Below are 121,896 nucleotides of genomic sequence, written 5' to 3' on the forward strand. Positions count from 1 at the left end.
GTCTAGGTAAAGGGATTTGAAAAGCTCTTCCCACCCCATGATTCTAATGGACAGTCAAGGTTAAGAACTACTACTACAGGCTCAGCAAGTGTCTCCACCCTTTCTGTAATGGGTGTGATTCATTACATAAATGTATGGTGTTATTATGACATCAAATAAATCACATATATAAAACTGACTTGCACAGTGTCTGGCATATGGTAGGTGCTCAATGGATGTGCTTTCCTATTCTCCTGCATCCTTCCAGACTCCTCCCTAAAAATGCCTCTGCAGTTTTAAGCCTCTCTGGAAGAGACCACATTCTTCCTAGGTGACAGCTATGTTATCAAATAATGTTCAGGCAGAAACGAACCACTGGAAAGGAAAATTCTCTAGAGATTAGAGAAGAGTGACAGCAAGAATGAGAAAAGTGTTGTTCTCAGGAAAAATGGATGAATACCAAAAATTAGGTTTACCTGATTCAGACTCCTGATTGTCGATCTCTTCAAAAGAAGCCAAAACTGTTTGTAGTGAATGGAGATTTTTCCTTGGCAGTCAGTTTACCTCTCAAAAGTTTTACCCTCATGGACTCAGGATTGTCAATTAATGGAAGCATCTTGAAAGTGCCACTTAATGATGAGAACACATGGACGTATAGAGGGGAACAACATACACTGGGGCCTGTCAGAGGGTGGGAAGAGGGAGAGAAACAGAAAAAAAATAACTAAAATAAAGTGCCATTTAAGATGCATCAGAAAATCCTTCTTTCTATCTCATTCCCTCATACCTACTAAAGGCACCTCTCACTCCTCAGTGTGCCGGTCAAACCCTATGTCTTCCAGGAAACTCTCCTAGATCCTCTGGGGTAGAATTATTCTCTCCCTCCACCTTACCGTTGTAACTCTTCATTTATGAGCACATTACAACTTATCATTAGAGATATTTATGTGTCTGACAATCTCTGACAAACTATGATACTGGAAGGCAGGGACCAGAACTTTTCATCTTTATATCCCCCACCATGTACAGAACAGTGACTGAAACATAACAAGTTCTAGATAATTGTTTGTGGAGTTTAAGAGTGTGAGGATCTATATTACACATGCAGTTTTCTATAATGTGATATACACACTCCTAAAAATCACCGCCCTATGCAATATCTTGCAATATAAACCACAGGACATCTGGGAAAATATGGGATTAGGTGCAACACACGTCAGTGACACATAAAAACCAGATAAGAACCTAGAAAAAAGAGTACCACACATTAAATGGTTAAGAAATACACAAATATTGCAGTAAACATTGTACTTTACTTGAACAAAATCCGGAGTTTGCTTGCAGAAGTGGGTGTCTGGAAGGGTTGTAGCTTGTAAGTCATTGTAAAGTATTGAAAGAGGATTTTCTGAAATCAGAAAAACAAAAATGTTGTAACAGTAGATGTGAAGGGGAGTGAGGACAGTGGATCATAACACACCCAAAGACTGTAGATGACCGGTAGACATTTGAGGTGCATGGGGTGGGCTTTGTGTATGCCTTTGCTGTAAGGGCCAGTTGCAAGGGCTGCAGTTTTCTGTGTTTACCTAGTGCTTCTGAGGATGAAATTGCACATTTATGAACATGAACTTCATATCGTGTTCAAATTCTTCCTTTATATATTAATCTTGTTGGAGCCAATTCACATTTTCAAAGTGTAGCAGAATCAACTTAACATATTTTATATACAGTGTGAAATTTTATAGATTTTGAATTGAAAATAGTCAGAAAGCTTTACATCAAAACGCATTCTCTAGGTTACAAATCAAAAATGAGGGCTATGATCTCTTTTCAGGATGTAATTAAAGTAGCTAAATCACTTAGACTCACCCCATTCTTCTTTTTCATTTTCTAAAATGGAGATAATATGTTGTCTTCTTACCAGACAGGTGCAATGTGAAGACTGGGTAATATTCCACAGACCACTGAAGATGAAAGTCATTCTGATAAACTCTGAGGAATAAGCTTTTATAAACTTCATAACAAAGTCATATTCTTTGCATATCAAAGACTGAGCTTTGTCAACAGATATGTTTGTAACGTCTATAAAAAGTTTAGTAGTTGAATGAAAGTCAACATTTTAATATAAAGCATACAGGTCCAGTGGTGCATTGCTTAAAGAGAAATCACTTCCAATTAATTTGTTCATGTCTAGCCATAGCCAGCTGTTCATGAAAAATCATCCCCAACTTGTTCCTATGGCCCTAATAAAACAAACGGGTGAGAAAGTGACATGGTACTGCAGGTTCTCATTTGCAAGTGAGAGCTAAATGCTGTGTAAACATGGACATAGAGTGTGGAATAATAGACATTGGATACTTGGGAAAGTGGGAGAGTGGGAGGATGGGAGGGGAGTAAGGAATTAGGAAGTACTTAAGGAGTACAATGTATACTATTTGGGTGATAGTTGCACTAAAAGCCCAGACTTCACTGCTATGCAATGTATTCATGTAACAAAGCTAAACTTGTACCTCTTACATTTATACAAATAAGAAGATGGGGAAAAAAAAGAAAATGGCATTATATGTTGCTGGCAATATGGTTATGCAACAGCTTCTTCTGCCTTAAGTTTCTACTCTATTTAACACTATTTTTAAAGGATATTTTAAATGATCACGCTTGACAGAAAAAGACATAATAAAGGTGTTTTAAAGTGGAGATATCAAGTAGGTGATTTGAGGAGAAATATAAAATCTAACTCTGAAAACATCTATCTTTGAGAAAACTAATAAGCAAATAAACAGAAATTTACATCAGGTAAGACATCCACTCTCTACCTTCTTCTCTGAACTGAAATCTGGCTTACTGTCTCCAACTTCACTTTTCCTGCAGCCCCTGACCATGAGACTGATTTTTCTCCTGGTGCCCCATTCTGCACTACCTGGATGTCCAAGAGGCATCTCCACTCCCCATGAGGTAGAAGGTATTCCTTCTGCCTCACATAACTATCCCTCTTCTTTGACATTAATGAAACTTGGTTCCAGCCCCTTTTACTCCACATCCCTTGTCTTCCACTGAACCTTCTGACACTAATTCCACATTAAATTCAAGACTTTGGTGCCCGGGCCCAAAATATATCTCTGTACTCCCGCTTTTGTGTTGTCCCAGGGAACCTGAACAAGCAAGTGGACAATCCGTTTATACCTTTGCCTCAGAGCCCTAACCTCTGATTTCAATGAAATTCAGCTGAACTTTCATACTCAATTCCAAACCCAAATGGCATATCCTAACTCAGAACCACACCATTTCCACCCGATTCAACTCTTCAGCAGTAGTTTCCCGTGGCTGCTGTAACAAATTAATACACAAGAACTTGGTGGCTTAAAACAGCAAAACCTTTTTTGTCTTGCAGTTCTGGAGGCTAGAAGTCAAAATCAGTTTCACTTGCTTTTTTCAGCATCCTGTGGCCTATGTAGATGTGTATGTGCGTGTACATATCCATATACAGGCTTACCTCAGAGATATGCCGGGTTTTGCTCTAGATCACCACAATAAGGCAAGTATTGCAATAAAGTGAGCCACATGAATATTTCGGTTTCCTGGTATATATGAAAGTTATGTTTACACTGTACTGTAGTCTATTAATTGTGCAATAGCATTATATCTGAAACACAATGAGCATACCTTCATTTAAAAATACTTTATTGCTAAAAATTGCCAACAGTCATCCGGGCCTTCAGTGACTGATAAACTTTTCACTGCTGGAGGGTCTTGTCTCAATGCTGATGGCTGCTGATTGATCAGGGTGGTGGTTGCTGAAGGTTGGGATGGCTGTGGTGATAACACAACAATGAATAACACACAATGCCTCTTCCTTTCATGAAAGATTTCTCTGTAGCATGAGATGTTGGTGGATAGCATTTACCCACAGTAGGACTTCCTTCAATATCAGAGTCAGTTATCTCAAACCCTGCTGCTGCTTTGTCTACTAAGCTTATGCAATCTTCTAATCCTTTGTTGTCATTTCAACAATGTTCACAGCATCTTCACCAGGAGTATATCTCTTCTCAAGAAACTACGTTCTTTCTTCACCCATAAGAAGCAACTCGCATCCATTAGTTTTATCATGAGATTGCAGGAATTCTGTCACATTTTCAGGCTCCACTTCTAATTCTAGTTCTCTTGCTATTTCTACCATATCTGCAGTTACTTCCTCCATTGAAATCTCAAACCCCTCAAAATCACCCAGGAGGGTTGAAATAAACCTCTTCCAAATTCCTTTTAATATTGATATTTTGATCTCCTCCAATGAATCATGAATGTTCTTAGTGACATCTAGAATGGTGACTCCTTTCCGGAAGGTTTTCAATTTTCCTTTCCCAGACCCATCAAGGGAATCACTGTCTATGGCATATAAGAAATATATTTCTCATATATAGGTATATATATGTGTGTGTGTGTATATATATAATACATACATATAAGAAATGTACCTCATATTTCATAAGGCTATAGTATTTCTTACCATTTCATAATCCCTTGATCCATGGACTGTAATATGAATGTTGTGTTAGCAGGCATGAAAACAGTATTAATATCCTTGTAAATCTCCATCAGAGCTATTGGGTGACCAAGAGCCTAATCAGTGAGCATTGTCAATGAGCAGTAATATTTTAAAAGGAATTTTTTCTTTTGAGCAGTAAATCTCAACAGTGGGTTTACGATATTCAGTAATCCATCCTATAAACAGATGTGTTGTCATCCAGGCTTTGTTGCTCCATTTATAAAAGTACAGGCAGAGTAGATTAAGCATAATTCCTAAGGGCCCTATGATTTTTTAAATGGTAAATGAGTATTAATTGGCTTCAACTTAAAAGTCACCAGGTGCATTAACCCCTGGAAATGCTGTGGCTTGTTTCGTCTTCTATCCAGGCCACTGAAACTCCTTCTCATCTGTCAAGTCTCCACATAGTGCTTAATTTCTCCAGAAACCCCACCCCACCCCCAGAATGCCCCTGCACACATACATCCATTTCTAGATCTCAGGCTAAGCTACATGGGGCATGTGTTTATCTTGCTTCTTGTTACATTCATTGCCTTTTTTAGCTTTAAAAAATTTTTTGATACATGTTTCTGTCCAAACAAATACAAAGAGAAAGAGAATAAATTTTTTAAAAATCTCCCAAATTTTCATAAGTAGAAATTATCAAAGTAATCCAAATTATGGAAGGAGTAAGTGGAGGGTGAATGTGGGTGACATTCACATACTGGGTTGAAGTATGCACTGACCAGACGACTTCTGAGGTCCTGCCCATAAAATATTCTATAATTCTAAAATAAATACTACATTTTAGTCTACTTGATGGTTTATAATTCAGTGCTTTTTGTAAACTGTTTCCTTAAAAACAAAAGTCTTGGCAAGCACCAGAACCATTGTTTCACCTCCTTGTGGAATTTTCTCACAGCAATTGGAAGAGCCCAATCCTGTATGTTGTATCTATGAGGATATTTGCTTTCAATATCAGGCTATTCTGTGACATTGCTCAGGATAAGCTAAGATATGCTGAAGGATACACAAGCAGACCTTGAAATATTGGTGAGTTAATATACAACCCAGTGCAAGTCCAGAGGCTTTCTTGGGCAGCCTCCCTCGAAGCCATGACTCCAGGACTCTTACATTCTTTTTTTTTTTTTGATGAATTCTCACTCTGTCACCCAGGCTGGTACCCAGGCTGGAGTGCAGTGGCACGATTTCAGCTCACTGCAACCTCACCTCCCGGGTTCAAGCAATTCTTCTGCCTTAGCCTCCCGCGCAGCTGGGACTACAGGTGTGCAGCACGAGACCCAGCTAATTTTTTGTATTTTTTATAGTAGAGATAGGGTTTCACCATGTTGGCCAGACTGGTCTCGAACTCCTGACCTCGTAATCCACCCGCCTCGGCCTCCCAACACAGGGTTTCCATAGTCAGCACAAGAAGAGGAAATGAGAACATGGGGGATATGGAGGGAGGTTTATGAAAAGGCCCAGCGCGGAGACATGTCACATGTGATCACCAAGTGACCATAATATAGTCACATGGTAGCCTAGCTACCACAGGGGCTGAGAAATGTAGTCTTCCTACTGGCCCAAGAAGAGGGAATGAGATTGGGAATCATCTAACCATCTGTTATATATATTTTTAGTCCATTTAATTTCCCCCATACATTGTAGCATTATCAAAATCAATTCCTGATTTCTCATTTTACAAGGAGCATTGTGTGAAGTTCATGGGGCCACTGAGACTAAAATGACCCAAAGCTCAAGCTTAATAAACATCAATTATTCATTGGTTCACTCTTTATTCCATGTATAATTTGTAGTGCTTGGTAACAAGTATCAAAATAACTATAACAGCTTAGTAAAATAAGAAAGTATTCAAATTTTTAATTATAATTGTATTAATAGTCTCCTTCAATTAATTGTATTAATGGCTAGTTTAAAGTTATGTGTAATTAACAAAATGGAAAGCATTTTTTGAGATAATGACACTTCATACAATGTATCTCTTTAGTGTCTCTGTTATTCATTACCTTTTATTATAACTTCGTAACATCAATTACTTCACGCCAATAGCCAGCCATTTAGAAGTCAGTGTTGCTAGTGTTGTTCATACTGGTCAGTGAAGTGCTCTAAAGCAGTTTGCTTCTTCAGCAAGAAAAAACTTAAAGATTTGGACTACAATTTAACATTAGGTTTGCCTTTTAAGACAAGTGTCAAGGAGCCAACTTCATTTTCTTTTCCTATACTGAGGAAATGAAATTATGCTCCTCAAAAATGACTTGAGGCAAAAGATATTAATAGTTCTTCTATTCTCAGATTAGAAGAAAGTAGAGGACCACATGAGTACCACATGAGATCCACTAGTCATTTCCTGAGACTCTGGTTTGGATTCACAAATAATAAAATGGGAAATAACTGTATTTTTTCATTTATTGGTTATGATAAATATATTTGGATAATAAGATATTTTATATGTATGTACCATCTACTAGGAGGTTATTTCTTAGTGAAAGATGTGACGGTTATCATTGTCCTGCATTCTACTCATTGAAAATTGACTGTTTCATTTGCCATGTGTTCATTCATTCCATATTTCTGAGATACACATTCTGTGCTTCCTAAACAAAATTGAAAATTTTATATTAGTTCTTAAAGTGTTATATTGATATTCCTTTCAAAAGTTAGTAATTCTGATACTTTGCTATATAGAATCAATATGTTTATATTCTATTTTCCATGTGATCCCTTACTGATTTTATAGAGTACTATAATAACAATAATATGTAAGGTATATATAATTAGATAATGCTTGCTAAGTGTTATAGCTACTCTTCTCAACAGCCCTATGGGTTATGTATTTATTCCTGTTTTACAGATGAGGAGATGCAGGAACAAAGCAGTGAAGTAATTTGTCCAAAGCCCGAAAGTTGAATTGTTGAAACTGGCATCTGAAAGTAAGTAGCCTGGCTTCAGAGTATATGCGTTTAATCGCTGTGTTATACACTGCCTCTTAAATGTGATAATATAGTGTATTTATTAAGTTATTAAAAGAAACATAAGTTTCTTTGTTGCCAATTCAGAGTCCCAAACGTAGTTCCAAATGAGCTTGAATTGCTTTTGTGTCAAAATGTACCTACCCTCACCCTGTCTTGCAAATGCTCTAATTTTACAGTTCTTGTTTTCCCCACACTTTAGTTGATTTTGGTGATTAAAGAGAACTGTTCATCTGCAACAAAAGCAAAAACATTTCTGCCGAGAGCAAGAAGTGACAGCTGAAACAGCATTTAAAGTACATCTTGAAAAAATGTTCAAAAGCGTAGCCTTAGGGCAATTTCCTGTTTTACTGGAAAATCTACTTTGCTAGTGTCTGATAAAATTGTATGAACAGTAGAAGCTTAATTCTCCAAGGCATGTTCCATGAAGCATTTGACAGCTTATCTGATGAAATCTACTCTACTACCAGTTCAGAGAGACCATGTGCCCCTCACAGAGGAAGCCCCATTGGAATGGCTCTTGTAGCCTTGGGGCTGATGTTATTAGTTCCTAAATGAAGTGATTAGTGTTTCGTTGACTTGTTTTCCGGCAACTGTACATATGCTTGACAAGCCAAAGGTTTTCCATCTTGTACAATCAATCCACTGTTGAAAATGACTTGCTTGTGTGTGGAAATATTATTAGGGCCATTTAATACTTTAAGCCATCCAGGTGATTCAATAAATTTAGACAAAATTAAGTCATTACTTACATGAGATTGAATGAAGTGTTACAATTAAATGTCTCACTTTCTGTAAACTATGGCAGGAATAAGCCACCACTCATAAATGGAAAGCCAAGGGGACAGCTCAGTGTCTCAAGTCTGCCACGAGGCGGTAGAAGAGAGTATGATTTTTAAAAAATGTGTCCTATCTAAAATATGGTCTATGCCAGGTATACTAGCTTATTCTGAGGTTCACTGTCAAAGCTTATGGTGACATATCTAACCACTATTGGAGTCTTGGCATTCCAGTAGTTGCTCAAGGCTCTCTCTCTCTCTCTCTCTCTCTCTCTCTCTCTCTGTGTGTGTGTGTGTGTGTGTGTGTGTGTGTGTGTAATTTTTACATCAAATATTGATCAGTACTGATCAGCCTGGTTAAAGAAAATATTTATGACCTGATATAAATGTGATCCTTCAAAAAATGATTTGAAATATAGCCTTTGGACTAAGGCATCCCAGCACCAAGCTAGACAACCAAACAGTATCATTTTGGGGTCCTTGTAGAATTGTTCTTGGTGGTTCCCATAACATTATTTTCAGGGTCCCCATAAGTTTATGTTTTACTCACTCTGGCTTACATGTGCTATAATATTATGAGGAAAAACATGAAAATTTTGATGATATTCACCATATAGATGCTGTAGAGGGTATTTGTTCCTCACATTACACGGTATCTTCCTTCCGAGAAAAGCCAAGAATACTTCTCTGGGGTCCCAACATTATTCTGCTTTTGAATCTCTGATTAGTTCTTGTCTTGTGAATACTGTGAAGGGTATAATTATTCTTCCTCTTCTAGACAGTGGAAAGCCAAAATTGTGGCTCACCCCTAGAAAAGGCAACAAAGATTCTGATGGGCATTTTGTGTAATCTGATCTTGTGCCTGGCTTCATACAACATTTTTAATCTGATCTACTCTTGGGATGTTTCTACTCTTCCACTGATTCAACCAATGATAGTATCCATGAAATTTCTATAGAGCATGTCAGGGTATAAACAAATGAATGGCTAAATGTCCTAGGGTTAAGCCTATCTGTCAGTCACACTCCAAGGTGATTCTCATGAAGGTATGACAAGGATGAGGATGAAAATGAAGAAACAGATTCTGAGCCTTATGAAGACCTGATAAAGCCAATGACACAAAATTCCTTCATTTACTGGCCCTGCAATGACAAGGAAATTACTTAACTTTCCTGAGTCCCCATTTCCACATTTTTAAGTGAGAAAAAAATATTTTCTGTAAATATTAGATGAGATAATTCATTCATTTATCCTACTAGTAGAGTAGCTACTATACTATGTGTAACAAACTATTCTACATGCTGAGCATAGGGCAGAAGACAAAACAGGAAAGGTCTCTACTCTTCTGAATGTACTTTCTTATGGGGGTAGACAAAAAATAAACAAGTAACCAATAAACAAACAAGATAATTTCAAATAGTAGTAAATGCTATGAATGCTGTGATAGATAAATTGGTTGCATGAGTCTTGTTGAGAAGGTAACATTGAGCTAAGACCTAAGTGCTGAGTAGCATCAGTTATATGAAGGAGAGGGAGGAGTGGTTTAGGTAAAGGCATTAGCAAATACAATGGTTATGAGATGGAAACACACTTGTTACCTTCAAACAACAGAAAGAAGGCCACTGAGGCTGATTATGTTGAGTGGGGACAGAAGGCTTGAGAAAGAGAAGACATATATGGCACTTGCTCTGTGTTCAACATATAGTCAGTTGTCATAAGTGGTAGCTATCAATCACTGTGTTGTACTATTTTTAAGTAAAGACTGGAAAAAAAGATTGCATAAAGTTATGTTTACCACTCTTAGCAGGGGGAAAAAAAAAACCTTAAAATTCCTAAGTTCTGCCATGAGCCAGCATATAAAGCAGAAAGCAAGAAAGTGAGGCAATGTTAACTCCCTAAAGAGGCAGCCGGGATTTGTTCTCTGAGCATGAGCGTAAAGCAGGGGCTGTGATCAAAGTACCTAAAGGTGTCATCAACACACCTCCAGAGCCCACTCCAAAGCCCTGACATTCCAAAGAGCCAGACTCTTAATCGGGATACAAAACTAGGACAGAAGTGGGTTCATCCTCAGTCCACTCGTTCAGTAGAAGCTGCTTCATCAACATGGAGTCAACTGAACCCAATTTCTCCTTCTGGAAAAAGCGATAGAAAGGAACTATAATACAGCCTCTCTTTTTCAGGTATTTGATAACTACTAAGGAGACAAGAACATATGCACAAGAAAAAATGAAAAATTACTACTGCACAGTGGGAAAACTCACTACCCTCTGCAAAGGCTGAACATATTATTATATGTTGCATCATGCCATGGTGTACTACCCCCTTACTAACTGTGTATATAATCATCCTTTAGAAAGGCAATCGTTATTTAGTACATTAATTACCATAATCACAATGGAACTTTTAGAGAATACATAGTCTTCTGATCATTTCTAACCATTTCAACCATAGCCATCATCCTAAATAGCCTCAAATTCTCAAGCAGCATTTGCTCAATGAGAAAAGTACAGTGACCAAATCCATGTGGCTGAACTGTCAGCAATAACTAGAATTAGGTCAGATTCTTTCTTTCTGATATCTAGAGGGTGGGTTTTCCCAAGGATCAGTATGCTTTGTGCTGGTAGACTTCTGATCTCAACCCAGAAAAGCAAAGCAACAATTAAACTGTCACTGCTCACATATGGTTACACTTCAGGCTACAGAAACTTATAGCTCTCTGATAGTCCCAGGAACTTCAGAGCAGAGTGCAGTCCCAACACTCTTCCCTCAACAGTGTTTCAAGAGCCCCAAAAGCATGTCTTGCCAATGTTTAGTGGAATCTGATGCTCTGCAGCTGAGTTCTTTTAACCAGCCATCATGCTTCACAGGCTCATCAGAAAAGACAGCAGGATTCCCCTCAATTCCTAGAGTAGATACAAATGTGGAAAAAAGAATTTTATTTATTTTCCACTCTAAGGAAAATTTAGAGAAAAGATAAGTAGCAGAGACAGGACAAAAAACAAAACCAACAGGCCTCTCTGCTTATGTGACTTCCTGATATCTACGTGACTTTTTAGGTGATAAGAACCATCTGGCATTTGTCGGACAGTTGGGCTTGGCATTTGGGTCTTGTTTCTCTGTTGTTATTTTTGTTCGTTTTATGTAGAATAAAAGCAGTTCGAGTGGCCCTTGATATCTTGCTTTCAATATTCTCCTCTAAAACCTTAGAACTTTCACATGGAGGACGTAAAACTGATTTATCATGAGGTTCTGGAAACAAACTTTTGTTGATTAGCATTCTGTAGAGAGCTTGGTGAAATTGCTTTGGTCATTTAAAGCTGAAGAGCAAATGAAATGAAGACCAAAACTAGACTTTAAAAATTTCACGTGATTCATTGATTCACCTAGAACAGCAAATATATTTAGTTGACTCTTATAATAAAATGTCGAGAAGCTAACACCAGCAAATTAATATTTATAAAAGCCTGCAAATGTTCAGAAATTCCAAATATTTCCTTTAGTTATAATTTGCCATGGGAAAAAAAAAAAGAGTTTTTTCTTCCAAATGCGCAATATGTGATTCTCTTCCAAACACACAATATGCTTTGTAAAGATTAATGCTTTGAATAGGACTTGATTGATATTAAGACTTAGCATTTGCCACTGAATTTGCCCCTGCACCTCAATGTGATATGAGCTCCAGGATTTAGTAACATGATGAACTTGCATAGTTTATATGATGGATAACTTCTTTTCAAAGCACAGACAAAAAATGAAAAGTAGGTAGACAGGCTTTTTCAGAGTTCACAAGTTGTTTCCATCCCTCTCTGCTCCTTAGCCAAGAACGTCAATACTGGCTCTGAACATGTGTTTCTAGAACTTCATATTTTCTTCATGTAAAAACAACTTAGAGCAATTGCATATGAATTTACATCACTTGGTTTTCAAGTAGTCTTCTCATTGTAAGCTCAAAATCTTCCCCACAGACTAAACTAAAACTTTGCTTCACAAACTTGGGCAAGATTCAAAATATAAATCACAGGTACCTGTCAAGTTCATGTAAGCAGTTGAAGGCTCCCCAGGAGCTCATGCAGAGAAAACCTGCCTAATTCCAGGAGCAGAAAAAGAGCCCAGCTCCAGTCAGTGTGTAGGTCTGGTTCCCTTCTGCACAACTCAGACAATTCTAAGCAAAGCCTGCCTTCTTCCTCTTCACAGAGAGTTAGCTGAATGTAACAAACACAATTTAGGCAAAAATAGGTAGTAACCTTGTTCAAGGGATGCCTTGGAGCACATCTTGTGTCTACAGATTCATGTACCTCCACGAAACAATAAGCAAAAGCAGCAGCAGCCCAACCAACAACTACCTCAGGAGAGAAATTGCTTCCACAAGAGCTCAGGGAAGTAGCTTCCTAAAAGCTCATCGTTTGTCACTGGCACAGAAGTCTTCCTGAGTAATGGCCCTGGAGGAACAGTGCTCCACAATAGGGCCAGCTGCTGGAAAGAGTCTCAGAGCTGGTTATGGAGAACAGTGAAGGCTCAATCACATCCTGGTCAATCAGGCAAAAGGGTTGGAGCTCAGTCACTCCAAAAGTTGGTGAGGACTTGAATTCCTCAGCTAAAAAGATACTGTGCAGAAAGAAAAGAGCAATGGGGAAAATGGAGAAGCTCGAAAGAGATCTCAAAGTTCAGATCCATAGTCTCCACAGAGGTCTTTCACTTTGTTTACACACCGGTAAATGAGAATAGGTATGAGTTCTCCCTTCCCTCAACCAGATGGAAGCTACTACAGCATCCAGAAGTGAGTCAAGAAGTTACCTAGTAGGAAATTGTCTTTGAGAATTAAAAGTGTCCTTCTCCTTTCCCTCTAAAATAAAGAAGTATTATTTGTAAAATCAGAAAATAAAAGGAAATAGGAAGAAGAAAGGAGAAATATACAGAAGGATTAAGAGAAAGATGAATATCATTCTTCACAGAACTAGAAAAAACAGTCCTAAAATTTATATGGAATCAAAAAAGAGCCCACATAGCCAAAGCAAGACTAAGCAAAAAGAACAAATCTGGAGGCACCATATTATTCGACTTCAAACTATACTACAGGGTTATAGTTACCAAAACAGCATAGTACTGGTATAAAAATAGGCATGTAGACCGATGTAATAGAATAAAAAACCCAGAAATAAAGCCAAATTCTTGTGGCCAACTAGAATAAAAAACCTAGAAATAAAGCCAAATACTTATGGCCAACTGATCATTGACAAAGCAAACAAAAACATAAAGTGAAGAAAGGATACCCTATCCAACAAATGGTGCTGGAATAATTGGCAAGCCACATGTAGGAGAATGTAGCTAGATCCTGATCTTTCACCTTATACAAAAATAGCTCAAGATACATCAAAGACTTAAATCTAAGATCTGAAACCATAAAAACTCTAGAAGATAACATTGAAAAAACTTTTCTAGACATTGGCTTAGGCAAGAAGTTCATGACCAAGAATCCAAAGGCAAATGCAACAAAAACGAAGATAAATAGATGGCACTTAAACTAAAAAGGTTCTGCACAGCAAAAGAAATAATCAGCAGAGAAAACAGACAATCCACTGTGTGGGAGAAAATATTCACAAACTATGCATCTGACATAGGACTAATATCCAGAATCTGCAGGGAACTCAAACAAATCAGCAAGAAAAAAATCAAAGAATCCCATCAAAAAGTAGGCAAAGGACATGAATAGACAATTCTCAAAAGAAGATATACAAATAACCAACAGACATATGAAAAAAATGGTCAACATCACTAATCATTGGGAAAATGCAAATTAAAACCACAATGAAATACCACCTTTCTCCTGCAAGAATGGCCATTATTTTTAAAAATAAATAAATAAATAAATGTTGGCATGGATGTGGTGAAAAGGGAACTCTTTGATACTGCTAGTGGGAATGTAAACTAGCATAACCACTATGGAAAACAGTATGGAGATTCCTTACAGAACTAAAAGCAGAACTGCAATTTGATCCAGCAATCCCACTACTGGCTATCTACCCAAAGGAAAAGAAGTCTTTATATGAAAAAGACAGTTGCACACATACGTTTGTAGCAGCACAATTTGTAATTACAAAAATATGGAACCAGTCTAAATGCCCACCAACCAATGAATGGATAAAGAAAATGTGGTATATATACACTGTGGAATAATACTCAGCCTGGAAAAGGAATGAAATAATGGCATTTGCAACAACCTAGATGGAGTTGGATGCCATTATTATAAGTGAAGTAACTCAGGAATGGAAAACCAAATATCACGTCTCACTTGTAAGTGGGAGCTAAGCAATGAGGATGCAAAGGCATAAGAATGAGATAATGGACTTTGGGGACCCAAGAGTAGGATGTGAGGGGGATGAGGGATAAAAGACTACACATTCGGTACTGTGAACAGTCTTCAGTTGATGGGTACACCAAAATCTCGGAAACTGCCACTAAGGAACTTATCCATGTAACCAAAACCACCTGTTCCTCAAAGACTATTGAAATAAAATTTAAAAAGAAAAAGACGAACAGAGTAAAAGAGAGGGAGAGAGAGAGAAACAGAGAGAGAAAGAGACAGAGAGAGAGAGAGAGAGAGAGAGAGAGAGAGAGAGAGAGATTGCATCTCTTTAAAAAGAAAACAATCAAACAGTTCCTTCCAGGAAAAGAGTTCTGAGCACAGTGACTGTTAACCTCACTCAACTTGGATGAAGCAGAAGTCAACATTTTAAAATTGAGCTACTTTTTATTTCTCCAGGATAAAAGAAATCCAAGGAGATAGAAGTCTATCCCTTTGGCATGAGCTTCAGTGTTCAATGACATATGTGTCCATACAACTTTCTGATAACATTTTAGAGAAGGAAGCCAAGTGACAATACTATTTACCAGTCCCTTTGCATATGCAATTTCAGTAAATTCTAGCAGCAATTTCTTCACACGGTCATTAATATTTCTACTTCACATACAAATAAACCAAAATTCAAGAGGTTGATTTGGTGAAGGTAGCACAGCTGGAAGAGCAAGGATTTGGACTCAGACCATATAGATTTGGAAACTGGATAATCTCTTTATCCCCTTGCTACCTGTGGGTCTGACCATCTTATTCAAGAACCATCTCCAGGATTCATTTATTTTAGGAACTCAAGCTTCATGCAAACTAACTGAGACCTTAAAGTCTGGCAACTCAGCTATTTTAATGTTAACATTAGTATGTTGTTAAGCTTAATAAGAATATTGTTGGGTTTTTGTTTTTATGATTTTTTAATCAATGCATTTTTTTAACTTTTATTTTAAGTTCAGCAGTACAAGTGCAGGTTTGTTACATAGGTAAACTTGTGTCATGGGGGTTTGGCAGCAACGTATTTGTTAGCCAGCTGCTAAGTTGCTAAATAATATGTTTGCTCAATTCAACCCCACCACTGTACTTCAGTCACCCTTGCCCAGGTGGCCAGTGGTTCCATCTTGCCAAATCCAGTTATTAAGGGAGTCCTTATCCTCATTTAACATGCTTGATAACATTTGATAAACTGTTGGTTATATTCACCATTTTGAAAGTCTTTATTCACTTTGTTTTCAGAACACTATATGGCATGGTTTTCCTTCTGCCTTAGTAAATGTTCCTCTACAGTCTCCTATGTGGGCAATTTCTCTTCCTGGCCTCTAAACATTGTAGCGCTCCAGGGCTCAGCTTCCTGCCTGCTTCTTTATCCACATCAACTCCCTAATTCATTTTATCTGCTGCCTCAGCATCAAATATCATCCATATGCACCAGTTGCTAGCTCTCCCATGAGCTCCAGACTTACATTTTGAACTTTCTAGACATCTTCCAATCGATGTCTAATCATCAGCTCAAAGTCCACATATCCAAAACAAAACCTTTGATCTCCCCTGAATTTCTAGTCCTCCTTCAATCTTTACAATTTTTGTCAATGGGACCACAATTTATTCAGGTGCATCAGTTAAAATTTCAGGAGTCATCTTTAAGTTCTTTTTTTTTTTTTTCTGACACACTATATTGAATTCAATTATATTACTTCATCTCAACCTTAAAAAACATTTCTAGCATCCAAATATGTCTCCAGCCTCTACTGCCATTGTCTTAATCTCAGATACCATCATCTCTCACATATTCAACTTCAACAATGCCCATGCTCACCTCCAGCTTCCTCTCTTACAGTTTTAGAGTCTATTCCAAGCACACTATTAATAAAATCCAACCCCTTGCCATGGCCTGCAAGCTCCTACATGATCTTGCCCGGCCATCTCTATAATCTCATGAACCTCCTCCCATTCTTCCCTCCCTCAAATCCTTCCAGTAACAATATCTTCCCGTTTTCTCTCAAGCTCACAAACTCATTTCTACCTCAGGGCCTTTGCACTTGCTATTTTCGCTGCCTTGACTTCTCCTCCACCAAATTTCATAATTTATCCTCTCTTTTTTTGTATGTGAGATAGAGTCTCACTCTGTTGCCCAGGCTGGAGTGCAGTGGCACAATCTCGGCTCACCACAACCTCCACCTCCCAGGTTCAAGTGATTCTCCTGCCTCAGCCTCCCAAGTAGCTGGGATTACAGGCGTAAGCCACCTCCTGTCTAATTCTTATGTATTTTAAGTAGAGACAGGATTTCACCGTGTTGGCCAGACTGGTCTCAAACTCCTGACCTCAAGTGATCCACCCGCCTCTGCCTCCCAAAGTGCTGGGGTTACAGGTGTGAGCCACCATGCCTGGCCAATCCTCTCACTTCATCCACACCTTTCAATATTTCCCTTCATCTTTCCCCTGCACTGCATGCTATATGAGGGTTCACTGCATCTATCACTAATGTACTACCTATTGTTTAGTTTATTACCTGTGTTCCAGTAGGATGTAAGCTCCACACGGGCAAGGACTTTGCTGCCTTTGCTTCCAGTGGTATTTACAGTGTATGAATAGTGCCTGATACATATTAAGTCCCCAGAAAATATTTGTCAAGGGAATAGATGAATCAGTGAGTTAGTGTAGGAGGATATATTTAGCAAAAGGAAACTGGTGAGAGAGAACATCACAGAAGTGGCCCAGACCAAATGACATTGGCGCTTATATGTTATGATAAGTAGTTTGTGATACTTTATGTTTATGATAATCTACTCTAAATATAAGACAGCTACACAGAATCTTAAGAAAAGAGGACTATCTGCTTTGTGGAGAATGATATGTATGATTTCAGGTAATTGCTTGAAAGCCAATGTGCAAATCAGATTTTTGGTAAATCAAATAATGTTCTTAAGGCATTATAGTGACCTTTAATTTTACAAAATTCAAAAACCATAGGCAGTGGAACTGCTTTCTATTTTATGAAGACAGATTTTCCTCTTAAGGTGGAATAATAGCTGATACCTATGAACTAAATAGATTTATTTCATTTTTAAGAAACATCCTTTAATAGCATGTTCCTAACAATTGCTTATAGTTCTTTGTTAAACAGTTCCATTCACTGAAAGAAAATAGCACATAATGCATCTCTAAAGAAGTATATTTAGATTTAGCTCTCAAACATGTATATGTAAACCTGTTATAATGAGGTTTTGTGAAAAAAAGACAAGAAACATCACTAAGTAGATTTAAAGAAAAAAAATCTTAATGTAGAAGAATAAATGTTGCCCCTTATTTTCATCTCCTGTAAATTTATCGACCTTGATCCTTTTTATTGCTGGTTTGAACAAGCAGAAAAACTTAACCTTACTGTCAGACTTTTAAAAGTTACTTTCCCCTTAAGCAGATAGAAAATAATATATGGATATAGGAGCAAGGCATAGTGTGAAAAGGCCACAAAAGGGAGTTATAAGCCAAAGGAAGTTACCTTCACAAGCTGAATTCATTTAAGTCTTGTTATCTCATCAGAACAATATAACCTTCCCCTTTCCAGAGTAAAAATGAAATCATGTAACTGACTAATAAATCCAAAACAGAAAATGAAGTTCGCTAAAGAAATATAAAACATTGCTTGTTTTTGTCAGTATCATGGCAATGGGAAGTCATATTTTATGATATTCCACAATCTTAAAGTGTTTTAAGCAATAATGGTAACATTACATGCCCTTTTTATGTTGCTCTTTTCTTATTTACAACATCTATAAAATAAACAGAGCCAACGTTCTAGAGGAATTACCAGGATTGGGAAACTGAGGCAAAAACATGCCTGAGTATCATGGGCTATCCAGTCAATTAATAATAAAATGAGGTCTCAAACGCAAGGTCTTTGCCTACGCTTGCACAATTCACATTTCCTTTAACAACATTCACATGTAGAAGATGGATTCAATTAAGATAATAGATGAAACCAACTCTAACCCCATGAATCATGTATATAGAAACACAAAACAGATGAGTTCATTTGCAGTCAGTTATATTTCAAGAGAAAGGTTGTGTGGGTTTAAGCAGACTTCCTAATTAAGGGCTAACAAACCCAAACTAAAGATGACACATCCCTCTGTGAGAAAAAAAAAAAGGGAGTTGAGCAGTGGGGGTGGTATGTGAGTTATAAAAAATGATGAATTTGGATGATGACAATGTTTCTGCTCAAAGACAAAGCACACTAGAGAATAGAGAATGCAATTTTAAATGAAGAGGAAAGTGAAAATTGTGTTTTTTGAACTATCCCTCCTCTTCTTAACTGAACAATAATCTCAACATTAAAAGTTATTGCATTGATTATGAGTCTTGAAGACAAGAACTGTGTCTTATCACCTTTTAAAAAAGTTCCAATACCAGAAATTCAATGAATATTACATAATACAGAGCAGAAGCTTAGAAGGAGGCAGAAACAAAAAGAAAGGGAAGAAAAAGAGCAAGGTTTTTATAAAAGGCCTTATTTCTGATCTTGCAAAAGGAGTAAATGGGCAAAAATGAGGGTCTGCAGAACTTGGGGACTCCCTTTGTTTAAGTATTTGACCTTAATCCTAAATAAAAACCACTCTCTCTGTCATGAAGACAGCTGTCTAAATCAGAGTAGAGGTTTTAAAGTATACATTTCGAGTGCAGCTTTGCACATTGACACAGAGTCACACTTCCTACTCAAGATAATTTGGATCGTGTTCAGAGCTTGCAGACCTAAGTCAAGGTAGGAGGTGGAAGCTCTATTGCCCTGGACTCTGCTTAACTTCCCAAAGTCCCCCACTAATGCCCTGACTCCCACGTTTCCTGGCCTTCTCTGTCCACCGAATTTCTGTAAAGTGAACAGAAGGGCTGTGATCATCAGCTCTGGAAGCCTTTCACTCTTCCAAATATGCTTTACTCACTACTTACAAAATGATCCACAGGAACTTTTAACCTCTGCAAGAAGCAGAAAATCCTCTTTCTCTGGATCCACGAATGAACACAACTGAAATCACTGTTGCTGATCTGTTGTTTAAAGAAGATTTGGCATTGTAACCTTCCAGAAAGTAGGCAGTTTGGGTTCTGTTTTTAAACACAGACAAGTGCACTCTTATCCAGTGTGTTTGGGTGCTTTTGATGGTAATAATTATTCTGAGTGATTTGGTTAAGCTAGAATAATAATTATATTCAATAAAGCATTACCGTGTCAGGAGACACAGGGCTGATCAAAAGATTCTAAAAGTAGAAATCTGTTTCAGCAGAAGAGCCTAACAGATCTTGCAAGTCCAGTGGGGCATGGATTGAGATATATTGCCAGTTAATATATGAGGAAGAAAGGAAACATCACAGATCCATGTGTGACACCTGAAATGAATTCTATGAAAACAAGGGGATAAATAAACTAGGTTGACACACTCAAGCAGGGATTTCAAGCTAAAGGGGCTAGATTAAACAAATGCATTTATCTCTAGCACTCCTCAAGCTCTAAAATTTAGAATGAAGGATAAAAATGATACCAATTAATAAGAACAAAAAGAATTGTAGATGAGACTAAAGGAAACAATATATGTCAGTAGCATTTTGGAAGATGGAAATTCCAATCAAAGAGGAGTTACAACTGATTTAATGGAGTCCATAAAACAGAGTCCTACCTGCCTGACATCAGTTCCCGCCTCAGCTCAGATGTGGACTGGGGCTGATACAACAGAACTCATTCAAGTCTTTAAAAGAAGCAGACTTCCAAAGCCACTCATCTGCCCTTACAGCTGGGTGACTCTCCCCTCCAACACAGACACAAAACAGGAGGTTTATTCTCTGGTGAAGGTGGACCAGAAAGTATCTGCTGGGGGCAACGGTGAACTTCTCTGGAAACAGGGGGATTGAATTGTATTTTGCACATTGAATGTTTTAATGTTTTAGGTTTATTAAACTCATGGACTCTATGGCTCAGGAATTCAGACAGAGCACATGGGGATGACATGTCTCCCCTCCACAATATCTGGTCTTCAGCTGGGAAGGCTGCAACAGCTGAGGCAACCCAATGACTATGGCTGAAATTGTTGAGTGGCACCTTCACTGACATGTTTGGCACCTGGGCTTAGATGACCACAGGCTTAGCTCATCAGGATCACTGAACAGAACATCTACACATGGCTTCTCCATGTAGCCTGAGATTTCTGGTAGTACTGAGTCTTCAAGGTAGATAAACTTTTCCATGGTCTCTCTGGGCTACAAACGTGAATGTCCCCTCTTCATATTGGTAAAGATGTGAACTGAGTGAAGCTCATTGCTGATGGAACAACTGCTGTGTAAAACTGTCCAGTAGTTTCTAATACAATTATACATATATAGAGCAATATGGATAAATTTCAAAAACATTATATTAAATGAAAGAAGACAAGGAAAAAATAATATGTATACACATAATTTCATTTATATGAATAGACAAAAACTAATCTAGAGTAATGGAAATCAAAACACCAGTACCTACATTATGCCTCAAAGGGGGCACGAGAGAACTTTCAATATTATTAAGTAAATAGAAATTATTGTAGATGTGATGATAGTATTGTGCTTATGTAGTCAAATCTCTGATGGTAGAAATATGCATACAGCAAGTGTCATGATATCGGTACATTACTTTCAAATTGCTCAGCAAACAATCAAATTGCTCTATATAAAGACAGAAAGAGAGGCAGAGAGTCAGATCCAGCTAAAGAGAGAATGAAAGATAAGAGATGCATAGATATAGAGAAGAAGGGAAAGCAAGCACAGCAAAATGTTAATAATTAGTCTTGCTGAAGTATATATGGATTTTTTTTATAACTTAAACTTTCATTTTAAATTCAGAGGGGAAAGATGCAGGTTTGTTTACTGGGTATATTGCGTGATGCTGAGATTTGGGGGTATGACTGATCCCATCACCCAGGTATGGGGCATAGTACCCAATAGTTAATTTTTCAGCCCCTATTCTCCCCCCTCCTTCCAACCTCTAGTAGTCACCAGTATCTATTGTTGCCATATTTATGTCCATGATTACCCGGTGTTTAGCTCCCACTTATATGTGAGAGCATGTGGTATTTGGTTTCTGTTCTTGCATTAATTCACCTAGTATGATGGCCTTCATCTGCATCCATGTTGCTGCAAGAGACATGATTTTATTCATTTTAATGGCTGTGCAGTATTCCATGGTGTATATGTACCAGATTTTCTTTATCCAATCCATCACTGATGGGCACCCAGGATGATTGCATGTCTTTGCTGTTGTGAATAGTGCTGCAATGAACATAATTCATGCATGTGTCTTTTTGGTAAAATAATTAATTTTCTTTTGGATATATACCAGTAATGAGATTACTACTATCGAATGGTACTTCTAAGTTCTTTGAAAAATCTCCAAATTGCTTTCCATAGTGGCTGAACTAATTTACATTCTCACCAACAATATATATGCATTCCTTTTTCTTCACAGCCTAGCCTGTATCTGTTATTTTTTGGATATTTTAATAATAGCCATTCTGACTGGTGTGAGATTGTATCTCATTGTGGTTTTGATTTGCATTTCTCTAATGATTAGTAATGTTGAGCATTTTTCTTATGTTTGTTGGCTGCTTATATGTCTTCTTTTGAGAATTGTCTGTTCACGTATATTACCCATTTTTTCATGGGGTTGTCTTTTGTTTGATAAGTTGTTTAAGTTCTTTATAGATTCTGAATATCAGACCTTTCTCAAATACATAGGTGTTCAAGTATTTTATCCCATTCTGTAGGTTGTCTATTTACTCTGTTGATGTAATAGTTTCTTTTGCTGTGCAGAAGCTCTTTAGTTTAATTAGGTCCCATGTACCAATCTTTTTTGTTGTTGTTGCAATTGCATTTGAGGACCTAGTCATAAATTCTTTTCCAAGGCTTATGTTCCAAATACTGTTTCGGAGATTTTATTCTAGGATTTATATAATTTGAGTTCTTACATGTAAGTATTTAATCCATTTCGAGTTAATTTTTATATATGGTGAAATGTAGGGGTCCAGTTTCATTCTTCTGCATACCCAGCTATCCCAGCACCATTTATGAAATAGGGAGTCCTTTCCCATTGCTTATTTCTGTTACCTCTATCAAAGATCAGATGGATAGATGTGTGACTTTATTTGTGGGTTCTCTAGTCCGTTCTATTGGTCTATGTGCCTGTTTTTATGCCAGTACCAAGCTGTTTGGTTACTGCAGCCCTACAATATAGTTTGAAGTTTTGTAATGTGATGCCTCTGGCTTTGTTCTTTTTGCTTAGAATTGCTTTGGCTATTCAGGCTCTCTCTCTTCTCTCTCTCTCTCTCTCTCTATATATATATATATATAAAATATACTTTAGAATAGTTTTTTCTAGTTTTTCATTTGTGAAAAATGAAGTTTGTAGCTTGATAGGAATAGCAATGAATCTGTAGATTGCTTTGGGCAGTTTGGCCATTTTGACAATATTAATTCTTCCAATCCATGAGCATGGAATATTTCTCTATTTGCTTGTGTCATCTATGATTTCTTTCCGCAGTGTTTTATAATTCTTGTAGAGATCTTTCACCTCCTCGATTATATATATTTCTAGGGTTTTTTTTCTTTTTTTCAGCCATTGTAAATTGGATTATGTTCCTAACTTGCATCTCAGCTTGAACATTATTGGTGTATAGAAATGCTGCTAATTTTGTATCCTGAAACTTTACTGAAGTTATTTGTCAGTTCCAGGAGTCTTTTGGTGGAGTCTTTAGGGTTTTCTAGGTATAGAAATTGTTAGTGAAGAAGAGACACTTTAACTTTTCCTGTCTGGATGCTTTTAATTTCTTTCTCTTGCCCTGATTACTTTGGTTGGGACTTCCAGTATTATATTGAATAGGAGTGGTGAGAGTGAACATCCTTGTCTTTTTCCAGTTCTCAAGGTGAATTCTTTCAGTTATTGCCCATTCAGTATGATGTTGGCTGTGTGTCTGTCATAGATAACTCTTACTATTTTGAAGCATGTTCCTTGTATGCCTGATTTCTTGAGGGTTTTTCTTAATCCTGGAGACATGTTGGATTTTATCAAAAGCTTTTCTCTGCATCTATTGAGATGATCATAAGGTTTTTGTTGTTAACTTTGTTTATGTGGCGAATCACCCTTATTGATTTGTCTATATTAAACCAATCTTGAATCCCAGGAATGAAGCCTAATTCATCGTGGTGAATTAACTTGGTGATGTGCTGCTGGATTTGTTTTTCTAGTATTTTGTGGAGGATTTTTGCCTCTATGTTTAGCAGGGATGTTGACATGTAGTTTCCTTTTTTTGTTGTGTCTTTGACAGGTTTTAGTATCAAGGCAATACTGGCTTCATAGAATGAGTTTGGGAGGAGTCCCTCCTCCTGGATATTTTGGAAAAGTTTCTGTAGAATTGATACTAGTTCTTCTTTGTATGTCCGATAGAACCTGTGAATTCATTTACTCTGTGGTTTTATTGTTTGGGTTTTGGTTGGTAGGTTTTTTATTGATAATTCAATTTCAGAACTCAGTACTGGTCTGTTCAGGGTTTCCATTTCTTTCTGATTCAATCTTAGGAGATTGTGTGCTTCCAGGAATGTATCCATTTCCTCGAGATTTTCTAGTTTGTGTGAATCAAAGTTCTTCATAATGGTCTCTAAGGATCTTTTGCATTTCTGTGGGATTATTTGTAATATCATCTTTGTCATTTCTGATTGTGCTTATTTGTATCTTCTATCTTTGTTTATCTAGTGAGTAGTCTATCAATTTTCTTTATCCTTTCAGAAAAAAATAACTAACTTTTGGTTTGGTTGATTCCTTATATAGATGTTTTGGTCTCAATTTCATTCAGTCTTTCTCTCGTTTTAATTATTTCTTTTCTTCTGCTAACTTTGGAGTCAGTTTGTTCATGTTTTTCTAGTTCCTCTAGGTGTGATGTTGGTTATTGATTTGAGATCTTTCTAACATTTCGAGGTAAGTGTTAGCACCATAAACACCACTCTTAGCACTGTTTTTGCTGCTTTCCAGAGATTTGGGTATATTATTTCTCTGCTTTCATTTATTTCAAATAATTTTTTATTTCTCCCTTAATTTGTTGTTACCCAAAAGCCATGCAGCAGCAAGCTGTTCAATTTTCCATGTAATCATGTGATTTTGAGGGATCTTGGTATTGATTTCTATTTTTGGTCCACTGCAGTCTGAGAGTATAGTTGGTATGATTTCAATTATTTTGAATTTATTGAGACTTACTTTATAACCAAGTATGTGATTAATCTGGAGTATGTTCCATGTGCAGATGAGAAGAATGTATATTCTATAGTTGATAAGTGGAATATTCTGTAGATGTCTATTGGATCCGGTTGGTCAAGTGTTAAACTTAGCCTATAATGTTTTTGTTTATTTTGTGCCTCAATGATCTGTCTGATGTTGGTGGGGGATGGGGGTGTTGAAGTACCCCACTATTACTGTTTGGCTATCTAACTCTTTTCATAGGCCTAGAGTACCTGTTTATGAACCTGTGTGCTCAAATGCTGGAGACATATATATTTAGGATAGTTAGATCTTCTTGTTGAATTAAATGCTTTATCATTACGTTATCCCCTTCTTTGTCCTTTTTCACTGCTGTTGGTTTAAAGTCTGTTTGATCTGATATAAGAATAGTAACCTCTGCTCTTTTTTGTTTTTTGTTTGCATGATCTTTCTGCAACCTTTTTCTTTAAGCCTATAGGTGTCATTATGTGGGAGATAGGGTTTCTTGAAGACAACAGACAAATAGGTCTTTTTTTTTTTTTTCTTAATTTTTTAAAATCAAACTTGCCACTCTGTGCCTTTTAAGTCTAAATGGCATTTAGACCATTTGCTTTTAATATTAATATTCATATGAGGTTATGATCCTCTCATGAAGTTATTAACTGGTTGCTTTGTAGTTACTATTGTGTGGTTGCTTTATAGAGTCTACAAGCTATGTACTTAAGTGGTTTTTTTTGTTTGTTTGTTTGCTTGTTTGTCTTTTTTTTGTAGCAGCAGGTATTGTTCTTTCATTTCTATGTTTGGAATTCTCCTAAGGATCTCCTGAAAGGCCAGTCTAGTGGTAATGAATTCCCTTAGCATTTGTTTTTCTTGAAAAGATTTTATTTATTCTTAGCTCATTAAGCTTAGTTTAGCAGGATATAAAATTCTTGGTTGGAATTTCCTTTCTTTAAGAATACTAAAAATAACCCCTACTCTCTCCTGGATTATTGCCTTTCTGCCATAGACTGATGGGGTTCTCTTTGTATGTGATCTGACTGCTTTCTTGATATTGCCTTTAAGATTTTTTCCTTAGCATTGACCTTGGACAGTCTGGTGATTATATGCCTTAGTGATGTTCATTTTGTATAGTATATTGCAGTTGCTCTCTGGATTTCTTGTATCTAGATGTCTATGTCTCCAGATTAGACATGGTGCCAAGTCTAACCTTGTCTAGCAGAATTAGGAAAATTTTCTGGAAGTATTCCCTCAAATTTATTTTACAGGTTGTTTACTTTTTCTCTTTCTTTCTCTCTCAGGACTGCCAATAATTCGTAGTTTTGGTCATTTAACATAACCCTATATTTCTCAAAGCTTTGTTCATTTTTTAAAATTATTTTTTCTTAATTTTTGTCTGACTGTGTTAATTTGAAAGACCAATCATCAAGCTCTAAAATTCCTTCTTCTGCTTACTCCACTCTATTGATAAAGCTTTCAATTGTATTTTGAAATTCTTTTTTTTTTTTTTTTTTTTTCAGTCAGAGTTTCACTCTGTCACTCAGCCTTGAGTGCAGTGGTATAATCTCAGCTCACTGCAGCTCCATGGGTTCAAGTGATTCTCCTGCCTCAGCCTCCCAAGTAGCTGGGACTACAGGCATGTGCCACCATGACCGGCTAATTTTTGTATTTTTAATAGAGTTGGGGTTTCACCATGTTGGCCAGGCTGGTCTCAAACTCCTGACCTCAAGTGATCCACCCACGTTGGCCTCCCAAAATTCTGTGACTATAGGCATGAGCCACCATGCCCGGCCTTGAAATTCATTAAGTGAATTTTTCAATTCAAGAAACTCTGATTTATTTATTTTTAAAATACTTCTCTCTTCCTTCTTTTCCTGGATTGCTTTAGAAGTTTCTTTGTGTTAATTTTCAACCTTCTCTTCAATCTCATTGAGCTTCCTTTCAATCCGTGTTTAGAATTCTTTTTCTGTCATTTCTGAGTTTCCAATTTGGTTAGGGACCATTGCTGAAGAGCTAGTGTGATCCTTTGGTGGTGTCACTACATTCAGATTTTTCATGGTGCCAGGATTCTTGCTCTGGTTCCTTCTCATCTGAAGGTGCTGGCACTTATAATTTTTGTAATTATTTTCATGCAAGTGGATTTTCTTTTTGTTTCCCTATAATATTATTTGGGTTTTGTTATTTCCCTTTCCCTATACCCCCTGCCTAGGGAAATTGATGGTAGAGAATCCTGGGTGGCATCTTTTGACTTTGCTTCTATAGCCCTACGCACTTTTGTTGGCAGGCTTTTATATTGGGCTGTCCAGTTTAACCTACAAGCCAGTTGATGGTGCTTATGGGTAAGAGCCAGCTGCAGCCAGTGTGGCTGAGTATATACTTGATCCTTGTTTTCTGGCAGAAGCTCTCTGGTGCCTCAGGCAATGGGCTGATTCATGGAGTGCACAGTGCTCTGAGCTCCCTGCTCAGCCCCAGGCTGGCAGGGAATCAGATGGGCAGGGCCAGACTGGACAGGTCTACCTATAGGTCCTCCAATGGCAGGAACAAGCACCAGTGCCAAAGGAGAATCCAGTGGGCAGCCACCAAACACTAGCAGTTTGTCTGGGTGTTGAGATGGGAAACTTCTTTGGCCCCAGTGCCCCCATCTAGACTGGAATGGGGGGCAGCCTAAACTCTTAATCCAAGAGAATGAGTGTTCCAGATATCTGGAGATCTGCCTGGGTTTTGAGTAAAGAGGGCCGGCCCTCCCTGCTGCAAGATCTCTGCACAGAAAGGGTGTGGCAGCTCAGGCTGTTGTTTCAAGCAAGCTGGAACTCAGAATGACTGGAGATATGCCTGGGTGTGTAGCAGAGAAGTCTTCCTTGCACCACAGTCTCTGCACAGGGGAGGTGTGATGGCTCAGAGTGCCACAGGAGAGTGAGTACTTCAGATGTCTGGAGATCTGCCAGAGCATACAACAGAGAGGTCACATCTGCACCAGGATCTCTGTACAGGAAGGACAGGGTGTCTCAGGCTGCTGATCCAGGTGAGGGGGTGCTCTGAATACCCAGAGAGCTGCCTGGACATGGAGCGGAGAGGGCCCTACTGCACCATGATCTACATCCATGAAGGGTGAGGTGGCTCAGGCTGCTGATTCAGGCAAGTGGTTGCTCCAAATACCTGGATTTCTGCTTGGGGATGGTGCAGAGAGGGCCCTACTGCACCATGATCTCAGGTTAGCAGGCTGGGGCACCCAGAAATGACACACATAGACCAGTTCCAGGTCATCAAGATGGCCCCAGCTATAAGTCTCATCACCCAGGAGAAACTGCAGCTGTGGCAGCTCTCCTCCCACCCCAAGCTTGCAACAGGGGAAAGCACAATTCTAGCACCTACTGCTAAGGAGCTTTCCACAGTTCTGGCTGTGCAGATCCTACTACACTCCAGAGAAAGTGCTCCAATCCCTGAACTGGGACTAAAATGCACACATGGTTACCCTGCTGGGTTGCCAAAGAATGGCTGACTTTATATGCACCCGGATTAAAAGTGGCATCCTACTCTTGGTCCCAGGGCTGGGAAAATGCCTGCAGCTTTTTCCTGTGTCTTTCCCCCACAGCAGCTCCAAGCCTCTCCCCAAGCTAGTTCCAGTGATTGGGAGAAACAAAGTGCTCTCCCTCAGCCTGAGTTCCTTAAATCCCCAGTGGAAAGGTGAGTCACAGAGGGAGGCTCTCTGCCTCTCTCATGTACTGAGGCTTCACTCACTGTTATCAGCCAGGCACTGTCACAAAGGCTGTTTTCCTGCATTCTCCTCCCTGAGATCTGGAGTGTCCTTCACAATTTCAGTAGATTCTCATTTTCCTTCTTGAATGAAAGCTCGCAGAGTTGATGTTTATGCACTATCTTGTTGTTTCCAAGTGGCTGAGTCACGCTAAAAGCCTTGAATCCACTGTCCTGGGGGGAAAAATTTTATTTTGAAGCAAACCTCCACACATTGCATCATTTTATCTACAGAGTTCAGTGTATATCTCTAAAATAAGTATTTCCAAACTGAGATTTAGAACCCACATACAGATTTATGTATTTATCAAAGATCATGCTAATAGATTGAGTTTGAGTTTTCTTTATGCTTTTTGTTTAAATATTTTTTAAAATGAGAGGATAAATATTGCATCCAGGACCTGATGGCATTGAAAAGCCACTTAAAGTTATCATCTAAATACCTTTAGTTAATCAATGTAATGTCTTAAAGTCAGGGTATTTAAGAGACTTTCTAAAGGTAGAGTTCTGGTGGGAGCTAGTTTAGACTAGTACGCAGGTCTACTGACTCCTAGAATGAATTAGTTTCAAAGAAATTTATATATTTATGGCTGTATAAACTGTAAACTGTAGTAGTATATGCCATCTACTTTGATGACTTAGTATTGTGTAAAGTCAGCTAAACTGGAACTATGCTTCCCAAAATATCCTTCCCTGCATGGTTTAAGTTAGAATTAACTACAAGAGAAACTTGCATGAGATTTATATGGTAGAAGAAAAGCAGCAGTCATGCTCACACTGGGAAGATCAGTTGAGAGTCAGGTACTGTTGTAGTTCACATCATGCAGATTGGCTCAGATCAGCTGAGTCACCTTGTTGGCATGGGGCAGTATCCAGGCCTCAGTATCCAGCTCCTCCTAGATCTTCTTTAGCTTCTCAGTGGCACAGGTACCAGCTCTTTTGCAGTCATTCACATCATCCAAGCAGGAAACTTAGAAGCAGTCAGAGATCACCATGAGTCTCAGTGAGAGATAAACACAGGTTCTAGTTTATTCTCGTGGGTTGCAGTTTGTTCTTGATCTCCTGTGCTTCATGCGCTTCTTCCCTTTACAACTTCTCACCCAGCTGACTTAGACCAGCACTAGGAGTAACAAACTTACATAACAACCTACCCAACTCCCGGAATTGCAGAAAGTAAGTCCCTGTAATAAATCCCCTTTATTACTCAATGTGGTTCTGCTTCTATAATTGAATCCTTGCTGATAAACCTACATGACAAATTGTACTGAAATCAGTTACAAACGTAATGGCTTAGAAACATTTCAAACTATTGGCTGCCATTTTCTATCTAAATAGTTTCTGTTAAAAGCATGCATTTCTAAAAATCCATAAGTGATGTCACTGAAATGCACATGTAACCTCAATTTGTACATTTTAAATTTTTCATAGCCTGCTTATCTTCATTATTTAATATGATAAACTTGTAGAAATATATAAGTATTTAGCAGAGAATGTTGTGAGCAAGCTTAATGGTATAAAAGTTAGAGAAACAAATTTTTTTAGCATTCTGTAATAGTAGAGATGTTCAATTGAGTTTCCTATTTGTCCATCAAGATATGGCAGGCCCTTTTCAATATCAATTTAGAGGTTTTCTGGAAAGTACATATAAAATATGAGTCCTGATGGACAGTGTGTGCCTAAAGATCTAATAGAGATGAGGCACTTTCTGAAAGATGAATAAGTGATGAAAGCGGAAGTAGAGAAAACTAGGCACCACTTCATTAATTCATTCAATCTTTTGTCTAAAAATATTTATTGAGAGCCTACTACTATTCTCTGAAAATAAAGTAGTGAACAAGACAAATGAAATTCTGCCTTCATTGGAAGTATTCTCATTGGGATGTAGACATAAATAAATGAATAAATGGATAAACAGATAAAATAAATAATATAAATACACATAAATCTATAGAGTCATAAGTACTAATGAAGACAATAAACAGAGTAATGGAGTAGAGAGTGAGTGAGTCTGGAGGTGCCTAGTTTAGCTAGAATGGTGAGGAAGACTTCTCTGAGAAGGTAACATTTGTGTTAAGACATGGATGATAAGATTAAGCTTGGTTACACAAAGATCTTGGGGAAGAGAATTCCAGGCAGAGGGACAAGCAAATGCAAAATGCAAAATGCACATCAACGTAGCAAAAACACGGGGAGAGTGAAGAGTCTGGAGAGGCAGGCACAGGCCAGATTGTATGGGGCCTCATAAGCCCTAATAATTGCTATGGTTACAAGACATTTTACTCAGGAAAGAGGCCAGGCACAGTGGCTCAAGCCTGTGATCCAGCACGTTGGGAGGTCAAGACAGGAGATTGCCTGCAGCCAGGAGTTGGAGACCAGTCTGGGTAGCATAGTAAGACCCCATCTGTACATCCCCAGTCCCCAAAAACAGAAAGAAAGAAAATTAGCCAGGCATGGTGGTATATGCCTATAGTCCAACTACTAGGGAGGTTGAGGCACGAGGATTACTTGAGCCCAGGAGTTGGAGGCCACAGTGAGCTACAGTAGTGTCACTGTACTCCAGCCTGGGTGACAAAGCAAGCTCCTATCGCTTCAAAAAAAAAAAAAAAAAGGAAAATTTAAAAAGTAATTAATCAGGGAAAAAAATATAATCTGACTTATGTGTTGAAGGATCTGTCTGGCTTAGAGGGTCAAGAGTGGTAAGAGTAAGACCAGCCACAGAATTAGCCTTCTTGAAGGCATCTCCCTTGAAGGATGAATCTTTACAGGCATTATAAATGACTAGGTCTTGGAGGACTTTGGAGAATGGTTATCTTTCTCTTGGGGTTGTCTAAACAAAACATAAGGTAACTATATGCAGACATCTGACTAAGTAGTGGCTGCTGGGTTGGCTCTACCCTCATATATTGCTGGGTAATAATGGGGCATCAATGCTGGGTTTTGATCAATGAATTGGGCAGTGTAAGTGGGCATTCCCTCATATGGGGACTCTGGTGAGCACCTGTGAGGTCTGGAATGGTATTGCAAGGCCACAGGCTTCAGTGAGTACAGGAGTCACTGCTGGAGGGAAATATGAGTCCTCCCATTACTCAATGATAGTAGGATTCAGACCTCTTACCAATTCCTCTTCCCTGAAGGGAGTTGAGAAAGCTGTCTGAAACTCACATGAGGAACTGAGCTCACAGGCAAGATGCTTAATCATTAGATAAATATCTTAGTTTGACTGGTTTATCTCTTAACAGACTTGTTCAGTTACACTGTTTATTTCAAATATTTGAAGCTCATATTTTGTAGCTTAGGAAGACTGTGGACAAAATCCTTATGTTTTTATTTGAAAGGCTTCCCCAGCCTTCAACAATAAGCTGTCAGAGAAAGAGAAGCGAGCATGGAATTTTACAGAATGAGCCAGAGAGGCTAACTCAGCTGCAAGGTAGGGTTTTGCTGGAATACCAGCAGCTTGAAGCACAGTGTCTGACAGCAGATCCAGGATGGTTTAACTGCTGATGAGTTTGTCTGAGGGCAAATGTAAATCCAGCTATGATCCAGGCTGCTTTAACTGCTAAGAGGTCTGACTTGTCTCAAATCCTTACATGGTAGAATCATGGTCCTGGAGAGCTTTGACTAAGGAAGGGAGGAAAAGTATAAAATTGGGACAGGGTATTAGCAGGTATAAGAGCAGGTAGGGGTTAAGAAGTGGTCGCAGTCCTGGGCATGTAGATCATTCTTGAGGCTTTATCCCCATAGGGGGAGTGGAGAACAATCTGGACCTCAAGCCAACCAAATCCTAGCATCACTTCAGGAACCACCTGTTGATGGGAATGAAGCCGAGTTGGTCAGGATTGACTAAGGAACCAAGTAAGACTCAGCTGACAGCTGAAATTCTGAAATCCCTGAAGCTGAATAACATATGCCCAAGAGCAACATCTCCAGCAAGTAGATTGACACGTTTTTATAGAAAGTACCTCTTTATTCATTATCACATATTTCCCTTTAGCTTTTCTATGCGAACTCTTCTCTGCTCATCATGACCTGTTTGACAGAATAGGCTGATAAGATGCAGGACTTTAGGTAACAAGATATCAAGCACTGACTAAAAAGTTGACTGATCATTGAAATGAGACTTTGGGTTCTATCCTTTTCTATTAGGCTCCACTTAGATTCCAGACAGAATAGTGATTAAATATCAATTTATGTTTATAGTCAAAGAATTTGTTTCAAAACTTATATTGTGTACTTCAGGGGTTGGCAAACTTTTTCTTTTTTTTTTTTTTTTTTTTTTTTTTTTTTTTTTTTTTTTTGAGACGGAGTCTCGCTCTGCCGCCCAGGCTGGAGTGCAGTGGCCGGATCTCAGCTCACTGCAAGCTCCGCCTCCCGGGTTCACGCCATTCTCCTGCCTCAGCCTCCCAAGTAGTTGGGACTACAGGCGCCCGCCACCGCGCCCGGCTAGTTTTTTGTATTTTTTAGTAGAGACGGGGTTTCACCGTGTTAGCCAGGATGGTCTCGATCTCCTGACCTCGTGATCCGCCCGTCTCGGCCTCCCAAAGTGCTGGGATTACAGGCTTGAGCCACCGCGCCCGGCCAAACTTTTTCTATAAAAAGCCACATGGAAAATATTTTAGGCTTTGTGGTCCATATGGTCTCTGTTGCAACTATTCTTCTCAGTTGTAGACAACAAGTGAATGGATGAGCATGGCTATGTTGCCTTAAAACTTTATTTACAAAGTCAGGTAATGGGCTGGATTTGGTCCATGGGCTGTAATTTGCTGATAATTCCTCACATCATAATTTGCTACCTACAATCCACAAAGAGGTTGATTGATATCTATAATTTCTCTGCGTTCTTTTTTTTTTCTACTTACAATGTTATTTTGTATTTTTTCCTAATTATAAGATTCATTTTCTGTTATCTAAATGCTTTAATTAATATATAATAGATATACATATTTGGGGGAACATGTGATAATTTGATACATTCATATAATGTGGAAAGATCAAATCAAGGTAATTAGAATATTGTCCCCTTAAATATTTATCTTTTCTTTATGCTGAGAACATTTGAATTTTTCTCTTCTAGCTCTTTTGAACTGTACAAAAGATTATTGTTAACTATAGCCACTCTACTGATCTATCCAACACTAGTTTTTACTTTTTCTAACAGTATATTTGTATCCATTAATCAACCTCTTTTCTCTGCATTCTTTAGAATTGTTTTTTTGTTGAGATACCTAGACCTAGCATGAAACATCTGCTTGACCACCACTCAGCAACCTGAGAAAACTATAAAATTTGTTATATCCGGGGCTTTTTCTTTATGTTTTGGAAGCAATCAAACTATTTGCTGTGAATCAAAAGATTATAGTTATTTACTATCTTATCCTAATTTACTAAATAGGAGGTGAATGGCAGAAAGCTCTCTGCAGAGTGAAAAACCAATCAGCATGTGCAGGTGCTCTCCGGCTCTCCACTTTAGTAGCTAACCTGTGGTGTGAATAATCAACCCTTTTGGAACAGAGCTTAGCATGTGTACTTGTCTTCTCTCGCCTGGAGAGGATGACTAACTTGGACCCATGAGCACAGATACAGAAGAATGAAAGGAAAACTTCCAGTGTTCCCGAATCACCTTGGCACAACTCTCACTACATCTTTCCCACAGAGAACCCTCAAAACACTAGTTTATAGACAGACAGTGTGCAAACCCTCAGAAATATTATGGCAGACACTGAGAGAAAATGTGCTCGGGCTCTGTCACAGTCAGGAGTATTGAATGCAAGTTCCTTGAATTAAAGTATTGAATAAAACCCTGCAGATAACACATTGTCGTTGTTCTCGACATTTATCAATCCAGTAATGAGCCTGATGCAATCCAAACTCATCTATCTCAGCAGGATTTCCCAGGTCATCTTTCTTAGAACAAAGCACTTCTGCTTCCACACTGAAAAGGATGAGACCATTGCAATTAGGAAGAGTGTCGCTGGTAACATAATCTGAATGGGATTCCCAGGACCCCAGTGAGGCGACAGAAGGGAATTCATGTGAACCTGCTTTGAGCTGTTCATAAGAACAGCTCAACGTTTTGTTATTGATATTTTTAGCTATCTTTGTGTTCCTAGGACTTGGCTGGATGCACTAGATTGGTACAAGAAGATCAAAGACAATCTTTTCCTTCAAAGAGCTCCCATTTGGGAGAAAATAAAAACCTCCTGGTAGCCAAAGACTTGTATTTGTTTGCATTTCTTCTCCTTCCCGCAGCCTCTCCCTTTCCTCTAATGATTTCACAGAGGCACGGCTTTGGTTGGCAAATTTAATAAAATATAGGGTTTCTGTTTGGAAAGGCTAAGAACGGATGAGCTGAGTCTTTTGACAACCACTCTATGTGACACATATTTTTAGATGCTTATATTTATGTCTCCTTTATTTTATCTTTACGTTTCAAAACCACCATAAAATGCAAAATATAATAAAACAGACATCTGTGTACTGTTACAAAAATTCAATACACTTTAATAATATCTTTCCCTATTGACTTCAGAACTTTTTTTAAAAAAGATGATATTATAGTTGCAACTACAAGCCCAATCCCTCATCTCCCCTGTGCCCACTCCCTGAAAAATCATTGTTCTAAATTTGAGGTTTAGTTTTCTTGGATTTTTCAGTTGTACTATAATTGCATACAGTTTTTATAATTTTTTATTTTGTTTCGATATTAACATTTGCGTAAGTGCTGTCATTTTGAACATATCCTTTGTCACTTGTTTTCTTCATTTAGAATTATGTTTTCAAGATTTTTCTAAGCTGTTCCACATAATTTAGCTCATTCAGTTTAATTACCACATGGTCTTCCACTAGGTACCATGGTTTCTTTACCTGTATTCCTTTTGATTTTCATTTGATTTATTTTGATAATTTTGAGAATAATTTTGATTCTTATCTGGTTTATTTCCTATTGTTTGCTATTATAAAAAATACCTCTTTTATCTTTTCATACATCATACATATGTTTTGCATTTTAGGTACTTATTTTGATGCTCTCTTCTTTTGGGGAATATTAATGAAAAACAAATTAAAAAAATTTTTTTCCAACTTTTGTTTTAGGATCAGGAAGGTGCAGGTTTATAACATGGGCATATTGAATGAAGTTAAAGTTTGGGGTATGAATGAACCCATCACCCTGGTAATGAGCACAGTATGCAAGAGGTAGATTTTTCAGCCCTTGCCCTCCTCCCTCTCCTTCCCCTCTAATACTCCTCAGTGTCCATAGATGCTATCTTTATGTCCATGAGTACCCAATGTTAAGCTCCCACTTTTAAGCAAGACCATGCGATATTTTATTTTCTGTTTCTGCATTAGTTCACTTAGAATAATGGCCTCTAGCTGCAATATGTTGTAGAAAAGACATGATTTTATGGTTTTTTATGACTGCATAGTATTCCCTGGTGTATATGTTTTCTTTTTTCAGTCCACCATTGATGGGCATTTGGGTTGATTCCATGTTTTCACTATTGTGAATAGCACTATGATGAACATATGGGTGTATGTATCCTTTTGGTAGAGCAATTTATTTTCCTTTGGATATATACCCAGTAATGAGATTGCTGGGTCAAATGGTAGTTCAACTCTTAGTTATTTGAGAAATCCCTAGATCACTGTCCACAGCAGCTAAACTAATTTACATTCCCACCAACAGTGTTATAAGCATTCCCTTTTCTCTGCAGCCTCATTGGCCAGCATCTATTATTTTGTGACTTTTAAATAACAGCTATTCCTATTGGTATGAGATGTTTCTCGTGGTTTCGATTTGCATTTCTCTGAGGACTAGTGATGATGAGCATTTTTTCATGTTTGTTGACCACTTACACATCTTTTTTTGAGAAGTGTCTGTTCATGTTCTTTGCCCACTTTTTAATGGGATTATTTGGTTTTGCTTCCTGATTTAAGTTCCTTATAGATTCTGGATATTAGACCTTAGCTGGATGCATAGTTTGTGAATATTTTCTCCCAATCTTTAGGTTGTCTATTTATATCTTTGATAGCTTCTCTTTCTCTGTAGAAGCTCTTTAGCTTAATTAGGATCCACTTATCAACTTAAAAAAATTTTTTTAAAGGAGAAATGTTCAACTAGCCCCTTGTGCTCATGTGTACGTATACACCCAAAATGAACAACATTCCTCAAACACTGGTTCTGAATTACAAAAACTTTGTATTTTCATCAACTGCAGTATCCTCTATAGTATTAGGAAAGCAACTCAGCTTTCATCTGTTAGCTATCTGAGGTTTCTTATTCTCTAAGGGTTTGCTATTCCATAACCAAAGGGAGAAGATCTGCATTCACGGGAGAGAAGCTATACAAGTTCTAAAATGTGGCTCATTTCTGGTATTTAGAAATAAGAGAGGTTTTGAAGTTATCTCCAAACTGTGATTTAAAATGGATGATTATGGGATTTGAAAATACAGAAACTTGCCGTTCTATGTTTCTGATCTGTGAAATCCTAAACTGCTTTTCTCTACACATAGGCCTATTTCCTTTTCAAGCACTGAAATGACAGTCTTGCTTCTGGAGTTGCTCAGGCACTCAAGCACAGCAACCCTGTTGGCAGGGGTCACTTCTGGGAAAGAAGTGATAATGAGCTTGGTCCAGCTGGGCTGCTGGAAGCCAGTCCCTGAGCAGTGGGGGAGATGAGTGTTTGGGGTTGCCTCTTAAGGTTAAGGGACCTGAGAGCATGTGTGAGAAGGGAAGGATGTGGTGCTGAATAGTTATAATAACTTTCTAAGAGGATTTGGGGTTTTTATAATGAGATTTTTTTTAAAAAAAAAGGAAGAAGGAAAAAAAGAGCATGCATTTTGGAGTAAAGCCCAAACCAGAAGTAAAGAGCTCTAGCAAACTTGTATTTGGGGCTTTGTCCACCAGGCAGTGTGTTAATCCTCCTCTCCTTCCGAATATGAGGCTCTTTCTCTTCAAATTTCACTCAGGGTTCAAGTCAAGCCCATGCTACAGAGTGCATGTTCTCTCTCATTTTCCAGTGCCATTCTACTGAGTCCACACTTCCTCCCATACTCAAGTAGCCAACAGGGCTATTGTCCCTTCCTGGTAGTCCCAGAAACCAGAAAAAAATCATGCCAAGCTGAAGACCTGTCACCTGTCCCTCCCAGAACCAAAGCATTGGGCTGTATTTGCAACCCACACCCCTCTAAACCTCTTCAGATTCTACATGTGTCTATCATCACCATCATACTGGCCTCTTTCCAACTATATTGGTCCTATATTAGACCTATATTGTCGACCGACAGCTTGTCTATTGTATCAAGTACCTTGTCGATCAACTCAAGGTCAAAAATAGCATCAGCAGTTACTTATGATTTAATTCATACACAAAGTTTTGTTGCATGTCTACTAGGTGTCAATTACCATGACAGATTCTAGGAAGAGGACATAGCCCTGGTCTTGAAGGGGCACAGTCTGTTGAGGGAGACAGACAAATCTATAGGCATCTACCATGTCGAGGTGCTATAAGACATAGCAGTCACAGCCAAGACATCCCAGAAAAGGTATCAGGTGGCTCTGGAAGTAGGGAATGGAGACAAGAAAAGGGTTGTGGGAAGTGCATTTTGAGCAGAGCAAGCAACAAATGCAGAGGACCAAAGGCAAGAGAAGGCAGATCAAGTGTCACCACTCTCTAAGTAGCACATGGGTAAAAAGAAAAAATATGAAATTCACATAGGCAGCTCTACTCAACAGACTTCAGGCCGTTTAAAAATGGAGAAACATGGCCGGGCGCAGTGGTTCATGCCTGTAATCCTAGCACTTTGGGAGGCCAAGGCAGGTCGATCGCCTGAGGTCAGGAGCTTGAGACCAGCCTGGCCAACATAATGAAACCCCGTCTCTACTGAAAATATAAAAATTGGTCAGGTGTGGTGGCAGGCGCCTATAATCCCAGCTACTCGGGAGGCTGAGGCATGAGAATCACCTGAACCCGGGGGGCAGAGGTTGCAATGAGCTGAGATCGCGCCACCATACTCCAGCCTATGCAAGAGTGAAACTCCGTCTCAAAAAAAAAAAAAAAAAAAGAAGTTATAAACATGATACAGTCAACCCAATGTCTCCCAAAATATAATTATTTGAAGCAAATACACACTTAGGGCCAGTATTATAAACTGTGACAATAGGGACGTAAGTAAAACAGAGGGAAGGACGTTTGCTCCCTGTCTATCTAGAGTATGTGGACCCTTCTGACTATTTTCTGTTGATTAGTCACAGAGTGGTGTCAATCCAGACCATGACTGTAGGGTGAGACTGTGGTGGGTCCAGAACAGAGGTGGGAAGAACAGATTCAATATACTATATTTCCTTCTAGAGTCACACTTAGATTTAAGCCTAGAAAGTCTTAATTGTCTAAGAACATCAGATTAGACAACTTGATTTTGTTGTGTTTGTGGATCAGAAAAAGCCTCTCTCAAGCACCTGAGAGTTTGAAGATAAGAGAGCATGCTGTCTCATCTGCAGGGCAGCACTTCCTCTTGCACACTGGTTAAGAGAGTCCTGTCTGTTCACAAAAGAGGCACTGAGGGAGCCACCAGTCGGCATATGCAGCAGGAGGTCAGGAAGTCAACATCAGTGTGGAAATTAAGAGAGGGGCTTTACAACAACTCTGAATCAGCAGAAAATATTCTTGATTGCCATGTCCTCAGCCGCCATGGTTATTGGGCCTTACTTGGACCACGTATGCAAGACTATAAACCAGAGAGCGACAGACAGGACAAAGAGGAAAAATGCAAGCAGGAAGAAGCAACCAATAAAAGAATTCAACTAATCCTCTTGGTTCAGACGAAAAAAAAAATTAATCATAGCACTTATGGTTTTGACAGGACTGATTCTCAATTGCCAAGCATAAACCAATGTTTGCTTAGATTCATACACTATAAGTAATTTACTTACCGGAATTCCTAGTCACTGGAAAACTTCTGAGCACATTTAAGTTTTGAATATACCTAGAGCAGATACTGCCCTCCTGAGGACTGTAGTGATATTGCTGATTGTCTTGTAATAATTTTAAATAAACCTCTGAAGACTACCCAGGTGTGTACCCATTTGCATCTATAAGTTAGTCCATATTGATTTATTCAGAAAAAAACGTTTTTGCATAAATATATTTTAGTGCTTTTTTTCTGTAAAGAAAAATGTTTCCAGATTACTAATTAAAACATGCGTCCATTAAGACTGTTTTTCCTGTCATGAATCATAAAATCCATTTTGTGAAATCTATTCCGTGAGTCATAATCAGATTTCTTTTAAAAAAAGATATCAAATAAAACAGAAAAGAATAAGTAGAAAACATTAGAAGGGGTCCCACAGACCCTTAACATGACCTGTGTGCACCAGGATATGGTCATCATGAAGTATAAGGAATGTAAGACTTGACTGATGGGATCATGTGAATGCATGCCTTAGCTAGGAAGGGGCATGTGATCCTTTCTTCACTAGTATCTCATTTGATTTGCTGGCCTGTGATAGTTAATTCAACCATCAACATAATGGAATAGTGTGGTAGGCAGGATTCTAAGGTGGCTCCCAAGATCACTGCCCCTTAGTGTGCACATTTTGTGTAACTCCCTCCTAAGTGCAGGCGGAATGGGTGCATAGGATAGAATTTGACTCCCATGATTGACTTACTAATCTGCTGACTTTTTGATCAACCAAAAAGGAGAGTATCCCAGTGGGCCAAATCTAAAGTCAGATTTATTTTATTTTATTTTATTTTATTTTATTTTATTTTATTTTCGAGACAGAGTCTCGCTCTGTCGCCAGGCTGGAGTGCAGTGGGACGATCTCTGCTCACTGCAACCTCTACCTCCTTGGTTCAAGAGATTCTCCTGCCTCAGCCTCCCAAGTAGATGGGACTACAGTTGCATGCCCCATGCCCGGCTAATTTTTGTATTTTTTAGTAGAGACGGGGTTTCACCAAGTTGGCCAGGATGGTCTCAATCTCTTGACCTTGTTATCCACCCGCCTTAACCTCCCAAAGTGCTGAGATTATGGCGTAAGCCACCACGCCCGGCGACAAGTCACATTTTAAAAAGGCCTGGGTCTCTCCAGAAAGACAGTTGTGAAGCATAGAGGGCATTAGGAGAGGTCACAGGAAAAGGTACTGTTGGTGATCGTTAGGAACTGAGCTGGACCCCGGGCTGACTCCTCACAGAACAAGGGCCTCAGCTCAAGGAACTGAATTCTGCCAACAATAGGAATGAACTTGGAAGATGACCCCCAGCTTCAAAAAGGAAGGCAACTCATCTGACATTTTGATTTCAGCCTTGTGACCCAAAGTAGAAAACCCTGTCCAGCCAAAACTGGACTTTTGGCCCATAGACACTGTGAGATCATAAATTTGTTGTTCTAATCCCCTAAATTTGTGGTAATTTGTTATGCAGCGATAGGAAACTAACGCAATTAATGTTCCACAATGTAATTTTGTATTTTACAATTAACTGTGAAACAAAATGCAGCATAACTTTATCTTTTGCAAAAAACGTTGAGACTTTCCACTAGTTTGAGTGATGAACTTTCAGTATTACTGCAGGATGCCTCTTTCAGTAATTCCTAAGTTCTTGACAATTGTTACTTTTTCATTATAATAGTTAAATCATCTTTCAAAATGACTTTGTTATTAGAAGGAAAAAGAAAGAAAAATGACATGCAAAATGCAAAGGCATGATCAAGTTCAAATTTAACTACTGGATCCAAAAGTGCAAATAGTATATTAAGAAAAGTGTTGACTCTACTCAAACTTTTAATTCATCTGAGCACCATCCTTTAAAAAGGGAAAGATTTTATAATGTTATATTATATTTGTTTTATTGATTATGCAATGTAATGACAGATGTAGCTATATACTTTTTAAACTATTCTTCAAATTAAAGCTTACATACTTCAAAATTGAGATACCTGAAAATACAAAATGTTGAATTTATTAATAAGTCCCTTGAATATTATTAAAAAGAAAAATAGTGAAGCTTAGCACTATTTTGTAGCTTTTCTACAACTATTAGCAAGTCTCATATTAAAATAGGACTGACAGATTGATTATCTGATAAGCTTGACTACATGGAAGAGAAGTGTTTTACAGTCATGCAGAACTTAAAAACCACACCTGCAAGCTCAAAGAAATCTAAGACTTTTTTGTTAAATGAAGCAGTTATTAACTCCAGGGAAATATATGAAATCAATGAATGATGTTTTGACCAAAATCTTGTTTATAATGGGAAAGTGAAGGGAACTTCATACAAGAGAGCTGTAGTAGACATAAGTACTGGTCACCAGTATTTCCAGGTCTCTCCTCCTTCCTGGACACAGGATAATATGTTTCCCTGCTTCCTTTGCGGTCACGTGACTGGTGGTGGTAATAGACAGTTATAGGAGATGACACCTGTCCCTTTTAGTTTGAAGCACAAGGGACCTAATTGGTGCTCTATTTTACATATTCTCTCTCCCTGCTGTTATAAACCCTGGCACCTTGTGTTGCTACCAGGATTTACTACAGGGAAGCATTATAAGGTAGAGTGACTACATAAAGCAAGCCTGCTTCTGCCCTCTATCGAACGTAGACCACAACCGAGAGATAGTTGTTTTTAACCTGACATTTGAGGATTATTTCTTACTGCAAGACCATGTACACCAGGAATTGGCAAACTCTTTCTGAAAACCATAAGTGAATATTTTAGGCTTTGCAGGCCACAATCTCTGTTACATATGATTTTTTTCAACAACTCTGTAAAAATCACCCTTAGCTTGTAACAGAAGAGTAGGCTGTGGGTGGAATCTGGCCCATGGACCATAGTTTGTGACCAAGTTCTAGACAACGGTGGAGGGGACTATCGGGGGCTGACAGCTTTCTCAAAAGCTGAGATGGCAGCTTCAACAGAGGAGGGCTGGGAATTCACACCCCTCAGGAACATCCTCAGCCTTGACTGATGGGAGGAGGTGTATACATACCTCAGCTCCTGAGCAGGCTAGCCCTGAGGTGTGCATTTATGTCTCAGAATTTTCTTGTAGAATTTTCTAGTTGCCCACAGTGCTAACTTACTTAATAAGTCTTCTTTATTGCCAGTTTTCCCAGTTCTACCTCAAGTCCCCACCTACCTATGATATTTCCTGCACCTTCCAATTAAGCTACTTACCTTGTCTCAGGATCTGCTTTGGGGCAAACCAAACTAACATACCTATACTTAGGAATATACCATTAGTGCAGGAAATTGAGTGTTTCTACGACGAAAATGTAAAATGTGTGCTACTTGGCAGTCAAGCAGGGGGGCATTAGGAAAATGGTATCAGAAGCAGAAAGCAGTGATTCATGTTCTGCCATGGTAAGCATCTGGTAAAGCCTGTAACATCTTAGTCTGCAAGACTGTGGGAGAGCGGACCACAGCCCTCACCCACTCTAACCCTTGGAAGTGATGTGCACTAAAAAGAATCTGCCAAGCACAAACCACCAAATTGGCTTAGCTCTGTTAGAACCAAGTCTTTCATCTATATTCCCATCTTCGTGCCCCTCCTATATTTTCCTTCCAGTCTGTCTACTGTTTATGAGGTGAATACAATCATCTCCATAGTGGATATGGTGCTTCTCTGAGCATGTCTCTCTGCATAGCACAGGGACAAAGCTAAAAATCACTTCTATCAAACTTCCTTGCTGCAAGGATTCCAGATGTGACTTAGGGCGCACCGATCACTATTGCAGGAAAGGTGACAGTTCCGCAGTTTATGGTGTTTCTGTTGGCAAGCACAGCCATGAAGACATTGCCTTTACTGTGTGGCAGCCTTGGCAGAGGTCCCCACATATGGTCTATGACTATCCACTTTCTGTTGATGCAAATGTGGCAGGCATGACGACACAGCCACGATGCTGCTTCCTGATCCCTGGACCACAGTTAGTGCAGTGTGTTAGTGGGGCCAACAGTTCCAGTGGCAGCTTCAGATTCCCCACATCCCTATCTCTGGTCACGTTAGCAGATCCTCTGGCAGGCCAGGTCTGTGCTGCTATGCTAAGGGCTGTTCTCAGAGGCCCACCCTAATTGGGCCCGCTAGTCCTCCCAGTGATCTTGTAGGCACTAAATTCCTCTACCAAATTCTGCTTATGTAAAGGATGCAAAATTATAGCTAGATAGAAGGAATCAGTTCTGGTGTTCCGTAACACTGTAGGATAACTACAGTTAACAATAATATATTTTTATATAGTTTCGAATAGAAGGAGGATAGTGAATGTTTTGTAACACAAAGAAATGATAAATGTTTGAGATGATGGATATGCTAATTACCCTGATCTGATAGGTACTGAAACACCACCACGTACCCTCTGAATATGTACATTTATTTATCACTCATAAAAATAAAAATAGGGCAGGCAAGGTGGCTCATGCCTGTAATCCCAGCACTTTGGGAGGTGGAAGTGGTAGGATCACTTGAGATCAGGAGTTCAAGACCAACCTGGATAACATAGCCACATATTGTCTCTACAAAAAAAAATGTTAAACTTAATGGATATGGTGGCGTGTGCCTTTAGTCCCAGCCACTCAAAAGGCTGAGGAGGGAGGATCACTTAAGCCCAGGAGGTTGAGGCTGCAGTGAGCCACGATTGTATTACTGCACTCCATCCTGGAGTGACAGAGTAAGATCCTCTCTCTAAAAAATAATATAAATGAAAAAAAAATTAAAAAAAAAAATCTGCCTTAAAAACCCTAATTAGTGCTAGGGTTAACTGGCACTGAGCCTGGCTAACATAGAATTAGATATCATTCTTGCCTTCACATCTTCCCTCAGAGAGATCTAGCTCCCCACTCCTACTTTGCATGAGCTACGAGGCCCTCCCCAAATTGGCTCCTGCCCAGCCTTCGGCTTCGTTTCTTATACCACTTCCTTATACCCTACAGTGCAGCTAAATTAAACCAATCCCTGATTGACCTAGCAGTGTAACTTCAGTTCCTTGCACACACCATTCCTTTGTACATACTGCTCTCTCTGCGAGAAATGCCCACCAGCCTTGTGCCTGCTTCCACTCTTGGCTCTCTTTAATTTATTCTCATATAAAGGTAGAGTAAGTTTTTTAATTTGCTCAACTCACTCCTTTTGAACTGGGTTCAAATCCAACTTCTGCCACTTAAGAGCTCTGCGTCCTGGCATAAGTTAACCTTTCTGCACCTGGGTCTCTCCATCTTTAAAATGGAGATAATAATAGTATTTACTTCCAGCAGGCTGTGTGAGGTTCACGTAAGTAAAACGTTCTAAAGAGCTACACAGAGTATCTGGCACATAGGAAAAGCATTATGTGCCGGTATTATTAAGAAATCATTTCCCATTGAATTTGAAATGAAGTTCAAAGTGCTTCATGTAGCCTTGAGGCTCCACAGGATTTTCCCTCTGCTTCTTCCTCCAACTCAGCTCTTACTTCTTTCCCCTTAGCCAGGGCTGGCTTCACTGGTGTGCCACCTGCACGGTACGCGGGGACCCATGCTTAGGAGAGTCCCAGAGTCCCAGGCTTGGTTTAATACTCCACTGTCACCATCCTGAAATTCTTAATATGTTTTCAACATGGGGCCCTGCCATTCCATTTTGTGCTAGGTCCTACAAATGATGTCACCAATGCTGACACCAGCACACTGAGGTCCCGCCATCCCAGCCTTCTGTTGATCCCTCAAATACCCCAAAATCTTCCCCATCTGTGCCTTTCTCCTTCTCTTCACTTGATTAACTCCTGTACATTTTCAGCTTAAATATCCTTTTCTCAGAAGAAGAGGTCCCAAGGATGATTATTTAAATGGGATACCTTCAGAGAACCCCCATTGAAATAATCCTTTTTCTCTTCCTCTCATTCCCTACCATTCTATATCTCAGCCCCTACTTTTTCCTTTGTAGAAAGGAAATAGTATTTTGCTTATTTGATTTGAACCTTTCTCACTAGAATCAGGAATGTAATTTCCATGAGGATAGGAATCATGCCTGACTAATTGGCTATTACACCCTCTGCATCTAGCACAAAACCTAACAAATAGTAGACCCTCAATAAATATTTGTTGAATGGATAAACTCAGGGCCTCATGTAAAATAATAACACTTAAGTTACCTGGAAAACCTTCTTATCCCATCAAAGTTGATCATTTCCACTGTCCCAAAACCACTCTGTGTCTTTTTCTATCTTTTGTCGACACAATGCTGTATCGTTTATATGACTCTTCTCTCTGAATTTCAGAGAGCCTAAAAGTCTGTATATGATCTCTTCTCCCCAGTCCCAGGCTGACACTTCAATTGCACATACATAGATTAGGTATAATACTAGGGGTCCTTATACTGCCTAGAAGAATGGTAAAGGTAAAGATTAATGCAGATGCAAATTGTAATTTTTTGGGTAACCACTAAACGAATAGCAAAAGACAATTAGGGTATAATTTTCAAATTAGTAGGAAATTAAAACAGAATGATAAAGCCATCTAAAGTAAGACCAAAATGGAAACCAAAGGAACAGACACAACAAACAGAAAGCTCATAAAAAGGTGACAGATTGAAATCTAAATATATTATTGATTACTTTAAATACTAATGGTTTAAATGATGAAGTTGAGTCCACAATTTCCATACTAGATTTTTTAAAAAATCAACAAACTATATGATGCTTAACATAAGAATTCTAATAGTTTGAAAGTAAAAGTTTTAAAAATATACATTATATAAGCACAAAAAGAAATCTGATGTGTTTAAAATTCAAAGTCCTTAACATAGTCGTGATATCAGAAAAGTAGATTTCAAGACATTGAAAAAAGATAAAGAATAGTTCCATTGATAATAGGTCTACTTTGCCAGGAAGATAAAACATGTTAAATATGTATACACTAAAGTCATACGGTGTATGTCAAAAAACATAAAGCAAATTTGACAGAACTGTAAGGGGAAACAGCTACATTCGCCATTATAGAGGGAGGTTTTATCACAACTCTTGGAAATAGAATAAGTATATACAACATTGGATTGTAAAACATGACATGATCTGACCTCTAATTCCTGAAGGCTTCACCAGAGATTTATCACATATTTAAGGGAAAAATAATTCCAATATTACACAAATTCTTCCAGATAGAGAAAGACAAAATATCCCCAACTCACTCTGTGAGATTAATGCTATCATCATTCCAAAGCTTAATAGAGACGGTTTTTTAAAAAATTATAGACCAATTTTATTCATAAAATTGGACAAAAATCCTAAGCATTAGAAAATCAAATACATCTCTCTTTTAAAAATCACAATCATAACTAAATTGGGTATATCTCAATAATTCAAAGTGGATTCAACATTTGAAAAATCTGTGTCAAAGTCAGCATATTACCAGATTAAATGAGATAATCATTTTAATCTACTACTAACAATAGATTATTAATAGAATCATATTTTATAGATGCAGAAAAAATCTGTTAAAATTCACATTCTTTCACAATAAAATAATACTATTAGCAAATTTAAAACTAAGGGCAAAATAGAAAACCTTTTTTCTGAAAATAGCAAAGAGAGAAAGATACCTTTTATTATATATTTAATATTGCATCAAAGACCATAGACAAGAAAGAAAAAAAATACAAATAGGAAAGGAAGAAATAATCTAACACCCATACGTTTGACTGTATATACAGATACAGTTTCTATGTATTCTAAAGACAAGTTAATATAAACCAACATAAATTTAAGGTTGTTGAATAAAACATTAAAAAGAAACCACTAGAGATAAAATTTTTTAAAATATCATTTACAATAGCATAAAAATCAAATACTTAGAAATTAATCTGGCAAGATTTCTCCATAGAAAACCTATACAATTTTAATACTACATTTAAGAATACTTGAATCAGTAAGAGGTAGACCATATTCACAAATTATAAGACTTGAAATTGTAAAGATTCAATTTCCCCCAATTGAATGCAAACTCAATCAAAATTCCAATAGGATATTTTTCTTGAACTTGACCTGCTTGCTCAAAAATGTATACGGAAATGCAAAGAGACAAGAATAGTCAAAACACTCTTAAGCAAAAACAAGGGAGCAGGATTGCTCTGCTATTTAGAAAATCTTATATAAGGCTACGGTGATTAAAACAATATGGCTCTGGTGCAAAAATAGACAAGTCCCAAACAGACAAATATAAAGCTATGACAAAGAGCAGTGGGGGTAAGGATGAAGTTTGTCAGTGTTACTGGGACAATTAAACATGCACATGGAAAATATAAAATACAATTGTAACCATACTTTATACAATATGCAAAGATCAAATCCAGGCAGATTACGAATTTATAGGAGAAAAGTAAAATAACAAAACTTCTAGAATAAAGGAGAATGTATTCATGATCCTAGGGTAAGGAAATATTCCTTAAACAAGACACAAAAGAGTAACCTTAAAAAATGGCAAATTTTACTATACTAAAATAATTCTATTTATCAAAACACTCTATTAAGGGAAATAAAAGTCATGCTACATAGTGGGAAGATATTTTTATAACACATATAACTGAAAGAAGGACTACAGCAGAATATATGAAGAACTACTGCAATTAGCAAGAAAACCCCAATAGAAAAATAAGCAAAAGATCTGAACAGAAATCCATCCAATAAATGAATGAAAAGGAAAAGGTACTGGTCTTACTGGCAACCAGGGAAATGCAAATTAAAACCACAATGAGACATTGCTACACACCTACAGTTTAAAAAGTTAAAGACTAACAATATCAAGGATGAACAGCAAGGATATACTGGAATTCTCATACACTGCTGGCAAAAACGTAATATCATACAGTTATTTTGGAAATTGGCTGGGATTATCTGGTAAAGTTAATGGAAATGTTTTACAGGAAGCTTTTATAATTAAGATGGTCCCAATCATCTTCACCTCCAGCATTCACATTTTTGTGTCATTCTCTCCCCATGAATAAGGGCTGGACATAGTGGCTGGCTTCTAATGAACAGATTATGGCAAAAGTGATGAGACCTCACTTTCAAGATTACATTTAAAAGGCCTTAATTTCCATCTTGCTGGATCATTCTGATGAAGCAAGGTGCTAGTTTTTGACCTGCCCAAGGAGAGTTCCACATGACAAGAGACTGTGAGAGCAGCTTCTGTTGACAGCACACAAGGAAATGGGTTCTGCCAACAACCACAAAAGTGAACTTGGAAGCAGATTCTTCCACAAGCAAGCTTGAGATGACTGCATCCTTGTAAGAAACCCTAAGCCAGAGAACCCAGCTAAGCCATTGCCAGATGCCAGACCCACAGAAACTGAGAAAATATTGTTTTAAATGACTAAGTATTGTGCTAACTTGTTACACAGCATTAGCTAACTAGTACAAGTGTAAACCATGCTAGATTGTCTGTATTAACCCAACATAACAACTACCCTCCACATAAGAGAACAAAGCATCCTCTCTTCTGTGTGAGTTCCAGGTTGTTATCCATGGTATCTCCTGTGAGCAACTCACATGAGATAAAGGGCCTAAGTGCCCTAGATCTCAGTCCTGTGTCCTCTCCTATCCACCTGAACTCACTTTGGTGATCTCTGCCAGAACCATGGCTTTTTGAACCTTCTCCCAGCCATAGCCTTCCCCATATCTGTTATCCTCCTAGTTGATCAGCCCAAAACCCTTGGAGTTTTTCCTCAATTGTTAACACAGCTCATCCAATGCAATGGTTCATCCAAACCAAAGAAATCTTATGGTTTTATTTCCAGAATATATCTAAAAATCTGACCACTTTACCATCTCAAATGCTACCACACTGGTTACCACACTGGTTCAATTCTTCATCATCTCATTTGAAAGACTGAAATACTTGAATTCATTTTGCTGGCATCTACATTTGGCCTCCTACAATCCATCCTCACCAAGTGCCAGGTTAATGCTTTTTAAAATAAGTGAAATCCCATACTCTGCTGCCCAAACCCACGCAACTGCTTCCTGTTTCAGAGTAAAGTCAAAGTCCATTTGTAGCCCACCATGTCCTACCTGGCCTTGCCCCATCACCTTTCTGAACTCATCTCTATGGCTTTACTCTTTGTTCCCTGTTTGTAGACACATTGGCCTCCTTGCTATTCCTCAAACACACAGGCGTGCTCCACCTTACAGCCTTCACACAGGCTATTCCCTCTTTTTTAGCAGCTTTTCTCAAAGGGAATTCTGCAAATCATCCAGAGGGCTCATTCAATAGATCTGGGATGATGCTTCAGAATATGAGTTTCTAACAAGTTCTCAAAAGATGCTGCTGGTGTGAGAACTACACTTTGGAACCACTGCCCTGGGACATCCACTCTCTATAATGTATTAAATTCTTTCCTGTGCATTTAGAATAATAATAGTTATAAACCCTCCTGGGAAGAACTGCGAAAAGAGTCACTTCAACTATTTCATGTTCCATAGAACTCCAGGTGAAAAAGGTGGTGAAACATCTTCAGGATTAACTCTCCATCGTCAAGCCTCTGCTCATACTAGCTCCTTAATGATATTGAAGCGGCATCATTTGTCTGGGGCAACACCCGAGGTTCGTTGTCTCACACTAAGAAAAATGAAGACCACAAGGTGTGGGTTTAAGAGCAGAAAGTTTAATAGGTGAAATAAACAAAAGAAAAGCTCCCGCATGTAGAGGGAGAGGGATTCCGAATGGATCTCCCTGTTAGCAGCGGGATGCGGTTGGTTTTATAGAGGGGCTTGAGGAAGTGATGTCTGATTTACACAAGGCCCAAGGGAATGATTGGACGAGGTGTGACATTTACATGGTCCTCGAAGACACTGGCCATCCCACCCCAATCTTTTCTTATCCAGATGGGGTTTCTACCGGGCCAACGCCATGACACTTGCACATGTGGTGACAAGGAAAAGGGAAGAGAAAACCTTCATGTTCAATGCTTCCGGCACAGCTGCCAGCATTCATGTATGCAAGCTTCCGGCTTGCTTATCTAGGCCTGCAGCTTGATTTTTCAGGCTGCTTTTTGTTAGAAAAGAAATGATTTGGGGGCTGCCTTTCATTAAAAGAAAAACCTTACCAAAGACTCCTGTACCCTCACTAACTGCCTAGTTTCTTTTTAACTCCTATATTAATATCTACTAAGGTGACCCTTTTAATAGTGTGGTCTCTCCCCACCCCTATTTTCTCTTAACTCCTCTTGCCTTGATCTCCTTTTTTCTCCCACAGAACTTATGACCTAACCTGCAGTGATTTTCTTACCTGTTTATGGTTTATGTTCTCTCCCCACCAAGAATGTAAAAGCCAAGATGAAGGGATCTTTGTTATTTTATTGCAAGGGCTAAGCAGACATTTTTGAATATAAATCAAACATTTGAGTGAAGAATGAATTGAATCCTTTAATTTTCTCTGCAGAATAAAAAGTGATTTTTTAAAAAAAATATACCAGCTACATGTGTTCCTTGGAAGAGAGCAGAGTTGTGGGGAAAAGTAAGACTTTTGAGTCAGATAAACCTGGATTCAAAGATTAGCTTCACTATTCACTAGCTAAATGTTTACCCAAGGCGAATGTCACTAATATGGTCTGTATATTTTGTCCCCTCCAAATCTCATGTTGAAATGTAATCCCCAGTGTTGAAAGCGAGTTTGTGGGAGGTTTCTGGTTCATGGAGCAGATTCCCTCTTGAATGGCTTGCTGTCCTCCCCAGGTTAGTATGTTCACACGAGAGCTCTAAAGAGCCTGGCACCTCCTCCCTCTCTCTTGTTCCCTCCCACCATGTGATACACTGACTCCCCCATTTGCCTTCTGCCATTACTGTAAACTTCCTGACTCCTCACAGGAAGCTGAGCAAATGTTGGCACCATGCTTCCTGTACACTCTGCAAAACTGTGGGTCAATTAAACCTCTTTTCTTTATAAATCACCCAGACTCAGGTATTTCTTTATAGCAATGCAAAAAATAAACACAGACAATTAGTACTGAGGAGTAGGGCATTGCTATAAAGATACCTGAAGATGTCAAAGTGGCTTTAGAACAGGGTAAAGACAGAGGTTACTTTGGAGGCTAAAGACAGGAAGATGAGGGAAAGTTTGGAACTTCTTAGAAACTGTTTGAATGGTTGTGACCAAAATGCTGATAGACATATGGACAGTGAAGGCCAGGCTGAAGAGGCCTCAAATGCAAATGAGGAACTTATTGGGAATTGGAGTAAAGGTTCCCCTTGTTGCTCCTCAGCAAAGAGCTTGCTGCATTGTGCCCATGTCCTAGGAATCTGTGGAAGGTTGAACTTAAGACGACTTAGGGTATCTGGCGGAAGTTTCTAAGCAGCAAAGCGTTCAAGAAGTGCTATGGCTGCTTCTAACAGCCTATAATCAGACACAGAAGCAAAGAGATGACTTAAAGGTCAGAATATATAAAAGGGAAGCAGATCATAAAATTTGGAAAAGTCAGCCGGGTGCAGTGGCTCACACCTTGTAATCCCAGCACTTTGGGAGGCTGAGGTAGGCAGATCAACCTGAGGTCAGGAGTTCGAGAATAGCCTGGCCAACATGGCAAAACCCAGTCTCTACTTAAAATACAAAAATTAGCCGGTGTGGTGGTGCATGTCTGTAGTCCCAGCTACTCTACTCTGGAGGCTAAGGCAGGAGAATAACTTGAACCCAGGAGGTGGAGGTTACAGTGAGCTGAGATCATGGCACTGCACTCTAGCCTGGGCAACAGAGCAAGATCTGTCTAGAAAACAAAAAAACAAAAAAAACTGGAAAAGTCACAACCTGGCCCTGGCCCTGTGGTAGAGAAGGAATCCAAGTGGCCTGTGGAGCAACCACGTGAGAGATTAGCATGACAGAAAAAGAGCCAAATGCGAATATCCAAGAGAATGGGGAAAAGGCCTCAAAGGCATTTCAGAAATCTCTGAGGCAGTCCATTGCATCACAGGCTCAGGAGCCCTATGGCGGAAGAATGGTTTAAGAGGCCAGGCCCACTGCATGGTACAGCCTCAGGGTATTGTTCCCTATATCCCAGCTAATCTGGCCCCTGCCTCAGCTCAAAGGGCCACAAACACATCTTGGGCTGCCTCTTTAGAGGGCAATTCATAAGCCTTGGTGGCTCCTACATGGTGTTAAGTCTGAAAATACACAGAATGCAAGAGTGAAGGAGGCCTGGCAGCTTTCATCTAGTTTCAGCGGATGTATCAGAAAGCCTGGGTGTCCAGGCAGAAGCCTGCCACAGAGGCAGAGCCCTCACAGCAGCCTCTACCAGGGTAGTGCTAAGGGGAAATACGGAGTTGGAGGCCCCCTGCAGAGCTGCCGCTGGGGATGGCCTAGTGCAGCTGTGGGAAGGGGGTTGCTGCCCTTCAGACCCCAGAATGGTAAAGCCACTGGCAGTTTACATCCTGAGCCTGCAAAAACTGCATGCACTCAACTCCAGCCTGTGAGGGCAGCCACATGAGCTGCACCCAGCAAAACCACAGAGGCAGAGCTGCCCAAAGCCTTGGGAGCCCACCCCTTGCACCAGTGTGTCCTGAATGGAGGACATGGGGTCAAAGGAAATTATTTTGGAGCTTTAAGATTTAATGACTACCATGCTGGGTTTCAGACTTATGTGTGGCCTGTTGCCCCTTTCTTTTGGCCAATTTCTCCCTTTTGGAATGGAAATGTTTGCCCAATGCCTGTACCATCATTGTATCTTGGAAGTAAATAACTTGTTTTGATAATACAGGTTCATAGGTGGAAGAAGATGAGTCTCAGATGAGACTCAGGACTTTGGACTTGTTGTTGGAATGAATTAAAATTTTGGGCAACTGTTGGGAAGAGAAGATTACATTTTGCAATCCAAGGAGGGCATGAGACTTGGGGGCCGGGGCACAACGATATGGTTTGGATATCTGTCCCCTCCAAATCTCATGTTGAAATGTGACCCCCAATGTTGGAGGTGGGGCCTGGTGGAGGGTGATTGGATCACGGGGCCAGATCCCTCATAAATGGCTTAGTGCCATCTCCTGGGTGATAAGTGAGCTTTCACTCTGAGTTCGCACAAATCTGGTTGTTTTTTAAAAAGTGTGGAAACCCCACCCCACCCCTTGCTGTCACTCTCGCCATGTGATGCACCAGCTCCCCCTTTGCCTTCTGCCATGACTATGAGCTTTCTGAGGCCTCCCCAGAAGCCAAGCAGATGCTGGCACCATGCTTCCTGTACACCCTGCAGAACCATGAGCCAATTAAACCTCTTTTCTTTATAAATTACCCAACCTCAGGTATTCCTTTATAGTGAGGCAAAAAACTGACAAATAGTCACCTCTGTGGGACTTGTGTCTTCATCTTTAAAATGGTGATAATAGTAGGTGAAAGTTAGACCTAGATAAATGTATATAAAACATCTTGCACAGTTCTTTTGACTGAAGGGATGCTTAATAAATATTACTTCCCTTTTCATATCTCAACTCCTCTAGGTCACATTCCACTTAAAGTGCAAGTTATTTAAACAAACATTCCTTTTAGTTCTAGACAGAATTACATACAAAGGTATACTTAAAAAAAACTAAAAACCTCTAATGACTATAGGTAGAACTCCATTTTAAAACCTAACATAAAAACTTTGCGTAAACTTCCCACAGTACCTTCAAGTAAAGTTTTCCAACATTTATCAAATATAATGTAGAATAAGGCTAGCACTTTGCTATTTTACTGACACTGAGAAAGTATTTCAAATTCAACTCCTACAAAATAAAATAAAATCTCCACTGACAATGTTCATCTGTAAATGTGTTTCTCAGCGACATGCTGCGTGAGTTTTAGTGGCCTCTTTAAATGAACCTAAACCTCACTGTAAATCTACCTAACTGATGTAAGAAAATCACACATTTCTTATCAGGAATATTTGGGAAAAGAAAAATAATTTTATGAATGTGAATATTCTAAGTCTACCTGCTTAAGATATAAATGCCCTGCACGAGAACAGGGTAACAATAACCATTTTCACAATTGTAGTGAAACACATGTGTAGTTATACTGTTTATGCTGCACATTCATGCATGATCTGGTATTGCTGAAATAGAGTCTTTATTTCTGAACATTCCAAAACAGCAGTGTACACAGTAACAAATATTAAGTTATATGCCATAAGAAAGCATTCATTAGTGCAAATGGATTTTGTAAAAGGTCTATCAAAAAGATTTATTTGCTTTAAAATGCATTCATTTCCAGAAGCATTGTTAATAAAACATTACAGTTTCATCCTTTGTAATAAAGTATTGAAAATCAATTGTGGTACAGTAGCAAACATTGCAGGTATTAAGTGCAATGAGCTCATGATGCCGTTATAAATATGAAACCCATGTATGACAATAAATTAACAATGAAAAAGACAGGACCATTTAATTCTGCTGTCTGGCTATCTCCTTGCAATGCTTCAAATTATGTTGTGCTCATTCAACACAAAATTATGTCTCTCAAATTGCATGATGTGTTTTTGCTGATATATCCCTAGAGCTAAAAAAATAGTACCTTACCACAAAAATATTTTTATGGCACAAAATTTAAGTTGTTCCATAGTGGTTCACATAGGTGTAAAAAGAAATAGGCACAAAAAATAAAATTCCTGTAAACTATAAAAAAGTAAATTTCAAAGCATACATTATAGAACCTAGTTGTCAATATGCAATGTATTAAAATACAGAACATGTAATGGAAAGATGTTTAGAACACGTAAGTAAATTGAACAAGTTACTTTAAAAAACTTCTATGGCAAAGCATTATTGATACATCTCAATTCTCTCAAAAAGTATTCAGGTACAGAGCAGTTCTACAAAAACTTCCTAGATCTAAGTGTCACAATACTGCAACCATGAGTTTGAGACTGTTGCAGTATCTCAGGCAAATATTTAAGTGCAATAATTAGTCTCTGGTGACTGGTCCATTGAGAAACAATGCAGTAAATATATTAAAACACAAAAGGGAAAGAATATCCCAACATCCACTGCTACCCAGCCAGCTAGGTAACACAACCCTCATTTTTACTTCTTTCCCATTTCTCAAGGGTACATAAAACTGCATCAGTAGCAACCATCTCTCCAATTTCCATCCCTCAGAGTGCTGAGTGAAGACAGAGGCTTTGGAGGCTGAAGAAAACTAAAAAGAGACAAGAAAAACACAGAGAGATTGTTAATAATCCTGTGAGTCACATTACTTACTTTGACCTACTCTCCCGTCTATGCTCCTCCACTGCAGTAATGAGAAGCCATTGGCAGTATCTCAAGTGTACCTTGTGGTTCACACTTACGGGTCTTCACTGCATGCTTATCTCCCAAAGCCCCAGTTCATGGCAGAGTGTCATGCGTGTTGTATTTGCACAAGTAAATTTCCAACATAAATAAAGGGGCCAATACCCTTAATGTGTAAAACATATTTTAAAATAAGAAAATACAGACTCCTGGCTAGAAAAATGGCCTAAAAACATAAATGGTTACTCTGTTGAATACAAACAGCAAATGAATATGAATAAACTTTCAAAACCGTATTAGTAATTAAAGATTTGCCTATCATGTTGGCAAAACATTTAAAAAGAACCTTCGGCTGAGTGCAGTGGCTCACACCTATAATCCCAACACTTTGGGAGGCCAAGGCAACAGGAACACTTGAAGCCAGGCATTCAAGACCAGCTTGGGCAACACAGCAAGACCTTTATCTCTACAATTTTTTTTTCAAATTATCTGGGAGTGGTGGCATGCACTATAGTCCTAGCAAGGCAGGAGGATCACTTGAGCCCAGGAGTTTGAGGTTACAACAAGCTATGACCACACCACTGCACTCCAGCCTGGGCAAAAGAGCAAGACCCTGTCTCTAAAAAAATACATAAAATAAAAAATTTAAATTAAAAAAAATTAAAAGGAATAATACCTAGTATTTGCTTAAGTTTGGGGAAACAGACCATCTTATATTGTCTAGCAGTGACCTTTCCAAGTGTTTAGTTTGGAGACACAAATTCAAGGATAAATGTATGGTCTATAATAACCATATATATCAAATAATGTGATTCTAGTCAGCCATCAGCATGATGATGCAGCTCGGCATTTACAAAGCAGAATAAGACAAAAATTACTGAATAAATAAACATGTACCAAAATTGTTTCTATCTGGTAGTAGGATTGTGGGTCAGTCTTTACTTTTCTATTTTTCAACAGTTTCTGTTTTTCGAAATTTGTTGTTGATCTGAGCATCCATTACTTCTAAACAAAAAACAGAACTATTTATATATCCATAAATGCATAAAGACAGAAAAAATTGCTTGTTCCACCTCTTTCTAATTTTTACTATGTTTCCTCCTTCTCCTCCTTCATATCCTAATTTCTTGAAAGACCTGTCTGTATTTACTGTCTTTATTTCCTCAATCTTTCCTCAAACCACTTTTATGGATTTTTAATATAAGACACTCCATAATATTCAGTTCAAGAAGGGTACATCATGACCAAGAGCTGGACTAAAATGTCCTTTGAAGTAGAAAAAAAAACTCTGAAACTTTGAAGGGGAAAAAAAAATTTCTACCTGAACCATACTGAACTTACCAACATAAGCTGATAAAGCCCCAGGTGAATGTCATTAAGATGCTTTTCAAACCATAAATGTGTGGGAGGAGGGTGTGCATGTGCACATATGCCTGACACATTTTTCCATATTTTGATTAAAAATGACTGATTCAACAAATATTTGAGATCCTACCCATACTGGGCATAGTTCTTGGCATTGGGGACACACAGCAATGAACCAAAGAGTCAACTCCCCCTGCCCTACAATTTTTGGATAGAGCTGCCGTCTGAGCAAAGACCTGAAGGAGGCACAGAGCAAGCCGTGCAAGTAACTTGGGAGAAGAAAGCTACAAAAGCTCTGGAGACAGAGCTTATCTGGTAAAAGCAAAAGTGTTAGGAGTGATAGTGATGAGGGAGTAGGGGAAGAAAATGATATCAGAGAGAAGGGGACCTGACCCACACAGGGATATCCATCACTTTTCAAAGGGAGGAGAGCACAAGTCAGGCCACAAAGGGTAGTGACTTACTAAGGTTAAAGTGAGCCAAAGGAAAGGTCAGCGTGTGTCTGGAGCAGTTTCTAGTTCCAAACTGCAAATGAAATTATGCAAATAAAGATTCTTACCTTCTAACAGGTTGTGCAATTTTGCTTCGAGGCAGGTTACTCCCATTTATTGCCAACGAAGGTCTTGGGAGTGCACTGCGACCCATTATCCCAGAAGCTGCAGCTTTGTTCGGTGTGGGGATTCCTGTGTTGGAATACAGCTGTAAGCCGTTTGATAAAGGCATGTTACTGCTGCCTTGAACGGTTGGACTCACATAGGCTGTGGCTTTAAGAGGTTGTCGGATAGACACTGGGAAATGCCCCACGCTGTGGACTCTGTGTTGAAGCTGTCCTGGTGATGGAACTAGAAGAGAAAATGATATTCATGTGAGCGAGCTTCTACCACTATCCAACTTAGGAAATGTGTGCTATTTTCAGAAGAGCCAATTATGCCTGAGAGTACAATATACACAGAAGGAGATAAATGGAATATAGGCTCCAGATGGCACTGAGTCATGGAAAATTCTAATCCTTGATACGGATCTCCTGGTCTGTCCATGAGCCACATTTTGAAGTGCCTGGCTATATGCAGAAGCCAGTTCTAAGCACAGCCTCCTTTCCTTTACAAATGTGATGATCTCTGAGTTCTTACAAGACAAAGTCTTCCCTGCTTGCTTGCTAGAAATTAGGATTTCTTGATGCTTGCTTTGGTGGTGGTTCCATGAAAACAAAATGAGGAGATATTTTAATAGTTGTTATTATAGAAAAGAAGACAGAGGTGGTATCTGTAGGTACAAACAGTTTATTACAGATATATTCCTTAAATAATATTCATACGTCATTTATCTCTCTTTGAGTTGCTGGGCATTATTACATATATAATAGTAGCAAAACTTATAAAATGAAGGGAACCGGGAACTCTCTGGGTAAGAACCCTTAAAAATTTCATCTATATACTGACCCAACTTTGTGTATCATTTCACATTAAAAGGTAACAAACTGGTAGGCAGAAGTTTTTAAATTTTTTAATCCCTTTCTCCAAGAAAAACAATCAAATTTAACAGAAACTTATGCACAGATTCTGCCTACTAACTACCCAAGCCTTTGCTGCCTAGTACTTGCAACATGGTTAAACATGGACATACCCTGTTTTCTAAAACAGTTGAATTTACTTAATCATAAAATATATGATAAATACTTTTTTGAAATAAATATAAGGGGGAAAAAACCCCCAAAAAGTATCTATGGTTTTATTTATCATCTCTTGAAAATATTTCCTTAAATTTAGTTTTTCCTTAAAAAAATTTGCGCAAGTATACAAGGCAAAATCTATACACGGAAATACTGATACGTGTGTTATCAAAAAGATAACACATCATGATCAAGCAGGTTTCATCCCAGGGATACAGAAATGGTTTAACATAGGCAAATCAGTAAATGTGATACATCACATAAACAGAATTAAAAACAAAAACTATATGATCATCTCAATAGATACAAAAAAAGCATCTGATAAAATCCAGCATCCCTTTATGATAAAAACAAAATAGGCATAGAAGGGACTTACTTCAAAGTAATAAAAGCGATATATGACAAACCCATAGTCAACATCATATTGAATGGGGAAAAGTTGAAAGCATTCCCCCTGAGAACTGGAACAAAACATCCTTCACAAGGACGTCCACTTTCGCCATTTCTAGTCAACATAACACAGGAAGTCCTAGCCAGAGTACTTACAGGAGAGAAGGAAATAAAGGGCATTGAAATTGGAAAAGAGGAAGTCAAACTGTCACTGTTTGCCAATGATATGATTGTATATCTTTGTATATCTAGAAAACCCTGAAGACTCATCCAGAAAGCTCCTAGATCTGATGAATGGATTCGGTAAAGTCTCAGGATACAAAATCAATGTACACACATCAGTAGCACGGCTATATACCAACAACCACCAAGCTGAAAATTAAATCAGGAACTCAATCCCTTTTATAACATCTGTAAAATACAAAATAAAATACTTAGAAATATCCTTAACCAAGGAGGTGAAAAATCTCTACAGGGAAAACTACAAAACACTGTTGAAAGAAATCACAAATGACACAAACAAAAACACATCCCATGCTCATGAATTGGAAGAATCAATATTGTAAAATGACCATACTGCCCAAAGCAATCTACAGATTCAATGCAATTCTATCAAAATACCACCATCATTCTTCGTGGAACCAGAAAAAACAATCCTAAAATTCATATGGAACCAAAAAACAGCCCATATAGCCAAAGCAAGACTAAGCAAAAAGATCTGGAGGCACCACATTAACCAACTTCAAATTATACTACAAGGCTACAGTTACCAAAACAGCATGGTACTGCTATAAAAATAGGCACATAGACCAAACAATAAAGAATCCAGAAATATACCCTAATATTTACAGCCAACTGATCTTCGACAAAGCATACAAAAACATAAATTGGGGAAAGGACACCCTATTCAGTAAACGGTGCTGGGAAAACTGGCAAGTCACATGTAGAAGAATGAAACTGAATCCTCATCTCTCACCTTACACAAAAATCCACTCAAAATGGATCAAAGACTTAAATCTAAGACCTGAAACCATAAAAATTCTAGAAGATAATATTGGAAAAATTCTTTTGGACATTGGCTTAGACAAAGAAATCATGACTAAAATCCCAAAAGCAAAGGCAACTCAAACAAAAATAAATAAATGGTACCTAATTAAACTAAAAAGCTTCTGCACACCAAAATAAATAATCAGTGAGTAAACAGACAACTCACAGAGTAGAAAAAAATATCTGCAAACTATGCATCTGACAAAGGACTAATAGCCAGAATCTACAAGGAACTCAAATAAATCAGCAAGAAAAAAAAAAAAAAAAAAAGTAACCCCATCAAAAAGTGGGCAAAGGGCATGAATTGATATTTCTCAAAAAAAGATACACAGCCAACAGACAAATGAAAAAATGCTCAACATCACTAATCATTAGGGAAATGCAAATTAAAACCACAATGAGATACCACCTTACCCTAATTAAAAAGTCAAAAACAACAGATGTTGGTGTGGACATGGCAAAAGGGATGGCCATAATTAAAAAGTCAAAAACAACAGATGTTGGTGTGGACATGGCAAAAGGGAACACTTTTACACTGCTGATGGGAGTGTAAATTAGTAGAACCACTATGGAAAACAGTATGAAGATTCCTTAAAGTACTAAAAGTAGAATTACCATTTGATCCAGCAATCCCACTCCTGGGTATCTACCCAAAGGAAAAGATGTCATTATATGAAAAAAAAGACACATTCACACGCATGTTTATAGCAGCACCATTTGCAATGGCTTAGATATGGAACCAACCTAAGTGCCCATCAACCAACGGGTGGATAAAGAAAATGTGGTATATATACATCAAGGAATACTACTCACCCATAAAAAGAAACAAAGTAATATTTTGCAGCAACTTGGATGGAGCTAGAGGCCATTATTCTAAATCAAATAACTCAGGAATGGAAAAGTAAATATCGTATGTTCTCACGTGTCAGTGGGAGCTTAGCTATGAGGATGCAAAGGCATAAGAAGGAGATAATGGACTCTGGGGACTTGTGGGGAAGTTTGGGAGGGTGCTGAGGGATAAAAACTACATACTGGGTACAGTGTACACTGCTTCAGTAACAGGTGCATCAAAATCTCAGAAATCACCACTAAAGAACTCATCCATGTAACCAAAAACCAGCTATACCCCAAAAACTATTGAAATAAGAAAAAAAGAAAAAAAAAAAAAGAAATGCCGATATATGTGTATAGTAGTCAAAAAACTTTATAAAAAATAAGGTCTATATAAGATTCTCCCTTAGGTGTATTCCCATTTAGCTTCGTGACACAGCAAAGTTCTCTTGGTTGACAAATCATCTCTAAGATTCTTTCTAACCAATTCTGTAATGCCTTAATTTGCTAGTTTTTAACCATGCAATTTTTTAATATACTCGTTCAGCAACTGTAACAAGTCTACTGCACTAACACAAGATGTTAATAATAGGGGAAACTAAGAGGATACAGAGGGTGAGGGATTATATGGGAATTCTCTGTACTTCCTGTTCAATTTTTCTATAAGCTGAAAACTGCTTTAAAAAAGTTAATTTTTAAAAAACCTTCAATACATGAATTTGGCTCAATTTCTTCTGAAGCATAATATACATAAAATACATATATCTTAAGTCTAAGCTCAGTGAATGTTCAAAGTGAACATGTTCATGTAACCACTCCTCCTATCAAGATAAAAAGCATCACCAGCACCTTATAAGGCTCTCTCATGCCTCTTCCTAGTCAAAACTCCTCCAAAGGTAAGAGTTATTCCCACTTTTATCACAACGACTGTTTTTTCCTATTTTGAGGAAATTCCTAGGAACAGACTTACTAGTATGTTAACCTTTTAATCTGGCTTCTTTCACTAGACACTTTGTCTGTGAGATTCACCTGTGTTGCTGTGTTACTAAGCAGTATTCCATTGTATGAATGTGATTATTCCCCTGATGACAGAAAGCTAGGTTATTTCTAATTTGGGGTTTTGTGAACCTTCTTGAACATGTTTTGGTGATCATATGCACTCACTATGTTGGGTAACTATTAGGAGATATTAATTTAGCAAAGTTGCTGGATTCAATATCAAAACACAAAAATCAATTCTATTCAAAATACCAACAAACTAGTAGAAACTGAAAGAAACCTGAGGAAATATTTACAAAAACACTACTTAATAAAAATCACAATACCTAGAAATTACTTTAACTATAGAAACACAAAACCTCTATATAGAAAGCTACAAAACTTCACTGATATTAAAGACCTAAGTCAATGAAGGACTATTCCACATTAATGGATGCAAAGACTTAATATTGTTAAGATCTTCCAAAAATTGATCTACAGAGTCAATGAAATTCCAGAACAGTTTATTCAGGAATACAATCCTACTATCTCTCCTACATATAACATATATCACCACCCTTGATTTTAAAAAAAAACACACATAAGAGAAATTAGTTAAAATTAATAGGCATAATCCTAATTTTACAAATGAGAAAACGAGACTGATAAAGAATGCTTAACTTTCCAAGAAGTTTATTATTAAGAAAAGACCCAAAACCGGGTCTTTGACTACAATTGTGTTCCTCCTTCTATACTTGCAGCCTTTCCAACTCTCTATCCTACCTCTGTTCTTTCCTGAAAGCAAAATGGCCCAGAACTAGTAATTGTCATGATAAGAATTTAGAATGCATAAATAACAGTGGCTTAGAATGCTCAGAAATGAAAGTAAATGAGAGCATAATCTTAAGATTTGAAACAAAAGTTATGGGAGTCCTCTTTCTCCTACACATTATTATTCTTCTTGGGGGCTTTCTCTCAGTATTATGCTTGACTTAGAAATGATGATTTTTATAATTTCCTCATTTCTTTTACATGTATGAATTAGAATCTACTACAAAGAAGATGTTCCCCTCTTTCTATTTATCCAATTAAGTATGAATCCATGCATATTTATTTTATTCCATCAGTTATAATCCATTACCATAATTATTTACTCTGTGGCTCAAACTGTCCCATATTTGGCCATTAGGAGATTCCTTCTACTTGGTTCCTGTATCCTTTTGACATTTCCCATTATTTTGGGGGCACTTCAATCAAAACTGAACATTCTTTGCAGTGTACATTCTATTTTGGGTTACATACACTTTTCTGGCACTCAAATCTGCTATTAATACACACTGAGTTGGAGTCAACAAAAATTCCTAATTGTTACCATATTCGCTATTCTCAAAACTGTATTTCTCTCATCCTGCACTTACACTATTGATTTTCTTTTTTTCTTTTTCCAAGACAGGGTCTCATTCTATCTATTGCCCAGGCTGGAGTGCAGTGGTGCAATCTCAGCTCACTGTAGCCTCAACCTCCTGAGTTCAAGTGATCCTCCTAGCTTGGCCTTCCAAGTAGCTAGCACTACAGACATTGGCCATCACGCCTGGCTAATTTTTGTATTTTTTGTAGAGACGGGGTTTCATCATGTGGTCTAGGCTGGTACACTACTGATTTTTGTAATTCAGATATAGAATTGTATATTTCTATCAGCTAAGTTTCTTCATGATACATTTAGCCCATTGTTGTAACCTCCTGACATAAAATCAGTTATTAGTTCTCTCAGTTTCCACCATTAGCAAATTTCATAGGTTGTTTCCGTGTCCTTATACAAGTCATTGGTTCAAATATTTAACAGGTCAAGCCTTAACATAGAATCCTGTGGCATTCATTCAAGCATTCACTGAGTTCCTTATGTTCAGGTAACATGTCAGGCACTGGGAACAGAAAATCAAATAAATGATGGTCCAAGCCCAGAGGGAGCTTACAATCTAGTAAGGAAGACAAATACATTAATGGTAAAACATGGTACATTGAATAACAGAGGTAAGCACCAAAAATCTAATCCACTCTAGCATTGTTTGGGGGGTATTTGAGAAAGTGTGTTAGGGTGATCAAGTAAGCAATGAAAACTTCCAAGGGCATGGTATTTGGACTGTATTATAAAAGTAAACAGGAGTAAACTGAACGAAGAAGGAAAAGGAAGAATGCTAAGCAGAGAAGAACAACACGTGGAGCTAGAATATCCTAACAGTTAAAAGCATAAGCTCTGGGAGTAACCAGACCTAGGTCTGCCTCTCTGCTCTTCCACCTGCATGGCCTTGGACAAACTGTTCCTTAACCTGTCAGAACTGTTCCCTCTTCCACAAAATAAGAATGGCAGTAGAAACTAATTCATAGAGTTGTTGGTAGAACTAAATAAGATAATGAATATAAACTAGTTAGCACTGTTCCTTGTACAGAGTAAATGATGTCACTTGGTTGTTAGGAACTAAAACAAAGAAATGAAAGACCACTGCATGTTAGGGAGATACAATTTGACACCCAAAACTAAGTTTGAGGGAGAAGAGCTACAAATCATTTTAGATTTAGACTTAAGACATCTGTTTGATGACTCTTGGCCAGTACACTCAGAACACACTCAGCCTCCCAAGTTTGGGCATTTTTATGAATGCTGGTAATATGACCTTGTGCCTTCCTCCTAGAGGTCAGTGTAAGACTTAACTGCAATAACCCATAGAGACAGCATGAGTAGGAATCGGGGGGGATGCCAAAACAGCACATCCCCACATAAAGTGAAGACACACAGCACTAGGCCTAATGCTCACTGTGTCGCTCACTGCTGGGTGAAACATAGAAAGTAAGTAACAGAATGTGGGGTAAGCTAAAATAGAGTGGATAAAAACTACTTTAGACACACTAAAATATAACTTCATTTAGGGGGAAAAAGGACAAAAGTATGCACAGGTGAAAACCAAGACAAAAGGAATGGCTAGACAGAATTAAGTGTGCTTATTCAGGTAGACAGCTAGAAAGGAGAGGATCTGCAAGGAAAAAAATTTTTGTATGATGAGTGGATAAATCAATCACCATGTAGTACTTCTACTATCTTAGGATATAAAGGACTACAAATAATTTACTATTATTATATAATTAACAATTTACTACTATTAATTGATACCACAGGCACTGGTAAAAATACTATTCAACTCTAATGGTGAAATAAAAAAATAAGTTACAGGGCAAGGAGAAAAGTTTAGTGTTCTTGCAAGTAAATATAAAGAAATGGAACAGTAAGTTATTTTCCTTACAATTAAAAATTATAAAAAATAATTATACAATTATACAACATATAATTATATCAAATAATTATACTCACTACAAGACTGTATTCTTGAAATTCCATTTCCAGCTCCATGCAAGCTTGAGTCAAAACTCTGACTATTTCGCACGGTGACTGGAGAACTAACATTGCTACTAATGGCAGTTGTACTTGGCATCCGGGCTAGGTTAGGCATACTTCTTCGGAGTTTATCTGGAAAAGAATTTACTAAGTTAAAAATGACAGATGTTATGCAGCCAAAATACTAGCTTTCAAAAGCAAATAACAAAAGTCATATTGTGGTCAACAATAAATAAAAAGTATTATATGCTGATGATCAAGCTTTCTAACCTATTGTACAGGAAAACACACTCCCCAACCAGAAGGGTTCCACCAAATAAACATGTGTGATGGTTAATATTGAGCGCCAACTTGATTGGATTGAAGGATGTAAAGCATTGTTCCTGGGTGTGTCTGTAAGGGGTGTTGCCAAAGCAGATTAACATTTGAGTCAATGGACTGGTTGGGGCAGACCCACCCTCCATCTGGGTAGGCACCATCTAATCAGCTGCTAGCACAGCTAGGATAAAAGCGCAGAAGAACGTGGAAGGAGCAGACATCACTTTTCTCCAGTGCTGGAGGCTTCCTGTCCTTGAGCATCACACTCCAAGTTCTTCAGCTTGTGGACTCTCAGGCTTACATCAGTGGTTGCCTGGGGCTCACAGGCCTTTGGCCACAGACTGAAAGCTGCACTGTCAGCTTCCCTACTTTTGAGGATTTGGGACTCCGACTGTCTTTCTTGCTCCTCAGATTGCAGACAGCCTATCATGGGACCTCACCTTGTGATTGTGTGAGTCAATGCTCCTTAATAAATGCCCCTTCATATATACATTTATTCTATTAGTTCTGTCCCTCTAGAGAACCCTGACTAATACAATGTGTTAAAGAAGAACAAGACTTCTATAAAAAGACACAGGGACTAGCTAAGCAGTTAGCTATCTGTTCCTATTCAATAAATGGCTAAAATTATATTTAAAAAGTTAGAAAATAATATTACAGTCATTTAATTTACCAAAACAACCCTAGAAATTGTTACATGCTTCTTAAAAAAAAAAAAGAAACCTAGAAGAATCAAAACCAACATTTACTGAATCTTTTGCTACCATATCAAAATGGAACAAATTAATAAAATTAAAACTTCAGATGTCTTGAAATATCCACTCATGACATTAATATGACCACATTAATCTCTGGAAAGTTTTAACTTTCATGAGTATGCCACCAAATGTTTGGAAAAGAAAAAGACCAAGAGAATAGCTTCAATTTTTTTTGCCTTGCTAAGTTCATCTTCTGCCACCAAGAGGCAGCAGAGAGTCACATACAGATCTCAACGTTGGGATGTGTGAAATTACACATGTGAAATAAGCCAGCCACAAGACCACAAGTCTATGAGACACTTTTTCCTTGATCAATACACATTCCCCAAAAAACTAAAGTACCTATGTCATGTCATTTAAGCTGGGGAAAAAAAAGCATATATACGAGTACTAAGCCATAACTAATTCAAGGACAAGTACTGAATTCATTTCTTTCTCCCCTTCACACTACTCCTTCTGCATTACTTAGATCCACAAACTGTAGCCCTGTCCAGCACATCACCTAATCCAAAAGTCTGGGAGTCTCTCAAGATTCACCTTCTCTTTGCACCATACTTTCCAAGTCCTGTTAATTCTGCCTCATAAACATTTAATGAATCTTCCACTACCACCTAGTTCTTACCTCACTATTTATCACCTACATTTTCACAAAATTCTCTTAATTGGTCTCCATGTACCCTTGTGTCTTGTTTCTCCCATCCATCTCCCATACAGCCGATTCCACTCTTACTAGAGCACAGCACACATCTAGTCACCCACTTGCTGAAATCCCTCCAATTCCAATTCCTCCCCTGCTCCTTCTACTGAAAGGTCAAGCTCCTGAGCACACCCTAGATGAGGCCTTCAAGGCACAGGCTCTTTATACTTCTCCGGCCTGACCTCTCAGCCTGCTCCCCAACCACAGGGGAGAACTCTCATACCTGTGAGCAGGCTGGTCCCTCCATGTGGACACCCATTCTCACTTTGGAGAAGGAACAAATGAACAAGGGAACAAACATTTACTGTGTTTACACTAAATACCAGGCACTCTGTGAGCTGTTGGGGATATCACAGTGTATTAGGCAGATACAGTCCCGAGTCTCATTGAGTTTATAGTCAAGACTGATGGTCTAGGTTTATAGTCTATACCAGTGCTTCTCAATCCTTCCCCACCCATTGTTGATCCTAAAGAGAAAATGTAAAACAAATTTAATTAAACTTAAAATTAAATTTTCTCCCAAAGTAAATAATAAAGATTAACATTTTGATAGGGGTAAACCATGGAAGATTATAAATCACTGTAATATCTAAAATTTTTTTCACCCCTCCAACTTATAAGATCTTTTTATCTTTATTGATATATACTCCCAAACACTAAAGTACACATATCAGAGCATTCAATCTTGTGGTCATTTTCTTTCAAGCAAAACCAGAAAATAATGATATACTTGAATACTAATCCAAAAGGCATTCAAGTCAAAATCAAACTCAGCTCTTCTCATTCCCCCTTCATACACTGCTCCTTTGACATTACTAACACCTATTAAATGTTGCCATGGCCAGCAATTTTTGCCCCCTTGGAGTGGAAAAGACAGAAGATTAAACAAGCACAATAAGTATACTTAGATAATATGTATAATAAGAAAGCATAAGAAATTGCAGAGAGTGCTACAGTAAAAAGCACAAAAGAATATTTTACTCATGTGGCTCTTACTAATACTTTAAGATTTGGCACAATTATCCCCAGCATAGAGAAGCTTTTCTATGGACTTCCCAGCTGAGCCATCTACCTCTTACACATTTCTTTACTTTCTGTGTGTAGTTCTAGAGTAAGGATGCTCAAATATTGCCACTGACTGTTAGATTCCTGGGTACTTTTCCTCATTATCTTCTTGAGGCCTATTTTTAACAATCGTATGTCTCATATTCCCAAATTCCTATTAAAGTTCCCAGCCTCAAACAGCAGGTACGTCATATATCAGCAAATATTATGTGTATGATTTGGCAGACAGTGTGTAGTAAGAAGAGAGGAATTAGAAGGATTCATCTCTACATACTCTTAGTGGCCACATCTAGATCTTTTGAATATCATAAAATCTAGTGTAAAAAAGTCAGCCTCTATCAGTACTAGACTATTTTCACTATATATATTTCCTATATATATATATATATATATTTTTAAGCAGCAGGGAGGCACAGGAACATAATTATATGCTATTGAGAAAATTAATTGAGCTTCTATATTTCTTTTTAAAATCTCTCTCCAACTATTTACTATAATAGTTTTCATATATATAGAAATGTTTAAAAATAGTATCATAAACACCTGTTTTTCCACCTGGCTATACTAGTTGTTTCCATTTTGCCATATTTAATTCATCTCCACATATACATTTGTTTGCTTTGCTAAATGAGATAAAACTTCAGACATCTTGACACTTTTAATGTACATTGTAATTCTATAGAATCACAATATTGTAAACACATGTCAACAATTTAACAATATCATATGATAATCGCATACAAAATTTTTCAGACATCCCAAGAATATCCTTCATAAGTTTTTCCTCTAAACCACGATCCAATCGAGGTCCATACGTTACACTTGGTTATGTCTCTAATCTGTGTTAGCCTTTAAAACCAATCTTTACTCATATTTAAGCAACAAGTCAGTTTTACAAAGCTTTAATCTTGAAATATGCTCTTAAAAATAAGGTCTTCCCAAATGTAAATATTTAGGACAGTATTCCCCTTGGAACAAAGCTGTGATCTCCAACTTGTGTCAGACCATCTGGAAATGAGGTACATTTTCTGTCAAACAATGTGAATTTTTTTTTTTTTTTTTGAGGTGGAGTCTGGCTCTGTCGCCCAGGCTGGAATGCAGTGGTGCGATCTTGGCTTACCGCAACCTCTACCTCCTGGGTTCACGCCATTCTCCTGCCTCAGCCTCCCGAGTAGCTGGGACCACAGGCGCCCACCACCACGCCCGGCTAATTTTTTGTATTTTTAGTAGAGACGGGGTTTCACTGTGTTAGCCAGGATGATCTCAATCGCCTGACCTCCTCATCCGCCCGCCTCGGCCTTCCAAAGTGCTGAGATTACAGGCGTGAGCCACCGTGCCCAGCCACAGTGTGGAATGTTTTAATAACCGCATATACTTTAAAGTTCAGGGAACCAAAAGTAATGTTCTATTTCTATCTTAACAAGAAATCAGCAGTTTAATCTTCAAGGACTGAGATGCTGCAGGAAACTGGAAGAACAGAACAAGTAAAGAATTGAAATGAGTTTGCTCACATTAAAGAGGCAGCAAGACTCATCACTCTATGAACAAAGACTCGGGAATCTTTATGGCTAAAGGAGACGCTCATTATCTACCAAACAGCTAGATCTAGGTATCAAGGCAACACAGGCTCCAGGGGAGGTCCTCATGATAATAAGGACTACATCATGCCACCAGTAACCCCTGCCATACCGTGGAAATTATAAGAAAGTTGGTAAAGATTCTACAAGTTTAGTCATTTTGAAATTTAGCAAGTTATTCCAGATACACTTCTTTTAATTCTATGAATCCCAGAAATATCCCAGGAAGTTTTATGAGCCATCTCTTTAAATCTAAGCAGTGTAGGAACTATGAAAGCAGTAAATATTAATATACATTTCTAGTTTATTCTCAATTATTTTAAAATGAATCAACAGTTTAACAATTATTTTCTCCTATCTATATTATTTTGATAATTTAGAAAAATATTTAATAGATTAGTTTCAAAGTTAGTTACTATTCTTATTTCACAGTTTTGCTCAATATTCTATAGTAACAAATGCAGGCTAGGACATCTGAATCATATGCTAATAAAAGTTTAAAAACAAAAGGGGAGAAGACAACCTTTATTTAGCACATCCACTCCAGGCTCCAGGCAATGTAACATTCATTATTTTCATTTACTCCTTATAATATATTTAGGTGGAGAAAATGTGTACCAGATGGTTTGGTGTGAAATTATATCTAAGTTTCCTAAGAGATAGATATTATCTTCTCCACATTTTAGTTAAGGAAACCAAACCTCAGAGAGTTGAGAAACTCAGGATCAGCTGGACTTCAGAGCCTCTGCTCTCAACCATTAAGCTAACTAGTCAGAAGTCATATCCAGAAAATTGCCTTTGTATTCCATTTTTCTTGTATTGTGAAAACTAGACATTTTAGGCAAAATAAAACTACCACGAAGGGACCTAAACTGTGGTATGTCTCCACTTTCCTGTGAAGAATATCCCAGCATAGGATTCACAGAAACCCAATGTTTTTCAAACGGTGTTTGATGGAAGTGAATACCACTTTTCTGAGGTACAACAAACAGCTAAGTGGAGGAGAATGATCTTATTGACAATATCAATCAAGACGCACGGCTAGCATCTGCTTGGCAACTTGACTATGATGTTCTAAAACACTTAAGGAAAAAAAAAAGCTTTAGAGAAATAACTCTAGGTGCCCTCTCAATTTTAATAAGATGCTATGACTTCCACTAAGCACATAGAATACATTGTCTTTCTGATGCTATGAGCTTTAATGTTAGTCACGATGACATTTTTTTAGCCACCACTCCTCTAAACTTGAAATCTCAAGGTAGTAAGAAAAATTATGAACATAAAATTTTAAATATTTTCAAATGATCTCTTAATTAGCATCAGCATGAATGATACAGGTACAAAGGAAAGGGTAAAAACTAAATACAGGGTAATGGCTGATCGCTAATACAAAATTTATATTTGGCCTATAAATATTTTTAAAGACCATTTGATCACTTCTGGGCCCAGTTTTCAGTAATAGTGCTATATAATTAAGAATTGTAATTGTATAATTATAAATTATTTTTAATTGGTTGGTTTCTCCATAATATATAGAATTTGTGTGTGAGGGTCCAGGTGATCATCAGTACGAAAACACACCAGGCTCAGAATATTACATGATTGCTTCCCCCATAGTTCTTAGAAGTCAGAGTCTAACTCCTGGGAGTGTGCAAGAAAGATAAATGAAGAGATGGAAAAAGTATGAAAGAATGACACATACAGCAACCCACCACGTTGACAAGACACATCAATTTCCCATTACCATGCCACGTGCTAATGGACAGCAGCCTCCATGTTCCTGCTGCTACACAGATCTTAATTCTAGATGTCAGGAGATCAGGGGAAAGACACATCCCAAACTTCCCTAGATCCGGCTGTGGAAGAGCAGCATCCTCTGCAAGCATCCTCATTCATGCTTACAACCTCACTCTGTGCTAGGAACAGACAGTAACAGACTGAAGGTTGTGCACAAGGTAAGGAATGACAACTCACAGCCTTTGCCTCCATGGGCTTGACCACAAACTTCTCAGCTTGTACCACGCTGCCTGTGCCACAGGCACCAGCAACAATGCAGAGATACTGCACATTTATAACTCATTCTGAGCCAGCTATGTCATGGAGGTTTTCTTGAAGCTGTGAGTTTATAAATCTGGGATACATAATCAGAAGCCAGTCAACTAGAGATGCAAATTTAGACCAAACTGAGAAGGTCTGGAGGATGATTTTAAATCTGAGAAACATTGACCAATTATCTATATTTCTCTTAAAACTGTTTTTTGGCTGGGCATGGTGGCTGTCATCCCAGCACTTTGGGAGACCAAGGCGGGCAGATTACCAGAGGTTAGCGGTTCAAGACCAGCCTGGTCAACATGGTGAAACCCTGTGTCTACTAAAAATAAAAATTAAAAAAAAATTAGCCAGGCATAATGGCATGTGCCTGTACCCCGGCTATTTGGGAGGCTGAGGTAGGAGAATTGCTTGAACCTGGGAGGTGGAGGTTGCAGTGAGCTGAGATCGTGTCACTGCACTCCCACCTAGGGGACAGAGCCAGACTCTGTCTCAAAAACAAAAACAAAAACACAAAAACCATTTCTTGACCATATATAAAAAAATCAAAGCATATCAAATACCAAAAAAGCATACAACCTACCTCCATTGGTCCTATTTGGTTGCTGATCTGGAGTTTGGGCTTGAGGTGAATAATACTGTTGCTGCTGGTAATTATTTGAAGGAAAATACTGGGAACTGGGACTCCTCCTACAATCCCGAATGCTGGAGAAAGTCTGTGAATGGGGAATTCCTCTTTGGAAAGGGGAACATCTTGGAAGACGAGGCTGAGGTGGTGGCAAATGATCAAATTCCTCTTCATCCTCCAGACTGTATCGGTCATATTCTTGATCACTACATGTCCCTTTTTTTCCTGAACTCAGTGACACACTGGAACTATGTCTTGATACAGATGCTGAAGTAGAAGCATAATCTTGCCTGAGACCTATAAAATAACAAATAGTACTCTAATGTCTTTTGACCTAGCTAACATTTAGTTATAATTAACCAAGTATTAGATGAAAAATTGTGCCAAACAAATTACTCACAGAGACTTATTATCTTGTTCTCAAGTTTACTAAATTGACAAGTTAGGTTTACCAAGATGATAATCACATTTACCTATGAAACAGATATCTAATATTGGACAATTCTGTTTTGCAAAAAGATTGCCCCAATTCCAGTGAAGATTATATATACCTGCCACAGCTCATTCATTAATATCTATCAATTTCCCCAAATGATCCCTTTTCAAATCAAGAGATATTTTAGAAGGGGAACTTAGGAAGAAGTATTCATCTCATTATGAATAGTTTGCTATGAGTTAAAACAATTAAAATCTTCAAATCTCTGCCCAAGTAGGAAGTCATTCTGCTCCCCACCCCCGACTTTTAAAGTCAAAGGGAAAGTTTAAAAGCCGAGGGACAAATATTTTCCCACAAGGTCATCTCTCTATTGTTCTTTTATGTTACTAATGTTACCTCTTTCAAAGCACACTGACACCTCAAATAGTTTTAGGTCATCCTATATGGTAATCATCTAAAAATAGTCAAACTACAAGGTTCTCATTATTTAACCCATTGCCAGTACTACAATTTTTTTTTAAAGTGGTCTAACCCTGACTACTTAACTTCTGAAACTGACATACAATATTTTAGCCATATATATTTTTAGAAAGAGTATTTAAATTTGCTTTTACTAAATAATGATATAAAATAACCACTTTTCCCCTTAAAAATGTATCTTATTAAATCCTGCATAAGCATTACCATGTTTCTCATAGAAGCCTTGACTAATTCTGAAAGCAGGAAATTATTATGCTTAAATACTTGATTATTTCTACTTATGTTGGCTGAAAAGATAACTCCAAAACAAACACTCCAGTTCTGTGCCTTTTGATACCATTAATGCCCTTCAACTAGTTCACTCTCAGATTTTTTGTAACTTTATCGCAGAACCAGTGACAAACTGTCCTATTTCTACTTATCTACTCTTTCACAATTATTTACCCTGAGAAGTATGTCAATGCATTTTAACTGAAATTTTAAGATAACTGTAGACTCACATGAAGTGCTTAAAAAAAAACAAAACTGTGCCCTTTGCCCAGTTTCTCCCAGTGGTAACATTTTGCAAAATTTTAGAATAATATGACAGCCAGGGTATTGGCAGTGATATAATCCACTCATTTTATTCAGATTTTTGCAGAGGTAGGGGTGTGTGTGTGTGTGTGCGCGCGCGCGTGTGTGTGTCAGAGAGAGAGTATTAAGCTGTATGCAATTTTATTACCTAGAGGTTCAAAGATCCACCAATAAATAGTACCAACACTGTAAAAATCCTGTGTTGCCCTTTTATAACTACATCCAGCTTCGAGACCCTCTTGAGACCCTAAGCCCTATCCCTAAAACTCCACCAACCACTAGTCTGTCCTCCGTTCCTAACATTTTTGTCATCTCGAAATGTTGTATGAGTGGAATTATACAGTATGCACTCTCTTATGATCAATTTTTTTTATTCACCATGATTCCCCGGAGCTTCAAGCAAGATGTTGTGCATATCAGTAGTTTGTTCCTCTTTATTGCTGAGTTGTACTCCATGGTATAGATGTAGCATGACTGGTTTAATCATTTACGGACTGAAGGTCATCTAAGCTAATTCTAGTTTTGGGCTATAAAGGTGCTCAGAACATTCACGTACAAGTTTTTGTGTGAACCCAAATTTCCACTATTCTGGGATAAATATCCAAGAGTGCAGTTTGCTGGGCCACTTGTAAGTTGCACCTTTAGTTTTTTAGGAAACTGTCCATCTGTTTCCACAGTGGCAATACCAGCAATGTCTATGTATCAATGTGTTTTGATCAGACTAAGTTCCTACCACCTCATGATAGTGTGAGAAGCATATAACTGGCTCCACCTAAAAAGCAGGACAGTATGAGAGAAAGAATCTAATTGTTTGCCCATTACCTAGAGAGAAATGCCTGAACCTGCCCCTTTGCCTGTATATTCCAAGTGGAAGCCTCACTTTTCTAGTTTAGAAAGAACACATACTTTCTTCTTGCAGACGAGCCATGATCTGAACATCAGTGAGGTCCTGTAATTTATATCCCATGGAGATAGAATCATCCTCCAATTCTGAAGTACTCAGCTCACTGTCGATAGATGACTGGGGACTGAGCGGGGAGCCCCTGGAAGTGTAACCTGAAACACAAAGGAAATGTGTGTTCTTTCATCTGCAGGATTGGTATCCATATATGCCTTACAATTCATATACAAACAGTCAGCAATTTGTCTCATGTTTTCATGCTACAAAAATCACCAACATGTCACCATTTAATGGTCAATGTGCACATGATGTGTATACAATTCGTATATACAAAACCACTTGTTCATTGTTTTCAAATTCAATTTTCACAATTTAAAAAGTCACTATGTACTATATACTTAAATTGTTAAGAGGGTAGATTTCACATTACATTTTTTATCACAATGCAAAATTCACTACTGCTAAAATCTACATCCTATTAGATATGTCCATATCTAAAGGCATGGTATAAGAATATATATTCATGTGTACTTTAGTAATAAGACATTGACAGTAACTGATTATATAATTTTAAATTAAATTTTAATCTGGTCCATTTGTTAATGAGTACAAACAGCAGTGCTACAAATGGGTAAGAATATCACTCCTAAAAGGCACACGTACGTATGCAGAAACATATACAACACTCACATAATATAGACCAGAGAGTAGTCACAGGAGACTTATAGCCACCCATGAGAGTAAAAAACTCGATGGTTTCAGATAAAAGAACCAAAGAACAAATAGAAGAAGGCTACAGGAATGGAATCACACAAATGCTGAGAAAAATAAGAAAATGGTGAGATCCTCATTCATAAAAAGCCACTATGACTATTTTCTTCTATATAGCCTTAGCTAAATTTAAAAGCTACCAGAAAAAAATTTTAAAAAATAAAGACTTACAATCTTGAATAATAAAAACTACCTAAATTGTGTTTGACATTTAATTTTAAAAACACATAAGCATTTGGAAATACAGAACTGCAGGCATATACTTTTGCTAAAAAGGTAAGACTGTCTGCTACATACAACTGAGAGCAGTAGATCAATGGTGTTAGAGTACAAATTAGTGCTAGGCCTTTTGTACCCAAAGTAAATGTGCAGCACAAACTCTCCATTCTAAGGTTATTCTGAAGCTTTCCAATGAAAGATGAATATTTAAGCTGTGTTTAGTAACTGAATTACAAAGCAAGCAGCTAGTCAAGAAGTTAAAATATTACCTGTTTTTTCAGGTGTTAGTATTGCTTTATTTGAGGTTTTAGAGAAGCTGGGAGTATTAATGCCATTGCTATAAGGGCTGAGTCTTGCAACAGGACTATAAGGAAAAGCCAGTGAGGCAGCTGAAGAGAAGAGACTCCGCCATCGGCTAGCTGTCATAGAAGCAGAAAATAGCAGCAGTTAGCTATATGCAAGCAGATGTTGACTTGTCAGAAGGAGAAAGGGAAGAGATTTTAAAAACAAAGAGAGACAAAGCAACTTTTCATAAGACTATTTTAACTGACCTCCACTTGTCTAAATACAAAATATATACAAAATAAACAATTTGTGAATTAGGGTCCTATTTATACAACCATTTTAAAAAAGTAAATCAATCTTACTTTGATTAAAGCCAACATGCCCATATAATAATGAAAATTTATTTTGAGTTTCTACGTTAGAAATGTTTTCAATTTTCTATTTCCATATAAGGATTTAGTGTTTTGCAATATAAAAAAGGATTAGTGTCAAAAGAAAAGCTCAAATGTATAATCTTCCTAATCTTTAGGAATTAAGGGAAATGTTAATATTAACTATATGTAATTCTATATTTTTCTACTCAGTATCAGAATACGTTGATAAAAAATATTTTATGTAAATTCATTATCAGATTATGGGAGGACTCAGAATGACTATTGTGTTTCCGAATGGCCTTGAGACCAAAACAATGTTTAAAGGAAAAACGGTGTACAGAGTAACAGAGGGGTATCTATACCAGAACTTAACAATGACTATCTTAGGTGGCCGGTACAGAGACTATTGGCGATCGCTTGGATTTTTTCTTTTAAAAAATCTTGCAAATTATCTGCATTAAACATACATATTATTTATATAACTAGCTTTTCAAGGTAGGAATATACATGATATTACTTTAATACTATGTTTTAAATTAAAATAATGAACAAAAAGGAATCACACCAGCCATGGGCAGATGATCTCATTCTTACATTACCTCACTTGTCTAATTAATGTACTTCTCCCCTCCAAAATTACCACCCCTTGTATCTCCATGTTCTTGGGGTCACACACACACTCACACAAATCCCAAATCATAAAAGCTTAAGTCACACCAAACATGGTTTACTCTCCTGTCAGGAGATACAAATCAATGTGCTAGGCAAAATTCACTTTTCTGAAAAGTAATCATTTAGACATGTACTAAGCAGAAGGAATGATATAAAAAATATAAACAAGGCTAAACGTCAAGAAATAACTTGGTTTGTATTCACTGGAAATTTAACAAAACTTGAAAAACCAAGTCTTAAAAGGACTGCTTTGAAATGTATGCCCCCAGACCACTTTTAATGAGCAATGCTAATGAGCAATCAGACAGCTGAAAAGTGCTTTAAAATGGGCAGTGGGATGGAGAGGGGAAAAAAAAAAAACTGTGGGATGTGGACAGTCAAGAAAATAATCAGCTCAGCTCCATACTGGGACTCTTCAGATCCTTGCAAAACACCATCAAGTTTACTTAAATATATATATAAATATATATATAGATAGATAGATAGATATATTTTCCTTTTACTTCAGAATCAGTATGTACCAACATATTCTAACAATTACATTAAAAATATCTTTTCCTTAAGTATATGGAAGAACTAGGCAAGGAAACTACATTCGCAATGACAACACTTTCAGAATCCACACATTTTGTGAAACTGTGAAGCCTGGTTCCCAATTGACACCATATATGTCACTTATCCAACCTGTAACTTACAGTGGTTAAGCAGCTCTTCCCAATCGGAGCCAGAACACAGACATGCACTCCCAGTTCCTTCTCTTCTATGTAGGTCAACTTGACTCCGGAATACACTACAAACTAGGGGTTAATAACGCAACACACACTAGGTAGCTGTTCTCACATGTTCAATCTCTATTATTCAAAGTTTCTCATTAAAAATTCTATATTTCAAAAGGTCAATAGTTCTTTGTGACTGCTATCTTGCTTAACAGATGATGTTATTTTATACCAGTTTGATCACTTGCCCGGCAAATTACAGTAACTTCGTGTTCTCACCCACAGATGCGGGCGGCAGCACATCACAAGCAAGCAGCATTCATCACTCTGCACAATAACCACTGTGACCCAGCCTCCCCACACAATTGACACAGTTATTGTGGCTATGACAGCAAGATCCCAACTAAGAACACAATTAGCGTCTATTGCAAGAAAGAATGCTCTACATTGTTGTTTAGCATTGAAGCTTTTCAGAAAGCTTAGGAAAATTATTGTAGAGGCAAGCTAACAAAACAATAATGCTCCACTAAGGCCCAAGGTTACAGTGGAGGAGGAGGAGGACAGGAGTGGAAGCTATCACATCCTACTTGTTCTTCAGTACATAGCTAAATAATTGTAACAGGAAGCATTTTTATAAAGAATAAAACAAACAAAAAGAGCTTGTAAAAAAGAGCAATTTTATCTTTTTCAATCAATTATCTCAATGGATTTTTGGTTTATAAAATGATGTTAAATGATTTGAGAGGCTCAGTGATGAGCAAAATAGCTCTAAAGAAAGGAGTGAGGCAATTTTGCCAAAAGAGAAAAAATGGGTGATACATTTTTGAACAACAGTTAAATTTCCCTATACTCCTACTCCAAAGTTCTATTTATTAAAAAAAAAAAAAAAAAAAAAAGGGAGGGTCATAAACTTGGAGGTGGCATGGACTATGCATGTTTTCATTTAATTCCAGTCCCTAGAATAGCATCGAATTGGCCCCAAACAGGACTACACATTGAATCAATGTACGATACTTGGCACAGTTTTCTTTCCCAAATGCCTTAAGCTAAACTGCCTCCCAGGACACTTCTTTCTGTATGCTCTCTGTAGTTCTACTGCCACTTCCTTAACCACTCACCACCTCTCATCAGATTACTGCAACCCGCTCTTCAACAACCTTCCAGCCACCAACACTGCCCTGAGTAAACCTGTTCTGAACGTCTTGTACTTTAACTGTATTACTTTCATCAATTAAAGTACTGCAGTGGCTTTCCATCAAATGCAAGACTTTAAAGGTACTTCAGCTCATTTCACTACCACCCTTACAGACTGCCATTTATCTCATGCCCATCTCTACAGTGTCTCTGAAGCTGCCTAAAGGATGCACCCTTATTGGTTAAACTTTCTACTTCACCTCCCTTGTCTGATAATCATCTTCTACTGAATGAATGTGAAAAAGTACTACATTGTAGACTGATACCTCATTTTTTTGCAAAACAGTAAGTTGAGTGTGACTAATGGTCTATTATGTTTTGTACATTTTCAAAGTTGCCTGACTGAAAAGATAAATTATAACACATCTGTGTAGTTATTTTTGTATACCATTAAGCAAAGTATGACCAAAAAAACTAGATTTGATAAAAACTAGATTTGATAAAATCAAGAAAATCATAAAAAGGCAGATGACAAAACGGGTTTAAGAAACAACCTAAGTTTCTTCAGTTTTTCACACTGAAAATTATTCTGTGACCAACAAAATGTTCCCAGAAACAATGACATTCCTACCATTGCTTGATCATATTTAAGTTGTTGTTAAATAGATATGTCTCTACACATAATCAAAATCAAATTTAAGAAAGCAATTACTTAATTCACATATAATAAAAAACTGATTTAATATCTTAGAAGACTCAAAAGGTCAGTGCTGCATTAAACTAAAGAGTTCAAAAATAAAGCAACACCATAATATATTCTGGCAACAATCCTTTTCACTCTTCTCACTAGTCATTTCAGTACCTAATACAAGACTTGGAACACAGTATGCACTCAATAAATGCTAAATGTGGTCAAAATTTTGGCAAGTTGGCTAATATTTCTTTATCTCAAACCATTCTACCACTCCTATCCTGACATATAAATTACTTTGCCCAATTTTTTAAACTTCATTATAATTGTTAACTCTGAAGACAAATAATAGTCTAATTAGAGGTTTCAAATCAGCTAAAATCTCAGTGAAAAATAAACCTGGAGGAGCACTTCATTAATACTTCCTAGTAACTACTAAGTTGCTGAATTTTATATCAATCTTCTGATTTCCAACTAAAGGATGTCATATTACTAAGGCCTAGGATCTGTGACTGGGGTGACAAACACTGAAAAGCGGTTAAACAGGTGACACTAAGATGAGTTAGTTCCTATAGCACTGCATCACACAGTTAAAAGGAAGGATTATGCCAAGCACGCTAACTGGTGGAAAACCATGTAAGAAGGCAACAAAGCTGCCTTTGAAATCTGGAAATGCTACCACTTCTTGCAATCAAAGAAAGAGTTACAAAATGGCTGCAATTCTATTTGGGCTGTTTGGTAGAATTTCAATACATTCTACTGCCAATAGCTCGGCATCTGGGTTGGTTTCAGTTAGGTGAGGAAGCCCTGGAGGTCAGGACCCTCACTCTTTCTAGTGAGTTCTAACAGGAGGGTCACATTTCTCATTGGGCAGAAGTTATTCTAGAAAACAAGCCCTCCCCTGTGTCCATGTCTTCTCACTGTTCAGCTCCCACTTGTAAGTGAGGACATGCAGTGTCCGGTGTTCTGTTCTGTGTTAGTTTGCTGAGGATAATGGCTTCCAGCTCCATCCATGGTAGGGGGAGGGACAGCATTAGGAAAAATAGTTAATGCATGCTGGGCTTAATACCTAGGCCTAATACCTAGCAAACCTAATAAAAACTCATTAGCAGCAAACTTCAGGTCTGTTTTACTAAAATTCACAGCCTATTTTCTAAATAAGTCATGGTTTTATATCCATGCTCATGGCTCTCTTCCCAGCTAGCCAAATTTATATTCTCCCTCATTCCCTAATCCAGGTTCTGCCTTGTGTAACTGGCCAACTTTTCATTTAAATCTTCAGAAGTAACGCCGTGTACCTGAGAAAAAAATATGTATATGTATATGTATATATGTGTGTGTGTGTGTGTGCATGTGTGGGTGTGTGTGTGTAGTGCTCCAGAATGATTCAGATGCCCAACGTTTACAACATCTAGAGTCATTCCTTTATTCAACATTTGGCAACAGATACTAAAAAACTTTAAAGGTCAGTCTCCAGTTACCTAAATATCTTCCACAGATACATACAGTATGTGGCATTTCCCTGCTCCACAGTCATTTCGAGAAGTCTGCCTGGCCCCTAGACTCCCACCCGCTTTTTTAAATTCATTTCTCTATTCATTTGAGTAGGCACTAACTATTGTGGCTATAGCATACCAGATGCCCCAGGTGCTGACATGAATAAGACATGGTGACTGTTCTCCTCTCCTTCCCACTCCAATTTCTAAAGACCGGCTACTACAGATGACAGGCAAGTAAGGTGGAATATGATGCCATATCGTAAGTGCAGTAAAAGCACCATGAGGAGTACACTCAGAGCAAAGTAAAGGCAATGATTAACTTTCTGGAGGAATCCAAATACTTCAGGAGTCATTATGTTTAATGTGGCCCTTGAAGGTTGCGGAGCTTATCTCACAGGATATGATACCATTCTAAATAGAAGTAATGCATATGAAACCCTGAACACATGAAACAGCACTGTACATTCAGGGGATGGCAAACTTTTGGAATAAGCATAGGGTATAAGAGAAGAGTTAGGGCTGGAGAGGTTGGCATGTTTGGGTTTTGCACTGTCTTATATCTATATACTTTAATGAACAGTTTACACTTTAATGAACAGTTAGTGTTTTGACTGTGAGAAGGTAAAAGACATAATCAGATTATGTTTTATGATGATGACCTAAGTAGCCATAGAAATGATGAACTCAATGGGCATGGAGACTGACGTCTGGGAGACCAGTTAAGAGGCTCGTAAAATAGACCTGGTGAGACATGACAAGGTCCTGAACAAAAGCACAAGCAGAACATTTGGTGAGAACAGGTTCGATGAGCCACATCTGAGCTAAAGTGCAGCTGTCTGGTGACCCAATGAATATAGGGAGTGGGAAAAAAGGAGACCGAAGCTAATGCTATAGTTCTTGAGACACTGATGCCATCACTAAGATGGAGAGCATGAGATAATCATGCTTAGATTGAAAAAAAAAAAGTGAGTTGAACCCAAGATGGTTATTGGAAATGCTTATGTGCTTGTGTCCAGTGTGGAGTTGGAGTTCAGGGAAGAGGGCTGGAGAGAAAAAGAGATTCAGGGTACATCAACAAATAGGTGTTAGATGAAGCATGAATGAAATCACCTAAGGAGAACATACAGAAGGGACTGGAAGAAACAATTTAGAGTAGAGAGATGGAGAATGAGTAAAGGAAACTGAAAAAGGTCATTTGGGGAGAAGAATTCAGGAGGCTCAAAGATGCATCGAGTTCCAACCTAAAAAAAAAAAAAAAAAAAAGACTAATGCAGAAGAGTTTCAACATGGGAGCTAATAGTTAATAGTGGCAACTACTCAGGGAAGGCCTGTAGGATGAGGACTAAAAAGAGGCTACTGGCTAGAACAACCAGACCACTGATGAGAGTAGATTCAGCAGAAGACATAAGGAAAAATCAGTGTTAGCATGTCAGGCAGATATAAAGTGAGGAAGAAGTCTTTGAAGAGAGATTTGGCTATAAATGTTTTGTTTTGTTTTGTTTTGTTTAAGAGGGGGGTTGTGGCTTGAAGAGTATAAGGTTCAAGGGAGGATGGCTTTTAGGATCAAGGAAACCTGGAGAATAGAAACAATAGAGAAGAGTCTAAGGAAAAAGAAAAACACCGAAAAAAGTTCCTAGAGATCAGAGGAATGGGACAGAGATTAGCTAGGGGAACAGCTTTGGAAAGGGAGGGTTCTCACTTCCTCTGAAACAGGGAGGTAAAGCCAGAACACACAGAACGAGGGAGAGGAAGGTGAGTTTAAGGCTTTTTAATCTGTAAGTTACAGGCAATAAATATGCTGAGAAAATTTATTCCAGAGGCTAGAATAAAGAATCTCATGTAGTAAAATGCTGGGATGGCCACCACTGGAAACAAGGAAAATGGTTAACCATGAAAGTGACTGCCTGAGTGAGTCTGAAAAGCATATCTCTGGAACAATTCTAATCTCAACACAAGAGCTGAGATTGAAAACATTAGCATATGTCTGCTCTATCATTCTGTAAACGGTATTTATGTCTTACAGGTTCAGGTTTAGAGTGGCTGTGTGAGAGCCATATTGTTCACGGTGATGTCAAAATAAATGAATTTACCATAATTAAGAGGAAAAAAACCACCCCAGTGACTGAAGATCATCTTCCACTGGGAATTTTAGAAACCACTGGGAAGGTCCTGAGAAGAAGAGTTAGATGGGGTCTGGAAGGCTGTATCCAAAATCAGAGCACGGCCACAGACTAACAGTGGTCAAACATTTTCTGTAAAGGGATGGCTAATAGTGTTATTAGATTTTGCTGGCCATAGGGTTTCTGTCACACCAGCTCAATGCTGACATTATGGTATGAAAGCAGCCACTGAAAATAATGAAAAGGTTTTATAGCAGCATAGCTACACTTAATTTATATACACTGAGAGTTGAATTTAATATTCATGGGTTATGAAATATTCTTGATTTCTTTTCAACCATTAAAAAGCACAAAAGGCATTTAACATTTTATATTTTAGCTCATAGGCCACATAGGAACAGGCAGAAAACCAGATATGGCCATAGTGTGCCAACCCCTGGGCTACGTACATTACCAGTTTTATAATGGTCACTCAGAAAAATGTGCAGGGCTGTAACCATAGCTTCCGGTGCTGAGACACAGCAGGGATGGCTGACAGGATACCTCTTCACTACAGTTTTCCATAACATACTGTAATAAAGACCAAGAAAAGACTGAAAGGACACTTGAGGAAGAATCCAAATGCCTGAGTTCCAGTCTTTATCCTGCCACATGCTAGTTTTGAAATTTGGAGCAAATCATAACATCTTAAATGTTGCAGTGTTCTCATTTGAAAACAAGTTATGTTTGTAGGAAGAAATAAACAGGCTTTTCATGGGTACAGGATGAAAGCCTGCAGCAAGCATTCACAAACGATAACACCTTTTTTAATGAAAAGTTATAGCAAGTTGTAGCAAAAGCATTCTACATTCTTACTTATTTAGTTAGTTAGTTATTTTTATTTTATTTTGAGATGGAGTCTCATTCTGTTACCCAGGCTGGAGTGCAATGGCATGATCTCAGCTCACTGAAACCTCCGCCTCCCAGGTTCAAGCAATTCTCCTGTCTCAGCCTCCTAAGTAGCTGGGACTAAAGACAAGTGCCACCACACCTGGCTATTTTATGTATTTTTAGCAGAGAGGGGGTTTCACCCTATTGGTCAGGTTGGTGTCAAACTTCTGACCTCAGGGGATCCATCTGCCTCAGCCTCCAGAAGTGCTGGGATTACAAGTGTGAGCCACCGCCCGGCCAACATTCTACATTCTGAAAGAAAATGTTCTAGAAGCTAGGTAGGAGAAAAGAGTCTGTAGGAATTTTCTACTTTTCACTTTTCCTAATTCTAAAGAAGTTTAACCTAGTCCTCTCAAAACAATGCACCGGCTTCTTACGCTGTATCTACCTAGATAACTATGGAGACTTAGTCTTTCCTCAGTTGTTACCACCTCAGAAGCAAAACTGAACTGTCTGACCTTCAAGAGCTTGGTCAGGATAGGTCAACAGTTCTTACTTATTTATCTTGACGCTTAAATAATGATGTTCATTACCAGAGTTCTGGAAAATAAGGAAAAAGTAAGTGAGGCAAGGTTAACAGACTTTCAAGCCTTTTGCTTTTTTCTTTCTTTATATAATAGGCATGCAAGCCTCAGTTCCAAGCCAAACAGAGGAATTTAACTTCTAGTCCTTTATAAATACCAGTTACTGAATGGCCTAAGATCAGTGAAGGTACAGGAAACATCAGCTCCTCTAAGTATTTTTTATTCTCCCTTAAGTTGGCAGGAAGTTGTGCCCAGAACACAGCATCTGACCCAAACCCATAAACCACCAGGGCAGGAAAATCTCCATTTCCATAAACCATCCTCCCAGGTATAAACTTCTTAGGTGATATTATATCTTTACATACCTTGAGCCTATAGAAATTCTTGGCACACTCAAATGTTTGCACTAAACTTTAACAAAAGAATTCAAAATCCAAGGTGAAGACAGCAATTTACTGGTTCACTCTTATAAACTCTGTCTGCACAGACTGCGATACAAGCTTTCTGGAAAGGCTGTAAGTTCACAGTAGGTAAGTGCTGCTGACTTGGCTCCAACCTGAGCAACCCTTCTGGAGCAGTAACATATGGCTTGCAGCTTATCTGATCCAGTATTTTTTATTGGGTAAACTTGAGTAGCATTAGTTTCTCCACAGTGCTTGACGACCTGATAAACAAGCATATGGGGTCTAGGAAGTCCTACTACTTTGAAGCAGATGTTCACAGTACTCTTTCCCAGACATGCATGAAATACAGAGAATTCAACTGTAATGTATTTGTCAGTGTATGTACATAAGAAGGGTTGAAGAACTACTAAATGCACCTAATTGGTAGTCTTAGGGACTATTCAATCAAAGTCAGTCAGTCATTATACCCAAGTCTCACAGTCTTCAAATTTAGCTAAGAAAAACTTATCAGAAAGTTACTTTGTATCTTTTCCTGCAGTTCCCATTCATTCAAACTATGACAATGAATGTAATGATTTAAAAATCATTAACCATCATATATATGTATGAGTACCTATGATCCCAGGACACTACAGATACTCGATCTTTAAACTTCCAATTGTACTCAAAATGTAACATTTTTAAAACATGATTTATATGCCATCTTTAAGAAATACCCAATGCAAGAGTTCATTAGTTCATATGTAACTAATATCTAGAGTTAATGAAGAAAATCACTTTTGATATTAGGATTAAGCTTTAAAATATATTTAGTTCAAAAGTAGCAAAGCAGTTGTACACCCCTGACGACTGGGACGTAAATGTTTCATAAATATTTGTTGAATGAGCAAATTCCACCATGTTGCAAAAGAAGTACTATTGAATAACATTTATTCCACAGAAATCAGAGTTTTATAATTATCCTTGACACTAAGTTTAATAGGTCAAATGTTTCTTAGGTTTTAACAGGAAACATAATCTCAATGGATAAGGCATCTAATCATAATTAAAGGATTAGACCTTATCTACTTCTCAGATCTTAACCCACTGCACAATCGCACATTTAATGCTCTTCCCTCACGACTATTATTGGATCCTTCTGCGGGACTTCTCTAAACAGGACAACAGTCTCAAAGTGGAGCTGAAAAATAAAGGTCAGAAAGGGGAAGTTATCTCAACTATCAACTTGTTTCCACTTAACCAGTGGTCAAAACTGAAGATAAGACAACAGCTTTAAGCACACCAGACCAAAGCCAGTATTATCCAGGACCAGAGTGACCGCTGCAACTTCACAAGTCATCCTCCAACTTCCCATCTGCAATTAATAGAGGAGATTTTTTTAAAAATGTAGTAGTAATTATACTTCAAAGACATGTTTAAAAATTCCCTTTTATAGAAGCCATTTTCTCTTTAGGTCTGTGTCTCTGCTATAGTTTAAGTCAAACTTAAGGACAATAAAAATGGGCACAGACTGTGAGAAGAGGGCTTGTGGAAAAGTAATAATTTAATCTGAAAAGAACAAGGAAGAAGAGTGATCTAATAATTTGTCAACGATGAGATGTTGTCAAGCAGATTACAGACAGCTGCTTCTAATTTAGACTACAGCCACAATGCAAGCTGACAACCAGCTAGAATAACTTCCAGGTTCTACACTGCAATCATGAGGTAAGGTAACCAATATGTTACAGAATCTAATTATATGAAGAAATAGGCTAAAAAATCTCATGTCTGAAAATAGAGGGCCCTCCCTCTGAAAGGACAGACTAGATTTTTACTAAGAGTCTTCACGCCTATGACTGGGTAAAGTGTAGTGGCAAATCCAAGCCACCACACTTTACCCAGTCAAATCTAAAAGCAGGCTTTTAGAAACCACTGTCGGTTATTGAATGGAAGAGTGATGAGAAGAGAATTTGAATAATCCTTCCTCCCAGTGTCTCCGAGACTAAAAGACTCTTCATTGAATTACGGCTTATCCCAGTAACAGCAAAGGCCTCTGACCCACTAATCTTAAGAGACGACAGAAAGTAAATAAATGAATTCAGAGTTCTGACCAAGGGAAAACTATCTTTGGCCCTAAAACTAACCCATTCATGATTTTATTAAAATATCTGCACATAAAACAACACTAAAATATACATTAAAGGCCTAAAACAGGAGTCTCTTTTCCTTCCCCACCCAGGCCCACTTTCCACTTTGTTTTTCATACTTCGAATACAATTACATAATTAGTATATAACTTTAAATAGACAATAGACAAACCAATCATCACCTTGTTGGTATCTGATTTCCTACCATGAAATGTTATTTAGTATATATGCACCTTCTCCATATCCATCTCCAGATCTGATAGTTCTATTTTTACATTGTCAAGGTTTATTGGATTTTCATTCTATTTTATAGCTGTGATTGGGATAGCTATAAGGTGATCACTAGATATGACAGGACCAAAGTAAAGAAAGTAATTATTTTGCTCCAGAACACAACCACCAGGTGAAGAACATCACAAGCCTGAGAGTCAATCACTGTCTTATTTCATCTTCATCTTTCTCAGCTTCTCCTAGGTCATCTCCGAGGTCACTGTTTTCTAGATCTCATGCGATCTTTCATACTTGTACTTTTCCCACTGTTAAAATAGTGTGCACAAAGGGTAACACTTTCAACCATTTTAAGGTAAAATCCAGACTTTGCATAACCAAAGGTTTCTTTTGCTGCTACACTTATTGCTTTGGTACAGGATTATAGTTTGAAAATAACTTTCTTCCTTAAAACTTTAAAGATAATATTAATTTTTATCTAGCATCCAATATTACTTATAAAATATCTGGTTTGTTATACTATAGATAAAATCCTAATAATGTTCAAATGAAGGAATAGTTTATCTTTAATTCTGGAGAATCTGAAATTCAATAAGCAGGAGATCTAGGTGCATGGCTTTTTTTCATCTAAGTTCATCCTGAGGATCTGTCAAAGAAATTTTCTTCTATTATTTACTGATTATTTCCTTTGTTCAGTATGTTCCTGCTTCTAAACTCCTGTTAAGACATGAGAGGTTCTGGGTCTGTCTTCTTCTGTCCCCTCACTTCTCTCATATTTTCCATCTCATTTTGGTAGATTCCTTTGGCCAACTTTCAGAGAAGCAGCTTGGTTCTTAGCCCTGTCCATTCTTCCTTTAGCACTTCTAAGAAATTAAAAATGACCAAAAAAAGTATGATTTAATTGCTTGTTTTCCCTGCAACTATCCTTTTACTGATCTAACTTCATTTATCTGAAAATACTATAAAAATGGAGGACAAGACTGAGCATGCATATGCATACACATTTATACAAGTACAGGACACACCCAATGACAGCAAATCTGCATTTCAAAAGACTAGTACATTTAAACACACTGTTCCTTGAAATACAACCTTACAACCATGACAGCAGAAAAAAATTAAACTCACCAATTGAAAAGAGCTCCAAAACTCAAATATATGAAAGTTATTACTATATAGAAATTTTAAGCTCCCAAATATTATAAATAACAGAGAATACCAACAAATCAAACCCTTATGTTTCCAAAGTAAATTAAGTGTCACAAGAACTTGGCCACATTTTCAACTACCATTTCTCACATGTAGTCACAAGAAATTTGGGATATTAATGAAAAAGAAGAAAACATTCCCAAGTTTATCTAAGACTCTCTCTTTTAAAAAATGCTAAAGCCTAAACCTACCCATGTTCCAAAGAATTTCTAAAACCACTATTTCACTCTCCACAGTTCACCAGATTTCCAAAAAAGGCTCTGCCTTCTGAGACAATTCAGGTAATATCCCGTAGCTTACCTGTTCGGTTATGTCACTCTTTTAATAAAAATTATTCAAATGTTTTTCAGCCATTTTAAGATAAAATACAGAATTCTTAACTGCCCTGAAGACGCTGCACACATGTCTAGTTTCTAGTTTCATTTAGAGTCATTTCCCTCCATTACACCCCCACCACGACAGCCTGCCATTTCTTCACATCATGTCCCATTGCAGGGCCTTTCCACATGCTATTGCTATCCTTCCTCCCCAGTGTCTCCGAGAGTAAAAGACTCTTTTTTGAGTTATGGCTTATCCCAGTGACAGAAAAGGCCTGGGACACACTTCCTCACCCCCTCCTCCCGTTGGATGGATGAACAGATGGACACACGGAGACAGACAGACACACACACACACACACACACACACACACACACACACACGAGTTACTGGCTTAACTCCCACTGACTCTCACGTCCCAGCTGATGCCTCACGTCTTTGGGAAATCATTTTCTGACCATACTCCTGGGTTAGGCTGCCATTTGCATCATTATGCTTCTTTTATGGGACAGGAAGAACAAAGAGCTGCTATCTGTGTCATCTGTTTTTCACACCAGAATGCATGTTCCCAAGGCCAGGCACTGAGCTCATCTTGCTTGAAACTGCACCCTGTATTTAGCACTACGACTGTACCTAGTAAGTACTCAACATATTTCATGTATTGTAATCATCTGATCAAGCCCCAGTGTTTCAGAAAAAAAGAGTCTAGAAAGTCTTGCTTTAAACCCAACTATTCTGTAGAGGTCCCAAGAAACAAGTACCAACACCTACCAAAAACAAAAAAAACAAAAAAAAACAAACGAATTTCACTACCATAGAGTCAAATTTAATCAACCATCACAGTAGTATGAAAGCAGCAGACAACTACCTTGGGAGAATCTCCATTGTTTTATTTTTTCCTTGGTGAAGATAGGTAACAAAATAGCATGTCAATAATAAATTCACCAGAACAACCACTATTGTTTATTTTGGTAAACACTTTTCGAATCATGGTGGAAATACAAAGTAAATCCAAAGAAAAAAACCACATGGAAACACAAGTACAAATTAGCAAAAGAAAAAGGGATTATTTAAGGAAATCTGGCAAACACATATCAGGTTATAGGGTATAATGGACTGACCCTGCAAATTTCATAGAAGCACAATCCCTGATTATCTGTTACTGTACTAAATCATTGCCAATACCGAAGTAAATGCATTGGGGCTATTCTGAACATAAGAGCAAAGCAACATAAAGATGTAATGAAATCCCATAGCTATGATAATGCATTTTCCATTTTCAGCACACAGGAATGACAGCACACATATCAGGAGACCCTGTCTCTGCACAAAAATTCCAACATGATTCCAGATTGTTTTTCCAGTGAGAAAAGAAATTCTTTACAAAGCTTACCCAACATGAACCCTACAGACTAAGTTTTAATTTTGTGTTCCAAGTTTGACAGAGCATCTCGAGACTAGAAATATGAGCTGGTGGAGATAACATCTTGGGCCAAGCAAGGAGAGACTGGACAGATTCCAGAACACAGACATTTGATAAGCTTAATGTCTCACTTCAATCTGTGTGGATTTTAACAAAAGAAAGGGTCACTTGCAGAACTGTGGATTAGTCTACAACTTTCTTCTTCATCGGCTAAATTTGGACATTAACACTCCTTTATAACAACTAAAATAAGATTGGGAACTGGTACCATATGAAGATAAAAGAAGAACTCAATGAATGGGGTAATTTCTATTCACATTTCCTTAGTATACAATCCCAGAGGAAATGACAGATGGTCATAGCGAAACATGAGCCAAGGATAGTAATTATGTAGGCCTCCACTATCTGTGAAAAGTACACCTACTCTGCTCAAATGTGACCTGTCCTGATTCAATAGTTACAGACATTCAAGTACGTTAAGCCAAGATAAGCTTTTATTAACTGGCCCCAAATTAACTAAGCCACATATTGGGCGTTTCAAATTACTTAGATTAGCTTTTGATCATTATTTGGTTATTTAACATCCCAGCCTCATGAATGAACTTACCAAAGACCCTAGATTAGCCTTATTTCAATTTAGGATATCAAGTGAGCTAATCCTACCCATGAAAGTTCTATGCAGTTTTGTTATTTTTATTCTAAAGGGGTTGGGGGGGGTAGAAAGATGGGCAAGTTCGAAATGGAATACATACAGATCTAATAAAAAATAAAATAAAAACAACCAACTAAAGAGATTGTCTTGGATTTTCTATGATTGTTGAATAAACTACACTTACAAAACTTCTCAGTGTAAGATCCCTAACAAATACCTTTATTTGTAGGTATAGAAAACAGATACCCACCCTCTGCCAAAAAAAATACTTAGTTTTCTATGAAGTATAAGTAGCCAGGCAAAGAGGATTCCCTGTATTTTAGGTTCAATTTCTAAATGAAAATCTGTACATTAGGAATGTTTCTGTATATCTATGTAGTACTCCACATTTCTGAAGTAATTTCTCATTCAATATTTCCAGAAAACTTTCTAAAATAGCCCTGTGAAATCTGCTAAATGTCCCCACTTACTAGGCAAGGCCCTAGAAATAAGGGCCACCCTCTCAATCACAGTGGAGCAAGGATGAGGCATAACTATTAAGGTGAAAACTTCTGCCATATTCACTCCTTCAACAATTAGCACGCAACACCTACCGTGCGACGGGAGTTATTCCAGGCACAGAAAGGGTCACAGCAATGAACAAAACAGACTGAAACCCCCATGCTCAGAACTAACACTTTAATGAACACCACTCTGTTTTGGTTTTTTCAGGGTTTTTTTGGCTTGGCTAGTAGGATGCCATTTACAACACCAAATGTTCAATGAAAATTTTTGGTTTGGTTTGTTTTGTTTTGGCCAACTTAAAAAATTTAAACATACTCAAATTAGTCAATTACAAAAAAAAAATTCATTATTTAAAACATGTTGAAAAATGTATTAAGCACTGGTGATTCAAAAAACAATTTTAGGTACAGACCTCCATCTTCAGATGCTTAATCTATTTTGAAAAAGGCACATACATTAACAACTAAATAAAAAGTTCACAAAACAGGGTGCCTCGAAATGGAAAGCAAACATCGTTAGGACCATCTTCAAAAGAGGAAAACCAGCCAGGATACTGAGCTGTGTTGGAGACTGCATACTCAAATAAGTGGCCAGTGTTTTGGGGGGAAAAAAAGAGAGATTATTGTGTTTTAGACTTTATTAGTTTACTTTATACTAGCAGACTGCAGATTTAGAGATGCCAGGAGATTTAACTTCTAGCAATGTTATTTCACTTTTAACATTACTTTCTGTAGATTATCCAAAAAAGCCATTTACACTGTTCAAATACAAGGGGGAGAGACCTAATATTTGAGCCATTATCTAATCTAATTTACAAATATCTGTTTCCTTATAACAACACTACAAAATAAATACAAATGTAAAAGAGGCTGAGAAAACTTAAGTAACTTGACTGTGCTGACTACACGATACATAAGACTTTATAAATTGTAAAATTTGAGTATTAAAAGATCAGCTTGGAAAAGAGGATAATAAGTTTTGCAATTTATAATAAAAAGTTTCTTACGGCCAAGCACAGTGGCTCATGCCTATAATCCCAGCACAGAGAGGCCAAGGTGGGCAGATTGCTTGAGCCCAGGAATTCAATACCAGCCTGGGCAACATGGCAAAATCCCGCCCCTACAAAAAATCTGCCAGGTATGGTGGCACACATCTGCAGTCCCAGGTACTTAGGAAGTTAAGGTGGGAGGGTCACCTGACCCCAGGGAGGTCAAGGCTGCAGTGAGCCATGATTGCGCTACTGCACTCCAGCCTAGGCAACAGAGTAAAACCCTGTCTCAAAAAAAAAAAAAGTTTCTTATATCCAAGTCAATTAATATTCCCTATAAGAATTAGGGGCATTAGATACATATTAGTCATATGTAGTAATATACTATATACACGAAAAATAACTATCTTATTGTATCTTTTAAAAAATATTTAACCATTTGCAAAACTGTGGATGTGAAGACAACTTTTTTTTTTTGAGACGGAGTCTCGCTCTGTCGCCCAGGCTGGAGTGTAGTGGCTGGATCTCAGCTCACTGCAAGCTCTGCCTCCCGGGTTGACGCCATTCTCCTGCCTCAGCCTCCCATGTAGCTGAGACTACAGGTGCCCGCCACCTCGCCCGGCTAGTTTTTTGTATTTTTTAGTAGAGACGGGGTTTCACCGAGTTAGCCAGGATGGTCTCGATCTCCTGACCTCGTGATCCGCCTGTCTCGGCCTCCCAAAGTGCTGGGATTACAGGCATGATCCACGGCGCCCGGCCGACAACGTATTTTTTAGCAGTATTTTAAAAACAGTGATAATGTAGGTGCTGTCTCCCTACAAAATTAAATCTTATAAAAATCCCTTTCCTTCATTTTCTTCAGAAAAAAACTTTATGCAGAAGGGCAGAATTCTAATAAGCTTGTTCTCACAACCTCAAGACAAGGTTTAACTATGTCCCATACATTCTCTCATAACTTAGCAAGTTTTGTTATCTAGATCCAGGGTCAAAAGTTATCAGATACATCATGAAAGCTTTTTGAGGACTCTATGAAATCACAAAGGTAGGCAGCAAGAAGAGAAATAGGCCTGGGACCTGCAAGAAGTTACAATCCAGATGAGCTCATTAGCAATTGTGCAGTTAGAGACAATCTTGGGAGAAATGCAGCCAGATGGACCTACAGAAACCAACCTTGACAAACCCTTACTCAGATGGCTTCTTGGGGATGCTTACTCCATAAACAAGGAGGTATGGCTAACTTGCCACCATGGCTAACTTGCAGCCAAGAAAACAGCCTGGGCTAATGGCCTAGGGTAAAGAGGAAATAAGGTAGAAGAGGGTTTAAGACCAGCTCCACCCACCAGAAACATTCTGGCTCCTCTCAGCTATGCCCCTCTCCACATTTCCTAGAAGGGAATTAACCTTTACTTTTTGAAGAATTTTCTTTTCAAAACATGAAGGTCAAAAAACAGGAACCAAGTTTCAAAAATATTTGCTCAAATATTACATAAGCAGCATCTCATCTGAAGCTCCAGGCTCACATTAAGGAACTTCTACCTATCTGTCAATGAAAGAGTTAAGAGTATGAGACAAAAGCACAACGCAGAGAGGAAGAGGATAAAAAGGAGAGGGTAGTTGTATCCTTTGTTTACCACTCATCACTCCTACTCATGGTTGTGAATTTCTTAGTGAAGCGTCTTTAATTTCTGTGTGTATAGAGGGAGATGTATAACTCCTAAGGACTTCAATTAATCACCTTGGAACAAAATGTGTAAGATAAATAGAAACTGATTGTTTTAAAGTAAACATGCCTGTGAATGGGAAAGCAATACTGCAAGCTGATACTTCAGCTAATGCTAGTCTACGCCCTGAATGTAAGACGTGGCTAATAAGGAAATGTTGCAAGGACCCCAACCCATTTTAATTATTCAAAACCAAAACTGAAACAGAAGTAATAGTGACATTGGGTTCAAAAAAAAAAATTAAAGCATTCATTTACTTTAGCAACAGCATCTACTTTGTGTCAGGTACCCTTCTAGGAGTTAGAGAACTGGTGCTCAACAACACAAAGTCCATTCCCTTGGGCAATTTATATTCAAATGAAAAGAAACAACCCTAGTCCCAAAGAAAACACTCAGTAATATCTGTTACTCAAAAGTGCTGACTGCCCAAGGGAGAAATTAAGTCTAAACAAAAAGAAAAATGCTTTATTAGAGAATTATTGAAACTTCAAAAATATAGAAAGCTTGTATTATTCCAATTAAATCTTTATACTATGTTATGAATAAAGTGTGGGTCAAAACCATAATTTTTGGTATATGTCAATTAACCATTGACAAAGGACCCCCTTAGTTGGAAGCCAATAAGTCTTCTTCATTATGGGGGATTAACTATGAATTCCTCCCTATTCTCCTATAAAACCACACTACAGTAAGAGTTAAACTCAAACTGTGTAAGCCCATAGGAAGACTGAATGGGACAGGAGACAATTATCACACTGGGGATGGTCACAACATCTTAGAAATGAACAGCAGAAACAGACTTGGGTTTTGACATCCACCACTCTATGGCCTTACAGCAAAAAGAAACTAATAAGGACCTGGCAAGGTTCTGGAATCACAGGTGCAAAGTACCACAGCGGGTAGGGAGTTCTGTGGTGAAGTGAAAAAAACCAGATAACTGAAAATCTGTAGGAAAGCACTAAAACCCTCCAGCTCCCCACCCTGCCTGCTCAGGCAACTGTTCCTCTCCTACTTTTATCAAAGACAGGCTTCATTACCTGAATAAACTGAAACAGAAAGCCACTAGATTTAAGGATACAAACACAAATAAAAGTACCTTACAGATCTGGAGGACTAAGTGAAAATCTGAATACTAGAAGGTGAGCTTAATGAGGGCAGAGACTTAATATCTGTGCTGTTCACTGATGCATCTCCGTCACCTACAATGGTACCTGGTACATAGAAGTCACTCAATATGCAGCAGAAGAGTTTAGAAGTCGTGTTTTTTTTTTTTTTTTTAATCTCCAAGAAAGTAGAGCAACAACAAAAACAACAAGATAAGAATAGAAAGCGAGAGAAAAAAATATAAAATTTGAACATCAATCCAGGCGACTCTGATCCACAGGAGTATCTAGAAAGAATAGAGAAAACAAGGGCGGAGGGGTATGAATACAAAGAAATAATGCAAGAAATTTTGCAGAACTAAAGTTTCTAGCACCCACAAAATAAACAAAATTTCAGAATACCAAGAATAAAAGACAATATTCTAAAATATTCATGTTATTTTAGGTAGAAAGGTCACAAATAAGAATCAGAAATGAGAACGGTGCCGGACTTCAAAAGCAACCCCGAAGCTAAAATATAATGGAATAATGCCTTCTAAACTCTGTGGGAAATGGTTTTTAACCTAGAATTCTATACCTAGCCCAAAGAACAATCCTGCATAACGGTGAAAGTAGGAATAAAGACATTTTCAAACACAGGAGGTTCTCAAAATTTACCTCCCACATATCCTTTTTCCCTCTGCTCTCCCAAAAAAGCAAATGCAGAAATATTCCTTTCTTTTAATGGAATAGAAAGGAAACTATTTGTATCTCAGAAGCAGGTAATACAGCACTGAAGAGGGGCCAGAGGAATTCCCAGAATAAGGAAAATAAAGTCCCACCATGATGGCTCTTCAGAAGCTAAAGATAACTAGTTCTAATTAGAGTAAGAGAACAGGGCGCTGCCTGAAGGAACAGTAACAAAACAAAATTCTTGGATTTATGTGTCTCATACTGCGGATGGTTCATGAGGAGAATTTGGGGATAAATTAATGACAAGGACCTTGTCTTATAAATTATAACAGCAACAAAAACAACAACAACAACAAAACTAAGCATCTTTTTCCAATGAATTCTTAAAAAAAATGTTAGATGGGCTGGGCACAGTGGCTCACGCCTGTAATCTCAGCAATTTGGGAGGCCGAGGTGGGTGGATTACCTGAGATCAGGCATTCAAGACCAGCCTGGCCAACATGGTGAAATCACATCTCTATTAAAAACACAAAAATTAGCCAGGCATGGTTGCGTGTACCTGTAATCCCAGCTACTTAGGAGGTTGAGGCCGAGAACCCCTTGAACCCAGGAGGCAGATGTTGCAGTGTGCTGAAATTGCGCCACTGCATTCCAGCCTGAGCACAGAGCAAGAATCTGTCTCAAAAAAAAAAAGTTAGATGGAAAAAGAAATGATAAAATATTGCATGGCTTGAATATAACTTTCTATCATAATAAATACTGACGTCCCCTAAAGTTGGTAAAAGGTAACATAAAAAGGACATGCAGAGAAAAAATATAGGAGTGAGGCGTAAAGGAATTAAATCTTCACTATCCAAAGTCAAAAGCCAATGGATAATGTTTAAAATGAAAAATTCAAAGCAATAGCCATATAAACATGGAATTTAAAAAGAGAAGTAAACAGTAAAACCAAAACAAAGAGCTTTTCTTAAGTGCATCTGGGAAATAAAAGGGGCATGAGAGATTAGGGCAGCAATTTGATATTTGTCTTATAACAGTTGTAAGACTATTTTTTAAACTATAGACATATTTTATAAAATACAAGTTGAATTTTTTAAAAAAGAGAATTTTCTCCAGTAAACAACCTAATTGGTTACTTCTTATCTCAACAGGATTGTGGATTATGGATCTCTGGAATAAAAACATTTAGTCTCACAGCAAAAGAAGTTTTGAGTTTATATACAAATTAAGTAAAAGACTAATTTTGATTTTGAAAAAGTCGTTCTCTAAACTTTTACAGGACGTTTAAATAAATTACATCATGAACAAAACTGCAGTATGCCAGTTCACATCCTCATGACCTCACGATTCTGCCTGAGCTCCACATCAATGAAAGGAAAATCGGATAATGAAGCACTTAGTCTAATATCTTAATAGCAACCACCGATTAGGATTATTTTTACTTTTTAAAAGTTTCTCTTCTATTTTTAGAAAAAAAAAATCTAACCTTATATGTAAATCTATCTAGTGTGCAAATGACGTAAGGCCGGGGTGGGTAAGGCCGAAGGTACTCCAAATCCAGCCCACCCCTGCTTTTGTAATAATTCACCAGCTAAGAAAGGTTTTTATATTTTTTTAATAATTGGGAAAAATATATACATTTTGTGACATGTGAAAAACCACACAAAATTCAAATGTCAGTGCTTGTAAGTAAAGTTATATTGGAACACATCTTCATTCATTAATTTCTGCATTGATCATTGTTTTCTGGGCATGGCTAAGTTGAACAGTCATGACAGAGATTATGTAGCTCACAAAATCTAAAATATTAACTGTCTTCTTTCAAAAAACGTTTGTTGACCCCTGACATAAAGGACTGTAATTCTGAATTCATTTTGAATTTTACTTCAAATTATTGAGCCAAATTCTTATATTAAAATATAGATATAAGTCACTGAGTCAAGGATTAAGCAAAGAGACTTAGGAATGGTCTTTATAACCCTTCAAAGAGTTAAGTACAAAGGGATTTAATGGTTTGTGTATTATCTGTTCTCACACTGCTATAAAGATACTACCTGAGACTGGGTAATTTATAAAGAAAGGAGGCTTAATTGATTCACAGTTCCACATGGCTGCGGAGGCCTCAGGAAAGTTGCAATTATGGTGGAAGGTAAAGGGGAAGCAAGGCACGTCCTTATATGGTGGCAGGAGAGGGAGAAAGTGAAAGAGTGAGGAAGTGCCACACTTAATACCATCAGCTCTCATGAGAACTCCCTATCTCGAGAACAGCATGGGGGAAAGTGCCCCCATGATCCAGTCACCTTCCACCAGGTGCCTCCCTCTATATGTAAGGATTACAAATGGAGATGAGATTTGGCTGGGAACACACAGCCAAACCGTATCCGTTTTCTTAGAGTCACTGAGGTAAATGGGAACAGAATGAATACTAGAGCCCCCAACTCTGAGATGGCTGCTCTGTTAGATAAGCATCTATCACCAAAGTTTTAACCCTAACATGCCTTTGTCCCTACACTGCTCTTCAACTTTCCATTATTAAGCCACCTGTTTCATTTTAGTTAAAATGTTAATAAGATACACTATTTCATCCCACCTTCCAAGTATTTAAAGCAGATTTCTGTTGATATTTACTTATGACCATGCCAATACGGCAGTACAGAATACTGGTTAAGTATGGAGTCTCTGGTGTCAGAGAGACCCTGGCTTTGACTCCGTCCCCGAGTATCATTCTGCCTTGTAACACTGGGAACTTCTCTAAACTGAGTATTTCTCACCTCTAAAGGTGAGTTCAGTTAGACTGAATAAGATGAAGGATGTCAAGAATGTAAAGGTAATGAATGTTACAGAATTAAGAGCTCTAGAAGCATTATCTATTATACTTTTTCTTATGTCCAAATATGTTATTCGTTATCCTCGAAGAGCTTCATGGGCAGTGTACTCAAATATCAGTGTACATGAGAATCACACTGGTAAACTTGTCAATGCAGACTCCCCAACCCTACCCTCAGACAGTATGATTCTTTAATCTGGAGGCTCCGGAATCTGTACTTTCAAGCTCATGTATGATTTGGAGGCAGGTGGTCCATGGAATAGAAAGTGTTCCCAGAGGATGAAACAGATGCCCAGAGGTTAACAGACAAGTCAAAAGCCTACATAATTACAGCTTCAAGTAGTTCCCTGCATCAAACAGCAAGGTACCACTCACTCATTTTTGTTGTTTTTCCAACGGCCCTTTTTTAAAATTTAAACTTCTGTTAGGCTCCATAAGTTAATTAATGTTACAGACAATATGAAGATGTCTTAGTTTTTAAAGGTTAGCACTTCCAGTTATACATCCAACTAAATGTTAAAGGCATTCAATAAGGTCAGTACTCAGATCCCCAGGAAACCCTGTTTTCTGCCTTAGAAGCCAGCCACACAACCTTGTTACCGACCCCAGAGCACTGAAAACTGACCATTTTATTGACTGGTATATTTGCAAACAGAAAAAATAAAATAAAATAAAATGTGTGTTCCTGCATTGCAGTATAAACCAAAGCAAACTAAAAATATGGCTAAAAACAAGCACAAAACTAAACACATCCTACATTGAGAAAGCTTGATGTGTAATACATGTGAAGCTAATTGCATGCAACAGCTGCACCTCAGGGTAAAAATTTTCAATTGAAATGTTTATTCCAAAACCAGCAACAAAAGTAGCACTGAGAGTGACAAGAGTTGCAGAATGTAAATGCACACATTCACAATTACCTTGCTCCAGTCTAAAGCACAGGGAACGTCTTGCTGCTTCCATCTCAGGAGTTGGGTTATCTAGGACATGTCTACACCATTGCAAAGGAGTCAGGGATTTCTCTGATGAGGTGAACGTCTTTGAAGAGCCAACGTATAACCTTAAAAAAAGAAATCTACATTATAGGTATGATATAGGTACACAGAGAGTACCTCTCTCTGGGGAAAGCAACATGTATTTAACAATTTCCATAGAAACACAACTCATATTTGATCACTTCAAAGTATCAGAAATAGTTTTTAACAGGCAAATATACCCAAATAGAAGATGACACTTCCTGTAGCCTGGTGAGAAGAACTTCCAAAAAAAAGGTCTAACAATTTTTCCCCTAACTATGTGTTTCAGCATCAGAGATCAAGGGCTTTTCTTTTCTTTTCTTTTTTACTAAACTAGCCCTAAAAAGGCACTATCATGATCTTACTATCTCTATTGACATGTCAAGAAATAAACATTTTCATCTTTCCCTTTCGCAACAGAATCTTTGGTAAACTTGGGCTAATGAAGGTAAACATGATGTGACAAACAAGGCAAATCTTGTGTATTTTTAAAAAATAAGTCTAAACACCCGTAAAAGCCAGTCAATTGATTCTTTGAACCCTTACATAATCACATATTTCTCCTGTCTCAAATCTATACTAACCTTGGTATATGCTTCTTTTTCATTAAAGCCAAAGAGCTTTAAAAAGATATGTTTTAGGAAGAGTACTTTTAGCACCTACACCATTACACAGTAATGAGTAGTATGCAAAATAACTACCCAGAAGCACTGCAGGTTATAAAAAAGCTTCTCTCATTAATATGCCATATTAATGTAGATTTTAGAATATTTTCAGTGATAGGGCTATACGAAAAGGTTTATCTTGAGGAATAAGTAAGAGTTAACTAAAAAAGGGGGAAGGGTGAATTACCTCCCCGAAACTGCTGGCTCTAATACATGACATCTCACTATTATAAGCTTACATTAATTATAAATCTAAAGTAATCTTCCTTCCAACAAAGCTACCACAATTCTAATATGCACATATTCTTGAAATAACATACTTCATCATTCACACTTTTACTGTTCTAGACAAAACGTTCACCTATTAATTTATCAGTTGTCCAAGACAGTTGGGGAATGTACTATTCTTTGGTAAATTATTCTTACAGATCAGGGATTGCCAAACGTTTTCTGTAAAGGGCCAGCAAGTAAATATTTCAGGCTTTGTAAGCCACATGATCTCTGTCACAACTACTCAGCCCTGCCATTCCAGTCCAAAGGCATCCTAGACAATATGTAAGTGAATAAACATGGCTATGTTCCTTTAAAATTGATTTATAGACACTGAAAGTTGGATTTCCCATAGTTTTCCATTCTTTTTATGTTTTTTCATCATTTAAAAATGTAAAAACGTATCTTACCCACCATACAAAACATGCAACAGCTCTGATTTGCCCTTGGGACAGTTTGCTCACTCCAGTTACAGATGAGGACTCTAAAATATAGATCTCAATGGATTTAACTGTAAGTCCAATATATTATTTTGTTTCCTTAGAGTGTGTTGCACAGTCGTGACTCCATCAAGAGTATATCAGTTAAAAATTCATATTCTTGGGCCCCACCTCAGTCGTCCTATGGCAAGATTATCACCTACCTATGTAGGTAATAATCCCTTCCACTTCCTAGGAACATACCCTAAACTGTCAGGTACAGGCTACTCCTCCCTGCTCATAAATATAGGCTAGTCGAGGCCAGTTATTCTCAATGTCTCATGTCTCAAAATTACTCAAACATCTTGTTAAGACAAATTGCTAAACCACATCCCTTAAATTTGATGCATAGGGTCAACGAATCTGAATTTCTAAGAAGTTTCCAGGTAAAGCTAATATTACTGGTCTGGAGACCACATCTTGAGAGGCACCGGGCTAAGCCAATCACGGTATTTTCATTGTTCCCCTTTGCCTATGACTGGTTTAGGCCCAAGCCCCACATACAATCCTAGCCAAAAGAAACTGAGGGAAAATCATCTGATGGACTTGCGGGCAAGTTTTTCCTCATATTTAAAGGGAGGGGGGAGTGTCACAAAAGACTCAAGTATATGCTTCCTACGGGAAATGCACCTTAAACATGGGCATACAAATAAGTTAAAGTAAATAGCTAGAAAAGTAATTAAAAATAAAAATAAAAAACTACCCACAAAGAAAAAGTCTGGGACCAGAAGACTTTCCTGCTAAACTCTACCAAATATTTAAAGAAAACATCAGTTCTTCACAAACTCTTCCAAAAAAAACAGAAGAAGAGGGAATACATCCTAACACATCCTATTAGGGCAGTTTTACCCTGATACCAAAATCCAACACTACAAATTAAGAAACTAACAGCCAGTATCACACATGAACACAGATGTAAAAAGTCTAAATATTTCAGTAACTTGAGTCTAACTTCATCATTAGCATACTTCACCATTAATAAGTGGGGCTTATATCAGAAGTAAAAAGTCAGTACAAATTCAAGCATCAATATAACTTACTAGATTAACTAAAATAGAAAAAGTATATAATATCAATAGAAAAAAAAAGCATTTGACATCCACTCCTGATAAAAATTCTCATCAAATCAGAAACAGAAAGAAACATCCTCAACCTGATTGAAGGCATCTACAAAAACAGCATAGTGAATGGTAAAAGGGTGAACGCTTTGCCTGTGATATCAGAAAACAGACACAGACATTGGCTCTCATTGCTTCTATTTAACACTCTGCTGAAGATCCTAGCCAATACAATCAGGCAATACATCAAAAACATTTAAATTGGAAAGAAAGAAGTAAATCTGTCTTTATTCACAGATGACACGATCATCTATGTAAAAAAAACCTGAAGAATCTACAAAAATGATAATAGCATAAGTGAGTTTAGTAGCAAGATTATAAGATACCAGATTGATGTAGGAAAGTCAATCATATAGTTACATATATTAACAACAAACAAATTCATATTTTTAAAATTTCACTTTTCATTTACGATGGCATTTAAAAAAAAAAAAAACCGTAAGATGCTTAAGGATAAATCTGACAAAAGATGCGTAGGACCTGAACACTGAAGACTACAAAACATTCTGAGAACTAAAGAGGACATAACTGGAGAGACATGCCATTTTCCTAAGAAAACTAAATATTAAGATGTCAATTTTCCTTAAATTGGTCCACATAATTTGCAAAATCTCAATCGAAATTCCAGCAGGCGTTTTTTGTAGAAATGTAGATGATCTAAAATTCATATGGAAATGCAAAGATCTTAGAATAGCCAAACAAATGTTAAAAAAGAAATGGAGAGCTATACCACTGACTGAAGCTCATGACAGTAATGAAAACAGTTTAGTGTAGCATAAAAATAAACGGATCAGTGGAAAAAAATAGCCCAGAAATAAAACCACACATATATGGAGGATTTTTAGTAAAATACAATTTAAAGGATAGTCTTTTAAATAAATGGTGCTGGAACAAAATGGGTATCTATATGTGGGGGGGGGGGGGAACCTTTGATCCACAGTACAAACAATATCCAAAACTAACTCAAAATAGAGCACAGACAAATGTAAAACTTGAAACTATAACACTTTTATAGGAAACCAAAGGTAAAAGTATTTGTGTTCTTGAGTTGGAAAATGCTTCTTAGATACAATTTATAAGACTGAAAATATGATCCATAAAAGAAAAAAATATCAATTGGACTTTATCAAAACTAAAAACTTTTCTTTTTGAAAGACATTGCTAAAACAATGAGTGATAAACCACAAATTGGGAAAGACATATTTGCAAATCATCTATCTACCAAAGAACTTTTATGCAGAAAACATGAAACTACAAATAGTAAACAACTCGATTTTTAAAATAGACAAAAGGTTCGATTACACATTTCACCAAAGAAGACCTATTACGGCAAACAGCTATATGAAAAGATGTTCATCATTAGTCATTAGGAGAATAGCTAAAACCACAATGAGATACTACCACATACCTATTAGAATGGCTAACATGAAAAATACTAGCCATAGCAAGTGTTAAGGAAGATTTGGTTAACTTCATACACTGGTGATGGAAATGAAAAATGGTGAAACCACTTTGGAAAAGAGTTTGGCAGCTTCTTAAAAGTTAACCTGCACCTACTCTCTGTTCCAGACACTCAAGTTGTAAGTATTTACCCAAGGGAAATGAAAGCATGTTCTCATATGAAGACTTAAACATAAATGCCCACAGCAGTTTTATTTGTCATAACTAAAAGCAACCCAAATGCTCATCAAAAGATGACTGGATAAACAAGCCATGGTTACAATGATGAAATCTAACAGCTCCCACAATAAAAATGAACTACTGATTCATGTAATAACACAAATTTCAAAATAACTATCTAGCTTGAAAGAAGCCAGACAAAAACAAATAGAAGAGTACATATTCTGTGACTTTATTGATAAAAAATTATAAAAAATGTACTATGCCTGTAATCCCAGCACTTTTAGAGACCAAGGCAGGCAGATCACGAGGTCAGGAGATCGAGACCATCCTGGCCAACAGGGTGAAATCCCGTCTCTACTAAAAATATGAAAATTAACTGCACGTGGTGGCATGCACCTGTAATCCCAGCTACTTAGGAGACTAAGGCAAGAGAACCATTTGAACCCAAGAGGCGGAGGTTGCAGTGAGCCAAGATTGCACCACTGAACTCCAGTCTGGGTGACTAATCTAAACTGACAGAAAACAGATCAGGGGTTGCCTGGGTTGGAGGTAGCAAGGATCAGGAGGGAAAGAATAAGGAAAACAAGGGGCCACAGGAAACCTCAAGTGTCGAAATCTGTTCACTACACATTAACTGTGGTCATGATTTCCTGGGTATATATACATGTTAAAGTCTATCAAATTGTACATTTTAAGTGCAGTTTACATATTAATTATATTCCAATAAAGCAGTTTTTTAAAAGTCACAAGATAAAGAATCACTGTTTTGTGGTTTTGTTGGTTTTGTTTTGAGACATGGTCTTGCTCTGTCACCCAGGCTGGAGTGCAGTGGGACAAACACACCTCACTGCAACTTTGACCTTTTGAGCTCAATTCAAGTAATCCTCCCACCTCAGCCTCCTGAGTTGCTAGGACCACAGGCATGCACCACCACACCCAGCTATTTTATTTTTTAAGTTTTTTTTTTAGAGATAGGGTCTCCCTATGTTGTCCAGGCTGGTCTCAAAATCCTGGGCTCAAGCGATCTTCCTGCCTCAGCCTCTCAAGGTGTTGGGATTACAGGCATGAGCCACCATGACCAGCCCTCAGTATTCTTAAGATGAGAAACTCATAGCTGCCATCTACCATGTATGTAAAAAGCCATGAACACCACAGCCCCGACAGAAATGAGCCACTAGTTAGTCAACTGTGGAGTTTCCCTACCTCAATACTTTTTTCACCAATTTTCCTTATTTTATTTTTTTGTTATTATACTTTAAGTTCTGGGATATATGTGCAGAATGTGCAGGATTTGATACATAGGTACACATGTGCCATAGTGGTTTGCTGCACCCATCACCTATCATCTACATTAGGTATTTCTCCTAATGCTATCCCTCCCCTAGCCCCCCACCCCTTGACAGGCCCCGGTATGTGATGTTCCCCTCCCTGTCCATGTGTTCTCATTGTTCAACTCCCACTTATGAGTGAGAACATGCAGTGTTTGGTTTTCTGTTCCTGGGTTAGTTTGCTGAGAATGATGGTTTTCAGCTTCATCCATGTCCCTGCAAAGGACATGAACTCATCCTTTTTTTATGGCTGCATAGTATTCCATGGTGTATATGTGCCACTTTTTCTTTATCCAGTCTATCACTGATGGGCATTTGGGTTGGTTCCAAGTCTTCACTGTTGTGAACAGTGCCACAATAAACGTACATGTGCATGTATATTTATCGTAGAATAATTTATAATCCTTTGGGTACATCCCCAGTAATGGGATTACTGGGTCAAATGGTATTTCTGATTCTAGATCCCTGAGGAATCGCCACACTGTCTTCTACAATGGTTGAGCTAATTTACACTTCCACCAACAGTGTAAAAGCCTTCCTATTTCTCCACATCCTCTCCAGCACCTGTTGTTTCCTGACTTTTTAATGATCACCATTCTAACTGGTGTGAGATGGTATCTCCTCGTGGTTTTGATTTGCATTTCTCTAATGACCAGTGATGATGAGCTTTTTTTCATGTTTCTTGGCCACATAAATATCTTCTTTTGAGAAGTGTCTGTTCATATCCTTCGTCCACTTTTTGATGGGGTTTTTTTTTTTTTCTTGTAAATTGGTTAAAGTTCCTCATAGATTCTGGATATTAGCCCTTTGTCAGGTGGATAGATTGCAAAAATTTTCTCCCATTCAGTAGGCTGCCTAAGCTCTTTAATTAGATCCCATTTGTCAATTTTGGATTTTGCTGCCATTGCTTTTGGTGTTTTACTTATGAAGTCTTTGCCCATGCCTATGTCCTGAATGGTATTGTACAGGTTTTCCTTTAGGCTATTTATGGTTTTAGGTCTTACATTTAAATCTTTAATCCATCTGTAATCCATCTTGAGTTAATTTTTGTATAAGGTGTAAGGAAGGGGTCGTTTCAGTTTTCTGTATATGGCTAGCCAGTTTTCCCAGCACCATTTATTAAATAGGGAATCCTTTTCCCATTACTTGTGTTTGTCAGATTTGTCAAAGACCAGATGGTTGTAAATGTGTGGATTATTTCTGAGGTCTCTGTTCTGTTCCATTTGCCTATATATCTGTTTTGATACCAGTACCACGCTGTTTTGGTTACTGTAGCCTTGTGGTATAGTTTGAAGTCAGGTGGCATGATGCCTCCAGCTTTGTTAATTTTGCTTAGGATTGTCTGGGCTATATGGGCTCTTTTTCGGTTCTATATGAAATTTAAAGTAGTTTTTTCTAATTCTGTGAAGAAAGTCAATGGTAGCTTGATGGGGATAGCATTTAATCTATACATTACTTTGGGCAGTATGGCCATTTTGATATTGATTCTTCCTATCCATGAGCATGGAATGTTCTTCCATTTGTTTGTGTCCTCTCTGATTTCCTTGAGCAGTGGTTTGCAGTTCTCCTTGAAAAGGTCTTTCACATCTCTTGTATTTCTAGGTATTTTATTCTCTTTGTAGCAATTGTGAATGGGAGTTCACTCATGACTTGGCTGTCTACTATTAGTGTATAGAAATACTTGTGATTATTGCACATTGATTTTGTATCCTGAGACTTTGCTAAAGTTGCTCATCAGCTTAAGATCTGGGGTTGAGACGATGGGGTTTTCTCAATATACAATCATGTCATCTGCAAACAGAGACAATTTGACTTCCTCTCTTCCTATCTGAATACCGTTTCTTTCTTTCTCTTGCCTGATTGCCCTGGCCAGAACTTCCGATACTATGTTGAATAGGAGTGGTGAGAGAGGGCATCTTTGTCTTGTGCCAGTTTTCAAAGGGAATGCTTCCAGCTTTTGCCAATTCAGTATGATATTGGCTGTGGGTTTGTCATAAATAGCTCTTATTACTTTGAGATACATTCCATCAGTACCTAATTTATTGAGAGTTTTTAGCATGAAGGGGTGATAAATTTTATCAAAGGCTTTTTCTGTATCTACTAAGATAATTATATGTGGTTTTGTCATTGGTTCTGTTTATGTGATGGATTACATTTATAGATTTGCATATGTTCAACCAGCCTTGCATCCCAGGGATGAAGCCGATTTGATCGTGGTGGATAAGCTTTTTGATGTGCTGCTGGATTCAATTTGCCAGTATTTTACTGAGGATTTTCACATCAATGTTCATCAGGTATACTGGCCTAAAAATTTCTTTTTTTTGTTGTGTCTCTGCCAGGTTTTGGTATCAGGATGATGCTGGCCTCATAAAATGAGTTAGGGAGGAGCCCTGTCTTTCTATTGTTTGGAATAGTTTCAGAAGGAATGGTACCAGTTCCTCTTTGTACCTCTGGTAGAATTTGGCTCTGAATCCATCTGGTCCTGGGCTTTTTTTGGTTGATAGGCTATTAATTACTGCCTCAATTTCAGAACTTGTTATTGATCTATTCAGGGACTCAACTTCTTCCTGGTTTAGTATTGGGAGGGTGTATGTGTCCAGGAATTTATCCACTTCTTCTAGATTTTCTAGTTTACTTCCATAGAGGTATTTATAGTATTCCCTGATGGTAGTTTGTATTTCTGTGGGATCAGTGGTGATATCCCCTTTATCATTTATTGTGTCTGTTTGATTCTTCTCTTCTTTAATAGTCTGGCTAGTGGTCTATTTTGTTAATCTTTTCAAAAACCCAGCTCCTGGATTCATTGATTTTTTGAAGGGTTTTTCGTGTCTCTATTTCCTTCAGTTCTGTTCTAATCTCAGTTATTTCTTGTCTTCTGCTGGCTCTTGAATTTGTTTGCTCTTGCTTCTCTAGTTCTTTTAATTGTGATATTAGGGTGTTGATGTTAGATCTTTCCTGCTTTCTCTGGTGGGCATTTAGTGCTATAAATTTCCCTCTGAACAGTGCTTTAGCTGTGTCCCATAGATTCTGGTACATTGTGTCTTTGTTCTCATTGGTTTAAAGAACTTATTTATTTCTGCCTTAACTTCATTGTTTACCCAGTAGTCATTCAGGAGCAGGTTGTTTAGTTTCCATGTAATTGTGTGGTTTTCAGTGAGTTTCTTAACCCTGAGTTCTAATTTGATGCACTGTGGTCTGAGAGATTGTTTCTTATGATTTCCATTCTTTTGCCTTTGCTGAATTTTACTTCCAATTATGTGGTCAATTTTAGAATAAGTGTTACATGGTGCTGAAAAGAAAGTATATTCTGTTGATTTGGGGTGGAAAGCTGTGTAGATATCTATTAGGCCCACTTGATCCAGAGCTGAGTTCAAGTCCTGAATATCCTTATAATTTTGTGTCTCGTTGATCTAATATTGACAGTGGGGTGTTAAAGTCTCCCACTATTATTGTGTGGAAGTCTAAGTCTCCTTGTAGGTCTCTGAGAACTTGTTTTATGAATCTGGGTGCTTCTGTATTGGGTGGATATATATTTAGGATAGTTAGCTCTTCTTGTTGCATTGATCCCTTTACCATTATGTGATGCTCTTCTTTGTCTCTTGATCTTTGTTGGTTTAAAGTCTGTTTTATCAGAGACTAGGATGCAACCCCTGCTCTTTTTTTTTGCTTTCCATTTGCTTGGTAAATATTCCTCCATCCCTTTATTTTGAGCCTATGTGTGTCTTTGCATGTGAGATGGGTCTCCTGAATACAGCACACAAATAGGTCTTCACTCTTTATCCAATTTGCCAGTCTGTGTCTTTTAATTGGGGCATTTATCCCATTTACATTTAAGGTTAATATTGTTCTGTGTGAATTTGATCCTGTCATTATGATGCCAGCTGGTTATTTTGCCTATTAGTTGACGCAGTTTCTTCATAGTGTTGATGGTCTTTACAATTTGGTATGTTTTTGCAGTGGCTGGTACCGGTTTTTCCTTTCCATATTTACTGCTTCTGAGGCCAGGTGCGGTGGCTCACACCTGTAATCCCAGCACTTTGGGAGGCCGATGCTGGTGGATCACCTGACGTCAGGAGTTCAAGACCAGCCTGACCAACATGGCAAAACCCTGCCTCTACTAAAAATACAAAAATTACCCAGGCGTCGTAGTGGGCGCCTGTAATCCCAACTACTCAGGAGGTAGACAGGAGAATCACTTGAACCTGGGAAGCAGAGGCTGCAGTGAACTGAGATGGTGCCATTGCACTCCAGCCTGGGTGACAGAGCGAGACTCTGTCTCAAAAACAACAGCAACAACAACAACAACATATTTAGTGCTTCCTTCAGGAGCTCTTGTAAGGCAGGCCTACTGGTGACAAAATCTCTCAGCATTAGCTTGTCTGTAAAGGATTTTATTTCTCCTTCACTTTTGAAGCTTAGTTTGACTGGATATGAAATTCTGGGTTGAAAATTCTTTTCTTTAAGAATGTTGAATATTGGCCCTCACTTTTTTCTGGCTGGTAGGGTTTCTGCAGAGAGATCCGCTGCTAGTCTGATGGGCTTCCCTTTGTGGGTAACCCCTTTTCAGCTGCCCTTAACATTCTTTCCTTCATTTCCACCTTGGTGAATCTGATGATTATATGTCTTGGGGTTGCTCTTCTCGAGGAGTATCTTTGTGGTGTTCTGTGTATTTCCTACATTTGAATGTTGGCCTGTCTTGCTAGGTTGGGAAAGGACTCCTGGATAATATCCTGAAGAGTGTTTTCCAACTTGGTTCCATTCTCCCAGTCACTTTCAGGTACACCAATCAAATGTAAGTTTGGTCTTTTCACATAGTCCCATATTTCTTGGAGGCTTTGTTAATTCCTTTTCATTCATTTTTCTCTAATATTGTCTTCATGCTTTATTTCATTAAGGTGATCTTCAATCTCTGATAATCACACTTTCTTCCGCTTGACTGATTTGGCTACTGATACTTGTGTATGCTTTACGAAGTTCCTGTGCTGTGTTTATCAGCTCCATCAGGTCATTTATGTTCTTCCCTGAACTGGTTGTTCTAGTTAGCAATTCCTCCAACCTTTTATCAAGGTATTTAGCTTCCTTGCATTGTGTTAGAACATGCTCCTTTAGCTCAGAGGAGTTTGTTACTACCCACCTTCTGAATTCTATTTCTGACAATTCATCAAATTCATTCTCTGTCCAGTTTTGTTCCCTTGCTGATGAGGAGTTGTGATCCTTTGGAGGAGAAGAGGTGTTCTGATTTTTGGAATTTTCAGCCCTTTTGCACCGTTTATTCCTCATCTTCATGGATTTATCTACGTTTGGTCTTTGATATTGGTGACCTTTGGATGGGGTTTCTGTGTGGACGTCCTTTTTGTTGATGCTGACGCCATTTATTTCTGTTTGTTAGTTTTCCTTCTAACAGTCAGGCCCCTCTGCTGCAGGTCTGCTGGGGTTTTCCTGAGGTCCACTCCAGACTCTGTATGCCTGGGTATCAACAGCAGCAGCTGCAGAACAGCAAAGATTGCTGCCTGTTCCTTCCTCTGGAAGCTTTGTTCCAGAGGGGTATCTGCCAGATGCCAAGCCAGAGCTCTCCTGTATGAGGTGTCTGTCAACTCCTGCTGGGAAAATTCATGTTTCCGTCTGAGCTTGTGCCTGTTGTTTTTAAATCCCTCTCAGCTACCACCTGAAGCTGCTACCTAAAGCACTGCTCTGCCTGTTACCTCCAGTGTCCTATGGGAGAACTGCTGATCTCTTCTGCTGCTAGGAAGCTTCCTCCAACCAGCTTGACCCTGGATTCCAGATACTCCCATTCACTTTTTTTTGATAGAATCCTTTTTTTGTTTGTAGGAGAACACCACAGTAAGGTGTCTTCAATTACTTAGGGTCTATGTGATACAAATATTTCCTTTGTCCACATAGCCTCACACCATATTCAAAAGCTGCTCATTTCTACAGGCACATTCAGTTTCTAAGTGACCCACTATGCCATGTTCACTTATGGAGATTTCTCTTTCATACTCCATAGTCCAATTCCTATTGTCTGGTACTATATCTCATTCCCACTCTGCATTTCATAGAAGGTAGGGATGATCATCACACTAAAAGCAGTGAATCCAGTTGAAAGTCTACCTAGGGGCAACTGGAATCCCAAATCCCCTTCCATACAGCCAGTCCTACACGCCCTCTTCATCTTAACCTGAGACCAGAGACACTGCTGTGTGAATAAGCTGATCCAGAGAAGCCTTAACTTCAGGCACACCAAACTTAGCTGAAGGAGAAATGAGGTACCTTACTTAACCAAACATTAAATGGAAGTCCACATGCTGACTCGTTAGAATTCTGGTCCCATTTCTCTCTTTATATTCCTAGAAATGACTGCCTTGCTTACATCTCCTAGAAGGATAGAAGGTTTATGCCTAGAGAAAAAGATGAATCCAAGAGAAGACCTAGAGATACTTGAATGTGGGCTGGCTACCCATCCAATCACTAGTAAACTGCACCAAGGAGCTCCATCCATGGAGAGCTTCAGATCAGCTTCAATACCTCCTTTGGGTATGAACAGACAACCAGTGACACCAAATATGTGAAATATTCCTTTTACATGAAACACCGAGACTAAAAGTAGAGGGGGTAAAGAGAACCAAAGAGAAAATGCAGGGAACAGATGAAAATTTCAAGACAAGTATAATTTATATCATCTAAGAGAAAATGTTACATTCACACACACACACACACACATGCACACACAAGCACACACATACACATGGATATTGGAAAAAAAACCAGTTTATTCATCCTTGGGAAATGAGACTATCATAGCAAAAACAAAAGAGTCAATAAATGAGTTTGGAATATCAAGTTGAAGAAGTCTCCTGAAAAGAAAATAAAGACAGATTAGCAATGGGAAAAGACAGATAAGAAAATAAAGTGATTAAGCCAGGTAGAATGACCTACATCTGTCTGTTACAAGTTCTACCAAAAAAAAAAAAAAAGAAAGAAAGAAAAAAAGAAAATAAAGAAAGAAAAGAAAGAAACTAGAAAGTTATTCTGAAGAGAGAGAGGGAAAAAAAAAAAAAAAGCAAGAAAATATCCAGAGTGGAAGACAGGCCATGCAATTCTAGAGTGAAAGTGTGCACAAATGTCTGGTATACCAAATAAAATAACCCATACCAAGGTACAACATGACATTTTAGAATAGTAGAGATAAAGGAAGCAAAAGAAAAAGTCAAAAAAAATTAGATACCCAAACACAGTACACTCAATAACTAGAACATAACAGAAGCTAGAACAAAATGGAAAAATGCCTTCAAACATGAGGGAAAGGTTAACTTAGACTTTTATAGCCAGTCCAACTGTGAATCTTATGTAAGGGCAGAACAATGACATTTTCAAATATGCGGGATCTCAAAGTGTGCCTCTCATGCAGGTCTCCTTTCTTAGAAAGCTATTGAAGGCTGTGCTCCACCTAAAAGAATAAGTGAAATACAAAGGAAAAGGACTTAAGAAGAAGGGAATCCACATTAGCCAAGAAACGGAAAGAGTTCCCATGGCAATAGCAGTATGCATCCAGCCTAGGGGGCAAACTACTAGTAAAAACTACAGCAATGAGATTAAGAGTTTCAGAGGGGATGGCACTACAATATAAATTTTTTAAAAAGCAGATTTAACAGATTGCCAAATATTTATGACCTTAATGAGGGATTGTATGGCTCCTTTAGTGTGTTTGGGAAAATAATTTCTGATGGTTAATTAAAGAAAGTGAAGAGGGGAGAAGAAGGGCCATTACTAACTGTTGGAGGAACAAAGGGGTTACAGAAAATACATGTTTAACATGCAATTAACAGGACTCAGCTAGTAAATTATAATCATAATGCAGACATTAAATATAAAAGAAAAACCATAAAAACCATCATGAGAAGGAAAAAAATATATGGATATGGTAGTCGAGGGTGAGAGGAAGAGAGCTAAGTTTTCATCTTTCATAATAAGTCCACAGATGTCTAAGATCATAAAAGTATAAAGACTGTTTAGGAAAAAGAAACCGCTAGAAGAGTATAAAGCGATGCCTATGTGAAGGACTCAGCAGGAGAAGGGAGTAGAGGACTGCTTCCTGTAATAAGCCTAACGAAAGGAGTTTTGAAAACCACTTACATGTTATTTATTATATTATTTTGATAAAACTGTTGAGGTGCTATACAAATGTATGGCATTAAGACAGAAGTGATCATTTTCACTTCTGTCTTAATGCCAGTGGGCAGGATAGCTTTGAGCCTAGTGTTTCTATGACTTGGCCTAGAGCGGGATTTAAAGACAGAAAAAGTCCACAATAACCCTGAATGTTTCCAATGAAGTATGACAATTGTCTAGAAAAAAAACAGTCTCAGTTATTCTCAAAATATTTGGTTCTAAAGTCATCTTTTTGCAGATAATACAAAAAAACTAGTTACAGAGATCATGTGGCTAAAAACTCCTTGAGTACAACACAGCTCCAAAATTAGGCAAGGTTTAAAAAAAAAAAAAAATCTGTATTTCTCCTATATAGTTCTAACCTTCTAAAGAGTCATTTTAAAAATCACTTTATTCATTGTCATTAGAATGCAAGTAACATTTACAATATCCTATCTTGCCATCATTAGTGCATCATACATTCTGACTTAAAAAGATTTTTTCAACTTCAGTAGTTTCATTAAGGGTATATTGAATTCTGGCAAGAATATCTGAAAAGTCCTGATCTAAATTTTCAGAATTCTTCAAATTATGTTTGAAATATAAATTTCAAACTACTATTTGGAATGTCATTCCAATTTTCTTTAACTTTTCTTCAATTGCTTCCAAACCACACACACCAGAAACTACTATCCTTCTCACAGAACCCAACCCCTTCTTTTCCATACACATCACATTCTACGCTGGGAGACCAAAAATGACACAAAGCCTGTGATAACCCTGAATGTTTCCAATGAAGTGTGACAATCGTCTGGAAAACAAAGTCTCAGTTATTCTCAAAATACTTGGTTCCAAAGTCATCCTTTTGCAGATAGTACAAACAACAAATGGTACAGCCATACATATATACAAGTGTATATATATATATTGTGTGTGTGTGTATTTAGACCTGCTACTGAAAAGTATACGTGGTAATTTTCAGACAATAATTTTAAGAGCCTTCAATCACTGCAAGTTTTATTTTAAGAAAAGCTGAAACATCAACACTAATAAGCACAATCAACAAATCTTTAGTTCTCTCTAACAGTGTTTGAGTCACTGGCACCTGCTAGGATCAATCTAGATAGCCGCTACAATACTTAGTTCCAACAGTCTCTTAAAAAGATAAATGAAGTTCAAGCTTTACTTACTAAGCTGTCCTATAACAAACTTTCCCTCCACCCCCAACCCTGACTCACCCAGTTAGAACTAAACTATTTCAGCACCTCACTTCAACATTTAAAAGTTACGTATCTCAAACACATGTCATACACTTCAGTCAATTCCATTTGCTCCTACAAAACATTGTACATTTTCAATTAGCACTGTCAGAAAGGGAAGCACCCTCTGGTCTTTTCACTGAAAATCAATTATGCAAAAAACAGTTTAGGTGGTCTAATTTAGCTGTGCCATATGTATACTACAAGGTGTTCAACAGCTTTGATGAAAAATTGGCAATGATGTTAGCCAGCTGTCTGGGATCTTGGTATTACATGTGGAAGATGAATATCTCATTCATTAAATTTCCCTTAATTTGTACAAGTCACCATTTTTCCTTTTATAATTAACAACTTTTCTATTGTCTTTCCCAGTTGGGAAAGTTTAAAATCCTTGCCACATCCTGTTTATATAGTCTCAATGTTCTGCTAATTGTCATTCTACTAAAATAAAGCCTTCTTACATGGCTGTATTTTATATTGGCTGGCTTATTTTCATCGTGGCATTTTCTCATATAGAACCATCTTCCTGGCTGAGGTGTGCAAGACCTAACTTCCCTTCAGAGTACTATACTATCTTCAGTGCTTTTCCACCTGCTTTCTCCATTTTGCTTTCAAACAGTAGAGAGTTTTGCTAACTTTGATCATAATGCAAAAATATGTTTAATATTTTCACATCCGTAAAACTGAAACACATTTAATCAAAGCAAGCATTGTATTATAAGATATGATAAACTCTGATTTTCTATTCTACTGCACTTCACTTTTTGAGAATGCTGGTCAATCCACTAAATTGACTTTATAAATTTGCTAGTGAGTTACACAGCTTGCTCTGGGGGAAAAAATGTATCAATTGATGTAAACACTTCTGAATCTGGACAAATAATCTGAATTTTAGTCTGAACTCCATAAGTAACCAGAAGAGCTTACATAAGCCATTTCGCCTCAGAGCTCCTGTCCCTCAACACTGAAATAAGAGAGCTGAAACAGGTCATAGGAAGATCTAGTATGCAGTTAGCTAACGGCTCCCATTGCCACTTCAGACCACTCTAACTTACTCTGTCCTCTGGTGCTTCACAGTCTAGTGACATTGGGACAAATATGAATCTTAAAAACATTTCTTCCATAAAGACAGAAAAAGCACCCAATTACACTGTGTCCCATGTATGCATGGATATTTTAGTCCCTTTGAGCTCTTTATTTGCTTCTGATATTGAGAATTTTCCCTTTTCCTTTCTAGCCAATGGCCTTCCAGAGACCTAAGCCTATCAAATTAGTAAGATAACTGAGGAATCAGTATAGCAGGATGAGAGTTTTACTATAGGGCCATAAGAGGACTTAAGAAATCAGGTTCTGGAATTGCCATCATCTTTAACTTTCTGAGACACTTAATTCCAGCAGTACTGTGCTAGGATAATCAGGTAGTATTAAGGCAACATTCAAGACTTAAAATTCAATTAAGATAAATATTCAAAGAAATAAGAATATTGCTTCATCAAAGTTTTTTGTTAAAAGGGAAAGCATAACATGCCATTGTCTTTAAAGTTTTTTTTTTTTAAAGATACTCCTTATAGGTTAAATAATTATTCAGAAAAAAGATCTCAAAGACCTGGTTAATCATTAACTAATGAACTATCATAAAAAGATTGGTTCTGTTAGTCACGATTTTCCTTATACACGTAATTCTTAACCAAAATTTTGTCCAAGTTGTTAATAAAAGGAAAATAATGTATTCTAAGGTTTTATTAGAAAATATATACTTAAAGAATAGTTAAAATATTCAGTGATTAATCTACATTTGTAAACTTTCCTGAACACATGACATTTTAGCAGGAAGTACTATTCTGAATAAATAAGCAAATAAATTTTGTTTAACCCATTAGGATGAAATCATAATAAAAATGCATGAAAAACTGTGGGTGATACAGTTAACAGTAACTTGTTCCTTAATATTGTTACTCTAGTAATGATGCCATTGTTACTGGGAGACGTGAAGTCACATGAACACACAAATGTCCAAGGTATGTTCAATGAAAGGCAAGCATTAAAAAAAACTGATGTGTGTATGTTTGTATATTGATTTGTGTAATTATATTTTTTATCTTGAAGGACCTACAGAGTATTAACAGGGTGAATTCTGAGTCACGGTAACTGGGGACAAGAAAGAGAATTTTTGTGACCTTATACGTACGTCTATGTTTTAGTTTTTTTACAATGAACATGTAAAACTTGTAGTTTTAAATATTTTTAAAATAAGGTACTATATACCCACTCCAGTTGTTGCTTAATAAACACAGGAAATAAAAGTAAGTTGCCATCCTGCAAACATATCAGGGAATCCAAACGAACAGCACTCTATTTGTGAGACCACATGACAGGGACACTACAGTGATAAAAGAACTTCAGAGTGCTTTGCACGCATTAACAAGTGGGTTAAACTTTTAAAATTAAACCCTGTTGATATTTTCTTCATCAAAAAGATTTGCAATACAAAAAAAAAAAAAAAACTTGATGCATAAAATGTACTAATGAAATAAAATTATGTAAATCAGGTAACTTTAAAATTTTTAAGTCCATCCCACTAAGATTAATGAACCCTCCTTGTTTTTCCACCTGGAATTCTAATCCCAGGCTTATTTTCAGGAAGATTTTCTGCCATTTGTCTCTAGAAACATTTGTAAAGCATTAAGGCTTTGATTTATTCACCTGTATACTTGTTGAATGAAATACAGCCTGCTTCAACTTTGATTTGCTTCAAACCATATGAAGAGTTAATATACTAATACCACTAAGAAGGTGATTTCTGTTAAAGTTGGTTATTTCAATGCTATTCGGACAAAATTAAACTATAAAAAAAAAGCCTAGGTACCAAAATACTAGCAATAGAAGGATGCTAACTACATATGACAGAAATCCATTCAAAAGAAGAAAAGTTATTAATAGATTACTAATCTAATAAACAAGCAATATCATAATAAATTTTAAAATGCAAATATTTTAAGCATAAAACTGATCCCATATAGCTCCCCATCAAAAATACAAACAAGTTTCCTTCCACTGTTTACATACATACCATAAGAAAAAGGCTAAATAAGGACTAAATCAACCTAAAATAATTTGAAAGTGGCATAAGGGCTGAGAGTTATTAGTGAAATCTAAGGACCATCATGAGAGCATTTTCTAGTACCACATTCAGGTTGAAATTGAGATTGTAATATACCCCGGGCTTTATGGAAATAAGGGTGCATCTTTGAAAGAATGGCTTAAAGTTTCAGAAAGTGATGAGTTGTTTGTTTTTTTTACACCTTGAGCTACCTGCACAGCTGCCAAAAAGTGTTAAGGTGGATGATGAATACGCCTCTGAAAGGCTTACTACAGCTCCATATATTTTGATTCTTGAATCAAACCAATTAACTAATGCACTTTACAGTTAGAGCTCTCACATGGTAGAGTGTAAGGCAAGCTTCCCAATAGGAAACCAGTAAGGATCTCCATTTCCCAATCCCTTCCATGCAATCATGCAACAGAGACACAAAGAAAGTAATGAAAACCCAGCTTGCAAAAACAGAAAGGGTCCTACATAAAAAGGACCTCAGGTAAAGAAGGACTAAAACTATTCTTCATGCCTCTGCAATGTAGAGGTGAATGCTGCTCATTTTCCTTGCAGGAACCCAAGTTCCATCTTATCTGAAACATATCCTATATATCTGGTGACCACAGAAAATGGGAACCAACCAAAAGAAGTGAGTCGTGAAATGACTATTACCCCATGAGCAAGCAGCAAGAAACATACATCATAAAGGAATTGGATGCCTCCCCCTAAAGTTACCCATTCATGAAAAGTAGACAGTGCTAACCAGATGTCAACTGAATAAATGCTGTCAGCCTCAAGTTTTCTGATAACCAAGCTAAAAAGTTTCCAAGAAATAAGAAAATAAGGCTTCTCTAATCTCACTTTTCTTCTACAGTTTAATTTTAAAACTTAAAGACAGTTCCTTGGTGCCTAGGTTTAAAAAAAAAAAAAAAAAAAGTCCCTCCCACCTGTTCATTCCACTCCAAGAAAAGTCCTCTTTATTGGCACTATTTATGGGAAAGCCAGTGAGGTCACCCCATTTTAAAAAACAAGTCAGTCTCTGAAAATAAGATTTCAATGAAAATGCAGCGCAAAAGGGCACACGACTGCAAAATTCAAACAGTAAGAACGAACCTCTCTGTAAAGAGAGATCCATCACTGCGCGGCTTCCGATGCCACCCGAGGAGGAAGAGCATGCAAATCCTGTCCATCGTTCGTTTAAAACGAAAGAACAGTAACAGTCGCAGACAGAGACCAACCCCTACCATCCCCCGTCATCCCTCCGAAAACACTGGGGAAAAGAGCAGCACGGAGCAAAAGGACAAGATGTCATGGATTTTGCACTTAATGCTAACGAGGAGCTTGGGACCCAACAATCAGCAAACAGCAGAACCCAAGATCGGGGGCGGGAGGCGGGGTGGGGGGGGTTCATCCGCAGTCGGAGCGATTAGAAAACAGGTTTCTGCCTTCGTGAGAAGCCTCATCGTGGGAAATGTCACCGCCTGGCTCGACACCTGCTGGATCGGCCCCTCCAGGAGCGGCGGGGAGTCACGCCGGCAGCCGCAGGGGACCCCCCGTCCGCCCCCGCCCCCGCTCCCCGGTGCCCGCAGCCCCCGAGGCCAGGGTCTCGGGGAGGGAGCGGAGCCAGGCAGTACCAGGTGTAGTCGTCCTCGTCCCGCCAGGCGGCTATGCTCTCCAGATCCAGCAGTTCCACCTCGTCCAGCAGCGTGGGGGCCGGCGAGGGCGGCGCTGCAGCTCCCCCCTGCGGCGTCCCCGCGCCCCCCGGCTCCGGCCCGCCACCGCCCGCGCCGAAGAAGCCCGCTGCCGGCTTGAAGTAGACGAAGGGCGCCTCGGGTGGCTGCGCCAGGCTGCAAAGCAGGGAGGGCGCGGGGCTAGGCAGGCAGAAGGTGCCCGGGAACGCGGGACTGGAGCCACCGCCGCTGCCACTGCTGCTGCCGCCACCGCCACCGCCCCCCGCGCCCAGAGCCAGCCCAAGCCCCAGGCCCCCTGAGGCCGCGGCTGTGACCGTGGCGGCCGGGGGGCTCCGAGGACCCAACGGGCTGCAGGCCCCGGCAGGGGGCGGCGCGGCGGGCGGCGGCGGCGGCAGCAGCAGCAGGTGCGGGGCGGCGGCCGCGCTGGCCGCTCGACTCCGCAGCTGCTCGTTCTGCTTCTCCAGCTTGCGCACCAGCTCCTGCAGCTTCTTCACCTCCAGCTCCGCGTTCACCACCGGCCCGGAGCCCGCTCCAGAGCTGACCCCCGCCGAGGCGCATTTCACCTGCTCCGCCATCATCTTGGGCCCCGAGGGCGCCGCGGCCGCCGAGAAGTACGCGCCGGCGCGCCGGCTCCTCGGGCCACAGGGAGGCTACGGCTCCTTCCCTGCCACCCCAACCTGGGGGGCCGACCACGCGCGGGCTGAGGCCGAGCCGGCGGTTCGCATCAGCACCGGGCCCTCGCCTCCGGCCGCAGCAGCCACCACCAAGCTGATCTGCACATGCTCAGTGCGTCCCTCCAGTCCCCTGGGCGTCGCGGCGGCTCCGGGTTTTAGCCGCGGCCCCGGGGCGGGGCGGGGCGAGAGCTCCGAGGGGGCGGGGCGGGGGGGGCGGAGAACCGTGGGGAAGCCCACCCAGGGGGCGGGGCCGGCAGCCGTGGTGGGGGCCAGGGAGCCGCACCCACCCTTGCTACCTAATCTCAGGTGCCTGATTGGACCTGGCCTGAACTTTCCCGCCACAGGCACCTCCTGCAGCTGCTGGGACAGCGAACTGCGCGGGTCTCTGAGCCAGGTGCGGGGGCCAGGGGGTTCCCAAAAAAGCAGCTGCAAGTGCTGGCCCTTGAGGAGTGCACCTAGGGCCCGCTGGTTTGCTTCCTTCCCAGCTCTCTGTTAGGCTCCATGACAGCATTTAATACTCACTGACTAACGAATCCTATAGAAAACTTAAAGACTGGGGATCCTTATTCTGAAAATCGACAAGTGGATAGGTGGAACAGAAAGGCTTTGGGACGATGCCACTCATGTACTCATGGGTAATAGGCAAACAAAATGGTGGGAGACAGGAGGCCGAGAAGAAAGAGAAGAAAGCCCTCTCTCTAAGAGGTAGAGTGGCCAGCTGCTAAGGAGACAAGTGTTTACTTAAGTATTTATTCTAAAATAGTCAAATTTGAACTGTTACCACCATTGTTTGCCACAATAAAAGAAGAACTGCTTTTTTTTTTCATGTTATGTATATTCACGCATTCTCCAAACAAAAGATCTTTGAGCACCTACTCTGTGCCAGGAACCATTCTAAGAGCTCATGATGCGGGCAGTGAGTACAATAGGCAAAAATGGTTATGGAGAGAAATATGAGTAAAATTGTTTAGTGCGCCTTCTGTTAAATAATGTATGAGTTATTAAAGGCAGTCTTGCTGGGGGGAAAGCGGAAAGCAGAAAACCTCAGAATTCTACCCAATACCCTTTAATCTCACCTGCAAATCTGCTATTTCTTACCACTTGGAAACCATGAGCAAATCTGCTTTTTTAAAAGAGGTTTTAAGCAGAGGAATTTAATCGAGTTGTGTTCAATGAATACTGACTTAGCATTTTGAGTGTTTAACACAATCAAAGGAAAACCTGAGATTATGAGAAAAATTACACCACTGGTTCTCATCCTCAGATGATATACTATCTAGTGAAAGTCCTTGCTAGGGACTTTACATACCAATCTTTGTGACAATGTACCTCGTTTCTCTGGAACTGCTAACACATTGTATCTATTGGTTTTAGATATGGTTTTGTGTCTTCCTGCTCAGAAACACTTGTATCTTCTCAATTGTTAATCTACATCTCTAGCTTCTGTGTGCAGGGTGGATGT

At 38.2% G+C, this 121,896-nt stretch overlaps 1 protein-coding gene across 5 annotated transcripts; it reads right to left on the reverse strand.

Annotated features, from left to right (window-relative positions):
• Positions 1-47,187: 47,187 nt before the first annotated feature.
• On the reverse strand, positions 47,188-120,565 carry LOC105481722 (SLAIN motif family member 1). Of its 5 annotated transcripts, none has more exons than XM_011741426.2 (8): positions 119,704-120,565; positions 99,993-100,132; positions 76,222-76,371; positions 74,968-75,117; positions 72,528-72,869; positions 65,457-65,612; positions 57,737-58,019; positions 47,190-55,720 (listed from the first exon to the last, which is right to left on the reverse strand). In XM_011741426.2, exons 1-8 carry the CDS (start codon positions 120,336-120,338, stop codon positions 55,645-55,647), a joined length of 1,932 nt encoding a protein of 643 aa, XP_011739728.2. In that variant the 5' UTR covers positions 120,339-120,565; the 3' UTR covers positions 47,190-55,644. The 5 variants fall into 5 exon arrangements, with proteins under 5 accessions (XP_011739731.2, XP_011739728.2, XP_070937276.1 ...); XM_071081175.1 differs by lacking the exon at positions 119,704-120,565 and adding an exon at positions 119,183-119,661; XM_011741428.3 differs by lacking the exon at positions 76,222-76,371.
• Positions 120,566-121,896: the final 1,331 nt, after the last annotated feature.

The sequence above is a fragment of the Macaca nemestrina genome, chromosome 16 (genome assembly GCF_043159975.1).
Source record: "Macaca nemestrina isolate mMacNem1 chromosome 16, mMacNem.hap1, whole genome shotgun sequence".
In the NCBI taxonomy this organism is placed as follows: Eukaryota; Metazoa; Chordata; class Mammalia; order Primates; family Cercopithecidae; genus Macaca; species Macaca nemestrina.

Bases quoted from the DNA above. Each gene is read 5' to 3' on its own strand.
- LOC105481722 (XM_011741426.2), bottom strand. From the start codon at position 120,338: ATGATGGCGGAGCAGGTGAAATGCGCCTCGGCGGGGGTCAGCTCTGGA. The intron at 72,870-74,967 runs GTATGTGTTCTT...GTTATTTTATAG, and splicing joins GGCTCGTCTGCAAGAAGAAA to GTCTCAGGCAAGATTATGCT. The intron at 65,613-72,527 runs GTAGGTTGTATG...ATTCTTTTCCAG, and splicing joins ACCAAATAGGACCAATGGAG to ATAAACTCCGAAGAAGTATG.